This window comes from Poromitra crassiceps (genome assembly GCF_964638095.1).
Source record: "Poromitra crassiceps genome assembly, chromosome: 1".
Lineage (NCBI taxonomy): Eukaryota > Metazoa > Chordata > Actinopteri > Beryciformes > Melamphaidae > Poromitra > Poromitra crassiceps.
In genome coordinates this window covers 111,071,969-111,216,147 of record NC_139623.1, presented here as the reverse complement: position 1 = coordinate 111,216,147, position 144,179 = coordinate 111,071,969, and the positions used below count along the sequence as shown (strand labels likewise).

Genomic DNA, 144,179 nt, shown 5'->3' with positions numbered 1-144,179 from the left:
ATAAAGACTATACTAAACACTACTACTGTACTAACAACTACAAACTAAATCAACTACGCTAACCAACTCGCTCTAAATCTGACTATAAATTGCTGAAATTCTCTATCTATAAATCGCTATGTAATGCTATGTCTCTGTATCTAACCAACCTACTATCAACCCACGCCGATCAAAGGATCCCGCCTTCCTTATATAGAAATCTTTGTTAGAGTACTTCCGGAGCAGCGGGAGAGGTCGGATCCACATTCACATATTGCCCAAGGGCGCCAGCTAGTGGAAACCACTGAAAAAGCTGTAAGACGAGATATCTCGTCTTTGGCAGTCAACGGTTGGATTCTGTAAGACGAGATATCTCGTCATTGGCAGTCAACGTGTTAAGAATGGCTGAAAGAACGAAGCGATCAGATTCTAAAGTGTGGTTGTACTTCACTCGAGTCGATGGTGACAATTCACGTTGTCACAAGTGCAATAAAACCTTCGCTAGTAAAAGGTGGAAACACGAGCAATTTGTCTAAACACTTAGCCAAAGTGCATCACATTCAAACGGAGAAATGCACAGTTTTTGACAAGCTAGCTCGCCCTCCATCATCTCCTGTCAATGATGCCATGGTTGCGTTACCCAGTCTACCTCATCAGGTAACTATGTGAACATGGTCATGATTAAGACGAGAGTAGTAAACATTTCCCCGCTGTTTGGGTGTGTTCATCATCATAAATACAGTCTGCTATAAATCGTCAGGTGACGGTCATCATCTCAGTTGTCATTCAGAAATTTTACTTTCAAAGCAGGGGGGATTTTTATTTAGTGATTTGGGGGGAAGTAGCCTACAGCAGACAGATACTGTCTTGCTTTATTTTTATTATGCTTTCAGTTTCCCTAGCTGAATGTTGCTATTGGCACAGTGTGGTAGAAGGATATTTTAGGATATTTAAATTAATAATAAAAACGCACCCATTAAGATTTTGCTACTTTTTTTTGTTAAAGCTAGTGCTAGTGGGAGAATGAATGAGGAAAGGATAAATGAGTGCCACCTAACTGTGACCAGGTTAATTTGTCTCTTTTTTCCCCCCTGTCTCCTCTTAAAAATAACAAAAAGAACCGACAACAACGAGTCTCATTTGTTTCGGGATTTTTTTCTCGTAAAAATAACAAAAAGTACAGATAAGAGTACCGTTAAAGTACCGGATCGATAAGCAGTATCGATAAGAGTACTAGTATCGTTAATTCCTTAACGATACCCATCCCTACTTGACATGATGGAATAATACAAGTATAATAGTAATCATAATACATTTGTTTTATGGTAGCCCCAAATATCAGTGCTTCATTTCATTTCATGAACAAAAACAGGAGAACAGACTAGAAAACAAAAAACTGCTCATTTGACCTGGCATATGGACACTTGTTTCACAGCCAAAGTCCAAATATCCAAATATGAAATACAGTATCAGCCCTTTGTTGAACGTATTATGACCCTACCAGATTATTGTGCCAGTGTTTGGGAGTCTGGGGCACATTCACAACCTTATACTCCATGGACTGCAATTGTAAGGCTTGCAAAAGACTGATGCAAACAAACAGGCTGCCTACAGACTGAGCGACTGTCTATCTGGAGACAATCATGTTTAATATATCCTTAGTATCATTGTCCATTTGTCAGATTAAGCTATCACAATGTAAAAAAAATCCTCTTCTGTGTATCATATTGTAACCTTTTTCTGAAGTATTTGGATCTTTCATTGTTGCTGCGCGTACATAAGATGTGTTTCAGTGAGAGGTCAAGTATATAGATACTAGAATGTCAAATGTCAGGTTCCTCAGATGTTTGGGGACACATTTTTACATTCTGCACAGCAGGTGCAGAACTCCGTACAGGGGAGGCCAACAGAGAGGCACTGGCACTTTCCACTCTCTCAACAGTTTGGATCTTTGCAATACAAGTAAGTAATGTCTCTCACTTCTGTAGGTGCTGGGGGTTTCCTAAATAGGACTGATTTAATGGCTCCATCTCTGACAATCCATCCCTTGCCGATAGGACTCCATAACATTGGTTTGGGCATGTGACTGTGACACCATATCGCTGTCTGATACATTGCTCTTTGCACATGCTGTGCAAATGCATCCTCTGTTGTTGGCAGATTTGCAGAGGCATATGTTGTTGATGCAATTATAAACCTCAGTTCATACAAGTTTGTGCACATCAGTCCATTTTCCTTTTTCTTTTTTCCGTAAAGCAGAAGCAGAATTCTCTTGCGACTGGCAAAAACTCTTCCAAGCTGGAAGAGTCCAAAATGGGCCAGATCTTTGAGCTCACTGAGATGGGTCTTGAGTTTGGTGAATGCTGTTGTCTTTCCTATTCTGTACAAACTACTTGTTGTGTCACAGCCAGTGAGTGCATGACATGCTGGTAGACAGCAAGAGCAATGTATCAGACACTGATATGGTTTCACAGTCACATGCCCAAACCCCTGTTATGGAGTCCTATCGTCAAGGGATGGATTGCCAGAGATGGAGTCATTTGACCAGTCCTATTTAGGAAACCCCCAGCACCTACAGAAGTGAGAGACATTACTCACTTGTATTGCAAAGATCCAAACTGTGGAGAGAGTGGAAAGTGCCAGTGCTTCTCTGTTGGCCTTCCAACATCTTATATACGCGCAGCAACAATGAAAGATCCAAATACTTCGGAAAAAGCTTACAATATGATACACAGAAGAGGGAAGAATGTCACATTGTGATAGCTTAATCTGACAAATGGACAATGCTACCAAGGATACAGTATATTAAACATGATAGTCTCCAGATACACAGGCTGCCTCCAGACTGAACAATATTTAGACAGTTTTGTTTGCATCAGTCTTTTGCAAGCCTTACAATTGCAGTCCATGGAGTATAAGGTTGTGAATGTGCCCCAGACTCCCAAACACTGGCACAATAATCTGGTAGGGTCATAATACGTTCAACAAAGGCCTGATACTGTATTTCATATTTGGATATTTGGACTTTGGCTGTGAAAAAAGTGTCCATATACCTTGACAAATAAGCAGCCACTTTTTATTTCTCTGTTCTGTTTTATTTTTGCCTTGGTTATTTTGTTTTCTAGTCCGTTTTTCTAGTCTGTTTTTGTGATTGTGTATTATGTATTATGATTACTATTATACTTGGATTAATGTTCCAGTTTCAATAAAACTTCCAATATTTACACCTTGTTATTTCTATGTTTTATGGTAAATGGCAAATGGCCTGCATTTATATAGCGCTTTTATTTAAAGCGCTTTACAATCAGTAGGTACATTCACCTATTCATGCACCGATGGCGGCAGGTTACCACGCAGAGTGCTGGCACACCATCAGGAGCAATTTGGGGTTCAGTATCTTGACCAAGGACACTTTGACATGCAGACTGGAGGAGGTGGGAATCGAACCACCGACCTCTTTTATACAAACCGATTAGTGGATGACCCGCTCTACCTCCTGAGCTACAGCCGCTCCAGACGGTTTGTAATTTAGATAAACTTTATTTTATTGGGTTACTCACATTCTGACTATTTGGTGATGTAGTTCAGCCACCTGGTATTTCCCTCTCCAAATATGATGACCATCAGAGTGAGCATTCTTATTAACTTATAGGCTATTATGCCTGTTATCCCCCATTGGAATGACCTAATTTGACTGTTTCAGAGAAGAGGTAGTAGGCCTATGTCTAAAGAAATCTCATTTGCTATACAACTGCACCAGATATCTCCATACAACTACTGGCCAGTGTTCAATAGCACCCTAGACAATTCAGTAATGGTATATTTTTCAGGGATTTCAGCTTTTCTGATAAATGAGAGAAAAGTGATGGAGTCCTATGTTTCTATCACCACAAAGTACAATTTCCGCCTAAACTAAAGCTATATTTACAGGACTATAATTCATTATCTTTTTAGGTAAATCATTTTCTGACTATTTGGTGATGTAGGGCAGCCACCTGGTTCATACCTCAGCAAATCTGATGAGGAAAAGAGTGAGCATTCTCAAGTTATTGGCTTTTTTGTCAACTTTCCCCTATTCGGACTGGCCTATTTTGGCTCTTTTTCAGGGATTGGGGTAGTTCTAAAGAACAGCCAAAAAAACATTTTTTCCCCCAATTTTCTTTTTGACAACAATCAATTTCATTAATGGGAGACCCTAAAGATAAGAAAAATCATTGTTGTCATTTGTTCTACCTTGGGTAGGGATATCTCAAAAACTAAAGCCTTTTTTGAGGACTTGCTGCTAGACTATGAATTTATATACTTTGCGACGTTCATCATCGTTCAAATTTGGCTGGTGGCTTATTAACATAGGGTCCTGTGATGTGATGAACTCAAAATGCTAAATAATAAAGAAATATTTCTGGTTTCCAGGGACTTTAAGTAATTTTGGGAGTATCTGGACTGTACTTGAGTGTTAATATCAGAATTCCCACGGTCATGGAGAACCTGGAAAAGTCACAGAATTTCAAAATATTTTTTTCCAGCCTGGAAAAGTTAATTAAATTTGTAAAAATCTACGAAAGCTTTGGAAAAGTTATGGAATTTAATTGTGTTGTCTGTAATGAAATTAATTTGGCTATGTTATAGTAACATATCTTCCATGGAGGATGTTCCGCCTAACTTTTTGGTGTTGGCACAGGAACATGCGTCGATGCTTGACTGTGTCTTCCTGCCCTGCACCTGCAGTAGTAGCTTTACACATAGGTCTATGTATTGTTTGCTTAAAACGATTTAAACGATTTTTCAGACGGCAGCCCGTCTTTATTGTCACACAACACACTACAACACATGCACGGAGGGCCACAACACACACATGCTGACGGTGGCCGGTGAAATTTGTCCTCTGCATTTAACCCATCCTGGCTTTGTCCTTTCCTCCTGGGGCAGGCCAGGAGCAGTGGGCGCTTTCTCGTACAGCGCCCGGGGACCGACTTCGGATGTTGTCGTCACTGGTCGGATGACGATGACGATCTGATCTTCTGCATGTTTTTAGTGGGGGGGGTTATATATGGAGGAACCCCCCTGGGGGAGCACGGGGAGAACATGCAAACTCCACACAGACAGAAAGGCCCTTACGACGAGATACCCCACCTGGGCAGTAGGCACTGAAGATATGGGGGGGAACACAACCACAGTGCCCACAGTGTCCCAGGCGAGAATCGAACTCAGGACCTTCTGACTGCGAGGCGACAGCTCTACCACTGAGCCACCGTGCCCCAAGTTTAACCAGGTGAGTTGCTGCTTTTGAGTTTTGAAAGTAAATTTTTGTGTGTGTCTTTGCAGATAAGATGGCTCCATCTCCACATGAGGCTCTTCCACCTGAAACACAGGCCTGCAGCTCTCTGATGACAAATGGACTGAAAAAGGCAGTGGTAGTCTTGGGCAGACTATCTGAGCAGACCATACGTAGTGCTCTTCGTCCACATGCCACAGTGCAAAAGCCAAACAAAGGTAACCCTCCTGCTCTTTCAGTTTTTTGAGTGATCCATTCCACTACTGTTTGTATGAAATGTACCGAGCACTTTTTCCACATGGCGGAGCCAATGCTCAAAATTGTAAACTGCACTACACCCTCCCAACCACTGAGCATCGAACCGATACATCTGGCGCTGTGGAGCACCTAAAAACTTCGGCACTGGCATGTGAAAAAGGGCTCGGTATTGGAAAGTACGTACTATTTGGGAGTACCAGGGCACCCACATCAGGGATAACAACATTGTCTCGGAGGTGGGTACAGTTTTATTGTGATTGATAGCGTGTATATTGCATGCAGCCACGGTGTTTGTCGGCAAGTCAGCGTTGCAGTGGCTGTAGGGACCGCGCATCCGAGACTCTGAAGGAAGAATGACTGATGAGTCTCGCGTTGAGGCTAGTTTGCTGGGTGAGACAGGTCCCTTACATTTTTCAGGGCCTTCTTTTTAAGCCTAGCCTTATATAGTATAGTTCTGCTAGGGGTGGGAGATTGCCTCCGATGATTTTGGATGCACTGTGCAGTGCACCACTCTATCTAACTGTCTCCTGTCCTCAGCGGACACGTTTCCAAACCAAGCCGTTATAGCATACGTGAGGATGCTCTCCACTGCTGCTCTATTCACCTTATTCACCATGCCCACTTTTTCTCTCTTCTGCGTTACACGCAATTGTATTTGTTCTTCTGGTTCAGCGCTAGTTGGCGGCCAATTTCAAAACAAAACATCACTATAATAATGAATGAAGTTTGGCAACATTCAGAATTAAGCTACACTGCGGCCAACTTAAAAAAAATGACTTCATTAAAGGAGAATTTCGTTTTTTTTTAACCTGGAGCCATTTCCTGGCATTAATTATGATTTGGCCACTCACCTAGCGATGTCTGCAGCGTTTCTGGGCGTCCTAGCGTTGTTTTGAGATCAATATCGTCCAAGTCAGTCGTAAAGTGGAGTTGATTTGGGGCCAAGTGTGAGCCTGTATTTCCTGCATCTAAATAGCTATTTTTCTTCCCTTTTTCGCCAAATATCGCCGTAATCTGATCCGTCAACATCCAGCCGAGTGTTATTTCACCCCAGGCTGTTTCCTGGAGTGCACAGGGATCAAATTACCTCAAACGTGATCTAGGTCACCAAGTCTCGTGAAGTCCCGCGATACTTTCCTGTCGACTGGCCAAATACAGGCAGGACGCTTTGCGGTCGTGGTTTTAGCGTAACCTATGTGGGGTTTGGCGTAACCTATGTGGGGTTTGGCATAACCTTGTTATCAAACCATACATTTATGACCACAGAGAAGCCAGATTTATTCCATGGAAATTTCAAAATGGCTGCAATTTTAAAGATGGCTGCCATTTCTGCTATTTTTACCATAGGATTTCACTGTCCAGGGCGATTTTGATGATTCTGGTGTCAAATGACAGGTTTTTAACTATGGAAATTTCAAAATTATACATCAGAAATCATTTGTATATCTCCTTTTACCATTTACTCTAAAATACTAAATCTCTAAAATACTGTTGTTTATGCATATTTTCACATTACTTTGAAAATACATGCAGAGTAAATGGCAAAAGGAGATATACAAATGATTTCTGATGTATAATTTTGAAATTTCCATAGTTAAAAACCTGTCATTTGACACCAGAATCATCAAAATCGCCCTGGACAGTGAAATCCTATGGTAAAAATGGCAGCCATTTTGAAATTTTCATGGAATAAATCTGGTTTCTCTGTGGTCATAAATGTATGGTTTGATAACAAGATCATTCATATCAGAAAATTCTACCCAAAGTTGCCCCCAAAATAGTGTTTTCAGGCTGGAAATGGCGGCCATCTTGGAAAAAAATAAAATTTCTGCGTGGCCAATTACTTTTATCAAAATAACAGTCCACAAGGAGTATTTGTGCCAATTTTGGCGCTTCTTTCCGGAAGCGACCTAAAGGTGCTGTTTTGAGCCCCACTACTACCTTTCCAAAAACACAAAATCATACTACCCGGGTAGATGGACACTGACTAAAAAAAAGCTGAACACTGACTGAAAACAAAGACAGACAAACTTTATATTTTCTTATTGGTCAAAGTTTATTTTTGTTATTTACATGTTACAAGTGCACTTTACTTTATTCTAAGGAAAAATATACTTACCTGAATACTTACCTGTTGGGAAAAAATAATAATCCTATGCACTGAAAATAATTCAATACCTTGAATCAAGAGTATTATGTAATAAACCTGTGTTTACATTTTTTCTTAAACCTTTGTCCTTGTTCATTCAATTTATCCTCCCTGAGCGTACCTAACGTTACCATTGCCAATAGATACAGCCTAATCAAAATTTGCATTTCTTGATATTATATTGTAGTTATTGTGCTATCCTAAGCTACAGTATAACGGCCCATAAGTGTTACATAGCCAATGACTGTTGTTGGCTGTTTGAAGTGATCGAATAGTAATTCTCATTTAAGGGGCTAAAGCTAATGATGCCAGTTTGCTATGCTGATTTTTATGAGGAGCTAGTGAGAGAAGCACAATCGTTGACAATGCACAATCTTTGACATATGTCAAAGATGCCTTGAAGTCAGTGTAATTAATCCAAAATTCTAAATGTTATCCTTTTCCTTTGTTATTGTCGTCTATAGTGGTTATTGCATAAAAACACAGTTTGATTAGGAAATGATTGTATATGTGCTTTGATAAAAATAAAATTACTAGTTTAATTCAAAGTGGGGGGGGGCAGGGGGCACATTACTAGTTTAATTCAAAGTGGGGGGAGGGGGCACATTAATAGTTTAATTCAAAGTGTGGGGGGGAGGGGCACATTAATAGTTTAATTCAAAGTGTGGGGGGGAGGGGCACATTAATAGTTTAATTCGACGTGGGGGGGGCACATTACTAGTTTAATTCAAAGTGTGGGGGGAGGGGGCACATTAATAGTTAAATTCAAAGTGGGGGGGGGCACAATAGTAGTTTAATTCAAAGTGGGGGGGGGGGCACATTAATAGTTTAATTCAAAGTGGGGGGGGGGGACATTAATAGTTTAATTCAACATGGGGGGGGAGGGCACATTACTAGTTTAATTCAAAGTGTGGGGGGGGGCACATTAATAGTTTAATTCGACGTGGGGGGGCACATTACTAGTTTAATTCAAAGTGTGGGGGGAGAGGGCACATTAATAGTTAAATTCAAAGTGGGGGGGGGGCACAATAGTAGTTTAATTCAAAGTGGGGGGGGGCACATTAATAGTTCAATTCAAAGTGTGGGGGGGACATTGCTTCCACCTACAACCGCCTGCAAAGTGTTGCAAAGTTGTCAGTAGAAACTACATAAGATTGGACCAACCAGAGGTGTACTTGCATAGCCTTTATCAGGCTATTCTGTATTTGAGTTCAAAGCTGTGTGCTTTTCTATCGTCGGTTTTGCTTTTAAGAGCCCATTGGCTTAATTTCAAGAGGAATACCTTTTCTTGTGTTTAATCTGAATTAAAAAAAAATAGTTTCAAATTCACCAGTGATAGAGTTAATCATAATGGGTAGCTTATATCACTACACACAACACAACACCAGCTTAGCTTTAACAAATTGTATTGATAAATGTCTTTGGCGGAGGGCCGCTTGACCCCAGGGGGATCAGCCACATGACGGCGGGCCTGCCGTGAGTTTGGCAGGGACGTTGGAACCCTCTGCAGTCAGGGGCTTCTCCGTGCATCTGGTGCATCTCCAAAGCCTATACAACTAGGCAAGATGGAAAAACCTCACTTAGTATATCAGGCTCCAGAGGGCTCTAACTGAAGTAAAAAAAAATCTGTTTGCTCTTAAAATACTGAACCAAACGTCGTCAAAGTTGGCACATGTCTTAATTATAGTTAGTTTATCGCTGAATGTGTCATTACATTATTAATATCTTACCTGGATAAGCTCTAATTATGTTGTTTATATTATCAGTCCGACTTGGAAGCACTTTCTGCCGGCCAGTCAAACGGGAGAGTCTGCTCTCATGCACCCGCGGGGGCGCGCGGGCGCGCAGCAGTAGACTGAATGGGGGACGAGGAGGAGAGATCTGCAGCTGTGCACTCACCTTGCTCCGACAGGCTACTCAGCTACTGTGAAAAGCGTCCTGTCCAGTCGCACATTCGCAAACAGATGCGGGATTCCCTCAATCCTGTACCCAATCTCACAGACTGTATTGAGCAGAAAAATCGCACACCAGTTATTTCTCTGTGTTTGTTTGTTGCTCCGTGAGGTTACAGAGCGCCCCATGCATGCAGCAGGCTGTTTCGCCAGCCGGGGTCTGGCAGGAGGGAGGAGGCGCAGCCTGCACTGCGCTGACGGTGCAGCCACATCTACGCGACGTTTGACGCGGGCTGACGCTTGGCTGTATGGACGCTCGTCGCTTGGTGGGCATGGAAATCCGGAAGCAGCAGCTACAGTGGTAGACGGATCAATAAGCGTGCCTTACCGCAAGCTGTGTATTGACGCGCGGCGGCATTAAAACTAATTGAGGTGTAGTTGCACCGTTGACCACCAGGTGTCATCTGTGAGCATCCTTGAGATCAAGTGTTGAATGTGACACAATAGGGCGCGCCTGGAAGAAAACAAAAGGTAATTACGGCAGCTAAATAGGCCCCAATATAGCGTTAAAATAAAATAAAAATGTAGGCTATCATGCAAAAAGTAGCCTGTAATGTTAATTTAATTTCGGACCGTCTGAATATGTTTTATTTATAGAGAGCGAGGCGAACCAACAGCAAGCAGAGAAAGAGAAATGGAGATCTGAGAGTTTCTTCATTGCCCAACCGTGACAGCAGCGAGAAAAAGGGAGCTGGATATATCATTTTTCAAAATGATTTACATGGACTGCGGGCGCTATTAGAAAAGGGTGATGGATTTGTCTTGTCAGCTGACATTTGGACAAATAGGAGAGGGCACAGCTTCCTGGGCATCGTGGCCAGTTTCATTGACGGGACGTTCAAGGGGCACACCGTTCTGTTAGGCTGTGATCACATACAGGGTCCCCATACCGCTGATCGCATTTACCAAAAGTATGAAAGAATTGGAACGTGCAACGACGTGTTTATTCGTGTCATATGCGGGGCAGGTGTTGAAACTGAAAGTAAGACTAGCGCCATCCGAGAGGGAAGGAGGGGATGGTGTATGTCTGGACATGTCTGGATGCATGCAGGGGCAGGTGTTGAAGCGAGTCATCCTGGAGCAGATGCAGCAGAAATATGACAATGATTCAACCCAGAGGATTATGCGGAAAGCAACTCTTCTGGACCCAAGATACCGGGCGGAAAACATGGATCCCACCGAAGTGATACCCAAGCTGAGCTGGTAGCAGAGATTGTGGCAGCAGTCGGCCCCGCTGCACGCGTGAGAGTGGAGGGTGAAGAAGACGAGTCAGGTGCTGGTGGAAAGATAACCAGGCACGGCTTCCACTCATGGCCGGCTTGGCAGGGAAATATTTGTGTATTTGTGCCACCAGTGTACCATCCGAGCGTGTGTTCAGCACAGCAGGGATTGTTGCAATGCCACTCCGAAGCAAATTATTGCCCGAAAAGGTAAAGCTGTTGGTATTCTTGGCCAGAAACCTGTAATGGTAAAACGAAGCAAAAAGGCTAATGGCTAAAGGCCTATAGCCTTTAACCAAGCCCAAAATGTTTAATTTCGAATTCCTTTAAGTTTATAAGATCGTGTGGTGGGCTTGTGTTGTTTAAATCCCTGAAGTTCGTTAATACAAGCTTAATTCATTTAAGATAATTGCATAATTCGTTTTGTATTTATTTTACACAGCAATATCTACTGGTTAATTTTACCAGGCTAATTTATTTTAATTTTTGTGTGTGAAATGATGAAGGTTTTCCCAATGTCCCACTGGGTTGTGTTTTTGCAAATAAAGTGTTGTACGGAAACAAGCTTGTTTCTTTTATTTCTGTTTATTATAGTAACATTTTTATTTGTCTTATATGGCTATTATTAGGAGGGGGGGGTTGATTAAATTTTATGAAGTCGTTGCGGTGCTGTTTGGCTGCCCGGCCTGGCACTGCTGCGAATGCGCATTCACAAACATGTCATGTCGGAGTCAGGCGCGACATAAACTGCAGGCTAGTAGGCTGCTCAGTTAAAAACAACAATAAATATGCTGGTCGGTTACTTATTTTATTTAGCCTTCTATATTTTAGAAGCATATTTTTATGTTTACATTTTCTCAGTTTCTGGGATAGTCGGACAAGTGAACATGAAGGAAGAGTAGAGACTTATGGAACCCTGACTGAAGACGTTTGTTTATTCATGTAGCCTAATTAAAAACATTTTCAATGATAGCCTGAGGTGTCTGACTGCTGAATGTAGCCTATTAAAGGCCTTTGGCCTAACTGCAAAGTGCAAACTCAGCAAGCAACAATAAATTAAACAAATAGCCTATAGCAGCATTATTGGGCACCTAAGTAAATACATGCACTGTCTGGCATGCCTAGAATGTCTAGAACGTGAAATTAAATAACTTGAAAACTAATAAATGAAGAATCACTTGTAAAAAAAAATTTTAATAAAGTGGCTGGCTGCTTGGTTCTGCCCGTTTTCGTTTAGCATTTATTTGCGTCGGGACTTCACTGCATTGAACTGCTCCGCTGCATGTGCAAAGTTGAAGGCCTCCAAACCCTTTCCACAACTTGCGATCTGCATCAGCCTTGTGACTTCTGCAGGGACACTGGAGACTGGAATTGGGGGAGGGGGATGGAGGGTGGAATGTTTCACCCCTATTAGACCCTACCTGTCTATTGTCTCATGTGGCCAACCTATTGAAATGTAAATAAAGGAACGGGGGCAGTCCCGATGAGAATAGGCCTACAGTAGCCTATATTACAATAGGCTATATATAAAATCTGTGGCTTTCAAGGCTGGTGTGAAAGAGCCTACATAACCAGAGTAGGCCTATATTGTTTGATAAAAATATGTTTTCAGACAATGGGCACGGCGCGCGCGCGCGCACACACACACACACACACACACACACACACACACACACACACACACACACACACACACACACACACACACACACACACACACACACACACACACACACACACACACACACACACACACACACTGCTCCCCTACGAGAACCGCAGGCTCTGCGCACGCTGTGCCTGCTGAGCGACATGACGGGCGGCCAGCGTGGCCGAGAACCAGATGACAAATAAATAAAGTAGCTACTCTCACCTCTTGATTAAGGTGTAGGCTATGGGAGTTATTTATTTTATTTATAATAATACAGATATTTATAATAAAACATAGGTATATTATAGTTTTTATGGTAGCCTATATTATTATTATTATTATTATGGATGGCCCTCTGCAGCTGTACTAAATACGAATAAAGCAAGGCCATAAAAATTAGTTCGTATAGTCTAGAGGGAACAAATAAAAGGAGCTGAATTGCCGTGGAGTGCGCAGTAGTTTTAATGCGGCGCCGGTCAAGCCACTGCTGTTATTTCCAAATACACACACAAAGGATACTGTTGGCAGAGTACATGAAACATTCCACCCCCCATCGCAAGTGATTTTATTCTGCATGTAGAATATTCAGCAGGAATGCACAAATGTCACACAAAGGAATAATAATAATAATAATTATGACGTGATAAGATCATTCATTTTAGCACCGCGCGCTCCGCTCTCTTCAATGAGGAAATGGAAATCCAGACCTTGTAGAAAAGTGTAGATTTTCGGGGTTAGGGCTGAAAGTAATTCTCTCTCTTTTCAGAGGCACACAATTACTCACATAAGACCCTACATTTAATAGTTAATTTAATAGTTAGTTTGTGGATTTGGTTTCCAGGGACTTTAATCATCAAGGGGAGACAAAACACGATTGATTTCGTAGGCTGAGAGCGAGAGCCTCCCTGCTTGCTGCATATACTGTACTGTAGGTAGTTGTGCACTGCCGCCCCCTAGTGTCCCACTTTGATACCACATACTAACGGCAAACAGAATTAACGCCTCGTTGCGGTAAAAGACGCTTATTGATCCGTCTACCACTGTAGCTCCCATGTGCTGCTGCTAGATTTACTTTGCTTCTTTGAAAATTGGTGTTAGAGAGGAAGTGGAAGAGGACAGGAAGGGTAGGATAGGTCCTAGGACGAGCTCAATTGGCTAGCTTTGTACTTTGTCAAACTCTACCCCGCCCCCTCTGTTGCCCACTGTCGCTTCACAAGCCTGCTACGCGTCGTCTGGTCTCCCAGCATGCTTCGCGAGGCGTCGAGCAGCATGTTCCAATACAAAGTGGATGGGCAGCAGCGTCAGCCTGCGTCAAACGACGCGTAGATGTGGCTGCACCGTGAGAGGAAAACTTTTGCAAAGAATCATGGAAAAGGGAGAAACGAAAATTAAAAACGGATTTGATGGCGCGATTTATGGCAAATGGGACGAGGGAATGGAGAAATGGAGAAATCTCGCTTTGTGATTACATAAGCTGAGAGCGGGGCGTTTGTCCTCCTCACTGTGCTGTGTGCTGCGAGCAGCGAGGCTCTTTTAACGTAAGTTTAGACAAGCCACGCACACACACATGGGACAAAATGGGACAAAAATAATTAAATTTCTAGTTCGCCACTGAATGGCCAAATTGATATCACTTTCAACCATTTTGAGCAACACTCTTTACATACAGACTACCAACGTTGGCTAGTTGTTGATATTTATAAAGATATTGCCCCTCTCAAATAAATTATTTTTGAGGCAGTAGGCAAACTGTAATGGCGTCGATTTCCGAAAAAAAATCTTGACTTGAACACAGCCAAAGAGTTTAGTATAGACAAGAGCATATGTCATTTCTTGGTTTTTTCCATAGGTATTTTCAAATCACTGTTCTGATACATATCTAGGGGGTAAGTCCTCCTTTAACATGGTTTTCAATTGTTTTAAGAGAGGAAAAGTCCGCTGCTCGGGAACCCCTTGTAGTTGTGTGTTATGTCGGCTCCGCTAGGCTGGAGGCGGGGGTTTAGCGGAGCTGCGGCTTTTCCTGGTGAGTGGCCGCCGGGCTGGTGGCTTCCCCCATCCCCGTGCAGCGCATGCATGTAAATAACAACAAATTGATATCCATTCTCCTGGCCGATGGTCTCATTTGCCCATGTAGGTCATATAGAGGCACCAGTATTTCATAACCCGTTTAAAAGTTCCGTGTATGGATTTAATTTTAACGTTATACATTATAACCTAATAAATTCAATTTATATAGCACACTTTAAAATCCAAGGACTTCACAAGGTGCTTTACAGATGCACGATAAAAACAATCAAGCAATCAAACAGGGAAAAATAAAAAAATAAAAATAAAGAAACGGCTACTAAAATAATAAAAAGATAAAAGGATAAAAACATAACACGTGTAAAGAGAGAGGGAGGACCCTAGGGGAAAGCTAAAATAAATAAGTGGGTTTTGAGTTTTGATTTAAAAACGACAAAGGAGTCTGTAGCCCTACTTCCTGGTATGGTCGCATACGGTATGGTGGTATGGTCGCATACGGTATGGTGGTATGGTCGCATACCACCATAGTGGCCCAGTGCAACACGTTCTCACTCCGAGCACGTAGCATATTGACGCTTTGTCCCGTCCCTTATGCGCCACTTGTTACTAACATGGTACCCTTGAGCGACCCATGAAACGACTTGGGCTTTCCGACTAAACTCAATGCAAACCCATAGAAGTCATCTTTGACGCTTATGGCAACTGCTCCCCCATTAGTCAACTGCTCCCCCATTAGCGTCTGGGGGGAGGTTAGGTTTAGGCGTGGGGGGTGGGAGAGGTTAGGTTTAGGGTCTGGGGGAGGTTAGGTTTAGGCATGGTGGTGGGAGAGGTTAGGGTTAGGGTCTGGGGGAGGTTAGGTTTAGGCATGGGGGGTGGGAGAGGTTAGGTTTAGGGTTAGGGTCTGGGAGAGGTTAGCTCCTCCAGACCCTAATGGGGGAGCAGTTGACTAATGGGGGAGCAGTTAGGCTAATGGGGGAGCAGTTAGGCTAATGGGGGAGCAGTTGCCATAAGCGTCAAAGATTACTTCCATGGGTTTGCATTGAGTTTAGGCGGAAAGCCCAAGTCGTTTCATGTGTCGCTCAAGGGTACCATGTTAGTAACAAGCGACGCACAAGGGACGGGACAAAGCGTCAATATGCTATGCGCTCGGAGTGAGAACGGGTTGCCCAGTCAGTGGCGCAAGCTTTGTTTAGCCTGCTGGCTAAACCTGCTGGAGCTGATTGCCAAGGGTGCCAACCTAAAGAGCATTCCTCTCCCTCTGCCATGTCCAGTGAGGAAGCGGAGCATGTTGGTTGGGGATGTCTACACCGGCAAAGCGCCCAGGCGTGTCATTCTACTCTGGCCCAGCCTCACCGCCCTGAAGGAGCTCAAAGGAACAGCTCACCCTAAAATCCAAAATACATATATTCCCTCTCACCTGTAGTGCTATTTATCTATCTATATAGTTTTGTGTTAGTTGCCTGAGTTTCTGCCTTCTCTCAAATACAACTGGATGGCACTCGGCTTGTGTTGCTCAAAGTGCCAAAGAAATACATTTGATAAACTCAACAGCATTGTCTCTTTCCAGAAATCATGACCCAGTTACTCAAGATAATCCACAGACCTTGTTATGAGCAGTTTCATGGATTAACTATTTTCTTTTGACCAAACTACACCCGCTAGCTGCTAGCTAGTTCCTACATGAGACTGAAAAAGAAAAAAGTTCCTGCATGAAACTGCTCACAACAAAGTCTGTGCATTATCTTGAGTAACCGGGTCATGATTTCTGGAAAGAGACAATGCTGTTGAGCTTTTCAAATGTATTTTCTTGGTGCTTCGTGCACTACAAGTGCACTACAAGTTTCCCCCCTGGGGGATTAATAAAGTATTTCGTATCGTACAAGCCGAGTGCCATCCAGTTTCATTGTATTGAAGAGAAGGCAGAGATCTCCAAAACTCAGGCAACTATCCCAAAACGATATAGATGGATAAATAGCACTACAGGTGAGAGGAAAAATATGTACATTGGATTTTAGGGTGAGCTGTCCCTTTAAGAACAGTGCCTTTGCGGAGCCCGGCGCTCTGAAAGCTCCAGTATCCAGATGCTCAGACATCACGAGGGTGGCCGGGGAGACCGAAGACGGGTTTCCGGCTGTCCCCCCACTGGAGCATAGTCTGGTGGCTTTCTTCCTTCCCAAATCCAACTTCTTTGGGAAATGCAAGACGGCCCCAGGGAATGTGAAAGAGACAAGTCGCACCGCCCAGTCCTTCGCCGTGCATAACAATGTGGTTTTGCTGGCTTCCACGGCCTCCGCCTTGGTCCTCAACCCCACCAGTGAGTGGTGTTCCCCCGGAGGTGGCCTACGACGTGGGAAGGTACATGACGGGCATCCTCCAGCTCGCTCAGGTTTCAATGGTGGCTGCTTCCCGCATCATGGCCTGGCAGACCCAGGTCCAGAGGAACGTGTGGCTCAGCCAGGCTCCCATCTCCCCTGCGGTTCGACTGATGCTACTGGACGGCCCGATATCCTTGACAGGGCTTTTTGGGTCCAAGCTTCAGCATGTGGTGACTTCACTCCAAGAAGCTTCAGAGGAGGTGGAGAAGATTCCTCCTATTTATCCATCTAGATCGCTTTGTGAATAGCTTATGTAAAACATGCCATATTTCTTTTATTTATTAGTTAACATTTTCTTGTTTGGGAAGGAGCGCTTTGGACTGTTGTTTGTTTGAGGTGCTCTTTGGATAGAGGGATTCACCTATGGGCGTGCTCTGTACTGGCCCTGGCAGCTCGGCCTTGCCTGCTCTATTGGCATGCGCAGCGCACATTTGCTCACTCAACCTCGCATCACTGATGACATCGCTCACTGATGACATCGCAATTGCTCGAGTGACCATCACTGATCACATCATGGAGTGCCCGAGTAACATGGGTGTTTGGTCCCAATATAAGATGATTCACTCGAGCACTCGATAAGGTCTACCGCCTACTTCTGGATTCATCCATCTACTGTTTCCCTACATCTCTGCTCTATGCTGAAAAACTCAACCTCCCTCCCACACAGGCGCGGGAAGTCTGGACTCCACTGTTTCCCTACATTCTGTCCTTCCCTTTGTCTTGGTCCCAAATTGGCCCAGTCTCTTTTATATAAGATGATTTTGGTCAATAATGATGTCACGACACCGGAGAAGGAGTTAAGGGAACCAGACGATGGCTTCCGCCCCTGGGCTGAAATCTCTATTAACAGAGGAGCTCTTCATGAAGGCGAAGGCGTGTTGTGTTGCTCAGGAGGGATGAGGAGCGGAGGAACATGAGACGAAGCACAACAGCCAAGATTGAGGTCTGTGAGAAACACTGGAAACTTGAAAGAAGAAGCAGAAGAACCAGATCTAGCGTGAGACCATCCAACTGTGAGAGGCAGCAATGTTGCCGCAAGGCATGCAGTCATTAGAAGAAGAATGATATCACTGATGTCACAATGCCTATGACATCATCAGTGATCTCACTCGCTTAGATTTTGGTCAACAATGCCTATGACATCATCAGTGATGTCACTTGCTGATGACATCGGTCAATAATGATGTCACTGATGATGTTACAATGCCTATGACATCATCCAATGTGGGACAAAAACAACAGACAGAGGCCACTTACTCCCATGATACACGTGCAGCAGGATACTACAGTACAGGTGAGATGCCCTCTTGACAAAGTGTTGACTGACTGCCGCCCTGTCTGACCTAAATGAGCCATGGGAAAAAGTGTCAACACAGCAGAAATGCTCAAAGCACAAAAATAACCTTCAGTAGGCCTATATGTATTTAAAGTTAATATCTAATGCTGATTAAAAAGGTTCCATTTCATACTATTATTTTTAAGTTTTAATGACAGCATTTAAGAATTGAACATAACGGGTGTGACGGCCGCAAATAAGGTAGCAAACATTTTCTGGATAAATAAGCTAAGACAAATCACTCCCATTTCCAAACATAAATTCAAGACAAAATATGCTACACTGCTGATAAGAAACTTTTATTTTATTCTTTAAAATACAGACAAAATAGACACGTATTAGAAAAGACATGTGAAACAAAGCTAAGTCTGCCACAGGAATAAACTATTGACGTCAAAATGTATCAGGAAGTGTGGCTACAGCCCCACTCCTTCAAAACGGGCACTTGACTTTCAAGAACACTTTGACACCACGGCTCCCCCAGTAATCATACCAGTGGTACATAACAAAATCAGCTCAGAAATCACACAAAATATGCTGCATACATGAACACAAACTGTAGGATTTGTTCAACCGCTCACTCTGGCACATTTGATATTCTCTCAGGTTACTAACACGTCGTCCATGCTAATATAGAATGAGTAAAAACCTGAAAGGACAGTAATCATCTCATTCTACACCGCTTCAATGAGATCAACACTAAAAGCTGTGCTCTATCTGTCAGTTACAACCTGTCAGAAGTTCACATACAACAAAAGGAAATAAACCTCAAGGGTAAACTTGCAGCATTTATAGAATCAAAGCTCATGGATCAGTGGTCAGCGATGATCAAGAGGCGGAGTAAGCATGCAAGAGAAGATATGTTAACACCTCGTTGACAAATGTGTCGTGGTGTTGAGTTCACACACAGTGTGATGGGAGGGAAAGGGATCAGTGATAAGGTGGTGATACTGTCCTGTTGGTGTCACTCCAGCAACATGGTGGCATCTCTCTCTTAGTCAGGTAACTACCGCTATTCAAAACAATCTGACAAACTTCTATTGGCTCATTCTGGTCATTGCAGAACCCTGGTGTGAACCATACAAAAAACATCCTGTGTGTCATAATGCCCACAGCCTGGCTGACCACTGCTGTACTGCCCACAGCCTGACTGACCGCTGCTGTACTGCCCTCAGCCTGACTGACCTCTGCTGTACTGCCCACAGCCTGACTGACCACTGCTGTACTGCCCTCAGCCTGACTGACCACTGCTGTACTGCCCACAGCCTGACTGACCACTGCTGTACTGCCCTCAGCCTGACTGACCACTGCTGTACTGCCCACAGCCTGACTGACCACTGCTGTACTGCCCACAGCCTGACTGACCACTGCTGTACTGCCCTCAGCCTGACTGACCACTGCTGTACTGCCCACAGCCTGACTGACCACTGCTGTACTGCCCTCAGCCTGACTGACCGCTGCTGTACTGCCCACAGCCTGACTGACCGCTGCTGTACTGCCCTCAGCCTGACTGACCACTGCTGTACTGCCCACAGCCTGACTGACCACTGCTGTACTGCCCTCAGCCTGACTGACCGCTGCTGTACTGCCCTCAGCCTGACTGACCACTGCTGTACTGCCCTCAGCCTGACTGACCACTGCTGTACTGCCCTCAGCCTGACTGACCACTGCTGTACTGCCCACAGCCTGACTGACCGCTGCTGTACTGCCCTCAGCCTGACTGACCACTGCTGTACTGCCCTCAGCCTGACTGACCACTGCTGTACTGCCCTCAGCCTGACTGACCACTGCTGTACTGCCCTCAGCCTGACTGACCACTGCTGTACTGCCCACAGCCTGACTGACCGCTGCTGTACTGCCCTCAGCCTGACTGACCGCTGCTGTACTGCCCTCAGCCTGACTGACCACTGCTGTACTGCCCTCAGCCTGACTGACCACTGCTGTACTGCCCTCAGCCTGACTGACCGCTGCTGTACTGCCCTCAGCCTGACTGACCGCTGCTGTACTGCCCTCAGCCTGACTGACCACTGCTGTACTGCCCTCAGCCTGACTGACCGCTGCTGTACTGCCCTCAGCCTGACTGACCACTGCCGTACTGCCCTCAGCCTGACTGACCGCTGCTGTACTGCCCTCAGCCTGACTGACCGCTGCTGTACTGCCCTCAGCCTGACTGACCGCTGCTGTACTGCCCACAGCCTGACTGACCGCTGCTGTACTGCCCTCAGCCTGACTGACCACTGCTGTACTGCCCACAGCCTGACTGAACGCTGCTGTACTGCCCACAGCCTGACTGACCACTGCTGTACTGCCCTCAGCCTGACTGACCGCTGCTGTACTGCCCACAGCCTGACTGACCACTGCTGTACTGCCCACAGCCTGACTGACCGCTGCCCTTGTTCTGCAGAGTGGCTCGGGGCTTTTGGAGCAGCATGACTGAAGCAAAGAAATGGGTTTGAAGTGAGGAGAGCACTGTGTATTCTGAGCCAGATAGTTCACATTTATAAAAACCCCACATACGAATAAAGCAGGAAGGGAACTAGTCTCTCCCCAGATCCAAATATTACGTTGAATCGCTGCGCTCCATATGCTACATTACATAAATGAGAGAGATGTGCAGCATGCAGTAACGTAGTGCATCAGCGTAAGAACTCTCATGGGTCTGCCATTGAGACTAGAAGGGAACCGACTATAAGATCACTGCAATTAAAACAGCCCTGTGGGTTGGATTATTTTAGCTCTAACTGTGACTACAGCATGCAGCTATGGTGCCAACATCCATTGCTAATTTTACCTAGGTGTAAAGGCCACTTTTGGACAGTACAAGCTACAAAATTAAGCAAAATGGTTCCTCCTTTTGGAAAGTATTGTAACTCTCAAAGTTTATTTAAATTCCAGGTCTACCAAAAGATGCCTCCAAACTTTATTTAGTAATTGACGTGGTTGAAAGGAGGAAAATAAGATTGCTACCAAGGAAATTCACTGCTACTAACAGTTTGGATTGACTGTAACTCTGGTCACAAATCTACCAGTTTCTCTGACGGTTCTCACTCACTACAGTACCCTGAAATGCGTCGCTTAATGACAGACTTACTTTGGCAATAAATAATAATTTAAAGAACAAAAGCAAACCTTTAAAAGGTTGGTGTATTAGTAAGTGTTTGGGTTAGCCCTAAACCTAACCCACAAAACTGCTGATAATAGGAAATGTAACAGGGCAGATTTGGGGGCAATCCACTTTCAGTAAGAAGTTGGATTTATTTGAAACTTAAAGGATGGCTTTACCGGAAATCAACCCACTTTGTATCATTAATAATCTCTGTAATATAAGCACATGGGCAGTGATGACCTAACCTGACGCTGCCAGATGGACAGTTAGCTTCACATTACGTTTCATTAAACCAGTCGATCTGGGAATGCAGTAACCCGACCCGCTGACGGAGGCGGGCACTTTTTCCAAGCTACTTGGCAGGTGATTGGATGACCCATCTGTCTATCACCGCTGGTGCGTGTTAACTTCAACCAATCAGATCGCCATGCCTCTGACGTCACGTTTGCGACCGGAGGAAGGTGCCTGTGCCTGATCTCCGTGGTAGTCTATCATTGATTGAGTCCTCACCGTCCTCACCGTCGTAAAGTCGCCTTCGAAGCATGGCGTTCGATTAGAACGAACTAGTTGTGTGGCTTAGCCTTCCCAAATGTTGAGGGTCGTTTTTTAGAATTTACAAGTTACATTCAATTTAATTCAGACTGCCTGTCACTTCCGCGGCGGCAGCCATGTTGACGAGTGAAAAGAACTACAAAGACCATGTACCCACTACTTGCCCAGACGAGCCTAAGCCCGCCTAAGGCTGCCGCTGATTCGTCGAGCCGGCATGGTTTAGCCAATCATCCTAACTGCCTGTGCATGACAAGATGGATTACGTCGAGAGAATTCTCTGTTGATCTCGCGAGGTTATCCATCTTGCAAGCAAGGTTAGTGATGACATTCTCTCTCTGTTTTCCTCAGAGATCTCCCATTTCCTCATCTGGTAAAGCGCTGCGTTGTGACACGTTTTACTCCACAACGCATCACAACGGGGCTGCGGAAGTTCTGCTGGAGAGGCAGAATCTGCTCGGGGGGGGGGGGGGGGGGGGGCTGTTATTGTTTATTTTTTAAGTAGCACATCCATGGAAAATTGCATGGAGAGCCTTAACAAGCCTTAATGACTTGCAGCTGGTGGGGGCGGAGTTTCGGCAGGCAGCAGCAGGAGCATTTTTCTCTGTGAGGTAAACAGAGCGGGTAAAACAATGCCCATGCCCATGTGCTTAGATTACCGAGATTATATATGATACAAAGTGGGTTGATTACTGGTAAAGCCATCCTTTAAAAACTGTACATTCTGCCATACAAACTCTTATATCCAGTTTATAGCGCATAGTTTATCGAGAACAGAGGCTCTGCCATTATGTGAATTGCCATTCAAATTAATATTCTGAATTGAGTGAATTCCCTCTTGACCCCAACATACAATGATATGTATTGGAATTAGGGGTGTCACAATATATCGTCCCACGAAATTTCGCGATAGTAAAACGTCACGATATGTATCGTTGAGATGAAATCTCATATCGCGATTTTTTTTTTTTTTTCCAAAAAATATTCTAAGAAACGTCTTTGTTTGTTGAAGTTCAATGTGTGGAAAGTAGTTCAGTTGAACAAGTCTCTGAAGAGACACATGAGAAGTTATACAGGAGAGAAACCATTCAATTGAGTTTCTGGCAAAACTGTTTACTTGACAGGAAAAACTGAAGATGCATAAAAAATAGATTAAGAAAAGTCTTGTTGTTTGAGTTTGAAGAAAAACTGAAGATGCATAATGAGAATTTATACTGCTGAGAAACCTTTTAGTTCAAAGTAAATCTAAGTGACGGTGTAACTCATTCTATTTCAAGATAAGCCTTATCTCCAATCTCATGTTTTTTCTAGTTGTTATTCTAATAACAATTTCCCACAACAGCATGTTTTGTATTTGTGCATTTCAAATAAAATACTACTTTTCCAGTCATATATTGTCATTATTCAAGTTTAAAAAAATATTGTTAAAATCGTATCGTATCGTATCGTTATCGTGAACCCAGTATCGTGATACGTATCGTATCGTGAACTGAGTGTATCGTGACACCCCTAATTGGAATATTATAAAAAGCTTCAAAACACAACAACATAATTTGCCAGTGAGATTCCCAAGACTCTGAAACACTGTTTTCTGCAAATCAGTTGAAATACCCTTCAGTACAAGTTTGCATAAAAATGCTAACACAAATAAATTATAAAAAATATATTGTACTACTGAAAATCTTTTCAAAGATCAACACTGTGCACAAGAATAGAATGAATACAGTTGTTGTCAAGTTTGCAAAAGGTATTGCTTCACAGTATGTGGACATCTTCGATTGGTCCTGGCAGACAAAACTGACTTCGACAGCAAAAGCCAAAGACAATTCGTTATATATAGTAAAAAAAAAAAAAAATACTGAAATCTGAATTGAGCATCTCGTACAACTGTATCTCAAACCAAACAAACATCGTCTCAAAATAAAAATTCCATGTAACAGAACCAAGGCAACGGACTAAACGCAGAACTGAGACGCCTCAATGCTTCTGACATCGCTTAGGAATCAGTGGGAACGTGGAGCGGGAACGTGGCTGGGCGACAGGTTGCAGCAACAGGGACGATTAGCATTAACCCTAACCCTAACCCTAACCTACCTAAAGTTTCCTGAAGTCACACACACAACCGAGAACCTTGAGGTCGTCACGATTCCTATATTACAAACTCATGGGAAATGATCTTTGCTCATTAGTCCACTGCTCAATGAATCAGAGCACCGCAAGGGCAGCTGTGAGGGTTTGGGCTTTGGGGAGTAAAAAGCAGCAATGGCAGTGGCTTCTCCAACAGAGAGACTGACCAAAAAAAGGTAATCCTTTAAAACAAAACAAAAACACAAAGATAGAAATAGCTAGAGGGTTCTGCTAAACCAGTCCGACCCCAGCTGTTATCTGAGATCTTTGGCAACTTTGGCTTTGGGGACTTTGAGAACTTTGTAAATGTTATTGGAGAACACTGTGGTGAAGTGAGGTCCCGGGTTCCTGGATATGTGGGAGCACAGAGGGATTTTGCCGGAGTTTTGCGGATCCTCCACATCCCAGATCTCTGGCATACTGCATCCTGGCCTGGAAGAGAGAGAGGAGGAAAAACATGTGTGAGTGAGCAAGAGGGGGGGCGTATATTCATTCAGAATAACAAACTACCGTAATTTCCGCACTATAAGCCGCACCGGAGTATAAGCCGCAGCAGCAAAATTGCCTGTTTGTTACATATATAAGCCGCACCGGACTATAAGCCGCAGGTGTTTTAATGTTTTTTATTTTTTATTTTTATTGTGTTTTAATGTTTAATTACCATATGTAAGGGTTCATGCACAGAGGGGATTGTCGGGAAAGAGATGGCTGTTTGAGGAAGCTCCCATTTATTAACATTTCAACAAAACAACATAACACAACACCACCTGTGTTTTTTTTTTTACAGTGCACACAGTGTCCGCGGTGTGGTGAAAAGAGGGCAAGAGAGGAAATTAAAACAGAAGTGGATTTATAGTTAGAAAGAGTGCTAAAGAAGAGAGAATTCCGTTTTTTTTCCCCCCGAAAAAATCCATAGATAAGCCGCACCGTTATATAAGCCGCAGGGCCAAAAAACGGGGAAAAAGCCGCGGCTTATAGTCCGAAATTTACGGTACTAGTTCATACTCGGGGATTCAAGATTCAAGATTTTTATTGTCACTCCGTGGTACAAGTATCACGTGTGAAATTCTTGTGCTGTGGACTCCGTTTACAACATAGTACAAATATAACAGGGCATATGAGTGCAAAAACAACAAGAGACACAACAAGCAATAAGGCAGTATAGTGATAAGACAAGTCAGAGACAGTGGCATATTCACTGCACATAGGTGCACATGTCATGTGCATACTTTAGACGTGCTTAAACATTTTAAATTCGACGTATTTGACATACAGGTGCAAATAGCATATACCTAATTAAACATACAATTAAACATTAGACATACATAATGGTAGCAGCTACAGTGCGGTACAGTACAGCTACTACACTATTTGTGTATGTTAAGGAGTCTCGTGGCCTGCGGGAAGAAACTGTCCCTCAAGCGATTTGTGCGTGCTTTTGGGACCCTGTATCTCCTCCCTGAGGGTAACAGGGAGAACAGGCTGTTGTGGGGATGGTTTGGGGGGTGTGCCCCCCCCCCCCCCTCCTGTAGTCAACAATGATCTCCTTGGTCTTGGAGATGTTCAGAGAGAGGTGGTTGTCCTGGCACCATTGTTCCAGGGCCCCCACCTCCTCTCTGTAGGCCGTCTCGTCGCTCCTGGAGATCAGCCCCACGACTGCTGTGTCGTCTGCAAACTTCACGATGGTGTTCGAAGATTGAGTCGCCACGCAGTCGTGGGTGTAGAGGTCGTACCAGAAGGGGCTGGAGACGCACCCCTGGGGCGCTCCTATGCTGATGGTCAGTGGGGAGGAGGTGAGGTTGCCCACTCTCACCACCTGGTGGCGATCTGTCAGGAAATCCAGGATCCAGTCACACATTGCTGTGTTTAGTCCCAGATCCTTGAGCTTGCGTACCAGCCTGGAGGGTACTATGGTGTTGAATGCTGAGCTGTAGTCCACGAACAGCATTCTCACATAGGTGTCCTTCCCCTCCAGGTGGGAGAGGGCGGTGTGGAGCACGTGTGCTACTGCATCCGCTGTGCTCCTGTTGGGGCGGTATGCAAATTGTAGCGGGTCGTGGTCCAGGGGGAGTGTGGGGCGGATCTGTGATATAACCAGCTTTTCAAAGCACTTGCTGGCTATGGGCGTGAGGCCTATTGGGTGCCAGTCGTTGAGGCTGGTCACTTTCTGATGGAGGGGAGGAGAGGAGGAGGGGTGATGGGGGGGAGAGGTGGCTGAGGGGGGGAGGAGAGGAGGTGGGGAGGAGAGGTGGTGGGGTGGAGAGGGGTAGGAGAGGAGGGGGGGCGCTCTGGCAGCGGGGTCAAACCTAGCGTAGAACGCGTTGAGTTCGTCCGTGCTCTTTTTATAGTGGTTCGGAGGGCATATCTTGTCTGCTTGTATTCCTCTGGTGTTCCAGAGTTGAAGGCGGTGGTCCTGGCGTGGAGGGCAGCCCGGACATCACTGTTGATCCAGGGTTTCTGGTTTGGCATTAGTTTGATTATTTTTTGGGGGATTATATCCTCTGTGCATTTTTTTATGAAGCCTGTTACCGTCTCTGCATATTCGTCCAGGTCCCCTGCAGCCCTGAACTCTTCCCATGCTGTTTGGTCGAAGCAGTCCCTGGATGGACGCACCACAACTCCATGCAGACTTACCAAAAATGGCAAAAATGCTAATAAATAGGGATGGTCCGATCCGAAACTCAGTATCGGTATCGGAGCCGATCCGGCCCAAATCACTGGATCAGATATTTGGTGGGAAAAAGAAGTAGAATCCGATCCGATCCATAGCCTAAACTAAATCACTAAATGCTTCACTAAACTTTGAGCAATGCGCCGTCACGGACGCAGATGAACAACCGCAGCATCTTGCATGTGAACAGAGTGAGATTGCACGTCGTGTTGTCACGACAGCTGTATTGATCAAGGAAGAAAAAAGCCACATGTAATTTAATACGATGCAAGTGTTTTTTAAGCGTTGGAAACTTCAACACCGCACTGCAGACTGGCTGCCTGACACAATGGTCACTGTATCACACACAACGTGACAGCAACGTTACAGAGAGAGGGAGAGAGGAGATCAGATGCAGATTCACTCCAACTAGAAATCGGTGAGCCTCAAAACACACCGCCAGCCGCGTCAATTCTGCAGCCCAGCATGCCACAATATCACAATCAATAATAGGCTACGTAACGTTACCATTCCCAGAAGTGAACCAACTCACCCAACTCAGCAACGATAAACTTAGTTGTTCTCTCCTCTTGTTAGTCCTTATTATAATTAATCCCAAAAATCCAAATCTTCCTTGAAAACGCCAAATAAAACTAGATTAGGCCATGTGCCCGTGTTTACAAACACCATGATCCGTGAACTGCGCTCCACCCCTTGTTTATAACAAGGACGTGTGTGTGTGTGTGTGTGTGTGTGTGTGTGTGTGTGTGTGTGTGTGTGTGTGAAGGCTTAAAAAGAAGCAGCATTAGTGCATTACTGAGTCTATGGGCTTTTTCACACATATTTGGGTCGAGCCAGGCACTGTCGCAGCAGTGAAAAGTATACAATGTTTCAATTTTCAACTAGAGCGGCTCCGTTTCACATATGCTTTTTATCACCGCGCCCAGGCCGGAGTGGAGCGTCATGTATCCATGCCAACCAGACGGAAGTAGACGCGTATAGCGTAATTTCACCCGGAAAGGAAGCCCGGGATGTTTACATCGTTTGTCTCTTTCAATATCGGGAAAGTGTTGAATTTGAAAACGAAGCACGGCTGCGTCTGGAAAACAATGTTTTCATGTACTGGAGGCGGCGGATGCGAATCTCCAGACAAAGCAGGACAAGGCGCAGATTGATTCTGTTGAACCGTGAAGCCCTCACCATACAGCCAGGTAAGTTGTAAACATTAACGTTTGTAACGCTAGGCTTGCTATGCCCTTGGTGGTAATTTGTCCAATAACTGTTTATTCAATGTTTGTGAACGCCGAATTGATGTTAACATTAGAAATACAGCATTAGGACGAGCTGAAGTCGGCGCGCATTCACACATCACTCGCGTCACATTTAGGGTTGGGTTAGGGCGACGCAAGCCGCTCCGAAACCACCCTCTCCAGCTGGACCGAGAGCGAGTGAGTTACGTCGACTACGAGTTCGAGTGGCATGTTCACACTGACCCAGTCGCGCCGTGTTCGGCCCCAAAACTCAGTTAAGTCGACCTAAAACGTTCCAGTGTGAGTTCTGGGCTATAGCCTTTCATTTAAGGAATAAATATTGTTCCACAGATTGAACATGCTGTTTAGATGGCTGGGTTAAGCAAAGTGCATTGGTAAATGTATTATTAACAGCTTAGTTGTATAAGCGAGGGAAAAAGATTGGATCGGATTGATATCGGTATCGGCAGATACTCAAGATTGTGGTATCGGATATCGGATCGGATATGGAAAAAGTGGTATCGTGCCATCCCTACTAATAAACAGCTTAAATTGAGGAAAATGGAAAAATCAGCTTTGTCAGTCTCTGCTTGTGCCAATGCTCAATGCCCATATGCAATTTCAGATTGATTGGCCAACCCGTTTGGGCTGTGTGAAGTGTCTGTTGGACTTTCATTGTGTGTGTTAGACTTTTATTGTGAAGGGCTGTGTGAAGTGTGTGTTAGACTTTTATTGTGAAGGGCTGTGTGAAGTGTGTGTTGGACTTTTATTGTGATGGGCTGGACTTTTATTCTGAAGTGTTTGTTGGACTTTTCCCCCCCTGAATAATGATGAGTGATGTCATAAGTGATGATGTCATCAGTGAGTTATATCATCAGTAATGATGTCATCAGAAATGCAGGAAAAATGCTCATAAACAGTTTAAATTGGAGTGAGGGTGGGCAGCTTCCTGCCTATTCCAATGCTCAATGCCCATGTGCCGCTTTAGATCGATCGGCCAACCCGTTACGGAGATAAATGGATTCAGACAAGACGGATAGAGTTTCCTTCATTCTATAAGTAAGATAAGTGTACCTCAACAGCTAGCACTTTTTGGATAAGAGCGTTGATCAGCTACAAGTTGTAAAAGCTAGCAGAGTGCGGTGCTGAGTTACCTGGTTCGCCTGGTGCACCATGAGTCCTCCAGGACAAAGTAGTCCACCCCCAACTTCATCAGGTTCCTCTTCACCATCTCTCCAGACATGCGACTGTACATGGAGTACACCAGCTTGGTCCTCTCCCTGCCACGAAACAACACATTTTTCACAACACTGTCAGAATGCACAAGGTGGATAAAATAAAAATTTAAAATAGAGTGAAATATGAAAAAAGAAAATATGAAAATATACAATGCATGCAAATTGCTATTTTGTGCAGATGAGAAAGAAACGCCAAGGCTTTAAAGCCACACCCCAAAAAACAACATAACAAGATTACAAGCAAAGAGACAACTGGATTGGATTCACAAAAACAAAAAAATAACACAGAAAGTACTTGAATACTCTGTTCTCTATGTGGAATGGAACTGTAAATATTTGGATAGTATCAATGGGTCCAGAACATGAGTTACCAGAGATATCTTTGAGTGTTTATTTTAAAGGCTCCCTGCATATTTCCCCAATTCAAAATTCCACACGTTTTCCAACCTTAATTTAATTATCTGAAAATGTAGTCAGTATTTTGAATTTGAATTTTGAAAGCCTTATCAGATATGGTATGGCTGCTTGGTACGGCACGCTACTGTTCAGCTAAAATCAAAAATAGAAAGATTAGTCAAATCTGCTTGGAAAGTGATGGGAAACAGAGACTACCCATCCCTCCAGACCATTTACGAGCAAAAAACTATTAGTTTGGCTCAAAAAATTCTTAGGGACCCTTCCCATGTTCTGTATGCCGATTATGAACTGCTACCCTCTGGTAGGCATTACAGAACTAGCAGATGTAAAAGCAACCGCTTTAAGCTCTCCACTCTCTCCCAACTTCAGTGAAATTGCTGAACAAAGCCACAAATCTTGCCCTGTCCAGTAGGTGGTAGCACTGCACCAGAGTTGAGGGAATCCACACTTCGGTGGGGTGAGGTCCCACTTCTGTCGTCACGTTACGAAATGAGTACCGGTAGTCACACTTTGCCCTGTTCTTATTATTGTCAAGTCAAGTCAAGTTTATTTGTATAGCACATTTCATACACAGAGGCAATTCAAAGTGCTTCACATAAAATGGTTGACAGGAAAAGAAAAGAAAAGAAGAGAGTAAAATGGACATTTAAAAGCATCACAACAAAAAAAAAAAAAAAAAAAAGAGTATAAAAAGTGCATTAACTCATTCTCTGCCAGGGTCATTTCGGTCTGTGTGCTCCCAGTGCCAGGATTTTGAGCATATTTCCTGATCTTCCAGGACCCACAGAATATTCTGTGCTAGGAATAAAATTACACAACATATCTCACAATAAAGCAGAGACTCTCTTCTTACCCCTTGTAAAAAACTGAAACTCAACCATGTTTCCTTGTTTAGTTACAAGCAGTGGAAGTTAGCTTGTTTTCACTAAAAATGCCCTCCTTCGGAAGGAAAATATGAGAAAAATAGGTTTTTAGTGAATGACACCGTTTCAAGCAGAACTCTCTTTTGAGCCTTTTATTTTTTGCCTCAGTGACACATCAGACATATACAGTATTTGTTTTCCCAAAAAAAAAAAAAAAAAAAAAGTTTTTACTGACTTTTACTTCCTGGAACTTATTTACCAGATAGTCCAAGACTGGACGGACCAAATTAACCCTTGCTCGCTCTCTCTCTCTCTCTCTCTCTCTCTCTCTCTCTCTCTCTCTCTCTCTCTCTCTCTCTCTCTCTCTCTCTCTCTCTCTCAGGAATCACAGGCAGCTGCTCAATGGCCGCAAATGCTGCTCAATGCACAAATGGCCGCTCATGATCGTCACTCACTAACGGACTCTGTTTACTGCTAAATGGGTGACTATACTATAAATACTAAACGTGATTTAGCGGGTTCTTTTCATCAGTTTGACTTGAAACAATGTCACAGGCTGGGAAAGGGTCTGATCTAATGTAAACAAGCAAAACATGAAAGTACGTCCGAGTACGTCCTTGGCACAGAACGCCATTGTTAAAAGTACGTCCGAGTACGTCTTTGGCAGAGAATAAGTTAAGCAACTTCATTAAGCACATAAAATGGTTGACAGGAAAATAAACGAAAAGAAGAAATAAAATGGACATTTAAAAGCATCACAACAAAACTAAAAAAAAAGAGTATAAAAAGTGCAATAAGCAACAGGCGCAGCAGTTGCAGAAAGAGCTAAAACTTATAGAGGACTCGTTGGGTTTGCATAGTAGCTGTCAGCAGTTAAAAGCGACGGTAAACATAAAAGTCTTTAGTCTATTTTTAAAAGTAAGTAAGGTTGGGGCAGATCTGAGGTCTTCAGGCAATTTGTTCCAGCTAGCAGAAGCATAGTGGGTAAATGCAGCCTTCCCGTGATTTGATTTGATCCTAGGGACAGTTAATAAGCTGGACCCTGTTGACCTAAGAGTTCTAGATGGTTCGTAGCGTGGGAGCAATTCAGCTATGTATTTTGGGCCTAGGCCAGTAAGTGATTTATAGACTAATAACAGTATTTTAAAATCTATTCTCTGACACACTGGCAACCAGTGTAAGGACTTAAGAACTGGAGTGATATGATCAGCTTTCTTAGTCTTCGTTAGAACTCTAGCAGCAGCATTCTGAATGAGATTGTGCTTGCTGATAGGCAAGCACAATCTTAGAATCTCTCATACTTTATCTTTATTCTGTTTTCTTCTGGTCAAAAGTTGTGTTCGCCATTTATCCTACAGTTGTCACACTACATAGACATGGGAGACATCAAAACGTGCGGCTCATTGAGGAATCGTGCGCATTTGGATTGCTAAGGGTTTCGTTGGACGGTTTTCGCGATATTCGCGTTAACGTACGATTTTTTTTCCCATTCACTTGAATGGGGTTTCGAAATCATTGGCATTAAATTAGCTCTAGCTCAGAAACCGTATGACCTGCCACTACCAAACTTCGTAGGTATGTTTACAGAGTCACCTTTTACTATGTGCGGGAAAATTACACTAGTTGACCAGATGGTGGCGCTATAACAGCCGTCCTTACGTTTTGGTCCATAACTTTTGAACCGTAAGGGCTACATTCAAAATAATTTTTTCCCTGGATTCCTTGGGTCATTCCGCATCTGCTGATATAGACCCGCCCATTTCCGTCTAAGTAGATTTTCTGCCATTTTGAATTTTGTCGAAAAGCGTTTTTTCGCTATTTCTCCTTCAAATTTTGCCCGATCTTCACCAAACCACATCACACAGCGTGTCTGGACTGTCCCGCACAAAACTTATTTCACGTTTTTTTAAATTCCACACCGTTGCGATATAAATCGACTTCCGAAATGTTGTGGGCGGGGTCTATTTCACAAAAATTGCCATAACTCCGGACCACATTGTCCGATCCGAACCAAACTTGGTCCAGGTATGCACATATGTACTCTGAGCTGATAAAAATAAAATTGTGTCATTTCGCCTATAGGGGGCGCTATAGCAGCATTCAGTAGCTGTATCTCACAAACCGTAAGAGCGACTGTTCCCAAATTGGGTACATAGAGTACTCTTCTAATCTGGCCTAAAAAATTATACCAATTGACCTCACGGTGGCGCTATAGCTGCCCTCTTTACGTTTTGGTTTGTAAGTTTGGAACCGTAGCTTCTACGATAAAAATTCTTTCTGCCCTGGTTTCATTGGCTCCTCCCACTTATACTCACAAAGGCCCGCCCATTTCCCACCCACAACTATTTAGTACACCCTAGCAACGATCTACAAACGCCCTATACCGATGAGCCGAAAACATCGTAGCATCCAGTTAATCCACCCTTGCAACGGCCTAAACACATCCTAGCTACACATTGCCGATTGAGGCTGTATTGATACTGGATGGGAGGGCGGGGTCTAAGGCAGGGGCGTTGCAGGGAGGCGGAGCGTCGCGGCACAGCAAGCACAATTAAATTTGCTCTAGCAAATTTAGCCCGTTCTAGTTGAGTTTTACTATTTTACTTATCTTATTTTTATGACCTATTACTTGTTGTGCATTTTTCCTGTAAATGTACTGTACTGTGCAATATCTTGGGTGAGCGCAGCCCGATCAACACTTGGTGCACTTTATGTTGAGGATGGCGATAAGCCATCTTTCTTGTCTTATCTTATCTATTCCTATCTATCTTGTCTTATACTTGCTCTGTAGAGTGATGCCCAAACCGTTTCTCCTGGTAATCATGTAGGGGACCCATATTATTTTTTATTGTCACTGTTGTCATTTGTGTTTCCTTCCCTGTTTTGTACTGGAACTGTATTGTGATTGTGGCTGTGTGCAGCCTATTGGCCTATGACAAATTTCCCCCGGGGACAATAAAGTTTATCTTATCTTATCTTATCTGATTTAATATAACATATACGGATGTATATGTATTATTTTCTGTCCACTAGGCTACAAATTGCCACCAGCCAAATACTGTTACGTTCTTGATCAAATTCCTTCTCCAGACTTTTCCCACACCTGCATGGGACATCTGATGTTAGTGTAGTAGCAGTTGTGCTGCAGTGTGCTGGGAGCTGTACTGACCTCAGACCTGCGTCTTCGTAGTGGGGGTGGTTGACAATGGGCCGACCAGTGGACAGCTTCACACTAGCCATGGTGGGCATGGCTCCGGCAAACACAGAATCTGCATCACACATGCGCATGCACACGCACACACACACGCACACACACACACACGCACACGCACACGCACACACACACACACACACACACACACACACAACAGTAATATATGAGGCAAATGGAGAAAAGAAAAAATGGCGCTGTTAAAAGAAGGGTTTGCTCTACTGTCAATCTAAGCCTAAGAATGCATTAGGTATGGATCAGCAACTATATCATGGGGGGAGCGGGGGAGTTGAATTACTTATTGCTTATAATTATTCAGTCAATTGCTTAACCAACTATCGAACTGAAACAAGACAACAATCATTTTTGGCTTACTGTTGCATATTTATAGACAGTGCATTGTCCTTGTCAAAGAAATAAAAAAATAATAGTAAAATAAACTAAGAAACCGGGCTAGGGGTCAACAATGGTGCTTCGAGAACAAGTGTACAATCAAGTACACTTGATTGAGCTGCACAATCGTATGGATTTGTGCTTATAGTTTCCACTTTTCACAATTCATAATTATAATGTGGTATTCTGGCAATACTGCATTGTGACATTTCATTTTGAACGTCTGTCGTGTGTCAGTCGCAGGTTGATGACGTCACCGTCACTCACTGGGACTGGTGTTCTCGTGGATCCAGTCCAGTAGCTCCTCCTGGGGCAGGTTGCTGAACTCCCCCATGATGCCCCACTGGGCCTGCAGGTTGGCCAGGCCCTGTACGGCCATGACGGCCATGAGCACAAACACCGCCGTCTGCAGCTTAAACTTTTCCCCTATCCAGCCAAACAACTGACGTGCCAACGAGGGTGAGAGAGCCAGAGAATGAGAGAGAGAGAGAGAGAGAGAGAGAGAGTGTGAATGACTGTGAGAGGTAAGAGAAACAATAAAACATGACGGAGATATCAGCTTACTGTGTGAGTAGTACTACCAAAAATTTGAGAACCTAAAATATTGATTGTGTGTAATGCACGGTGATGCAGTGTATCTAGTTATACTTCCTATTTATATTGTATGTATCAGTATTTGATTTGATTTGATTTATTAGGATCCCCATTAGCTTATGCAAAGCACAAGCTACTCTTACTGGAGTCCACATAGAACATTAAACATCATACATTTACAAACAAGACAATCAGATAAGCAAAAATAATACAACACAAACAAATAAAATAGAGAGTTCCGCTCGATATCCGAGGGTGTATTCACACCTATCTTGTTTGGAGCAGTTGTTCCGAAAACAGAGAGCATTTTCCCCCTCGGTGCGGTTCGTTTGGGGGAGTGTGAACACAGCAATCGCACTCGGATGCGGGACAAAACAAGCGGACGGAGATCGCCAAGAAAGGGTGCTCTCGGTCCGCTTTAAACGAACTCTGGTGCGGTTAGTTTGTGGTGAGAACGTGATCCGACCTCGATCCGCCACAACTGCAGGAAACAGTGCGCATTTTTGGATAAACCAGCTGCCGTAGTCAGCTGCGCTGTGCGTAATGGCCTGAAGAACGGGCATTTTTATCGTTTAAAAACAAAAAAATTTCATTCAGATCCTGTTTTGGCGACTTATGACTTGCATGGATAAACTTTGCGGGATTTTTGGATCATCACATCAGCAGTTTGAACTAGGGATGTTCATTTTGAAAATTTTCCAAAATCGATAATCGGTGAATATTAACGATCAATTATCGATCATCGATTTTATTAATACTTAGAAAATTTTCAATATTTTCAATTTTTTTTTTTTTTACAAAATGAATGCCTATGGCAGAAAATACGAAAGACAACGTGTTCTCCTCAATGAACTCTTTATTTCAATGTGTCTCCTCTCCAACACTGCTGCCCCCGGCGCATGCCGGTGTGAATTTCCCATGTTTAAAACAGTTTTGTTGGCACAAAGGCCTGTGCCCAGCCAGAAAACTAGAGACTATATGAAGCTCCACCTCACGTTAGTCGGCTGTGCAATGGAGTGGGGCGAGGAGGAACGAATTCCACCCAAACCTAGTCCAAAAAAAAAAAAAAAAAAAAAAAAAAAAAAAAAAATTAATAATTAAAAAATCGATCCAAATGCCACAGGATCGATTCCAATCCTTAACGATCGATTATCGATTTTCGATAATTGATGAACATCCCTAGTTTGAACTCAATCAACTTTCCTCTGGTCTCCATTCAATAAATGAAAACAAATCGTGGTAATCAGAGCCAGCCTTCTTTGTGGCCAAAGCTCAGTGGCCTTGTGGTCTGAGTGTCCGCCCTGAGACTGGGAGGTTGTGAGTTCGATCCCCGGCCGAGTCATACCAAAGACTATAAAAATGGGACCCATTGCCTCCCTGCTTGGCACTCAGCATCAAAGGGTTGGAATTGGGGGGTTAAATCACCATGTGATTCCCGAGCGCGGCGCACGCTGCTGCTCACCGCTCCCCCAGGGGATGGGTCAAATGCGGAGAACAAATTTCACACATTGTGTGACAATCATTGGGACTTTACCTTTACCTTTGTGATAAGATTGTCTGATACAATCAGACAATCAGACTGATTGCATGTCTTCCTCGAAATGTCCGTAGACTATTATTAAATTATTTATTAATATTTTATTCCTGACAGGACAGGTGTTCATATAGCCTATGTGTAGACTAATCATCTGAAGTCTCCGTGATAGTAATAGCAGATCGAAGTTGCGAGGGTCTTTGATCTTATATCTCCAAATTCCCGATAGCCTAAATAGGCTAAATAAATACATAGGCTTAGGCTACATAGCCTACATAAATAAATAACTTTCTCCCTCTCTCTCTCTCTCTCTCTCCCATCCCTCCCTCTTTCTCTCTCTCTCTCTCTCTCTCTGTCTCTCTCTCTCCTCGCACGGCGCACGCCCCGACATAGCCTACAATGTAGGTCTAACAAAACGCATTCTTATAATCATATAAGAAAATCTCTGGGAATTATTTTTTCCATCCCGAGAGGCTATTAGCCTATCAGAGTGTCTGCTGGCCAATCCAGGAGGCTTGACAATACTATTTGGACCGTTTGATTTGTGGCTGTGTGAACACAAACGAACCAAGGCACAAATGCAACAATTGTATCAATGAAGTACCTGAATCGGAACAAACCAAACGACCTACAGGTGTGAATACACCCCAAGAGAGTTGGGCTCTATACATGCAACACTGGTACGTTTTCACTTTACAAACAAAAGAACGACAGATCTCACAGGACAGACAAACGAGGCGATGCGCGTGCAGCCATCTTGGATTGTACACAGACAGAAGTAACTTCTCAGTCTGATTTACATAAATGACCAACCAAAAAGAAGCTATTGTCTGTATGACTGTGAAGCAGGGCATTGCTGAAGAACAGCATGCAGGCTCAGCAAACCTTCCCATAGCAAAAAAAAATAAATCAAATAAAAACAAATGAACAGGATAAATCAATAGAGAAAATGTTCTTTCCAAGAGTAGATGCTCACTGTTCAAGAAGAAAATGCTGACACCTTCTCTTAGAAAATGATTGGTGGCACAAAGTGCAACAATTATGGACTACTGTCAAAGGAGCTAAACTTTGCTTACTAAAACACAAAATGACACAATATTTCCTTGTGAAACACTAACTAATGAGATTCAGTACATACAGTATATAATGTTGTGGAATTACATCCTTCACTTGTGCAATAAGACAGACTGCCGCACCTGTTTGGAGCAGATGAGGGAGGCCATGATGCACATGTGGGGTGTGAGGAAGAGCTTCAGACGCATGATGAGGACGGCCAGGATGGCAAACGCCACCAGCTGGAGACTGTGGTACACCAGCTAAAAGAGAGGGACAGTTCACACAGAGAGAGAGTCACAACAGAAGACTGTGGTACACCAGCTAAAAGAGAGGGACAGTTCACACAGAGAGAGAGTCACAACAGAAGACTTTGGTACACCAGCTACAGGGAGGGAGTCACAACAGAAGACTGTGGTACACCAGCTACAGAGAGGAAGTCACAACAGAAGACTGTGATGCACCAGCTACAGAGAGGGAGACACAACAGAAGACTGTGATGCACCAGCTACAGAGAGGGAGTCACAACAGAAGACTGTGATGCACCAGCTACAGAGAGAGACACACAACAGAAGACTGTGGTACACCAGCTACAGAGAGGGAGACACAACAGAAGACTGTGGTACACCAGCTACAGAGAGGAAGTCACAACAGAAGACTGTGATGCACCAGCTACAGAGAGGGAGACACAACAGAAGACTGTGGTACACCAGCTACAGAGAGGGAGTCACAACAGAAGACTGTGATGCACCAGCTACAGAGAGAGAGACACAACAGAAGACTGTGGTACACCAGCTACAGAGAGGGAGTCACAACAGAAGACTGTGATGCACCAGCTACAGAGAGGGAGACACAACAGAAGACTGTGATGCACCAGCTACAGAGAGGGAGACACAACAGAAGACTGTGATGCACCAGCTACAGAGAGGGAGACACAACAGAAGACTGTGATGCACCAGCTACAGAGAGGAAGTCACAACAGAAGACTGTGATGCACCAGCTACAGAGAGGGAGACACAACAGAAGACTGTGATGCACCAGCTACAGAGAGGGAGACACAACAGAAGACTGTGATGCACCAGCTACAGAGATGGAGACACAACAGAAGAGTGTGGTACACCAGCTACACAGAGGGAGTCACAACAGAAGACTGTGGTACACCAGCTACAGAGAGGGGCAGTTCACAGAGAGGGAGTCACAACAGAAGACTGTGGTACACCAGCTACAGCAGGTTACGTTTTTCTGTCATGGCCCACTTTGGAGGAAGAAAAATGTTTAAAGAAAATTAGCAAGTCCATTTGTGAGAGAATTAAGTCTTATTCTCACTGTATTAGTGGCTGCAATGAAGCGGTTTTGCACTGCACATCTTTTCAAAACAATAACAATAAAGTGCAACCTGTGCAAAACAGAAACAAGTAGGCTACAAATATTTGGCAATTAATATGAAGCCTCTTTTTTACAGCCCGACCGATACTGGATTTTTGAGGCCGATGCCGATATTAGGGAGTAAAAAAGTCCGATATGGATATATCTGTCGATATTCTTATATTAAATATACACCATTATATTACACAATGTTTTTACAATGATCCCTCAAATATCAAACACTTGACAAAGATATGACTTGACATGACTTGAGATATGTAATGTAGGCAGGATATTTTACAGCTTATCAATAAACTTTATTGTCCAAATTGACATCAATGCAATGAAACAGTAAACTTAACTGGGGATTTAATAATTATAAATAACTAGAAATACAAAAACACAAATATAACAAATATAAAATATAACTTGAATTAAGAAAAAAGATCAAATATACACAACATGTTGTCTATGACTTAAAGAATACAAAATAAAAAAATATCGGCATATCGGCCAACATATCGGCCGATACCGATATATCGGTTATCGGCCAATATCGGCCGATAATATCGGTCGGGCTCTACTCTTTATTGTGAGTTCGTTTCAGTATACATGCTTCAGCATGCGCTGGGACGCGTCATCAGTGATGTTGACTGGGGTCGTGGGGTGTTTCGGGTCTGACAACATCATACACCCTCGCCCAGTAGACACAGCCGAGGCCGATTAGACCCCGACCCGCGTCCCAGAAGCAGCCGCTCACGGATCAGCCTTCCTACTCTGTCTGCAACGTTGCCCACGGAAGGGTTGATCATGCCCAATCCGCTGCAATAGAGTTTAGTGCTACACCGCAGTATTGCAAGACCTTCGGTGCATGGAGGTCTAAGGCCCTGTGGGGTGATTCCAGGCCGGGCACCTCCTTCGTCTCACCAGAACCTCCTGCGGAAAAAGGCAATCCTACCATGCCGTACCATGGGCAGGGAGGATGCCTCAAGGAGGCCTGTGCGCTGCACGTCATTCACCTACGCCGAGCACGTCGCTCTAGCCTGAAGGACCCCAGGCCGCGCCGATGTTTACGCAGATTTTCAGGAGGCTGATCCGTAGCGTTTGTGGATTTCTCCCTCACGAGAGAGCCAGGCTGGGGTGCTAAAACCCATCCCGTACCGGATGCCGTCTCTCCGACCATCAACTGTCTCTCCAGCTTGTCACCAAACTATACTTGGTTGTCACCTAGTCTATTCCTAAGTGTCACTGGCCAGGGGGAGCCAGGATTGTAGGCTTCAGTATACATGCTACAGCATGCGCTGGGACGTGTCATCAGTGATGTTGATGTTCAAGTCACTATCACTGTATTAGTGGCTGCAATGAGCCTGTTTTGTACTGCACATATTTTCAAAACTAACAAATGAAAGTTCAAACTGTGCAAAAAAAAGTGCAGATATTTCTCAAGAAAGATGAAGTCCATTTATGGGAGCATTAAGTCTTATCATTATATTAGTGGCTGCAATGAGCCTGTTTTACACTGCACTTCATACTGTCAATCATTTTGCTCTCACAGTCTCCCCTCATCTCCTACCACATTCACTGTGAATCCCAGGGCAAGATAGGCGCCATATTTTCTTCTTGCCTGAGGGGTCAGTTCACAGAGAGGGAGTCACAACAGAAGACTGTGGTACACCAGCTACAGAGAGGGGCAGTTCACAGAGGAGTCATAGCAGAAGACCTACAGAGGTACACCAGCCACAGAGACTCCAGAGAATGTCCATCTCAGCATATTCAAATGTGTATTGGAAAGAAAAAAGTACCAGTGGAAAAGGGGTATTAGTGCCATGTAGGGCTGTCAAAGAATATTCTATATTCGAATACATATTCAAATATAAAAATATAAAGAATATTTTAATATGAAAATTAATATTAGATTTTTTTTCATGATTATGATTTTTTTTTTTTTTTTTTTTTACATTTAACCAGGTAAAAAAAAAACTGGCCAAGAGGGCAACATAAAAACATACATCGTTTGCCTGGTTATTTAAAAACATTACAAAAGTGTAGTCTCTCCCCAGACTCAAATATCACATTGAATCGCTGCGCTCCGCATACTACATAAATTAGTCTGTGCCACTTCACAGCCACTGCTGGTTTTTGAAGGCGGGTTGAAATTGAATGAGTGACAGGTCGTAGCACCGATGAGAGAGCGGTTAGAAAAATGGGCTGCGCCTCCCGTGTCGTCTGATCGCAAAGTCGTTACTGATTAGGGAGGACTGAATCCATCACTGGCCAAGTGAACGGTTCCCTCCCATAAACCAGCCGGCTGAGAGAAAGTATCCCAGACCCAGAGAGAGCTCTGCAGCATGCAGTAACGTAGTGTATCAGCGTAAGAACTCTCATGGGTCTGGCGTTGAGACTAGCTACTACTGTACTAGTGCTGTAAGTTCAAATAAATATACCAAGTAGTTATATAAGCTTAGAACACGGCTCTCTTGAATACTCGATTCTGATTGGTCAATCAACAAGATTCACTGGTCATTATTTCTCGACAACCGACCGCTGCTCTGCCACACCTGGATTAATCAGTTGGTAAGAGCATTTTGTCTGCAGACACTACTAATTAGGCCAACCAGTTGCAGCTGTGGTGTCTTGTGTGCCAATTACGAATGAAACCGCTTTGTCGTTGAAAACGCTATTAAAAAATCTATTTGAATAATTATTTTTGTCAGATTACTGAAATAATTTAGTTGTAGTCCGTGTTCTAAGCGGGATAATGTATAGTGAGCCGGTGATTACTGGAAATAATGACCTTTAGGTGAATGATTAAGCCCTCCGCTGCGCGTCGGGCTCAATCATTCACCTGTCGGTCATTATTTCGCCAGTAATCACCGGCTCACAATACATTATCCCTTACTTATAGAATATATTCGAACGAATATGTTTTGTTTAGAGGAAATATTAGAATATGATTTTGGGCCAATTTTGACAGCCCTAGTGCCATGCTCTACCCATTGAGCCACACAGATACACGAAAGCAATTAAGTGTAAATTTGGTAAGCTCCCAGCCACTGCAGCCGGTGGATTGAAACTCTCAAAACGTTCCTGCCGTGGGAGAGACAGCGGAGAGAATAAATAAGATGAGACGCTAGGAGGAAGCCGAGAGTGGGCCACAGACAGAGAGATTTCATAGCAGAAAGGAAATTGCCTTCCATTTGCCAGTAATGAGGCAGGGGATGAAAATCACTTAGGGACACAGTGTAATTACTGAGCTTGCTGCAGCAGGGGTGTACATTACTGCACTGGAGGAGGAAAGTGAACACTCCAATCAAATCAAATGGCTTTAGAAAAATGGAATGACGATGTAAAAATGCCCAAGAGTGCACACAGAGGTGCTACTGCGATAATGTGTGTATATATACAGTATACACACGCAGTAACAGTAGGGATGTGAAAATGAATGTTTTCTCACCTCTCCTTTAGCTACCATTTCAGGCCTGCAAAATAAAATGGAAATGGCAGAGTTACAGCAGTGTCAAGCTCAATTTGAGAAAAATATTGAAGATGATGAATAAATTAGTATTGATCATTGACATGTATTAACATATTGCACATTTGAGTTCTGAAAACCTATGATTAGAAAAGTTGTCTCATTTGCATGTTAACACTTGATAAAGTTTGTATTGTAAAGGGTTAATCTCAAAGCAGGTGGAATTCTGACCTATTTATTTAACCAGGCCAGTGACAAAGTACACACTGCTTACAGCCACAAACTGAGGACAAAATACAGAGGACTGAATTCAGCCTCTCAATCACTCATTTTTCTTTCCGTTCATATTCCCTTGTCCATCACAGCAGCAGTTACAAATCCGCTTATTTAATCCATAATTTCATTGTCACTATGACTACTTGGTGGTATCCAGCGCCAGTGCACTCACTTGCATCCTCTAGTCTAGTGAGTCCCAAACTTGTTTGGCTTCAGTCCCCCTTTCCCTGAGTTTACCCAACTACAACATTTTTGCTTAGAAAACTGCAAGGGAAACTATGGCATAGGATGCAATGAATGAATGGTAACCCACCTTTTGAACAATATAACATAAAAAAATAAGAAATGGAGTGAAAGAGTTGCAATTAGTGACTCCTCCTCAGCAGATTTATTTTAACATTTCATTTATTTTCATTATTTATTCTGGCATTCTGCTTGTACCCAAGTTTGGGAACTCCTGCGCTAGTCTACATCTATCAAAAGAAAAGAAAGCTCGCACACTGCAAGGCTCCAAGTTGAGTGTATTTATTTTACACCGGTGGTGGTAGAAAGACGCCAACTTAAGTAGTCACATGACGCAGTCAAGTGGGTCAACTCGGTCATGTGACAGGAAAAGCTTAGAATTAAACAAGGCCAGGTCGAAACCTAGCATAGGGCCGGTGCATGGTATCGTCACCCATGTATACCCATGAGGTCCTTGCCAATCCCCAGCTTTAGCTGTGGTGGGGCATTCCTGTCCGTGTTGGAAATTAACTTTTGCATAGAGGCAACAGGATTTCCTAACCAGTTTAAAAGCTCCGTGTATGGATTTAAAGTGGAGATGAAGCATTGAACAATACAAGTGTGGTTTGTTTGCTTTGTACCTTGGGTAAGACAGAACCCTACAATCAAATGTGAATTACACCTACATTGGCTGCAAAACTAAAATGTATTTGCCTGTTTTTGCCCTGTTTCGAAACTGAGCGCCACCATGTTGTTGAAAGCTAGATTGTGACGTCACACGTCACAAAGCTCTTCTGTGTTTTTAACAAAGCTTAAATTTGTTAGAGCCCCGGGCCATTGTGCTACTAATTTAAGTGAGTTCCAAAGTGGTAGAAGTTCCTGAGGAAGAAATCTGCATATGTGAAAGGAAACGTTACCACTACCGGTGTAAAATAAATACACCCAACTTGGAGCCTTGCAGTGTGCGAGCTTTCTTTTGTCAGTTTCTGCCTCAAGCTCTGCACCTGCCCTATTCAGGTTTGGATGTGCGTCCCTCTACTTTTTCTCTAGTCTACATCTATACCCATACTGTATGCCATGCTCAATGTACATTTCCATTGTGATATGATCCAGTGCAGGGGTGCCCAAATACGTCAATCACAGTCGATTGCAAAGACCGTGCTGGTCGATCGCGGTCTGCTGCTCTTGAGAGCTAGGTTACCATGACAACTAACGCCGCTTTGCATCCTGGGGCCGTAAACCGTGCACGTTTACACTCCTGTTGTGTCACTATGCTTGCAACAGGATTAAAAGATTTTAAATATCAGTAGTACTGTATATTTGGAAGAAACCTAGTTTCATGATAGGAGGCCGAATACTGCACTGTTGAATCACACAACAGAGTCTGGAAGAGGAGCTGCGAGCAGCGGGAATGGACCAGTGTTTAGCCCAGACAGACATGTCTGCAGCTTGGAGCTTGTGATGATCAGGGAGACAGACAGAAATCTCCGCCTCGCGTTGCAACAATAAACTTTACGGTGCTTTGCTGAAGCTCACTGTTTTCTAACAGAATATTATGCTGACTTTGTCAACTCTGAATACAGAACAACAACGGACAGTGACAGACGGTGTTAACTAGCCCCATAATGTTCTCCGTATACACTCTCGAACGAGCGTCACACCGACTTCCATAAGTCAATTGTGGGACTCGGCCGTTCAAAATGCTCTCCTACCCGTCTCCGACGTCCAATTGCACATCCGAAGACATATTAATCCTCCTATGGAAGGCAATAGCTTAGGCGGAGTTGTTAAAAGTGATACTGCTGCGTGAAACAACCGTTTAAAAGCAGTCTTTCCACAGCCTGTGCCTGTGTAGGAGAGGAGAAGCTTCCTAGTGCCGAAAGGGACCTTGGGAGTTTGAGTATTTCATGACATGTTCTGCTTTCCAGGTGCGCTGGATTTGATGCTTTGATCACTGTATCTGTGTGACTGCAATGTTGTTTGCTCGCCGCGTGCAAGCGGTGCACCATGATAGTGAGATCAAACACACCCTGCTGTAAATTCAGCACAGGCTGGGGAAAGACTGCTTTTAAACGGTTGTTTCACACAGCAGTATCATTTTAAGAACTCCGCCTAAACTACTGCCTTCCGTAGGAGGATTCGGATCTGCAATCGGACGTCGGAGACGGGTAGGAGAGCGTTTTGAACGGCCGAGTCCCCCAATTGACTTATGGAAGTCGGTTCTGACGCTCGTTCGAAAGTGTATATGGAAAACAGAGCAGAACATATGGGGCTAGGTGTTAACTTGCAACTACCTGTAGCGTTAGTAGCCTATCCAACAGCACTGTTCAACACAGCGTGAGTCCACATAAAGTAACACTTGTTTCGTAATTCTTGAAACGGTTGCGATTTATCCAGACTTGACGAGGAAGACGTTTTGTAAATGAAAATAAGCCTCAGCTTGCTCTATCCCTACAGCATAACTTTTTGGTTTGTTTTTTGTAAGTCGAGCCAGCGTAATGCATTGTGGGTGTTGTAGTAGGATCCCCCTTAGAGTGATATGTGGAAAACTACAGTCGTTTTCTCTGTTCATAGGGATTCAATAAAGAAAATCACATTTCTACTACATAGGTAGCCTGGGTAAACCTTGCCTCCATGTGACCTCTATGTACTATCAGTCACGAAACTTACATTACAGGCATAGTCTGTGACATCACGTTGAAGGCTGGGTTCACCCAGGCTACTACAAAGGTGACCTAAATGTAATAAATCATCATATTCACAATGATGAAACTCAGGAATTTATTTCTGCAAAAAAAGTAACAACAAAATAACTTTTCACATCTTTTCATGTCATGTCTTTATTTTTGCACCAAATTATGGAGAGTTGTATCGATAAGTATCGGTATCGATAAGCAGTTCCGGTATCGGTTGGGTTGATCAATCATGTTGAGATGGGGATTTTAGAAGTAGCTTGCAACCAGTGCCCATTTCAGCCTGCCTATTTTTGACGCCTATGCGGAAATTGCATTCTTTCAAATGGCCAGTGGGGGTCGCAGCTTGTGTAGCACTCCCAGGAACATCCATTCAACTATATGGGAAACGAGCCAACTTCTCTCTCGGTCTATGTCTTAAATAAACACTTTCCAAATTAGTGTATGGTCTGAAAAAACAATTTCAAGTCTTTTTCATGCTCTAACGCGCTCCGTTTTCCAAATGATAGCCCCATTTCAAGGAAAATTGACGACAAACATCGGATAATAAGAACAGTAATACTTCCGACCGGTAGAGGCAGCAATGTGCCGCAAGGCATCAGGTAGCAAGTAATAGTTGAGCAAATTATCAGAAAATAGCGTTACTTTATGATATTTTAATAATGTTAGTAGACACACGTAACTATATAGATACCATACATCGAACGTCCATAACATGGCGGACCATTTAACGTTATTCATACCGTTAGATAAAGCCTTAAGCCTTCTCTGTATTCAGACCATTCAGACCATTGGATTCAGCACAGAAACCGGAGTATGTTATAACGTTTTAAATAGAGTCACGTTATAAACAACTAACGAAAGCTGGGGGTCCGTATGGAAACAGTGTTACTCGAAATGGTTAAAAGTTAAATCAATTTGGTCATTCAGTGCCGTTTTACTGCAATGTAAAGTAAGTAGCGTTCGCCGCTACATTAGCCAAAGTAGCTGACTATCCATAATGCATTACGGCGATAAGGTAGACAGGGCAAATTCGGAAACTCCCCCGGCAGCCGCTAGGGGCAGCCGCCCCCCTCTCCTCGTACTTCTGTGTAGCATAATTCATTCAACCAATTAAACGAAATCAAACAATATCCGGAAGTGAGCTTCATTTTGCTGTGTCAAAGTCAATGAGCTATGTTGGTCCATTATATATAGGTCAATGCTTGCAACGCAAAAAGTGCGGGCACCCCTGATCTAGTGTCTGTTGTACACCTTGCAGTGTTAGATTGCATTATATGCTCTGTAGGTTAAGTCATGTCTCCATTTCGTTGCTGGTGTGTATTGTGCTCTATGTAGCCAAGCTATTGTAGTTTGACTGTACTTTGTGAATCACGTGTTTCCTCTGAGGAAAGGGGTACTGTCTTGGATTCACAGCTTGTGGCATGGTTCCTGAACATTTTCAATTTCTAAAATTCCAGATGTTTTCAGGCAAACTTCTTGACTGCATTTGAAGATTTTCAAAATAATGTACATTACAGGGCTGTAGTGCTATTGTTTTGCTAGCATATGTATTAAAATGTATTGTGCTAAGAGAAATGTCTCCAGTTGCACGGGTGCTACTAATAGATTTCCTATTTATTATTGCTACATAAAGATTAATGCTGGATAGTTTAATGAATAATAATGGACCATATTTTATTTGTTATATTTTGTGAGTAAAATCTGTTGACTGTACTGATCTGTACTCTGATCTGAGATCAAATGGTCAGATTGAATTTATGAACACACCCATTTAAAGATTTTGCAACGGTTTCTATTCTTAATTTAACAAAAAGAACTGATAAGAATACCCTTAAAGTACCAGATCCATCAGCAGTATCAGTAACTAACTAGTAGTAGGCTACTGTTGAAATCTTAGCAATACCCATCCCTATTATATGACCAAATGAATTTGGACCAATAAAGCATGTTTAACTGCCCATAAAGTACGTGTAGGGTGACAGGGACACAGTCTCGAATGTACTCTAATCAGAATACGGTAATCAAATTCAAAACCGCAGGTGAGGAAATATGAATAAAACAAATGAATGAAACCAAAATGAGTGATGAGATAAGCGAGGCCCGGCAGCCAGAAGGCCCTGGGTCACTCACCCTTCATCCTCGGTCTTCTCTCCTCCCCTCAGGAAGTGGACTATATCCTGGACAGTCTGGACAAGAACAAACAGATAACGATGAAATGCAAATGAATATTCCTTTGGGTATGCATATTGTGTTTCCAACAGATGGCACACAGTGTACAACGACTTTTTGAATGTGATTATTTTACACCGTCCCACACATAGAGCAAGCCATGCTTTTTCAAGATGACTCGTGTCTTCTTAGCTCAGCATGGGGCTGAGCATAATGAGAATGTTTTCACATTAAATCTTTGGAACATTTCTCTCCAGTCACTTGTGAACAATCTGAACCTGAAGTGTGTGCCTCATGCTGAGCGACAGACTCTTCCCACACTTACAAAAGCCTCTTTATACATATATAACGTACCATATGTGCGGGGGGGTGTGTGAGACTGAGTGTGGAAATGTGTGTGTCCATAGCCACTTCTAAACATGAAGTCTGGACCATGTCCGGCTAGCCAGAGCAGGATATTTCCCGGTTTTACCTTTCTAGACACGAGGAGTATTTGTTTAGAAACAGCTGGAAATGGTCCGTAGTAGGCTATCATCTCCTTGTTGCATTTTTAAACTGGCAGATGGGGGAGAAAGAAACAATTCGCACTTTTACTTGTTTACTCACCTAATTTGGCTCTCTTCCAAATAATCCAGCCACGTAACTAACGCTACGTCCATTCATGAAATGATTAAATAGCACAGGGACATTAATGGTTTGTAAAGTGCCATTTAAACCACCCGCCCACTCAGACATACATGGTCCAGAACATGAGCTGCCAGTGTTAAACAACAGCCGTTTTGCCAACAATGCGGATCCTGTACTAGGGGCTCAGATGGTCATGATCCGCACTCGCGGGAGTGGGCATAAACCGGATAATTGTTTCTAAACATGCAGGCCGACCGGCTAGCAGCTGGTCATAATCTGGATCTCACTGCATGTTTAGAAGGGGCTCATGTTAGTATGTGTTCAAAAATGAACATTTGGTGCTTCCTCATTGTAGTTAAAACTGTCAGTTAGTAGGGCTGTCCTCGAATATTCGGATATAATATTCGTTCATAATGCTGACATTCATTCAAGTTAAAAATTAATATTTGATTATTAATGTTAATAAAAAAAAAAAAAATTGTTGGTAGAATTAACCTATCGCCAACTAATCATCACTCTGATATAAGGAATTAATCAATTGACTATAACCTAGTTCCTCGTTGCGCGGCTCACAAGAATTTTGCGGCTTTAGAAGCTTTAGTTGGCGGCTCGCAGCCGATATACATAATTCACTGTCAAAACCTGCTCAGACCGTCCCTCACTGCTGTGTAAAACTAGAACGACCGCAACGCAGACTTATGCCTCCGCCATTAGTTAATTCTTGAGTCCAAATCGCCATTTGAGGCAAATTGGAAGAAATTCCGTCAAGGCGCTCCTGAGATGTTGCGTTACAGAGCTTGGAAATTGGGTGTGTGTGAACTTTGACCACCAAAATGTAATCAGTTCATCCTTGAGTCAAAGTGGACGTTTGAGGCAAATTCGAAGAAATTCCATCAAGACATTCCTGAGATATCACGTTAACAAGCTTGAAAATGGCATTCGAGAGGTCACAGTGACCTTGACCTTTGATAACCAAAATGGAATCAGTTCATCTTTGCGTCCAAGTCGATGTTTGAGCCAAATCAGAAGAAATTCTATCAAGCCGTTCTTGAGATATCGCTTTAACGAACTTGGGAATGGCATTCGTGAGGTCACAGTGACCTTGACCTTTGACCACGAAAATCTAATCAGTTCATCCTTGAGTCCAAGTGATGTTTGAGGCAAATTTGATGAAACTCCGTCAAGGCATTCCTGAGATATCGCGTTAACAAGCTTGAAAATGGCGTTCCGAGTGGTCACAGTGACCTTGACCTTTGACCACCAAAATCGAATCAGTTCATCCTTGAGTCCAAGTCGATGTTTGAGGCAAGTTTGATGAAATTCCGTCAAGGCATTCCTGAGATATCGCGTTAACAAGCTTGAAAATGGCGTTCGAGAGGTCACAGTGACCTTAGCCTTTGACCTTTGACCACCAAAATCGAATCAGTTCATCCTTGAGTCCAAGTTGATGTTTGAGGCAAATTTTATGAAATTCCATCAAGGCATTCGTGAGATATCGCGTTAACAAGCTGGAAAATGGCGTTTGAGAGGTCACTGTGACCTTGACCTTTGACCACCAAAATCTAATCAGTTCATCCTTGAGTCCAAGTCGATGTTTGAGACAAATTTGATTAAATTCCGTCAAGGCATTCATGAGATATCGCGTTAAAAAGCTTGAAAATGGCGTTCAAGAGGTCACAGTGACCTTGACCTTTGACCACCAAAATCTAATCAGATCATCCTTGAGTCTAAGTCGATGTCTGAGGCAAATTTGATGAAATTCCGTCAAGGCGCCTGGCTATCGCCGGCGGAGGCATAAAAATTGTGGGGTTGCCAGGTTGCTGGCCCTCTGGAGCACCAAATGGGGGTGGAAACTCACCATATATCTGGCAACACTGCATCAACAAAGTGACTCATTTGAGCGTCCTTGTAAACAGGGAACACACCGGCCGCTCCACGCTTCCGTGAAGCGCTGCTTCTTAGATGCTTTTGGTGTGAACCAAGATCTAACACTTTTTAATCAGAAAACCAGACAAAACGCTATGGCTAATGTTTTCTCTCCTTAGCCTACTTTTCTAATCCAGAGAGGTCTGCTTCACACAGCGCAGCCTATACGAGCAGGGACTGACTGACTGTAGTGTTGTCTTTGCTAGCGCGTCCGCTAGCAGACTGACAGACCAGCTGCTGCTATGATCCGCCAGAGTGGGGGGTGACGTAGAACCCTTGCTATATATACTAGGGAGGACTGACGTCATGCCTGATGTCATGAACTGAGGACAACTGATGTCATGCCTGACGTCACGCTAGGGCTTGACTGACGTCACGGACTGATCAGGTAATACAGATATGACGACCTCTCTCTCAGCTTGAAATTTGGTATGGAAACCTCAATTCAATCATGAGAGACCGGTCAGTAAGGGTTTAACAAGGGACTTTATTTAGCAAGTGGCGTGCATGGCAAGTACTTTGGCGTATGACTCCATTGTAAGATGGCGCTCCTCTTTAGGCGAGAGGGCGGCATCTATTTGGGCTAGAGAGAATCCCCCAAAAGGAAGATCTAATTTCCAGAAGTTAATTGGCCCTTAACTTGGCGTCTTACAGTGACTCCGACAGCTTCCCAACTTGGCCTGGCCTTCAGCCTTGGTGACTAAAGGGCTCATTATACTCTAGCAAGCTCCGTGGGGTGGAGCTCCACGAGTCTCCGCGAGTCACCGTGCGGACCTCGCGCTGGGGCAGATGCTTTTATACTCAGAAGTGATCAGCCAAGTGATCAGCATGTATTGTACAATGGTAATAGTGAAAACAGACCGTGAAAAAGTCGCAATTAAACGCTATTATGTGCAGTACTGAGTGCGCTTTAACTCTCAAACGACCGCACATCAGCACATGAATTAATCATCAAACTTGTTTTTACTGAATAGCCGTTTCAGTTCTCAGCCCTGATAGCCTACTCTGTGCTGCTTTTAATCTCTCTCAATCATGCTCTCAACACAACACATTTACTTGGTGAAATGACTAAAAACGAACAGTTGCAAATCAAAGTTTAGCCTACCACATGGGTCAAGAAATGTGGTGAAAACACAGCCCAGTGTTCAGGGCTCAGTGGCTTGAAAGCGGCCATGTTTGGAGAGAAGCCGTGCGGAGGTCGCGCTGTGAGAAAAATCTTCAGGTACACGGTGGGCGCCCTACGGAGGTAGCGCCCAACCACGCCCAACAAATTTACGTCATTTGACGCGCCCGGCCCTCGCTCCACCCCCGCGCCCTTCACGGCATGGTGAGCATAAAGCAGCCTTAAGTGACTTATGGCGTCTTGCGGCGACTCACGCTTCCGGACTTGGGTGACTTAGGGGTTTATATGGTGACTTACGGCTAGCGCTTCCTGACTTGGCCTGGGTGACTTAGTGACTTAACTTGGCGCTGGACTTGGATGACTTAGGGGTTGGTGACTTAGTAGTCTCGGCTCCCAGACGTTTGGTGAGCTGCGCCACCAAACGTCTGGGAATTTCACTGTCAGAAACTGTGTCTCCGAGCCCGGCGAGAATCGCCGGCAGCAGACACGCCTACATATATTATTAGAATTTTATTTGGTAGCGGCAATGCCATTTATCATAGTCCTAACACAGAGCATGAAGCTGATATGCTCCAAACAAAATTTATAGCTGTGGTTTATTTTACAATAATTTTTCCTACCCGGAAGTGGTCCGCTTGCTACTGTGAAGTCATCAGCAGGCTCTGTAGCCTGGATTATGCTTGACGCTTTGGCCGGCCGCACGGAAATGAGAGACACGGAATCCGACGAGGAAACGTGTGGAGCTTGTATACTCTGTGTGGGTTTCTGCAGGCGGAATTGAGCGCGAGTCTTGAAAACTCCACTTTGTCCGCCCGTCCGCGTCCGCGTAGTTACAAAATTCGCCGTGCGCACGGCCGGTCGAAAACCGTCCGCACGGAGCCTTGCGGAGGGGCGTGTCTGCTGATTTGACGTCACTTTTCCGCGCGGACACTCGCGTTCCTCGCTGATGCGGAAAGCATAATGAGACCTTAACGTTAGCCTGGGAAGTCGGGCTTATCGCTGGGGAAAAGACCTCTAGCCGCCGTGGCCGGATGAAACACGTCCTATTAACAGGTTATGTTTGTTTCTAAGTGATTCATATGTTTCTCCGCAAATGCGACATGTTTTGCGAGACACCGGTTCTGCATGAGAACTGCCCCCAGAAAGCAGGCCCACAACACTCATGATTGGTTCTCCGATGCAAGGCTTCCAACAGCGCCACCTAACGTTATGCAAAGATTTAAATAGTAATATTCTCAGTCTTACAGGAGTGAAACGGATTAAGACTGAGGGCTGAGTCTAGTGACTTAGTGACTTAGGGGTTGGTGACTTAGTGACTTACGGCTGGCGCTTCCCAACTTGGCGCTGGACTTGGATGACTTAGGGGTTGGTGACTTAGTGACTTAGGGGTTGGTGACTTAGTGACTTAGGGGTTGGTGACTTAGTGACTTACGGCTGGCGCTTCCCAACTTGGCGCTGGACTTGGATGACTTAGGGGTTGGTGACTTAGTGACTTAGGGGTTGGTGACTTAGTGACTTACGGCTGGCGCTTCCCAACTTGGCCTGGGTGACTTAACTTGGATGGGTGACTTGGATGACTTAGGGGTTTGTACGGTGAACCGAATTGTACGATGAGGAGTCCGGGTTTATACAGTGGAGATGACTTAGAGGCTTATACGATGGAGATGACTTAGGGTTTACACAGTGGAGATGACTTAAGGGTTTTAGATGGCGCCTTACCGGGCGCTATACTTTACTATGACATTGAGGTATCGGGACACTACCTGTTGCCATGCTCGCCAATTGTGTAGGTGTCGGCTTTTTTTTTTTTTTATTATCATCAATTTACTTTTTTTTTTTTTACTTTTTTTACTTCTTCTTATTCTTCCTCTTCGTCTTCTTTTTTTTTTTACTTTTTTTACTTCTTCTTATTCTTCCTCTTCGTCTTCTTAATTATATTATTACTATTGTTATTAGTGGGCGTTTAATGATAGGATGATCAGATCACACGACCAAATAAATTGTCAATCAGCTTAGTTTTATTTAATCAAAACACGAGGGACACCTACAGTACATGTGGTGTTTTCAAAGCAATGTAAAATCAATATTTCTTGTTTGGAGGGGGGCGGGTCCTTTGCGGGCAGACGGAGCGGGGGTGGGCATCCCCGCAGGTGCTACATGCGTGCAGGAAAATACATTTGGGATATGTGCACACGTTTTCATTGAAATATCTGCAAAGCGAGTTGGGGTTATGGGTAGATAGATAGATAAATACTTTATTAATCCCGAGGGAAATTCTGTTGTACAGCAGCTTCCAGTTGCACATACAAATAACAAAGTACAGATGAAGGATAAAAAGCATGTTAAAATACTAAAAAAGAAGAGGCAATAAAAAGATAAACAAAATAAAAAAGATAGGAGAGCCAGTCCTGGCAGGGACATGGAAATAAGAGAGGTAAACAAGTGCCTGTGCCTGTGCAGTGTGCAAACATATGCATAGAGAAAGTGCCTGCAGTACATACACAAACAAATACTAAAGTCTCAAGTCTAAAGTCTCAAGTCTCAGTGGCGGCCCAGGTTGCTGGGGCCACGCCCCCTGCAGGTTGCTGGGGCCACGCCTCCACGCCCCCTGCACAATGGGGAGGCACTGTACAGCCTGATGGCCCGTGGAACAAAAGTGTTCTTGGTGCGATCTTTCTTGCAGCCAAGAGAGATCAGCCTGCGACTAAAGGTACTTCTCTGGCTGACCAGAGTGCTGTAGAGAGGGTGAGAAGGGTTGTCCATAATGGCGAGCAGCTTGGCCAAAGACCTTCTCTCCACTAGAGCTGTGAGGGAGTCCAGCTCCATACCGACCACGGAGCCAGCCTTCTTAACCAGCTTGTCCAGCCGCCTTGCATCCCTCTGTTTAATGCTGCCTCCCCAGCACACCACAGCATAGAAGAAGACGCTGGCCACCACGGACTGGTAGAACATCTGCAGCATTTTACTGCAGACATTGAAGGACCTCAGCCTCCGTAAGAAGTAGAGCCGGCTCTGGCCATCTTATAGAGTGCGTCAGTGTTCAGTGACCAGTCCAGTTTGTCATCCAGGTGTACTCCGAGGTACTTGTAAGAGTGAACCACCTCCACATCCACCCCCTCAATGGAGACCGGCCACACCGGAGTCCCGTGCTTCCCAAAATCCACCACCATCTCCTTGGTCTTGGAGGTGTTCAGTTGGAGGTGGTTCCTCTTACACCAACCGACAAAGTCCTCGACCAGGCCCCTGTACTCCTCCTCCTGCCCCCCCCCCCCCCCCCCCCCCCCCCCCGATACACCCCACAACGGCGGTGTCATCCGAGTATTTCTGTATGTGGCATGACTCGGAGTTGTGCTGAAAGTCTGCAGTGTAAATTGGGAACAGGACAGGAGCAAGAACGGTCCCCTGTGGGGCCCCCGTACTACTCACCACCGTCTCGGAGACACAGTCCCGCAGTCTTACGTACTGTGGTCTTCCGGTTAGGTAGTCAGTAATCCAGGTTACCAGGGGGGCGTCGACCTGCAGCTCTTCCAGCTTGTCTCTCAGCAGGCGGGGCTGGATGGTGTTAATCCTCACAGCATTGCCCGTGGTGTCAAGGTGGGTGGCCACCCGGTGCAGCAAGTAGGTGACAGCGTCATCCACTCCTAGCTGCTCCTGGTAGCCAAACTGAAGAGGGTCCTGAGCGTGACTGACCTGTGGTTTGAGAAGACGAATGACTAGCCGCTCCATGGTCTTCATCACATGTGATGTTAGGGCCACAGGTCTGAAGTCATTCAGCTCACTGGGGAACCTCTTCTTGGGCACCGGGACGATGCATGATGTCTTCCAGAGATCTGGGACCCTCCCTAGACTCAGGCTCAGGTTAAAGATGTGCTGGAGGGGTTCACCCAATTGGGCAGCACAGGCTTTGAGCAGTCTCGGACACACCCTGTCCGGGCCTGCTGCCTTACCTGGATGGAGCCTCCCAAGCTCCCTCCTAACCTGGTCTGTAGTGATGGTGGGGGGAGGGGAAGGGGTTGCTATTGCTGTGGGAGTGGGGGCAGTACAGTATGAGGGGTGCAATGGCAGCCATGAACTGTGGTGCAGAGTTGGGGGCGGGGGGCAATGGGAGATGCCCGCATCTCCCATTGCACTGCTGTTCTTCTGCCCACAGCCTGTGATAGTCCTCATTCCACTCCAGACCTCCTTTGCATTGTTCTGCTTCAGCTTCAGCTCAACCTTCCTCCTGTAGCCCTCATTTGCCTCTCTCAGCTGATGCTTGAGCTGACCTTGGATACGCCTCTGCTCCTCCCTGTCTCCGTCTCTGAAGGCTCTTTTCTTCTGGTTGAGAAGGGCCTTGACGTCACTGGTAATCCAGGGTTTATTATTAGGGTAACAGCGTACAGTGGTAATGGGAATGACATTATCCATACAAAAGTGAATATAGTCAGTGATGCAGTGTGTCATGCCATTGATGTCATCTCCATATGGCTCCTGCAGCACGCTCCAGTCTGTACACTCCTAACAGTCCCTGAGAGCATCAACAGCATCAGGTGTCCATTTCCTGAATGAGTGGGTGGTAGTGGGCTGTCAGCACCCAGGGTGTGTACTGAGGGACCAGGCAGACCAGATTATGATCAGATCTGCCCAGTGGTGGGAGGGCTGCAGCACTGTAGGCATTCTTCACATGAACATATAGGAGGTCAATTGTCCTGTTTTTCCTAGTGCAGCAGTCCACATGCTGAAAACCAGTGAGTGTAGAGGCAAGGGTGACGTGGTTGAAATCTCCAGATATCGCGATAAATGCATCTGGATGTTGAGTCTGGAGCCTCACGATAGTTGTGTATATGACGTCACATGCCGACGTAGCATCTCCCCGTGGTGGGATGTAAACAACAACAGCGATGGCATGAGAGAATTCTCTCGGTAGATAGTAAGGTCTGAGACTTACTGCCAGCAGATCTTCTCTTTAACAGTCACATGACCCGGATTACACCATCTACTGTTAACGAACAGAGCGAGCCCTCCGCCTTTGCTCTTCCCACTCGTATGTTTGTCTCTGTCCGCGTTTTGTTGACAAAGGCTTGAAGCCGAAACGTCCAATTTTTTCACTGCCCAATAAAAGGCTGTTTTTCAATTAGCCTACCGTGAGTGCCGGCTCTCCTTTTTCATTGTCTCTGTCCGCTCTCACGCTTGTGAAGCCAGCTACATCCACACATGACAAATTGTCGTTAAACGAAGGTAAAGGTAAATTGTCGTTCAACCAGGTCTCCGTAAAACACATTCAACTGCACTCACGGTAAGCCTTCTGACTCCTCACAAGTGCCGCCAGCTCATCCGCCTTGTTAACCAGGGAATTCACGTTCCCCATCACGATCGACGGGAGGAAAGGCTTGAACCTCCACTTTTTAGCCTTTAGCTTAGCTTTTAGCTTCATGCCGGCCCTGCACCCCCGGTACGGTCGTTTCAGTTCATCCGGGATTAGGTGTTTAACCGCGGTCTGTCTTGTGCGTCGTAGGGACAGCATCTCCTCCCTCGTATAAACAAAGGATCCAGCTCTATTAAGCTTCTTAACAATCATAGCCACAATGTATGTGAAAAGGTAGGCAGATCAGAGGAAAGTAGAAGGGAAAAACCTTACAAAGGTAACTTAACAAGACAAAAAAGAGACAAAGTACAGAAGCTACTGACGTGATGCCACTCGTGCGGCGCACACACACCATTGTGCCCATATATGCGCTAGGTCCTCCAGTACGCACCTCGTGACCCTGGTTGCCCGCCTGGGGGAACTCACTGGGGTTAGGCGCCTGGTGGGAGGCCTGGGGAGGAGTGGGGGCGGCGCTGGGCGGCTGGAAGGCCTCCTTTGGGCAGAAAGGTGCCGAGTGCCCCGGTTCGCCGCACGAGTCGCAGGCGTTCGCCGGCTGCCCGCTTACTAGCGACGTGTAAATTTGGATGCCCAGGATGGACCAGTCTAGCCGCGAATTAGCCTGGGTGATCATTAGGGCAGCTTTGGCGGAGAATGCTTTATGGTACAGATAAAACATTTTGCCATGTCTGGTGTGGAGGTCCCCTATTAGCGCCAGGTACTTGTCTAGCTCGGCGTAGCGCTCTGGATACACGGAGCATATCACGGCGCGATAAACGCTGAACGTGTTCAGGAAGTTGCCTATAGAAAGGTCTTTGGGCAGGCGGGGGTCGGATGATTTTAAGTAGATGGGGGCGTCTGGGTCACCCGTAACTTTTCTTTTGCACGCAGGGGATGGCAGGAGGATGCTAACAAAATGAATGTCTTTCCCCTGCAAAATTTGGGACCTCAGCCTTGGGGACACGTTGGCACATGGGGAAACGAACGGCATACCGAATGGGACTGCGGGCGTGGCAGACGCCAGGGAATTCATCTGGGGGGGTTGGGTGGTTTGGAACACGTCCGCCTGTTGCATAGGGGGGACCGGGTGGGGGTCTGCTGAGCCGGCCGGGCTGAGGCGAAGGCGGGGGGATGGGGAGGGGGGGTTTCCAGAGCTCTCAGACGGACCTCCACGGATCTGCTAGCATCTAGCAGGGACAGCAGAATAGCTCTTGACGACCCCTGTCGGCTCGGCGGTGCAGTGCCCGCGGCGAAGGGGGCCGTTTCCGCTTCCGGGGCGGTGGCCTGGAGGTCACCAGGGAGATCGTGGCGTCTCGCAGCGCCCGCCGTACTTCCTCGTCGCCTGCCGATTCTGGGGGGGGGGGCTTCCTCTTCAGGTCTCCGTCCACTGCCTCTCGCGCCGAGCAGCCTCTCGCGCCGAGCAGCCTCTCCCTCCGGCTCGCTCGCACGCGTCCTTGGGCGTCCACGAGTGCGCGGCCCCTCCTCTTCTGTTCAGAACAGCCGCGATCCCGGCTGCTGCTATGATCCGCCAGAGTGGGGGGTGATGTAGAACCCTTGCTATATATACTAGGGAGGACTGACGTCATGAACTGAGGACAACTGATGTCATGCCTGACGTCACGCTAGGGCTTGACTGACGTCACGGGCTGATCAGGTAATACAGATATGACGACCTCTCTCTCAGCTTGAAATTTGGTATGGAAACCTCACATATACTGTATATATATATATATATATATATATATATATATATATATATATATATATATTCTGACAACTTTTTACTTTTACTCTGTATCTGTACTTTCTAATCCTTACATTTTCAAAACAGGCTAGTTACTTTAGTAACACGACAAACAAAAACGATGTAACGTTGTTTGTCTCGCTCCCCTCACCCTCTCCTAGCTTTCACCCATCATGTTTAGTTTAATAGTCTTCGAATTATATTAATATGGCATGAGTTTCAGTTAGCTTTGCACAGAAACAGCCAGTAAAAATACTTTTATACATTACATTTCAGAGCCTGTACTCTTTTTTACTTTTACTTTTAGCATTCTTTTTCTTTTTACCAAAGTAAAGGTCCTTACACATCAAGAGCGATGCGAATATACGGGACGAAATTGCGATGCGAGTTTTGACCCACCTGTCAATCACAGCCACACAGATGTGTAACACGTTGGAAGCGAATTTCTGAAAAATCGGCCGCGGTTCGAAAAAATAAACACCACAATAACGCTCAGTGAAACTTCGCCGTTGGTATGCACGGTTGCATTGACTGATATAGGTTCGGAAAATATTATTGACGTGCGAATTAGTCGCACGGTAAAAACGCTCCCGATGTGTAAGGACTAGTGATGCGCGGGCCGCAGTTATAACCGCGCTGACCGCGGATATCCCGCCCCGCGGGCGGGCCAGATCATAAAAATAAACATTCTGATTAATAGCGGATGGGTTACGGGCGGTTGAAACGATGTATCATTAATGAGGAAAAATAATATTAATTACGTTCTCTAGTCTATGAACGTATTTTAAGCTACATTTTTCGTCAGGCACATTCTTAGTCGCCTATTGTAGATCCCCCAAAGGACCCACGGCCGTAAACACAACAACAGCCATGTGCTAGGTCGCAAGGCTACACTTTTCGTCCATATATGGTCAATGATGTCAGCCACAAAAAGGAATCTCCGCTGAAGACGTGTTTGAAGAGAAGACGCGTTCGTATTTTCCCATACAATGAGGCAATCAAGTAAACTAAACTTAAAGCTATAGCATTAGCCGAGTAAGCTACATGAGGGCAAGTGGTGGACTGGATATAATACAGCATGGAAGTTTATTTGGAGTCTTGGACTGCAGCGATCGCACCAACGGCAGCAGAAACCGTAAGTTTGCTCCATTTCTACCGTTTTATAGCGTTTATAGTGTCGGGTGGATGGCGGGCGCGGATCTATAAATAGTATGAAATAATTTGCGCAGATTTATGGCAGGCGGACGGTTCATGCATACACGCGGATTAGGATGACATAAAAGCTCATCCGCGCATCTCTAGTAAGGACCTTAACTGTACTTCTACTTTTGTAAAGAATGTGTGAACTTTTCCTATCTCTGGTAGCCATCCATCTCATGTTTGTGCCAGCAATCAGAGCAGACAGCCTGCCCGCTCTGTCCAGTCTTCCTGCTGCACTGAAGCAGCCTGCCACAAGACTACCAAGTGATTTGGACCTCATGTTTGACTGGCCGCTACATTATTCTGAAGGCTGAAGGCTGAGAAGAAAAGCTTCGTGCTGCAGGACAACAACAACCAACCACTCAATCACACATACGGCCAACTGGTGAGGTCCAAAACCACAACTACAGACTGGGCCAAAACTTTTGAGTTTCCTATTCAAGTAAAGCATGCAGATTTTGAGTAAACCAATACCAATGTTGTACTGATGGAGATTTAAGCAGACAGGTTGACTCCTTTTATTGCCCTCCGCAGGCTTCACAGCCAGGACATTTTGTGCATTCGTGTGCTATACGATATATTGGTCAAATACATTTTCGACAAGTTTCAAAATGAGTTGTGTTAAAAGTTACAAGTACAGATCATGTACAGGATCACGGCGCTTACAAAGCGATATCTCACTTTCCTTTCATTTCCTGACTGACACGAAAATGCCTCCTTATGACCATTAGCGGGCACTGTGCTAATAATTAAGTTCTGTGTGAGTCAACAGTAAGAAAACATACACATGCACCTTCTTGTCAGTCAGCCTAAGCTAACATTTGTTTGAATTAATTTCAACAAATTAGCTTCTTAACACGTTCACTGCCAATGACGAGTTGACTCGTCAAAAAAAATCCAACGGTTGACTGCCAATGACGAGTCAACTCGTCAAAAAAAAAAAAAAAAAAAATTTGACGGTGGGACGTTGATCTAACCCTTTTACATCTCCTATGAAAATATTGGAGCCACCAAACGTGTACAACCCATTCCACCGACCCACTAAGTGGCGACAGTGCTCTCCAGACTAGAAAAAGCCGAGCCAAAACTGCAGGGGAACGCGCGATGAAACCATTCTCATACTGTAAAATGGATTGGCGAAAATGCTTTCGTTTTCGCGCTGGTTGCTGGCGGTGGGGGATTGCAAATTTGCATAATAGATTATGGGTGCAACACACTTTGAAACACGCAGCATAAATAAGACCAGAATCGCAAAAGCTTCATCAAAGCTCTCAACCGAAACCCCAAGAAACGAGCGAGCCCATCCAGACTTGCCCAGCGGCCGCCAGCAGACAGGAGCAGCAGCAGCAGCAGCAGAAACTCGCTTGTGACAGCCAAGAAGAACACACACGGAGGAGTTTGAAGGAGAGGGGGGTTTCCTGCTGTTATGGAGGAAATTACTGTTCAAAACTATTGTTTAGATGTCTGACGTCTTACTGATGCCAAAAATGAATGGTTAAAGTGACTGTTCTATCGAATTTCACAAAAAGCTATTTATCTCAGCTTAAATTTTCAGACGCTGAAACCATGCTGTATTCAAGTGCTAATGCCTACATAACTACTAACTCTACAAACTAACTCTTTTAGACAGAGAAAGCACACATTCTATTAGTTCTTTTGAGATATTTTGTGTTCACAAAATCTTAGCAGAAAAGAATCCTCGGGTCTTGAAAGATGAGCCAGAATCCTCAAAAAAACCCTTTGGCAGAAGCTACCTACAGTAAAAAAAAAATGGCTGGCAGTGAATGTGTTAAGCTGCAGGGGCCGGTTGCACCAACTGGTCTTAACTATGCCTGGTCGTAACTCCTACGTCGGCCTTAGTTAAGACCAGTCTTTAGAGTGGATTTACGCCTGTTGCACCAACACGGCTTACGTCTGGTCTTAACTACGCGGGTCGTAGCAATGCGCGTCCATGTGAATTGCCAGGGAATGCACCCTGATTGGATGATGTTGCAAAAATGTGCCTCGCGACCTGCTTGGAGCGTCACTGTGCCACTACGCTCTATCAGCCACTACTGTATGTGCATCACTACACCCTCCCTCATCCCACCCTCCCTCGCTCCGGGGGAAAAATGGCGGTGATTGAGCCAGACAGACAGTCTGAATGAAATTTAATGTAACGTTCCCAATTCTATGTATTAAATTCTAAAAAATGAACGGCAACATTTGGGAAGGCTAAGCCACACAACTAGTTCGTTATAATCTAACATCATGCTTCGATGGCTGTGTTACGACTGTGACGGTGACGATGACGGTAAGGACTCAAAAAGGTCTCCGCTGATAAGACACGGAGATCTCTGTTACAGGCAGGCTCTACGCCTCCTCCTGACCAGGCGTAAGAGTTACGCCTGGTCGTAGTGAAAAGAAGGCTTAAGCCGTCTTGGTGCAACTGGCGTAGCTGTTAGGTCATAAAGTTACGACCAACTTAGCTTAAGACCAGTGTAAGACCAGTTGGTGCAACTAGCCCCAGGAGTCCATTTTTATTTATCATTTGTCTTTGATTTGATAGAAAAGCATATTAATTAGGGGTGTCAAAATTAATCGTATAATCGATACATCGCAATGCGGACGTGTGAATCGAATTTAATCGAATCGTTGACAGATGAATCGTTGAATCGTTTATGTTTACATTTCTGTTGACATTCAGATTTTAAAGCACTTTCTAAGTAAAACTAGAACGACCGCAACGCGGACTTATGCCTCCGCCATTAGTTCATTCTGGAGTCCAAATCGCCATTTGAGGCAAATTGGAAGAGATTCCGTCAAGGCGCTCCTGTGATGTTGCGTTACAGAGCTTGGAAATTGGGTGTGTGAGAGGTCACAGTGACCTTGAACTTTGACCACCAAAATGTAATCAGTTCATCCTTGAGTCCAAGTCGATGTTTGAGACAAGTTTGATTAAATTCTGTCAAGGCATTCCTGAGATATCGTGTTAACAAGCTTGAAAATGGCGTTCGAGAGGTCACAGTGACCTTGACCTTTGACCACCAAAATCTAATCAGATCATCCTTGAGTCTAAGGCGATGTTTGAGGCAAATTTGTTGAAATTCCGTCAAGGCATTCGTGAGATATCGCGTTAACAAGCTGGAAAATGGCATTTGAGAGGTCACAGTGACCTTGACCTTTGACCACCAAAATCTAATCAGTTCATCCTTGAGTCCAAGTCGATGTTTGAGACAAGTTTGATTAGATTCCGTCAAGGCATTCCTGAGATATCGCGTTAACAAGCTTGAAAATGGCGTTTGAGAGGTCACAGTGACCTTGACCTTTGACCACCAAAATCTAATCAGATCATCCTTGAGTCTAAGTCTATGTTTGAGGCAAATTTGATGAAATTCCGTCCAGGCGTTCCTCAGATATCGCGTTAACAAGCTTGAAAATGGCGTTCGAGAGGTCACAGTGACCTTGACCTTTGACCTTTGACCACCAAAATCTAATCAGATCATCCTTGAGTCTAAGCGATGTTTGAGGCAAATTTGATGAAATTCCGTCCAGGCGTTCCTCAGATATCGCGTTAACAAACATCGTACGGATGGACGGACGGACGGACGTCCTGGCTATCGCCGGCGGAGGCATAAAAAGGGCCTTGATATTTATCTGACTGCTTGTGTTAATTGATGAAAAAGTAGCCATGTGCAGTAATAATACAGAAAATGGAGGATTTGACACTTGGAGCTGCAATACTTTGAGCTGTATCGAGATGCATCGTGATGCATCGTGGAATCGAATCGAATCGTTGACAGATGAATCGTAATCGAATCGAATCGTGAGGCCAGTGAAGATTCACAGCCCTAATATTAATGCATGCTGTTTTAGCAGCCGACTTGAAACCCTGGCTATCAGACTGATGTACCATCAGTACATGAATGCACAAATACACCTTGGTTAGCTGACATGCTTCTTTTGTTGAATAAATTAAAGAGCGTTTTCCCTCTCACAGTTGTTCTCTGTGTGTGTGTGTGTGTGTGTGTGTGTGTGTGTGTGTGTGTGTGTGTGTGTGTGTGTGTGTGTGTGTGTGTGTGTGTGTGTGATTGTGTGCAAGAGTTACCCGTCCAGCGATCAGAGCAACCAGCAGCACGTTAATGGGGAGCAGCAACGTTTTGAGGTAACGTACTGGGGTCTGAGAGAGAGACAGAGCAGTCAGCTAATGCTGTGTAATACACGCGCGCACGCACACACACACACACACACACACACACACAGCTGTCTGCACCATAACCTGTCCAAAATGACCTGCCTATGTGCTCATGAGGCCTCTGACCATTTCCCCTCAAACACAGAGCTCTGTCCTGCTGTGCGCTGATAATAACCACTTTGATACAAAACAGCAGCCATTTTGTTTGGAAATTCCTGACATCTTCACAGGAACCGGGTGACATTTTGAAAACGAAGGTTTGGTGAGATTTTCGCACCATTCCTCACCACCTTTTATTAGCCTGGGTAAACCCAGCCCCCAGTGACCTGCTCTCAGGCTTACCCTGCTTACGGTGACTGAGAGCAGGTCTGAGAGCAGGTCACGTGGCGGCTGGGTTTACCCAGGCTAACCTTTTATCACTAAACGAGCTTGCAGCACACAGGTTCACACTCTTCAATAATAATCAATCAATAATAATAACTCTTCAATGAATTTGTTAAAATGGAAGCCAAAGCGTTCGACTGAGCCATACCTCGATCTCCATGAAGTCGAATTCAGCAGCACATGTGTACATCAGGGTGTGGAAGTCCTTGTAGTTGGTGAACTTCGACTTGATCAGACCACTGATGTGAGCCTGGAAAAGAAAAAAATGCAGAGTAGACAATTCTGTATTTCAATATTCCATCCTTATTCTTCATTCTGGGGACTGAACAACAATATTTTTACAGACTTTTCAAGACTGTAGATCACACATGGGCAAAATACGGCCCGCGGGCCACACAGGCGCCTGTTTGATTTTTTTTTTTTTTTTTTTTTTTTTACAATGCATCTGAAGGCAACATGCAAGATACCCGCTGAATAAGTTTCCAAATGTTCATGTCATTCTGGCCAATACTCCACTTCTGTTATAGCATTTCAATCTGGAATATGGACTATCTTTCAATAATCTGTATGACTAAAAGGCTAAGAGTAATCTCATGTGTAAGAAATGACTGTTCTACATTGAAGTAAACATTTAAATAATTAACTCGTTGGTTTTGGATTTATTTAGCTTCAAGAGTGCATTTTTGTTCTTGTGTGACCCTCAACACAGGCTTTGAGAATCCCGGGCCACTTACTGATACTTATGCTTAAATTAACCCACTCATATTCTGGTTTATTTCAAGAAAAACATTTCGGCTAGTGGAAATTCTAATTGGCTGGTAACTTTAAAATCTAGCAGCCATATTGGCAGGTGGTCAAAAAAGTTAATTTCAAGCCCTGCAGAGAGAGCAGGTGGTGACATAGGAGTGAGTGAGAAAATGATCAATATTGGTGGTTGAAGGTCCTTACACATCAAGAGCGATGCGAATATACGGCACGAAATTGCGATGCGAGTTTTGACCCACCTGTCAATCACAGCCACAGATGTGTACACGTCGGAAGCGAATTTCTGAAAAATCGACCGTGGTTCGAAAAAATAAACGCCGCAAAAACGCTCAGCGAAACTTTGCCGTTGTTATGCACGGTTGCATTGACTGATATAGGTTCGGAAAATATTATTGACTTGCGAATTAATCGCACGAAAAAAACGCTCCCGATGTGTAAGGACCTTAAGACTGAATAATGACATCACAACTGTTAATTTAAAATGAGTTATTCCTCTAAACCTGGCTTCAAATGCCCCAAATCTTTCGCGCTGGCGCCGTTCGGCCCTCAGCAAAATCTGGTAACGAGGATTTTTTTTTGTGGCCCTCGCTATCATCAAAGTTGCCCATCCATGGGTTACGGCATGACAATATTTGTTCGGCCCCCGGCAACAATCTGGGTTTCTCATGTGGCCCCCCATGAAAAATAGTTGCCCACCCCTGCTGTAGATGATCAAATCCCTTTTCTATTTGCGTATAGACTTTTCAGAATGGAGCCCTGTGTAGTCATGTACTTTGATTGATGCCTTGGGCTATTTTACATTCATATAATGTAAACAGATTTCAAACAGAATATTTCCAGTTTTCCCAGATATGAAATTCTCAGAAAGGTGACTTAAAGTAGCTTACGTCATCAGAGGCACCGAGGATGGTGGACAACATGAATTTGAGGAGAATTGTGGAGGCGACCCAAGCCAGAGCCTGCATGGCCTGAGAGGGGAGAGGGAGGTCAGATCAACAGGAAGCCGCAGTCAAAGCCCTCAGGTGCTGTGGGGCTGGGGGCAAGGCAGATAACTATTCTGTTGACTGGCACAATCGTTGATTAATCCCAAAATTCATTAGCCACTTTCACTATTTTATCTCTTTTAGCTCACTAGATTTTTAAATATAATAGTACATCTAAATAATGGTTATTTGTTTATTTAAAAGGATCCCCATTAGCTGATGCCAAGGTGACCGCTAGTCTTCCTGGGGTCCAAGACAACAATACACATTACATAACAGACAATTAATAAAACAAAATAAAAAAAACAGAACACACACAAAATAAAACATCAAATAAAAAGCAAATAAGAATAAGACTAAAAGAAAAAGAAAGAAAAGAAAAGAAAAGAAAGAAAAAGAAACACGTATAAAAAGCAAAATCTAAAAACTAAGACAAAACAATATTGTAATCATAATAAACTGACTAAAAGAGATATGATAAGTATCAGAATAGTATATCTGCATGTAGGTAGAATCTGAGTTTCCTTTTAAAGCAAGCCTTTCCATTGATAGAACGAATAACACCTGGAAGACAGTTCCATGATGCGATTGCCCTGTATATGACAGCTTTTTTCATATAGTTGGTTCTAGGTCGGGGTAAATTCATCTGACCGTGTGTATGAATATTTGAACTGTAAATTATTTAATTGAAAAGAAACTTAGGAGTCTGCGTTTGAATCACACTGTGAAAATATATAAGTAAGTTAGCCGATAGTCTATCCTCAACACTAAGCCATGTGAGACGTGCATGCATGTCAGCTACGCTAGACCTAGGTGAGCATCCCAGGACCAGCCTAGCTGCCTTGTTTTGTGCTACTTGTAACTTTCTGAGTAGACATTTAGGCCCCGTTCAGACTGGCAAGCCAAATCTGATTTGTGAACTTTAAATGACCTATAACGATTCTATCCAGATTGGTTTTATGAGTCTGAACAGCACCAAATCTGATTTGTGTCACTTGTCCCAAACCACATATGGAGGTAGTTTCCAATCTGCTTTCGACTGATGTGTCTTCAGTGTGGACGCGCTGATCACCAAAATCAGATTTGAGTGTCTTTTGCAGGGGGCGGGGAATTGAAGAGCAGAGAGCAGACACTCAGCAGTACTTTCTTTTTTACTGACATTTATTTTTCACAACTACCTCTCAGCGGCAGCGCAGCTCCTCGAGTGAGCGGACAGGCAGCAGTGTCAAGCCAGCCGGAGTTAAATACACCACTTCTGGTCATAACTTTCACAATAAAATCCCTGTCTCTCGCAGGCTGCAGCCGCTGCACTGCCAGAGGTTGAGGAGTTCAGTACTGTGATTTTTTTTACATTCATGTACCGGTAAGCATTTTATGGAATTTATTTAGTTGCCTCGTGTCTGGAGGCTCTGCACGTTCAGTGTTACACAGTACAAGACAGGGTATTCTTTTATTTTGAAGACTATAAACAGAAGTAGTTGTGTTCAGTGCGTATACATGACGCTATGTGTCCCTCGGAGCGGAAAACAAACCTGGCGCCTGCCTCGCTCGGTTACATTATACAGGGGAAGTCTCGCTGAGAGCAATTCTGTCTTTTTCAGGAGTGCGAGTGTTTGGATGGCGAGAGTTGATGGTCATTTCTCATGCTTCTGCGTTGGAAAGCACCTTCAGAGCTAGTTGTTTACTGACGCCTATGTCGTTACCAGAGCAACCCATGCAGGTAGGCTCGTTGTGCCTGGACACACAGATCCGACCTGAACACTTGCCCAAATCAGATTTGTGGCAGTGCGGACACTCTCCCAAATCAGATTTGGGAAACCAATCAAGATAATGACCTGCAGTCTGAACATGGCCTTAGAAGCAGATGACCACACAACTGAGCAATAATAGTTGTTGGGTTACCTGCAAAAGTAGCTGAAGCCAAACTTACAACCTGATGCATAATCAAGCCTGCATAATTAATCATGTATGATCATATTTATCATTTTTTGATTTACGTTTCCACAAATAATTGGATACTATTGACATACAGACAATATAACATTGGATTTAACATAGAATGGCTGCATTTTAGCCATAATCACAAAGTCTTACACAAAAGCAATTTCGTCATACCCATGTTACGATGCCAGGCTTGAAAGCTTCAGTAAATCGATCCCTCAGCGCGATGATTGCCTGAGAAATGACCAAGCCAGAATTTACAAGCCCAAAAAGACAAGATAATCCATAGCTACCGTACAGTAAACAGCCCTCAGCTTTTCTGGACTGGCAGTCACATTGATTGATTACATTGAGCAATTTCTATTGTTCAACCCCAGAACATTCAATGAATTCATATCAGATGCTAAGTCATCTAAGCCTCAGGGACAACTCACCCAGATGGAGACGAGGGAGGAGGCGTAGAAGGAAGTGAGCAGCATGGAGTTGCCGAACATCAGGATGAAGCAGACGCAGAGTGTGATCTGCAGGAGGTGGACAGCAAGAGAGAAGGCATCATTCATCACAATCCCATTCTCACATACCAGACAATTGGAGATATCCCCGCCTACCAATCGTCGGGATTTCTAATGTAAGATAGTTGCTTGAATGGCGGCCGGCGAGTACAGCGGCTAACAAACTAGACTCAGTTCTCAGTCTCTATCCGTATCGCTCAAGCATAAATTTTTTTTTACAGAAAAACAACAAAAACAAACTGCATCGCAGAACCAATCCAGCAACTTTAGGGTGGCATCGAGAGCATCATTTCCGGTAAGGAAATTACTAGTGACAAGAGCTTAAAATGAGCAATAGCTATAAACTCTCTTTTTGAGCACATCAGTTTCATGCTCTTAAATTGCATTGTTGCTTCACACAAAAAAACAAAGAGTGTCCTTGACAAAGCGGCGTAGGTTTGCTAGCCGCCGCACTGAAGAAACTCATTTTGAGATTATTGGTGGGCGGAGCTATCCAATTGATTGTGGGCCGAGGCTACTAACAAACCTAGCCCCTTACATTTAGTCAAGGGCACGTCTTGCTCGCAGCCCCACTTCTTGCCGCACCTGGTTACAGTAGGAGTGGGACAAAATATCGATACTCACGGTATCGCGATATTTCCACTTGCGATACGTTATCGATACACTGGCACCAAGTATCGATATGTTTATTTAAAAAAAAAATATATATATATATATATATATATATTTTTTTAATAAACAGGCTAAAATATTATGCTGTGTGTGGTAGTTGAAACATAGTTTCAAGTTGACGTTTATTTATGTTTGTAGTTGAAACAAAACCATAAATACTGTAGGCTACATGAATGGAAATGTTTGATCATTATTAATATCTACTTTTAGAAATTATATAGGTAGGTAGGTTATATAGGTTTTCTTGTTTTAATAATAATAATAAAAAGACTTAATGAGTAACTTTTCCTCCGTGGTATCGAAAATGGTATGAGTGAGTGAGTGAACTCTGAGAGAGTTCATGTCAATTCTGCTAATAAATACATAATACCTGCTTCTTGCCTTTTAGGGGTATTTTTTTCTCTTCAGTTACACAGATATCGTGATGTATCGTAGGTTAAATTTCTTCCAATATATCGATTATCGCAGAATCGCTGTATCGTGATAATATCGTTATCGAGGGCCAAGTATCGTGACCATATCGTATCGTGAGTTACTCCACGATTCCCACCCCTAGGTTACAGTGAAGATTTCAGCTAAAAAACAGGGTGTAAATGACATCTTTTCAAGTCAACTTGGCATCTCAGGGCTTGTGGAGACTTGGATTACGCCAGGTGAGCAGTATGGAAGCATTTTATGTATTCTTTCTGTGTTTTTTTTTTTTACATTTTTGCTCATGGGCCCCTTCACACTCAGCAGACAGCTCTACTTGCCTGATGCGGCCGGTCTCCATTCCTCCAAAATGGGACCGCGCCGGCTGCATTTTACTGCATGTAGTACACTGTTGTACTAGTATACTACACTGACTATGTTTACATGCACACAATATTCCGCTTTTTGCCAATATTCGGAAAATGACAATATTCCGACTAAATGAATAATCCACTAATATTCCCGTTTACATGCAGCCATAGCTCGCCCTCCCCGACACGTGAGGGAGGGGGGGAGAGAGAGAGATGCAGGTAGGCGGAGCCACAGAGTTTTTCTGTTGAGAATAAACAGAGCAGCACTATTCTCTTACGAGCATCACTTGGTCCATTTCAGGAGCTTGCTGCTGAAAAGTTTGGTGTTGCGCATCCAAGTCTTTCATAAAAAGTAGGATAGTAGCCTATGTTATTACCTCGCAGGCTCGCAAGTATTGTGGACTTCCGTGGGCACTGGGCACTATAGGCTACTCTCTCTCTCTCTTTATATCGATGTTTCTCATCTCCTCCCGATCAGAAATGTCGGCTTTTCTTTTTGCATGCCAGAGATGATGGATTATAAAATGATATCGCCTGTTCTAGAGCTTTCTAGCACACATCAGTTGACCACAAACAGGCAACATGCGTCGCAAACTGCGGTAAAAACCCTGATTGAGACCCATATTCCGAACACGCTACATGATCAAAGAATCCTCCAAAAACCCGAATAATACTGGAATAACCCAGATGTCTTAATCGGAAAATGCTAAATTCGGAAAAAGGGCAAATTCGGAAAATGTAACTGGAATATGCCGTTTAATTCAGAATATTGTAATTTTCCGAATAATAGTGTAATATTCTGTGCATGTAAACGTAGTCACTGTAGCATGTAGTATATATGTATATGTATGTATACATGTAGTGTATATATGTATTGGTATGTATACATGTAGTGTATATATATATATATATATATATATATATATATTAGAGATGCGCGGATGAGCTTTTATGCCATCCTAATCCACGTGTATGCATGAACCGTCCGCCCGCCATAAATCCACGCAAATTATTTCATACTATTTATAGATCCGCGCCCGCCATGCACCCGATGCTATAAAACGAGCGAACTTACGGTTTCTGCTGCCGTTGGTGCGATCGCTGCAGTCCAAGACTCCAAATAAACTTCCAGGCTTATTATGTCCAGTCCACCACTTGCCCTCATGTAGTTTACTCGGCTAACGCTATAGCTTTAAGTTTAGTTTACTTGATTGCCTCATTGTATGGGAAAATACGAACGCGTCTTCTCTTCAAACACGTCTTCAGCGGAGACTCCTTTTTGAGGGTGACATCATTGACCATATATGGACGAAAAGTGGACCCTAGCGACCTAGCACATGGCTATTGTTTGGTTTACGGCCGTGGGTCCTTTGGGGGATCTACAATAGGCGACTAAGAATGTGCCTGACGAAAAATGTAGCTTAAAATACGTTCATAGACTAGAGAACGTAATTAATATTATTTTTCCTCATTAATGATACATCGTTTCAACCGCCCGCAACCTATCCGCTATTAATCAGAATGTTTATTTTTATGATCCAGCCCGCCCGCGGGGCGGGATATCCGCGGTCAGTGCGGTTATAACTGCGACCCGCGCATCATTATATATACACTACATGTATCAGAATCAGAATCAGAAAGACTTTAATATACATACATACATACGGTACATATCTATATATATCTATATATATATCAGTGGAGGTTTTTCCAGTGAGGCATAGGAGGATGGTCCTCCTCTATTTCCTAGAAGAGATTGGGGATTTTATATATTTTTTTATAATTTTTTATACATTTTTTTTATATTTTTCATTTTCCATATTTTTTATAATAAAATATCAATCAAATTGTTTTTTCTGATGTGCAGACGCTCATTTTTTCATTCATTATATTCTTAAAATGCTTCAACAACAGTGACCTGTAGGGCACTGATGGAAAGGAGAGCTCCATGCAGACAGGAGTCTGGCCCGGCCTGCAGGGGGTAGGTACAAAAACCTTACCCCTGTGGGCATTAATTTATTTGGTAATTTATCTAATGCAAAAATAAGATTGGTTGAAAAACACTTGCAATTCACAGAGAACAGTGAAATTATGTGTTTTTCAACCAATCAGATTGAGCTGGAGCATAACCCGCCCTTACCAATCAATACCAATCAATTAATTTATTCAACCAAATTGGTTGTTGATTGGATAGATTGCTAAGATTGACATTGTATTGTCCAATGCTGAATACGTCTGAAAATCTTGTGGAATCCAGCTCCATTGTCAGTAGGAAATGATGACCTCCACTTTGCTGTGACCACCTGACAGGCTAATAGATAGATTTACAGACAGTAGCACCTATACTTTCCCCTTTCTCTTTTCCTATGTTTTTTTATTATCAAGCAGTAAGTTAGCTCACAAGCCAGACAGTCGTTGCATCGTATTGCGCGAGCGCCCCAACACGACTTTCTGCAACGAGTTTAGAGAGGGCAGTGTGGTACACGGAGGCTCACGGAGGTTCAGAAGCAAACACTGGGATACTGCAACCTCATCGGCTGCACGCGCACCGGCTACAGACAGCATGGATATGCAAGTAAGTCAATTAATTTCAAGTTATCTGGGCCTTCTATTAAATTCGGCGTGGAAATGGTTCACCGAGCAGCGCTATTTTTTTCGTATTTATGTTTCATGCTTTCATTTTTCCTAATACAAACCGCAACCTTAAATTCCCACATTTTTAAACTGAATTTGGCTCGTAAATCCATCGCTGACTGCGAGCCCGTTTTTAAAGCGTGAGTGGTAATCTTGATACCATATGAAAGTAGAAGAAATAAGGAATCGATTGGGACGAAGCATGTCAACCTAGCATGTCGGGAAGGGGGGGTAAATAACGCTCCATAGTTGATGAATTGGAATGTAACTAAATGAGTATGTTGATAGTGCAGGCAGGGGAAGGCACACTCTGGTTCCAGATGCAATAAAGTGTAATTTAACGCTATTTGACAACAGTTTCGGCCATAGACTTTGTCAAGTCTCATACAAACACAGTGCAAGACAGCCATTATAAAGACAGGTGGGCTGATTGAATGGACAACACCTGTCTTGTGAAAGCACGCCTGAGTGTGATTACAATGACATCATAGGATCAGTCATGCAGTAATAGGCTACATTTTCAGTACTGGCGCAGATTAATCAAAACATTGATGTCACAGGTAGGCTGTATACCATAATATATCATGAATCTATGTGAATAAATAGATTTATATAAATAGTAATCACAGCCTAATGCATAGAGATGAATCCTGAAACCTTCTCGCAACAGTTGTAGCCTAAAGCCAGTGGTTTTCAAAGTGGGGTCGCCAGCAAAAAGGGGGGATAATCTATTTTCACTATAATTCCATGCCATCCATAAGTAACACAATCTAAGCTAGTGTAGAAGTGAGTAACTAGGCCAATAATAACCATAACAGCACAAATAATTGACGAAAATCTCGAAATAAATATACAGTATTTACTCTGAGAAATGATGGTCTCGACCTAGTTTCAAGATGAAGACCAGACACGCTGCCTCACGCCACATGTAATCTAGAAACATAGCGACCTCAGCATCACATGTAATGCTAGCGTGACAACAAGTACAGTAATACCAGAGTGACGCGCTAATGCCGTCAGTGCAGTAGTGACGCACTTGCCTAGGTGACGGCGTTAATGTCGTCAGTACCGAAGCTATGACGTGACAGTATTTATAGCCACGCCGAGCGCACCACAGCCCTTGTTCCCTGCCCTCTAGCCGCTGCACTAAGCTGATCCAATTCCTTCTCTGGAAGCCGCGTTTCACTTCTCAAGCTGCCCATTCCTCCAGATTCTGCTACCAAGCCATCTGCTTCACGAGACCTCCCTCCAGACTCCGCTATCAAGCCACCTGCATTCACGAGACCACTCACCGTTCACTCCTGCAACATGTCGAGCTCCGAAGACGAAAAATACGAGGCGCAGTACCAATTCGAGCTGGAGGCATCCAGCTCCGACGAGGACTCGCCCGTCGATTTATCCATGCCCGGGTACGGGCCGCAACAGGCAAGCGGACGGCAGCAGGCATCTCAGACGGGGAACCTCATCGTCAAGAGCAAGCAAGCGGGGCCGGCGCGCGGCCGAGGAAAGAAAGCAAACGGGGCCAAGTCACGAGGACAAACAACTCGCAGTCGCGCAAGGGCCGAAGCAGAGAGCGCTCCGGGCCCGGGCACGAGCACTCGGGGGCGCGGAAGGAAGCAAACGCGCGCCCCCGCGAGGAGCGCCGCGGCCCTGGCCAAGGCATATGGCAGGCCATTAGGGTCGAAAATCCCCGTGAGGAGCGTAGCAGCTCCAGCCGGGGCATACGGCAGGCCATTAGGGCCGAAAATGAAGGCGGAGCTCCAGGCCCCGAACCACACCAAGCCCTCCCGGCTGGACCTGCTGCTGGACATGCCGCCCGCCGGCCCGGACGTCCAGGCGCAGCACTCCTGGAACAACGACGACTGCTCGCCCAACATCTTTGTTAAGGAAGACAACAAGCTGGTGTTCCACCGGCACCCCGTGGCGCAGAGCACGGACGCCATCCGCGGCCGGGCGGGCTACACGCGAGGACTGCACGCGTGGGAGGTCAGCTGGGCCAAGCACCAGAGGGGGTCCCACGCCGTGGTCGGAGTGGCCACGGGCGACGCGCCGCTGCATTCGGTGGGCTACACGGCCCTAGTGGGAAACAACACCGAATCCTGGGGCTGGGACCTGGGCCGGTGTAAACTCTACCACGACGGCAAGAACCACGCGGGCAGAACCTACCCCGCCTTCCTGGAACCCGACGACACCTTCATAATACCAGACTCGCTCTTAGTCGTCTTGGACATGGATGAGGGAACGTTGCGTTTCATAGTAAATGGCCATGATCTAGGGGTGGCGTTCAGAGAACTTAGGGGCAGGAAAGTGTACCCAGTAGTGAGCGCCGTGTGGGGACACTGCGAAATACGAATTCGGTACATAAACGGACTCGATGCGGAGCCCCTCCCTCTGAGGGACCTGTGCAAGCGTTCAGTGCGAGCGGCTCTAGGAAGGGAGCGCCTGAGCGAAATCCACGGACTGCCCCTGCCCCCCTCTCTCAAGAACTACCTGCTCTACCAATGACGGGGTCGATGACCACAGCTCAGTCGGGGGGAGAGCGCGCTCCGGGCCCGGAGCGGCCGCAGCCATGCAATTCTCATGTCCAAGTCTCATCCATCCGCGGCCCCGTTCTGTTCGGGCCACCAAGCCATCCAGTCTCCAAGCGTCCGCTGTTCCGACCCTGCTAATCAAGCCATTAGGGCTGGGACGGATCACGGATAATCCGTGACCCGTACGGATCAGCCCCCACGGTTCGGCACACGGTTCGGAACGTCGTGGTCCGCGGACCCCCCCCCCCCCCCCCCTTTCGTTTCATTTAACGTTTAACGTTAGTGTATGAGAACGCCTGCAGCGCAGCCAGACACAGACAGGCACCATCATGGCAAGCACAAGTGAGCTTCCTCATCCCTTCGCTGTAAAGTCTCTCTGAAGGCTGTGGCTAGTGGCTACTAAAGACAGCAAACTTATTTCAACACCTCTGAAAAAGCACAGGAATGCGAGCAGCATGTTGCGCGCTGCACAAGATAGGAGAGCCACAACATGCACACACACACACGCGCACACGTTTCACGAACACATTATCACCGGACGGTGAAATGTTGCCTTGGACACATAACAACAAAACAACACGTGGGGCCACCGAGTAGCATAACGTAGCATCAACGTTATGTTTCCAGACTCACCCGGTCTGGTCTGTACCCGTGTCATGTGACTACGTTAGCAAGCAACAGGCAGGAAGTTAGGCGCAGTGCCACCTAAAACAAGTTGGAAGGAAGTTGGGTTGTTTTGCCTTCAGAGTAAAAGCATAAATTGTGTCATGAGAAAAAAATATTTTTTGAGGTGTGCAGGGCAACAAATGGTTAGAGAAGTATAATAGTATTAAAAATTCAAATCGAAAATCTAATTTTGAGAGAAAAAATCTGATATAGCCTATTTTTATTTTTTTTGCTGATCCGAAAAATCCGTGATCCGTGGCTCAAAATCCGTCACGCGATCCGATCCGTGGGTTTTCTGATCCGTCCCAGCCCTACAAGCCATCATAAGCGCAGGTCCTGCTCCATCATCGTTCTCAGCACGACGCAGTTCCACGACGTGGCCGGGGAACTCGGCCCCACGATTAAATGCTATCCAGCCGGGACGGCTCGCAGCATCGCCAGCCCCGAGCGCAGGGAACGCCCGCGGAGCGCGTCCCGGACAGCAGTCGAGCGCAACGGTAACGTAATCACCTCTTTAATACATAACAGTGCCATATAATTTTAGCAACCAAATCTTAATTTCAAATCACTTCGGCGTGCTTCAAAACAATCATCTAACCATTCCCTGCGGTCTGCACGTCGGGCGCGAAGGAAACGAGCTGGGCACAAGTAGCAATGCATTCATCATAGTGAATGAACGATCTCTTGACAATCTCCGTGAACTGGTCGTTATATCCTCGCCTACAGCTAAAGAAAGACGGCGGAGCTACACTAAATGTCTCTTCATCCAATAACGTGAAATTAAATAACCTGGTGCATTCGAGAGCAAAATGAAGAGGCTAAATCCATGGAGAAGTACACACATCTCTAACGTGTTAAATAATTAGGCCCAAACAATTAACATCAAATGTATTCACACATCGTGCTCAAATTGCATTCATTGCATTTATTGCACAATTTACAATAGTCAACAGCCAGCCAGAATCATTGCAAACGGACGTTCAAAGCATCAGTTAGCAATAGCGTTCAGTTAATCAATGTCTAATGACAGTCAGATTCCGTTTTAACCAAAAAAAAAAAAAAAAAAAAAAAAAAAAAAAATCCCTTCTCCGAGTCGATGCTCCAGCCACCCAGTCAAATTAACAGAAGCCGTGCTGCTCACTGAATATACATACAGTATATATACATATAACATACATATATATATGATTCGGACATTTAACCGTGCGGCGGGCGATGCCCATCATCGGTATACGGCTCCACATATAGGCCTACTCTCATTCCACGGTAACAATGCTGCAAGTTAAAAATACCCATTCAGCGACTATTGGTGTCCAGGCCTCTCCAGGCATTGCCGGGCCGTCATCACCGTGCGTCACCGCATCCTTGCATCACTCACAATAATAATGCTTCCTGGTATCATGCCGCTTGCGGAGGGGGCGTTAGTTCATGCATGCCTATAATTGCTGATATTTGAACGTGCTATCCTGCTGGCCAAGATTTCCAGAGTTCAAGCAGTAGCAATGCCCCGGAGTAAGTCGGCGGAGCGCGGAACAAGTGTTCCCTTCCAGCGCCTCCCCGAAGTTATAGCGCAAGGGGGGCGCTAAAGTCATATACATAAACTTCATTCCAGACTCGGGTCCATATAAAATACGTACACAAACACAGACAGCACAATAAGAAATAATTAAAATAAAATAAAACCACACAACTAATAGATCTAAAACACATACAAGCAGCTATTGCAGTGCTTCCAGAAGTGCATCATAAATTTTGCTCACTTCGTGCAGGCACCCGCTAGTGCCATAATAACTCCATTCTCCGACTGGCTAGTCGACGCATAAAACTGTAAACAAACCGTCCCAGAACAGCACGGAAAGCGAGCACATTACCGCTCACAAACACATGGCTAGCACCTGTCCATCTCGGGGGGTTTTGCTAAGTCACCGCGCCGAAGCGCGCCGGATTGGTCGATCACCCAGCGCCTGCTGTAGGCGGCGCCGCTGGTCCTCGTCAGCCCACGCGGCCTACGTCCGACCAGAGCAGGCCGCCATATCGTCTGCCCAAAGATCTCTCCTCCCCCAGGCGTCACACGGTAAGCACATGGCATCCATTCCCGCATTCCTCGCAATAGCCGTTACTTCGCATTTCATTGGTGGTGGACTCCCCGAATCGGGTCGATCGAATTGATTAAGCGTTCTGGGTGCCGAGCAGCCCGCAAGTGTTCCGGGTGTCGAGCAGCCCGTAGTCTCCCCACTAATTCAGACCCCAGTGGACTACTCGAAGTGTTCTAGGTGCTGAGCAGCCTGCAAGTGTTCCAGGTGCCGAGCAGCCTGTAGTCAATGTCGAGCAGCCCGTAGTCTCCCCACTAATTCAGACCCCAGTGGACTACTCGAAGTGTTCTAGGTGCTGAGCAGCCTGCAAGTGTTCCAGGTGCCGAGCAGCCTGTAGTCAGGGGGGGGGGGGCTCAATCCAAATATCAAAACCGAGGGGGCTCAATCCAAATCTCAACACTGAGGCAGCGTCACTAATTCGTCGATCTAATTGATTAAGCGTTCCAGGTGTCGAGCAGCCTGCAAGTGCTCGGCGTTGAACAGCCCGCAACAAATCACTAATTCCGACCACGGTAGACTACTCGAAGTGTTCTAGGTGCCGAGCAGCCTGCAAGTGTTCTAGGTGCCGAGCAGCCTGTAGTCACACCACTAATTCAGACCCCAGCAGACTACTCTATTGGCTCATTTCCACCACATTTTACTGCCCTGTACAGCTCGTCACCACTCGGCTCTAATCGTATCAGCCCTATGGACGTTTTGCTTCCACCGCGGATCATCTGCCCCCCCCCCCCCCCCCGCAGCTGGTCGTCTAAAAATAGCGACCGCATATCTGTCCTTCGGCTATAACATAACGTTACAATTAAATCCATCCACAGAACTTTTAAACTGTTTATGAAATACTGGTGCCTCTAAATGACCTACAGTGTACATGGGCAAATGTGACAATCGGCCAAGAGAATGATATCACAGGCATGCGCTGCGCTGTGTGGGGACGGGAGAGGCGCAACAGAGTGAAGCCTCTACCCCGCAGCCTCTCACCAGGCAAGACCGGGGCTTCCAAACACCCGCTGCGGCCTAGCGGAGCGCTGCAGCCTGCACTCAACTACAGAGCTCCCTGAGCGAGCAGCGGACTTTTTTCTCAGACAATTGAACACCCGCCACGATTTTATTTCACCGGAGGTGAAGGCAGCGACACAAAATACTGATGGAAATATACATAACAGAAGATAAGGTAAGACCACTAAACTGGTATGCAGCCGCCAGCATTGCATTGACAGTCAGTAGACAGAGTAAACACGATTCTCTCTGACCAATCAGTAGCCATCAGAGTTTTACGTCACCATTTGGGACCTACTCGCCAGCCCGAAGTACCCCGACGAGGCAGGGACCAAAAGTAGCACGACTCGGCCTTAAATCAAACCGAGCTGGGCCGGTTTTTGACGGTGGGATGAGACCAAAAGTCGAGTCGAGCGGAGCGGGACCGCGCTACTAGCTGCTGTGGAATTGGGCCAAAAGTGTTCTAGGTGCCGAGCAGCCTGCAAGTGTTCCGGGTGCCGAGCAGCCCGTAGTCTCCCCACTAATCCAGACCCCTGGACTACTCAAAGTGTTCTAGGGTGCCGAGCAGCCTGCAAGTGTTCCAGGTGCCGAGCAGCCTGTAGTCAGGGGGGGGGCTCAGTCCAAATCTCAAAACCGAGGGGGCTCAACCCAAATCTCAACACCGAGGCAGCTTCACTAATTCAGACCTCAATAGACGACTCGAAGTGTTCTAGGTGCCGAGCAGCCTGCAAGTGTTCCAGGTGCCGAGCAGCCTGCAGTCACATAACTAATCCGGCAAGACCTCAGCAGACGACTCGAAGTGTTCTGGGTGCCGAGCAGCCCGCAAGTGTTCCAGGTGCCGAGCAGCCTGTAGTCAGTCAGTTTGGGGGGGAGTTCAACGCCGAACTATGCCAACGCCGAATTATGCCAAACTATGCCAACGCCGAATTATGCCGTAAGTCGCCGTGCTGCCGAGCCAACCGGCCGGCGACGTTTCTCTCTTTTGGGGGGTTCTCCGAGCAGATGCCCTCCCGCCTCAAGAAGAGAGGCATCCTGCCACGGAGTCACTACGCCAAAGAATCAGTTGCCATGCTGCCACGCCATCAGAATTAATGCCATACCGCTTCAGGCCATGAATCCTATCGCCATGCCATACTTTAATAAAGCTTGCTGATTAACCTTACCCTCTGGTCTCTCATGATTGAAATGATGGTCTCGACCTAGTTTCAAGATGAAGACCAGACACGCTGCCTCACGCCACATGTAATCTAGAAACATAGCGACCTCAGCATCACATGTAATGCTAGCGTGACAACAAGTGCAGTAATACCAGAGTGACGCGCTAATGCCGTCAGTGCAGTAGTGACGCACTTGCCTAGGTGACGGCGTTAATGTCGTCAGTACCGAAGCTATGACGTGACAGTATTTATAGCCACGCCGAGCGCACCACAGCCCTTGTTCCCTGCCCTCTAGCCGCTGCACTAAGCTGATCCAATTCCTTCTCTGGAAGCCGCGTTTCACCCCACCCACCTCCCCAGTCCACCACCAATGTATTGACTCCCGAAGAATCCCCTACGGGGGGGGGTTCTCCGAGCAGATGCCCTCCCGCCTCAAGAAGAGAGGCATCCTGCCACGGAGTCACTACGCCAAAGAATCAGTTGCCATGCTGCCACGCCATCAGAATTAATGCCATACCGCTTCAGGCCATGAATCCTATCGCCATGCCATACTTTAATAAAGCTTGCTGATTAACCTTACCCTCTGGTCTCTCATGATTGAAATGAAATAATGAGAAAAGGAACAATTATTGATGGTTAAAACTGAATAATGACATCACAACAGTCTAATCCTAATACTAATTTAAAATGAGATATTCCTCTAAATCTGTCTTCAAACTGCAAAAGAGAAAAAGAAAACCTCCTGTTTCCAAGCTCACCAGCCGCCACTGATATATATATATATATATATATATATATATATATACACACTGTATATATATATATATATATATATATATATATACACTGTATATATATATATATATATATTAGGGATGCACATTTTCCGCAAATTCCAAAATTGATCATTGCTAACGTTATTGATTAATTGTAATTAAAAATACAAAATATTCCAAACCATACCAAATGCGTTTTTTCCTCAATAAAACGTTTATTTATGCAGCAGCAACGTATTGTATATTTCTCACAGCATTGCATAGCATAGCCTACGCTATGAAACACATAAAAACGTGGAGGCATAACTTTTTAAACATGTCAACATTTGCCCAGAATCCCCGTCACGCCCGCAGGGGCTCACTTACCCACGCAGATTGTGACACGAGGTTACTCCAGGCGAGCCAATTTATCCAAATTAACACTGTTCTACTTTAACAGCATCTTATGACTTGTCTGAAAAGGGCTATAGTGATGTAGCCGAGTGTCCGGGTCCGCCTATTACTTACACTTTGTTAAAACAATAAACGAGAGTCAGGCTGTAACGTTATAACACGTTTCCACATTCATTCTCAGTTAGCTCCTAGCGTTAGCACACACCAGCTCTGGTCAACAACAAAGTCCCTCACTTACTCACTATGGCAACTCTCGAGGGGACAAACACAGAGCCTCGCATACACGCTGAACACAGTCTGTTACAGTGATATCATTGAGCCCTCTGGAGGATCATTGAAAAATGATTTGAATTAATTGTGTGCATCCCTAATATATATATATACATATATATATTGTATTTGATTTGGGTGGTCTAACCTAACAAAAAATGTCTGCCTTGTAAAAAAAAATAAAGAAAAGAAAAGAGAAGACAAATTTACCCAGGGGCCACACTGAGTGAGGTCAGGGGATCCCAGTTGCCCACCCCTGCTATAGACCAGAGCATGTGAGCGGAGCGTGGGGCGAGCGGGGTGATTTTGGCTTGAGCGGTGAGCGGGGACCAGAGCGGTACCGGAGAAAAAGTTGGAGCACCCGAACGCATCGGTGCGTGGCCATGTGCACGCCCACTATTTTCTTGCCAGCTGCTGCGAGACGAGAAGGAAGAGACTCATGGACCCTGACTGAAGACAGAGAGAACGTTTGTTTATTCATGTAATAAAAACATGTTCAATATTAGCCTGAGGAGTCTTATTCCTTTTCTGCCTCGCCCTCCTGCATCTCTGCAGCGGGGCTGCTGCGTGCGTAATTACGCAGCATACTGAGATCCGCGCTGAGTGATGCCGCTCTGTTTGAAGTTGAATTTCGTTGCACCAGCATACATTTTCTTTATCAGCTTTTTTCCATTCGTTTCTATTCATCTACAGTACCGTAAATTCCGGACTATAAGGCGCACCGGTCTATAAGCCGCACCTTCAAAGGTGACTATTTTTTTCTTATATAAGCCGCACCGGACTATAAGCCGCGGGTGTTTTAATGGTATTTTTTGTTTTTTTTACAGTGCACACAGTGTCCGCGGTGTGGTGAAAAGAGGGCAAGAGAGGAAATTAAAACAGAAGTGGATTTATAGTTAGAAAAAGTGCTAAAGAAGAGAGAATTCCGTTTTTTATTTTTTTATTTTAGTTACTCACAGTACTATTGACCAGTCCAACTCAAAAGATATTCGGCAGTTTCACTTTGAGCTCTTGTTCCGCCGCTGTCCATCAATGGTTATGACGAGTCTCGCTGGGTACAGTACGCCAAAGCGATATCCATTGACTTTAACCTTTTCGATGATGCTGTTGTATGTTGCGCGTTTCTGTTGCACCAACGCGGAGAGGTCCTGCCGGACGAAAAAGCGCGTACCCTCCCAGGTGAGGGGCTTCTTCCCCGCAGCCTGGAGGATGAGTTGACGGTCGGGCCAGCGGAGTAGGCAGATGAAGATGGCCCTCGGTGGCAGGCCGGGGTCTGGACGTGGCCGAGGCGCCCGGTGTGCCCTGTCCACCTCTGGTGGTTTCTCGCCTTCCTTCAGGTCCAGGATGTAACACAGGATTTTGCCACGAAAGCGTCCATGTCACCAATCTCAGCTCCCTCTTTTACATTGATCAGGCGAATGTTATTTCTTTTACTCCTGCTGATTAAGTCATCAACCTGCGTGTGCAGCGTTTCGATGTTTTTGCATTTTATCCACTTTCGGACTCACTGTGTTGTTTTTGTCCTCCAGTGCGCTGATGCGCTTTTCCGCATTAGAAACTCTTCACGGTTGCATTATTTTCTTTAGTGAGTGAGTGGATGGACTTCTGCACGTTTTCAAACTTGTTTTCAAGCTGCTCAAACCTCTGAGCGATGTCGGACTTAATCGATAGTGTTTCACAGAGTAAAAGTTTAGCCCAAGCCGTGTATCTCCAGCCTCCAGCAGGTGAGTCATTTCCTCATTCATGGCGATGATTGCTTCGTCTTTTTCTTTCTGCTTACCTGTGTTGTGTTATGTTATGTTATGTTGTTAAAAGAGGGCAAGAGAGGAAATTAAAACAGAAGTGGATTTATAGTTAGAAAGAGTGCTAAAAAAGAGAGATGTTTTTTTTTTTTTTGGAAAAAATCCATAGATAAGCCGCACCGTTATATAAGCCGCAGGGGCCAAAAAAGGCCAAAAAACGGGAAAAAAGCCGCGGCTTATAGTCCGGAATTTACGGTATATACATTGAATCCAACCAATTTAGTCTGATACTTCATGAGAGAATTGTGAGTATATATATTTTTCTGCCAGCATTCGTCATTCTCCCCTTGGCGCACAAGCCACACACAAACACACATAATACGCTATTAGGATATTGCTTTAAGGGCTGCGGCCGGGAGCGACGACGAACATGCAGCCGACTCTGCTGAGCTCATGTTATTTGTAGTGAGCAATGCCCATTGCCCAGGCGTTTTATCTTTTTTATTCTTTTGAGCGGAGCGGTGAGTCGGAGCGGGTGAAATCTGTATGGAGCGGCGCGGTCTGGAGCAATGGAGTGGGTGGAAAGGGCCGCTCTGCGCTCCATGAGCGAGGAGCGGTAATTATCACCGCTCCACTCCGCTCACATGCTCTGCTATAGACCAATCATGTTCAGTGGTTTCCTCCTCTTCCCTCTGTGAAGATTGATGGAAAAACCTGCAATATATCTAAACGGGCTTTGATTTCATGGATATAACACTGACACTGTTGTCATCTAAAACTGTGAAATAAAACATTTCTCTCATGAAATCTGGCATACTTTCAATGGAATTCATGTGGAGTGGAGCACATACAAATCAAGGAACACTCAAACAATCCAAGTCCAGATGCAGAATTTATCATTAGTGGGTGTATATATTCTTACATTTTCAAAGGGGTTTGAAAAGGTTTCAATTGTGTTCACTTTGGGTGTGAGATTTGTATGAAAATCTTATTATGCCTCCGCCGGCGATAGCCAGGCCGGAGGCATTATGGATCAGGGTTGTCCGTCCGTCCATACGTATGTCCGTCTGATGTCCGTTAACGTGATATCTGAGGAACGCCTTGACGGAATTTCATCAAATTTGCCTCAAACATCGACTTAGACTCAAGGATGATATGATTAGATTTTGGTGGTCAAAGGTCAAGGTCACTGTGACCTCTTGAACGCCATTTTCAAGCTTGTTAACGCAATATCTCAGGAATGCTTGACGGAATTTCATCAAATTTGCCTCAAACATCGACTTAGACTCAAGGATGATATGATTAGATTTTGGTGGTCAAAGGTCAAGGTCACTGTGACCTCTTGAACGCCATTTTCAAGCTTGTTAACGCAATATCTCAGGAATGCCTTGACGGAATTTCATCAAATTTGCCTCAAACATCGACTTGGACTCAAGCATAAACTGATTCGATTTTGGTAGTCAAAGGTCAAGGCCACTGTGACCTCTCGACTGCCATTTTCAAGCTTGTTAACGCGATATCTCAGGAATGCCTTGACGGAGTTTCATAAAATTTGCCTCAAACATCGACTTGGACTCAAGGATGAACTGATTAGATTTTGATGGTTAAAGGTCAAAGTTCAAGGTCACTGTGACCTCACACACCCAATTTCCAAGCTCTGTAACACAACATCTCAGGAGCGCCTTGACGGAACTTCTTCAAATTTGCCTCAAATGGCGATTTGGACTCAAGAATGAACTAATGGCGGAGGCATAAATCCACAGTGCGGTCGCTCTAGTTTTCTAAATGTGTGTCTTAACTAGGGCTGGGTATCGTTCAAAAATCTTCGATATCGATACCGGTACCTTGACTTCGATAACGGTTCCTGATTTGAACAATACTTTTTTTGATACTTCACTCTCTGTAATTTTTTATTTATTTCCGTTGTAAAAAAATACGTCCAAACTAGGGATGTTAACAGTTAACCGAAAGTCGGTTAAGTGCCATTAAGAACGTAACCGGTTAAAATTAATTAACTGCAATTAACGGTTTTGCCGACTTCAATCTCTCCAGAGCTTTCACTGCATTATACCTCCAGTCCATCCAGTCAATCCCATCCCCTCCCGTTTCAGAAAACTCCAGACAGCATGACCCGCCCTATTCTGCCTTTGATTGGCTTACTAACCTAAACTAACCAATCGTCACTCCTCATGCCTAAACCTAACCCAATCAAAGGAAGAGTTGGGCGGTTCTAGCAGTGCAAGAAACCAACAAAGAAGGATAAGACGTGTCTGTCATATGGAAGTGCTTGCTTACAGTATATCGCTATCGCACTTGACAACTGTCTCCTCCTGTTTTATTCCAGAATCTCCGTGCTGCTTTTTCCTCTGAAAAGCTTAGCCTCGCTACTCGTGTGTGTGGAGCGAGCATGTCGATGGTGTGGAGCCTATTTTTTATTCGAGAGTAAACGACAGCATCTGTCCTTATGTAATCGTAAATCCATCGTAAATCCAAGCCAGTACCAACACCCCCCCCCCCCCTCCGAGATGGCGTTTGGAACGCCATTTCCTCAGCACCCACCAATTAAAAGTACTTGCCACGGCTATGGTCGCACATCGATCTTATTACAAATGCGGACATGCAACGTTAGTTTGTGGAATGCAGGGAGGCTCATACTTGCGCTTTGTTTAAAAGAAGAGTTTGCCTGCTACCTGCAAATGTCAATAAGTGCACAATTTTACATGTTTCCCTGTTACCTGCTGCTGCTGCTGTGACGTTAAAATGAAAGTTGAATTGAGGAAAAAAACATCCCTAGTCCAAACTAGTTATTTAGAACATTATTTCGTAATCTCTCGCTCGTATGCTGCATTCAAGGACAACTCGGAAAAAAACAAGATGCGCTCGTAGGTATTGAAATTTAGCACGTGAGTCGATACTCGGTATTGATGTAATTCGGTCAATACCATAAACGTATTGAAGTTCGATACCCAGCCCTAGTCTTGCCTGTCTGTCCGCATATAGCCTGCATAAAGTATTTTGAATGAAGGTATAAGCAAAGGAACTGACCCAACATCAAATAAGTACTTGATGATGAGATCCCCCCACCATTCCTACTGTGGCTGTGGACTGTTACCCTTTTAGAGGCACTGAATCCAGGCACTTGATGTGCATGACCTCTTTGTGTAATTACAGTTATGTTTAGCATGCAGGCTCAGCACTGGGGCTCAGAAAGCCAGTTGACACAAGTTTCCAGTGGTCACATAAAAACACTGTTGCATGGGGAAGAAATACAAAATCTCCCTGGTGAGTCAGTCAGTAGTACAAATTGTATTAAGCGTCAATAATACGTCTTCTGAGTGGCAGTATTGTCGAGTACACGCAAGAGATTAAAATGGGGGTGTGATAATCTCTGAATACACTGCCGCTATCCAACATAATCCTCATTCAGTGGAACTCTTGATGCTAAATCCCATCCAGAAAATGTGTGTATAAAATGCTTCACACTGCGTATGGAGAAAGCGCAGTGAGCCGAAAAACACACATTACTCAGCTCAGAAGCAATGGACCTCACTGAGTGAAGCCAATTAACCATGCTGTAGGTCATGGACGATGTGTGTGTGTGTGTGTGTGTGTGTGTATTCTCTTCACACACACACACACACACACACACACACACACACACACACACACACACACACACACACATAAAACCATCTCTGCCAAGTGGTTTGAATTATACAGAGGCATATGCCCTCCTCTGACAGAAATCTCCAGCATCTCACCACAAAGGGCCTTCTCCTTATCTGTGGAGCACACAGGCCTTGGCTAACAGCCTGGCATGCTGAGGGGATTAGGGCGAAAGAATGTGGAGTTAGAGAGATGGAACGGCCAGAATAACACACGTACGTGCGCGCACACACACACACACACACACACACACACACACACATTTTGTCCTTGGCAGAATAAACCAGTGCCTACACATGCCCACATCTCCTTCTCCTCTTTCATGCTAAAACCAGGCGGCAAGCACAAGCACGGGCAGAGGAAGCCGCAGAAGTGATACTGAAAGCTGTAGTTCCTCGAATGTCCACTTGAGGGTGGCTCCAAAAGGGAGTCATTGCCCATGTTCACCCCCCATGTTAACACGTTCACTGCCGTGGACGAGATATCTCGTCAAGCAGAAACCAACGGTTGACTGCCGTGGACGAGATATCTCGTCCAAAAATATATATATTTTTTTTTGACGGTGGGACGTGGATCTAACCCTTTTACATCTCCTATAAAAATATGGGAGGTATTGAATGGTTATAATCTATTTTACCGACCCACTAAGTGGCGACAGTGCTCTCCAGACTAGACGAAGCCAAGCAAAAACAGCAGCGTGAGGAAGCCATTCTCATGAAAATGGATTGGCGAAAACGCTTTCGCTTTCGCGCAGGGAGCTGGCGGTGGGGGATTGCAAATTTGCATAATAGATTATGGGTGAAACACACTTTGAAACACCGGCAGAAAGCCCAGAATCGCACGCAGCTTCATTCCAGCTGAGCTCACAACCGAAAAACGAGCCCCATCCACACTCGCCCAAAGAGCAGCCGCCAGCAGCCAGGCAGCACAGACAGGCAGGAGAGACTCGCTTGTGACAAACGCTGCAAAGCCACCAGAGACACACCCACGGAGGGAGGAGTTTGGAGGAGAGGGGGGTGAGGGTGCTGTTATGGAGGAAATTACTGTTCAAAGAACTATTGTTTAGATGTCTGATGTCTCACTGATGCCAAAAATAAATAGTTAAAGTGACTGTTCTATCGAATTTCACAAAAATGCATTTTTCTCAGCTTTTCTTCTCAGATGCTGAAACCATGCTGTATTCAACTGCTAATGCCTACATAACTACTAACTCTACAAACTAACTATTTTAGACAGAGAAAGCACACATTCTATTAGTTCTTTTGAGATATTTTGTGTTCACAAATTCCTAGCAGAAAATAATCCTCGGCTCTTGAAAGATGAGCCAGAATCCTAAAAAAAAAACCTTGGCAGAAGCTACCTACAGTAAAAAAAAACTGTTGGCAGTGAATGTGTTAAAATGCCCATCTTTGCAACAGGATTAAGCATATTAACAGCCTGGTTCAAAACACAGTTTTGATCTATATAGCTACTTTCACCTTTCATAACAACTCGTTAAGAGTAACATAGACTATAGAAAAGACTATGGGCCATATCTTACACCCAAGTCTTAGTGCAAGGGCAAATCTTTGCTTGTTTCTAGCACTCAAAATCTCCCTTTTTTCTTGTAATTACCACTGGGACAGTACATCAAAGGACGCGTTTCAGTGACCCAGTGGTCATTAAAAAACAAGGCTAGGTCGAAACCTAGCTATGGCCAGCGGGGAAGCAACCACCCCGGCTTGCGCTGCGGGGGGCGGGAGTTACGCTACGGGCCGGGGAGAACTGTCATTTATTTTATCATTGCATGTCTACCATTTAATAAGACTACTATAAAAAAAAAATGGAAGAAAAAATGATAGATTTTTTTCGCTTTTTTGCTGAAGGCGAAATGTTTTATGGTCAGTCACGATTCTCTGGAAGACTGGTTGGCTTGGTTCAAGCCTTAAAACTCGTTATATAAGGATTTTTCTAAATGTCTATGGAGAAAATGAAAGAGGAATTCACTTCTTGGGCAATGTCACACAGCCACCAGCACTTAGCATTAGCGTTAGCTGCTAGCTGTGACTTCATCTGTTACTGCAGTCAAACAATGTTAGCTACATAAGTGTAACCGTTCAAGTGAATTTATGTCATATTCATGGTAAACACGAGCCCTCTTGCATGCAGCAACACACACCGTTTTAATGTTACTTTTAGTAGCGTAGAGTGAGCATTGATAAGAAGAGACAACTAGTCCATTGTTCCATTGCAACAGCGCACAAGAGACCGGCCATTTTGGGGCACAACAAGCCTCTATTGTCCCGTAACCGTTGTTTTCCGCACCACAATGGCCGCGCTGCTGTTGTAAATGGTCACTTCTTTCCTTCAATACTCTTTGTTACTGTTCGATGGTACACACATCAGAACGCGATACTAAAACTTAAACACACGTCCAACCATAACTACCGTAAATTCCGGACTATAAGACGCACCGGTCTATAAGCCGCGGGACCAAAATTGACTATTTTTTTCTTCTATAAGCCGCACCGGTCTATAAGCCGCGGGTGTTTTGATGTTTAATTACCATATGAAAGGGTTCGTGCACAGAGAGGAATGTCGGGAAAGCGATGGCTGTTTGGGGAAGCTCCCATTTATTAACATTTCAACAAAACAAAACAAAAGTCAGGTCACTAATCCCCAGACAAAATCACACAACAATAGGCTATATGTGCAGCAAACCTGTAACCAGAGAAGTCAAGTCACTAATCCTCGTCTTCCTCTTCTTCCTGCGTACTGAAACCACCAAAGTCCTCATCTTCAGTGTCGGAAACGAACAGGTTCAGGGTGGCTTCGTCAACCACTCTCCTCTCTCCTTCATTGTCACTCAAAACCAACGAACTCCTCTTCATCACTGTCGGCATCGAACAGCCTCTGAAGCCTCTGACGGCCCTCAGCGCCAGCTGTGGCGGCGTCATCCTCTTCATCCCGCAGCAGTCCAGCGTTTTGGAACCCGTTGGTGATTGTGGATGTTTTCACACTCCTATAATATTCCGTGCTGAGACAGTTCCTCCTGCTGCACCGTCCAACGCCTCACCATTGACTCATCGATGCCCAGGTTACGCGCGGCTGCTCTGTTTCCCTCTTTTAATGCGAGATTGACTGCTTTCAACTTGAAAGCTGCGTCGTGTGAATTTCTGCGTACCTTCCCCATGGTAAGTGAGAGTGTTGCTTCTACTGCTCGTTCTCATGCTGTCGAGAACGAGCAAAGCTTTTTTTTGGTGAAAGAATCCTCCAGGGCGCTTCTTGTTAACAGTCCGAGTGAGTGGCAGGTCGAACGTCAAAGGCACTTCATCCATATTTATGATCTGCTCCGGTTCGATGGAATATTCCTTGATCTTCCTTTGTGTGAATTCGCCGAAGTTTGTGATTTTCTCCTGGTAGTCGGGGGAGGGAGTTGATGGCCGAGTGGCCGTTTGCTTACCGTAATTACCATATGTAAGTGGTCACGCACAGAGGGGATTGTCGGGAAAGAGATGGCTGTTTGAGGAAGCTCCCATTTACCGTATTACCGTAACATTTCAACAAAACAACATAACACAACACCACCGTTGTTTATTTTTACAGTGCACACAGTGTCCGCGGTGTGGTGAAAAGAGGGCAAGAGAGGAAATTAAAACAGAAGTGGATTTATAGTTAGAAAGAGTGCTAAAAAAGAGAGATTTTATTTGTATTTTTTTTTTTTTCTGAAAAAATCCATAGATAAGACGCACCGTTATATAAGCCGCAGGGGCCAAAAAACGGGAAAAAAGCCGCGGCTTATAGTCCGGAATTTACGGTAGATGGTCGCACAGTCCCTAAAACAGAAACAAGACGGTGCTTTGCACCCCGCCCCCATGTAACACGCTGGATTCTATTGATGTGGCTCATTGGCCGAAACTCGAAACAATAGCAGACATTAGCCAGTGAAACGCCGCATGCAAATGAATACCAGCCGTGTCCAGCGAGAAGTAATTTCTCTCTCAGAGTCAGTTTTTATCTTACAAAATTTACCTATTTACTGATTCTAAAACGACTCCATTTTATGTGGAATGGATAGTCCATCCTCTTCTTTGAACTAATCGAAAAAACGAAAAAAACCAGCCCGTGTCACAGTGTTACAATTAAATTAAATTAAAACTGAATTAAAGTTCAATGTAATGCATTGACCCTGTTTTTCTAGCACCCTTGATCCTTCTCATGAGTCTTTTATGTCTTTTTTTTAGATTTCCCTATAGGCTACATACGTGCACTGCCACGAGTAGCAGCAGCGTTATAAACCACAGGGCCAGACTATATTAAAAACATAAACACACATGGCGTCTTTCATTCAGGCTAGCAAGCAAAACTGCTGTCTGTCTGATCCACTGAGTCTCACCACAGACCGTAGAAAGAGATGCAGGATAGCTAAGCGAATGTGATTGGATGAACATTTGACGCTAGGCCAATCAGAGGCAGAGAGGGGCGGGTCATGCCTTCGTCTAGCCTTCGCCATCATGGGAAAAAAAATATCGCCAACAGGAGTGGACCTGATTAACTGAGTACCGCGGCTCCCACCCAAAGGCTTCATCTGATTGGCGTGCAACAGACATCACTCAACAGGAGTAGTCTGGGCACCTTCCACCCCGCTTTTTGTCATGGGGCGTAAACCACGGAACCAGAATGAACACCGGAAGGCAGTGCGCCAAAAAACATCTGTGTTGCTGTTAGCTTGATGTCTCTTCCCTCGATTAATTGTCTGATGCAAAGCTTCTGTATTGGCTTAAAAGATGTGAGATTGTGAATCCGCAATGTTTCTAAAATAACTTCGGTACGTCCATCTTTTGTTTTGTTGTTTGCCGTTCTGATACTGGGGTCAAATTGTCAAGTTAACGTGAAAGTTGACGAGCTAGAAACGCTGCCATCCGGTCTAGGGCGGGCTCTAGGCCGGAACCAGTAGGGTGACAAAATCAATTGTGGGCGGGAGCCAGGCTCTTTCTCGCCGAGAAGAGCCTGGTGACGCGAGGTTACAACAGGAGTGGACTGGCTGAGTCCCGCAGCTCCCACCCAAAGGCTTCCTCTGATTGGTGTGGACAGAAGAACTCTCTTCAACAGTCTCGTCAACAGTGCTGGCGGACACGGCCGTTTGTAGTGGCCCGCTACTCGCGTCGCTAGCTGGCCAAACAAGGCTAGGTCGAAACCTAGCATATTGTCAGCGCAGAAAAGTGTTGAGGAGCCTGTTGGTTGTAGCAGGCAGCAACATTGTTAAAGCGGAGGGCTGTCGCTGGCAAAAGTGGGAAGCAGGGATGCAAACTCATGCAGCGTGAAAAAGGTGACAGATACACAAAACCACTCAGAAATCATTAACTATTTTTCTATCAAAAAGGTGACTGTCACCTAAAAGTGACTAGTTTGCATCCCTGATGAAGGATATAATGGGAAATCATATAAATCATATAAAAACATATAATTTGATCCAGAGGAGAGAATTGTAGTTTATTCTTTCCTCTGCAGTAGGCAGCAGCACTGTGCTCCAAACCGCGCCGGAGCTTCTCCCCATGTTTAGAAAGTGATTAAGCGCTTTATTGAGTCATGTCTAGCAGGGTAACTGCGGCGGATAGTCGGACCTGATTCTACGGTTATAATCCGCAGTTCATGTTTAGAAGAGGCTTATGACAGGGGCTCAAAACTACGGTATAACAACTTTTTTTTTAAATCTGTCAATTGTGCCTGATTACATATAAATTAGTGGCCTTTTCCCCAAAATAGTGATGGTTCTGTCATTCTGTGGTGTATACATTTCACAACTGATGCTTGCAGTACACTATAGGGGCAGAAATTGAGGCGCATCAAATGACGCGTGTCAAGTTTCACTCCCTGTGCGTTTTGGGCTTAAGACTTGTGTTAATGTTTTGGGCATGAGGGACAGTCCAGTTGCCTGTCCAGTGACCGCGGAGCTTGCCGACCACGGACCAAGATGGTGACAGACAGCCACACAAGGCTTCAAAACGGCAGTCTAAAAACAAACGGGTGACATCACGGTGACTCTGTCCATGTTTTTTAGATGGTCTATCACAGGCGAACTGTCCATCACGTCTGTCAAAGGCAAAGGCCAAGCTTGCGACACACACACACACACACACACACACACACACACACACACACACACACACACACACACACACACACACACACACAAAGCTCCACCATCTGTTCATCCTATTTGTAAGCGGTGCAGCCGCTTCTATACATGTGCCTTTGTAGCATGATGTCTGTTTGTAGCATGAGATGATAGACCAATCAGGAGCAGCCTATGCATATGCAGAGGGGGCTGATAGACCAATCAGGAGTAGCCTATGCATATGCAGAGGGGGCTGATAGACCAATCAGGAGCAGCCTATGCATATGCAGAGGGGGCTGAGCAGAAGGGGCCGACCTGCGCCACATAGGGGCTCTAGGTCTATGTTATTACCAAAGTGAGGTCACATTAGCTGTAAAGGACTTTTTTGTTTTTGTATAGGTTAACATAACATCAGGTTAGAAATAATGTGATTTTCACAAAGCTTCTATTATATTTTCTCAAATGACTGATCCTAAACCTGCACCGCTTTCTTCAACACCTGGGTGTGATTATTATTATTATTATTATTATTATTATTATTATTATTATTATTATTATTAGGTGAGGTGTTTTTATAAGCCGGTCGACTTTTTTTCTTAACTCACCTGCACAACTTTCAAATTTGCGTTTCCACTTTCTGTGTTTTTAATCACTTTATCACAGTTTCATTTAATCTCTTTTATTTCTGTTTTGGCCGCAGTTATAACCGCGCTGACCGCGGATATCCCACCCCGCGGGCAGGCCGGATCATAAAAATAAACATTCTGATTAATAGCGGATGGGTTGCGGGCGGTTGAAACGATGTATCATTAATGAGGAAAAATAATATTAATTACGTTCTCTAGTCTATGAACGTATTTTAAGCTACATTTTTCGTCAGGCACATTCTTAGTCGCCTATTAATTGTAGGATCCTGCAAAGGACCCACGGCAGTGCTAAACAAAACGATAGCCATGTGCTAGGTCGCTAGGCTCCACTTTTGGTCCATATGGTCAATGATGTCACCATCAAAGAGGAGTCTCCGCTGAAGACGTGTTTGAAGAGAAGACGCGTTCGTATTTTCCCATACAATGAGGCAATCAAGTCAACTAAACTTAAAGCTATAGCGTTAGCCGAGTAAACTACATGAGGGCAAGTGGTGGACCGGACATAATACAGCATGGAAGTTTATTTGGAGTCTTGGACTGCAGCGATCGCACCAACGGCAGCAGAAACCGTAAGTTCGCTCCTTTTATAGCGCTGTGAAATGTCCGGTGCATGGCAGGCGTGGATCTATAAATAGTCTGAAATAATTTGCGCGGATTTATAGCAGGCGGTTGGTTCATGCATACACGCGGATTAGGATGGCATAAAAGCTCATCCGCGCATCTCTAGTCACCGTGCAACCAAAGCAGCTGCATGACGCACTGCTGACAAGCAAATCAATAGACCGAGTTGGGAAAAAGAGGGTTTAGGGAAGGAAGGTTGTCTACCATGTGAGTGACCAGGATGGACTGCATCTTGGTGCCGCCGAGGTAGCCCAGGATGTACGAGGCAAACAGAGAGGCCACCTGGAAAGAAAAATAAATAATTCAAACTAAGCTATACACTCCAGACAAATATTGACTGAAAATAATATGCTAAGATGACTGTCCCCATCCTCTGTTGTAGACTGAAAACTACAACAGGCACCTCTCCCCTCGGATCCCTCTCTCTCTCTATAGATGCAGGTCTATACTGCCATTACAACTGTGGGCCAGTTTCTCACACACAATGCCTACATCCACAGGTCGTGAGGGGCTTCCTGCATATTTACCATTTCAAAATTCCATATATTTTTTTATAATTTCTTTGTGGGATTTTAAACGTATGGTTGTGTTTCTATATATGGGACGATATATATTGTTATAGAATGGAATTTCACCATTCCTCATCCGCATTATAATGATTCAAACAGCTTATATAAACCAAATGAATGAAACCAAGAGCCAGAAAGATGTCTTATGAAAGTATATTTAAAGCCATAACATTCTCCATTAAACTGCATTATAGGAGTGACTGGCGTTGTATATCGTCCATCTATATAATATAATAATCGAATATATCACAATACAAAAATGTAATACGGTACATATCGTGAGGCAGAAAAATGAACAGTTATTTGCCATGTTTTCTGCTGTCCAGTAGTAATCACAAATGAGACAACTTAACCATGACAATGTATGAGTGATTGAGAGTTGACTTAAAGGGAGGATTTACCGATTTTCAACCCGCTTTGTAACATTACAATGTCAGTAATGATGCAGATGGGCAGCCTTTACCTTGTCTTCATGTTTTTCTGCCACTAGAGCTCCGCAGAAGTATTCCAGCACTTCCGTGTCCAGAATGACTCGTTACGTGTTATTCTGGACACGGGAGTGAACAGATGTTGCTGCAGGGTGGCTGTTATTATTTATTTTTATTTTTTCTGTTAGTGGACATCCATGGAGAATCACATCCAGAGCCTTAGGCGGCATTCACACCCAACGCGCTTTTTCCAGTAAGAACGCAATGGAAATCATGTTGAGAGCGCTTCCATTGCGCACAAAACACAGAGCACCGAGCAGTTTTTTGTGTGCTTTGTTTTGTTTCCCCCTGCAGTCGTGTGCAGTACAGTTTAGGACACAACGATCACACGGACGGGAGCCAGCTGGTTTCATCTGTTTGATGTTGTTCACTGTGAACATGAAAGCCAGATTATTGCCAATTCTAGGAGCAGCGGAGGTTGAAGATCCCTCTGGGAGGAGAAGAGGTAGGGTGAGTAAAAAGGCGAGCAGCGCGATTTTCCTCCAAATGTTCAACTTTTTTCAGCTTAAAACGCCCAGAGCGTTCTGCCAAAAAAACTAGACGCCACCAGCGTTTAAACGCCAGGTGCGTCCTTGAAAGATTATATACATTTAGTATAAGTAGATGGATAGTTAAGAGTAATATCAGGGTAAGCCAACCACATGCAGAGTAGCCCGTGGTCATTCCGTCCTAACACAAGGTCACAACGTCACACAACGTCTCATGTAAAGAACAAATAAATAACAGCTTTTCGTCAGGGCGGGCACAGCTGATTCAGTAGGCGGGCTCGGCCTATCAAAGACCGCCCTTGGTTACGGGTCTGCATCCACCCCACACTCGCCCACTCACTCTTTCCCTGCCTCCTTCTTCATGATACTAACCAACTTCTGTACTCTCTGCTTCCTCATCACAGTCCACTTCAAGTCTCTATTTTCTCCATAGTCTCTCCGCCCCCTCTCCTTCCTTCCCATCTTCCCTCTCTATTTAATCTGGCTTTCTCTTGCTCTCGGTGTACCTGGGTGAGCAGCACAAACTGGGCGAACTGCCATGGCAGCATAAAGCACAAATTGGAGACGCCGAAGGCGAGCATGGCCTTCCTGGTTGGGTTCCGCGTCCTAGGGAGAAAAGAGAGGCAGATGAGGGGGAGTAAGAGGGCGGTGAGAGCGTGGGTGTAGGGGAGATAAGGGAAGATGCATTAACACTGCAGACACACACACACACACACACACACACACACACACACACACACTCAATTTCAGTGCGACTATCCTGGTGCACAAAGACCCAGTCATGTACCAAGGAAGGCAGCCTCAGAAATAAGCCATGGAGTGAGTTCATTCAGAGCAATTTAAAGCTACTGGTGAAGGAAATAGCAGTTTATTGACTGCAGCCGTACGACACAAGGTGGTGTCATGCTCAATTAAAGGAGTACATCTGTCTTTGCCCAAGAAGCTCTCAACTTACAACTTCTCATCGAGCCGCTGTGAAATGAGATTAGTGGCAGTTCTGCCCTTGTGTGCCAACTGTCAAGTGATTATTTAGTTTCCAACCTGCTTCAGCACTATACATTTTTAGTGGACCAATGCACAAGCTAGCTTTGCATCACATCAAAAAGCAGCACAGCAAACTAAGCATGACTTGATCAAAGAGAGCTTATTTATTGCAAGAATTCTGAACTGCTCTTCGGTAACAGAAGCAGCCTCTTGGTGGTGTCTTGCTTTCATAATCCAAATGTATTTCCAGTTAAAGCAGGATGTACAGGACATAACACAGGGAGAGACTGTTCCAAAGTGGGCGGGTGGGTTGGATCATTCTGTTTGAAATGATACAAAAAATAAAAAAAATAAAAAAAAGGAAAGAAAGAATACATTCGCGCCAACCATGGGAAATAGGGGAAAGCAACCCAAAAGAAAGTTGCAGATTTGTGTAATGGGTGGGAGACTGCTCCAAAGATCTGTGATATTATTTTGGTTGGAATTTTTATGTACAACCACTACAAATATGGCATTTTCTAGGACATACTGGGATTCATACTAGGACTCTGATTCTGAAATACAAGAAAATAAAGCATTCCAAAAATGTTTAGCATGTATTCACCTTATGTAGCCACGCCCATTTGACCCGGTTGTGTGGTCGTGTGACGACTTCCGGGGAAACCCCCCCCCCCCCAAAAAAAATGGCTGGCTGCACCAATATCATCTAACTCTGAATTAACTAATAATTTAGCAAATTGTATGTAACATACCAAATAAAAGCAAACGGCAATGTCTAAGAATGCAACGCCATGTAACTGGCTCGTTAATTCTTGCATAACAGAGAATTACGTTAACGTCTGCGGGTCTTATAGACGTAAGTGGCTCGAGCTGCGCTCGGAGGAGAGAAAACAATCTGAAGCTTTCTTTGTTGGAGTCCAGGTATGTTTTACAAGAAAGTGTTCGTCATTGTCGATGATAACATTATCTGACCTGGCTAACAGTGGATACTCTGCTTACTTGCTGTGTACCGAGCTCAAAGTAGTAGGCTACGTACTTTGTTTTACCCCCTGCACTGTCCGCTACAAAAACAACTCTCTTCTTCTGACATTCTTTCGTATTTGGCGCCGTGACCGCCGGAAGTGTTAACACGACCCGGAAGAATTTGGCCCACCCCCGCGTCTGAACATAAGGTGAATTGAATAGGTGTTAAATAACTATATAACACAGAGCTAGCTAACAAGGTGTAAAAGTCTGTTTTCATGTGTTACGGCCCGCTACCCTCTCTCTCATAGATGGTGGTATTAGTTATTATACATCGTAGATATTCTTTGCTATGTTTGGCTGTCATTGATGAGGAGGGGGGTTGGCTCAGGAAGCGAGGTTACAGGAAGGGATATAACGTGCCCGGAAGCCGCGACCGGGAGCTTTTTGACGTGTCCAGACTGAAGAAGAGAGACGGTGTCCCCTGCGGGCGGCTCCCCATTTCGTTTCCTTTGTATAATGTTATGTGGTCAGTAATGTCGTGTACATGAATAGGATGGTGTCTCGGTTCTGAACACCATCCACACCTCATCGGCTGAGCTGTCCAGAGAAGGCTGACGCCACACCTGGGTCCTGGGTACAAGCTTGCCAGTTACTCCAGGTGAGCTATACTCCCAGCCTCTTAATGACAGCCATGTCTTTTCATGTTGCGGGATTCGGTGATGTTTGTTGCCCCTAGACCCAACTTGTTAGAATTGTGTTGCTGAACCTGCCACACAGCAGTGGAGAGATGGCGGTTTTACCGTAAGATGTAGGTGAGCAGCAGCATCTGCAGGACTAGGAAGGGGTAGGCAAAGCTCTCCCTCAGGGGTGGGGTCCACATCACACGAGTGCTCTGGGGGAGAACACACACACACACACACACACACACACACACACACACACACACACACACACACACACACACACACACACACACACACACACACACGCACACGCACACGCGCGGCCGCAATCAATATTTTTCTTTTGTTGATGACTTGGCTCTCCGAGGTGAAAACAAAGTTGTGAGGTTACGTAAGGGGCCCACGCAAGACCGACCCGCCTCTCAAAACACCCCAATCTTAAACGGAATTACCGGCATTTCTCTATTTTACAATTATGAAATCATTTAGGTTACTACAATAATTTGGTCTACTTTTGCTTTTGATAATTACCGTAAATTCCGGACTATAAGCCGCGGCTTTTTTCCCGTTTTTTGCCCCCTGCGGCTTATATAACGGTGCGTCTTATCTATGGATTTTTTCAGAAAAAAAAAAAAAAAAAAAAAAAATCTCTCTTTTTTAGCACTCTTTCTAACTATAAATCCACTTCTGTTTTAATTTCCTCTCTTGCCCTCTTTTCACCACACCGCGGACACTGTGTGCACTGTAAAAATAAACAACGGTGGTGTTGTGTTATGTTGTTTTGTTGAAATGTTATGGTAATACGGTAAATGGGAGCTTCCTCAAACAGCCATCTCTTTCCCGACAATCCCCTCTGTGCGTGACCACTTACATATGGTAATTACGGTAAGCAAACGGCCACAAGCCCATCAACTCCCTCCCCCGACTACCAGGAGAAAATCACAAACTTCGGCGAATTCACACAAAGGAAGATCAAGGAATATTCCATCGAACCGGAGCAGATCATAAATATGGATGAAGTGCCTTTGACGTTCGACCTGCCACTCACTCGGACTGTTAACAAGAAGCGCCCTGGAGGATTCTTTTACCAAAAAAAAGCTTTGCTCGTTCTCGACAGCATGAGAACGAGCAGTAGATGATCATGAGGTGGTTTTTCAGACGTGTCGATATAGCAGTTTATCGCAAAAGTGTAATGGAAACACATTTTTCGCATTTGCACGTCATGTGACCCATATTATCCCTTGGAAAAGGAGCGGAAAATAAGTTTGGTAAGTAAGGTTCGATAGCCGTGTCAAAACCTCCGCAGCAAGTGGAAAACTTTGAAGCAACGCTACCTAGCAGAAAGACGAGTGTTGTGCAAAAGCGTAGCCGGGCAAATTAGATAATGTTTAATGGCAGAAATCGGTCCATGGTGACAGCAGGCTGCCTGTGTGCGCGCATTTGGCACAGCGGCGAGATGAGAGGATGAAAAGCACACACTGGTGCGGTGGTGCTGTCTGAAGTGAATACAGTGACTGTGAGTAGGCTAATACATTGCACACGTTTCAGGTGCAATTATAGAACCAAATCAGCCTTTTCCCCCCTCCATCTCAAAATCGGACCAGTTGTAGGCTATTAGGCTACCTTTTTTCCTCTGCCTGTCGCGCTGACTGCATTCACGCAGCCAGCAACATTTTGCGACTCATTTTCTTTTGAATTGATAATCAGGCTCGTTTATATGCATTGTAACTTCATGTTGGGATTTCCATTGACCATTGGTTGGATTTGAGCATGCAGGGGACGGGATATGGGGCAGATCCCCGTGCGTAATCACTGTGGCAGCTGCTGCAACGGGGAATCACTCAAACGCAACTTCAATGGAAACGCCTACAAGTCGCAATTGTACATTGTCGAAGTTGTAGAAATATCGCAATTCTTTTGCGAAAAACTGTAATGGAAACACAGCTATAGATGAAGAGGAGTTCGTTGGTTTTGAGTGACAAAGGAGAGAGGAGAGTGGTTGACGAAGCCACCCTGAACCTGTTCGTTTCCGACACTGAAGATGAGGACTTTGGTGGTTTCAGTACGCAGGAAGAAGAGGAAGACGAGCATTAGTGACTTGACTTCTCTGGTTACAGGTTTGCTGCACATATAGCCTATTGTTGTGTGATTTTGTCTGGGGATTAGTGACCTGACTTTTGTTTTGTTTTGTTGAAATGTTAATAAATGGGAGCTTCCCCAAACAGCCATCGCTTTCCCGACATTCCTCTCTGTGCACGAACCCTTTCATATGGTAATTAAACATCAAAACACCCGCGGCTTATAGACCGGTGCGGCTTATAGAAGAAAAAAATAGTCAATTTTGGTCCCGCGGCTTATACACCGGTGCGTCTTATAGTCCGGAATTTACGGTAGTCATACTTTTATCAATTTCAGCCACATTGTTTTACATTTTCATTTTTATTACCGAATTCCATTATTCCGTCCGTTTTTTCTGCATTGCGGAAATCACATGGCCCCTATGTCACCTAAACTAGAGCCCGACCGATATTATCGGCCCGCCGATATTATCGGCCGATATTGGCGATTACGGATATATCGGTATCGGTAATATTTGCCGCAGATTCTTTTTATATATATATATATATATATATATATATATATATATATATATATATATATATATATATATATATATATATATATATATAAGTTATAGACAGCATGGACAGCATGTTGTGTATATTTGATATTTTTTCTTAACTATTTGTTCTATTGTGTTTTTGTATTTCTAGTTATTTATAATTATTAAATTCCCAGTTAAGTTTACTGTTTCATTGCATTGAGTTTATTAATAAGCTGTAAAATATCCTGCCTACATCACATATTTCAATTCATGTCAACTCAATCATATCTTTGTCAAGTGTTTGATATTTGAGGGTTGCTGATGTGGTGCCTCCTCTGGTCGTTAGGGGGCGCCTGTTCGGAGGGAGGGGAACTCGTTGGAATAGCGTGATCCTTCCACGTGCTATGTCCTACCGGTGAAGCTTCCCCTGTCAGGTGAAAAGAAGCGGCTGGCTAACTGCCCATGTGGAAGCATGGAGCCAGTTTTCGGCTCTCCCCAGATCGGCAGAGGGTGGAGCAGCAACCAGGATAAATAAATAAAAAAATAGCACTAATGGGGGATTAGCACTAAATGGGGATAAACATTTGATAAAAAATATATATATATATCGGCCGATATTATCGGTATCGGTAATTTTTTATTCCCTAAAATCGGTATCGGTTTCAAAAATCCCATATCGGTCGGGCTCTAACCTAAACGGCAAAAAATTTAAATGCAAAAATGTCAAATCCATCAAAAACACACCATGCTGAGTCACTGCAGCACTGACAGGAACAAACAAGGACAGGGAAAGAGATGAGAAACAACACGGAGTGCATGGCAGGAGAGAGCAGCCTGCGTGAGAGTGTGTGATTGCACTGCCAGCGTATATCGATCTGGACGAGGAATAGAGACTTGCAGTTTGTTTTGAAGGCAACTGGGGAGGAGGAGGTTGTGGGCGTTTAGCCTCGACTGCCAGCAGCCAGCTCAAAAGCATCTCTGAGCTGCTTTGAGGGCTGCAGTGAGTCCTTATATCAACCAACCTCCGCTTCTTCAATACATTTGCATGTGACATTTCAGAAGCCCCATCATACCCAGAGTGACCTGCTATATGTGCAGCAGTACCAAAAGCCTACATCTCCTGGCTCACTGTCAGTAAAATAAACTGATACTGTAGTAAGGAGTTTAAGAGCAAAAACAACTGTATTTGGGAGGACCATATTTCCAGAGGAGGATCTTGTGGGACTGTACGGCACTCACCTCGCCGTGATTGAAGAAAAAACACAGGGTGGTGACCAGGCCGCCCAGCCGACTGCCGCTAGAAAACACAAGATGGAAAGAGATGAGGGGACGCAGACAGAGAGCGAGAGAGAAAGATTCAGAGAGAGGCTGAGAGAAAACAGAGGGAAATACAGAGAGAGAGAGAGAGAACAGAGGGAGATACAGAGAAACATTTCAAGCTCCAGCTCCTCTTTTAAATGCCTACTTCTGAGCAGAGATGGGAAATCACACAGACCAACCACAAAACATCTTCACCCTCTGCTGAATCTCACATTACTTTCTCTCTCCATTTCGTCGAGCTTCAACTGCTGACTGACAGATGAGTTGCCCTTTGCAAACTTCCTCTCCTCTCCTCTAGACTCTCCTCTAGCATCCGTGTGAGCATTACAGAGCAGTTACCTGAGGTAGGCTAGTCTGAGCGTGACAGATCAGTTACCTGAGGTAGGCTAGTCTGAGCGTGACAGAGCAGTTACCTGAGGTAGGCTAGTCTGAACGTGACAGAGCAGTTACCTGAGGTAGGCTGGTCTGAGCGTGACAGAGCAGGGTTACCTAAGGTAGGCTAGTCTGAGCATGACGGAGCAGAGTTACCTGAGGTAGGCTAGTCTGAACGTGACAGAGCAGAGTTACCTGAGGTAGGCTAGTCTGAGCATGACGGAGCAGAGTTACCTGAGGTAGGCTAGTCTGAGCGTGACAGAGCAGAGTTACCTAAGGTAGGCTAGTCTGAACGTGACAGAGCAGAGTTACCTAAGGTAGGCTAGTCTGAACGTGACAGAGCAGAGTTACCTGTGGTAGGCTAGTCTGAGCGTGACAGAGCAGAGTTACCTGAGGTAGGCTAGTCTGAGCGTGACAGAGCAGAGTTACCTAAGGTAGGCTAGTCTGAACGTGACAGAGCAGAGTTACCTAAGGTAGGCTAGTCTGAACGTGACAGAGCAGAGTTACCTGAGGTAGGCTAGTCTGAACGTGACAGAGCAGAGTTACCTAAGGTAGGCTAGTCTGAACGTGACAGAGCAGTTACCTAAGGTAGGCTAGTCTGAACGTGACAGAGCAGAGTTACCTAAAGTAGGCTAGTCTGAACGTGACAGAGCAGAGTTACCTAAGGTAGGCTAGTCTGAACGTGACAGAGCAGAGTTACCTAAGGTAGGCTAGTCTGAACGTGACAGAGCAGAGTTACCTAAGGTAGGCTAGTCTGAACGTGACAGAGCAGTTACCTAAGGTAGGCTAGTCTGAACGTGACAGAGCAGAGTTACCTAAGGTAGGCTAGTCTGAACGTGACAGAGCAGAGTTACCTAAGGTAGGCTAGTCTGAATGTGAGAGAGCAGAGTTACCTGAGGTAGGCTAGTCTGAGCGTGACAGAGCAGAGTTACCTGAGGTAGGCTAGTCTGAGCGTGACAGAGCAGAGAGTTATCTGAGTTAGGCTAGTCTGAGCGTGACAGAGCAGAGTAACCTGAGGTAGGCTAGTCTGAACTTGACAGAGCAGAGTTACCTGAGGTAGGCTAGTCTGAGCGTGACAGAGCAGAGTAACCTGAGGTAGGCTAGTCTGAACTTGACAGAGCAGAGTTACCTGAGGTAGGCTAGTCTGACTGTGACAGAGAAGAGTTACCTAAGGTAGGCTAGTCTGAACGTGACAGAGCAGAGTTACCTAAGGTAGGCTAGTCTGAACGTGACAGATCAGAGTTACCTGAGGTAGGCTAGTCCGAATGTGAGAGAGCAGAGTTACCTGAGGTAGGCTAGTCTGAGCGTGACAGAGCAGAGAGTTATCTGAGTTAGGCTAGTCTGAGCGTGACAGAGCAGAGTTACCTGAGGTAGGCTAGTCTGAGCGTGACAGAGCAGAGAGTTATCTGAGTTAGGCTAGTCTGAGCGTGACAGAGCAGAGTAACCTGAGGTAGGCTAGTCTGAACTTGACAGAGCAGAGTTACCTGAGGTAGGCTAGTCTGAACGTGACAGAGAAGAGTTACCTAAGGTAGGCTAGTCTGAACGTGACAGAGCAGAGTTACCTAAGGTAGGCTAGTCTGAACGTGACAGATCAGAGTTACCTGAGGTAGGCTAGTCCGAATGTGAGAGAGCAGAGTTACCTGAGGTAGGCTAGTCTGAGCGTGACAGAGCAGAGAGTTATCTGAGTTAGGCTAGTCTGAGCGTGACAGAGCAGAGTTACCTGAGGTAGGCTAGTCTGAACTTGACAGAGCAGAGTTACCTGAGGTAGGCTAGTCTGAGCGTGACAGATCAGTTACCTGAGGTAGGCTAGTCTGAGCGTGACAGATCAGTTACCTGAGGTAGGCTAGTCTGAGCGTGACAGAGCAGAGTTACCTGAGGTAGGCTAGTCTGAGCGTGACAGAGCAGAGAGTTATCTGAGTTAGGCTAGTCTGAGTGTGAGAGAGCAGAGTTACCTGAGGTAGGCTAGTCTGAGCATGACAGAGCAGTTACCTGAGGTAAGCTAGTCTGAGTGTGACAGAGCAGAGAGTTACCTGCGGTAGACTAGTCTGTGCGTGACAGAGCAGAGTTACCTGAGGTAGGCTAGTCTGTGCGTGACAGAGCAGAGTTACCTGAGGTAGACTAGTCTGTGCGTGACAGAGCAGAGTTACCTGAGGTAGGCTAATCTGAGCGTGACAGAGCAGAGAGTTCCCTGAGGTAGGCTAGTCCGAGTGTGACAGATCAGTTACCTGAGGTAGGCTAGTCTGAGTGTGAGAGAGCAGAGTTACCTGAGGTAGGCTAGTCCGAGTGTGACAGATCAGAGTTACCTGAGGTAGGCTAGTCTGAGTGTGACAGAGCAGAGTTCCCTGAGGTAGGCTAGTGAGCATGACAGAGTAGAGTTACCTGAGGTAGGCTAGTCTGAGCGTGACAGAGCAGAGTTACCTGAGGTAGGCTAGTCTGAGCATGACAGAGCAAAGTTACCTGGGGTAGGCTAGTCTGAGTGTGACAGAGCAGAGTTACCTGAGGTAGGCTAATCTGAACGTGACAAAGCAGTTACCTGAGGTAAGCTAGTCTCAGCGTGACAGAACAGTTACGCGAGGTAGGCTAGTCTGAGCGTGACAGAGCAGAAAGTTTCCTGAGGTAGGCTAGTCTGAGCGTGACAGAGCAGTTACCTGAGGTAGGCTAGTCTGAGCATGACAGAGCAGAGTTACTTGAGGTAGGCTAGTCTGAGTGTGACAGATCAGAGTTACCTGAGGTAGGCTAGTCTGAGTGTGACAGAGCAGAGAGTTCCCTGAGGTAGGCTAGTCTGAGTGTGACAGATCAGTTACCTGAGGTAGGCTAGTCTGAGTGTGACAGATCAGAGTTACCTGAGGTAGGCTAGTCTGAGTGTGACAGATCAGAGTTACCTGAGGTAGGCTAGTCTGAGCGTGACAGATCAGAGTTACCTGAGGTAGGATAGTCTAAGTGTGACAGATCAGAGTTACCTGAGGTAGGCTAGTCTGAGTGTGACAGATCAGAGTTACCTGAGGTAGGCTAGTCTAAGTGTGACAGATCAGAGTTACCTGAGGTAGGCTAGTCTGAGTGTGACAGATCAGAGTTACCTGAGGTAGGCTAGTCTGAGTGTGACAGATCAGAGTTACCTGAGGTAGGCTAGTCTAAGTGTGACAGATCAGAGTTACCTGAGGTAGGCTAGTCTGAGTGTGACAGATCAGAGTTACCTGAGGTAGGCTAGTCTGAGTGTGACAGATCAGAGTTACCTGAGGTAGGCTAGTCTGAGTGTGACAGATCAGTTACCTGAGGTCGGCTAGTCTGAGTGTGACAGATCAGAGTTGAGGTAGGCTAGTCTGAGTGTGACAGATCAGAGTTGAGGTAGGCTAGTCTGAGTGTGACAGATCAGTTACCTGAGGTAGGCTAGTCTAAGTGTGACAGATCAGAGTTACCCGAGGTAGGCTAGTCTAAGTGTGACAGATCAGAGTTACCTGAGGTAGGCTAGTCTGAGTGTGACAGATCAGAGTTACCTGAGGTAGGCTAGTCTGAGTGTGACAGAGCAGAGTTCCCTGAGGTAGGCTAGTGAGCATGACAGAGTAGAGTTACCTGAGGTAGGCTAGTCTGAGCGTGACAGAGCAGAGTTACCTGAGGTAGGCTAGTCTGAGCATGACAGAGCAAAGTTACCTGGGGTAGGCTAGTCTGAGTGTGACAGAGCAGTTACCTGAGGTAGGCTAATCTGAACGTGACAAAGCAGTTACCTGAGGTAAGCTAGTCTCAGCGTGACAGAACAGTTACCTGAGGTAGGCTAGTCTGAGCGTGACAGAGCAGAAAGTTTCCTGAGGTAGGCTAGTCTGAGCGTGACAGAGCAGTTACCTGAGGTAGGCTAGTCTGAGCATGACAGAGCAGAGTTACTTGAGGTAGGCTAGTCTGAGTGTGACAGATCAGAGTTACCTGAGGTAGGCTAGTCTGAGTGTGACAGATCAGAGTTACCTGAGGTAGGCTAGTCTGAGTGTGACAGATCAGAGTTACCTGAGGTAGGCTAGTCTGAGTGTGACAGATCAGAGTTACCTGAGGTAGGCTAGTCTGAGCGTGACAGATCAGAGTTACCTGAGGTAGGCTAGTCTAAGTGTGACAGATCAGAGTTACCTGAGGTAGGCTAGTCTGAGTGTGACAGATCAGAGTTACCTGAGGTAGGCTAGTCTAAGTGTGACAGATCAGAGTTACCTGAGGTAGGCTAGTCTGAGTGTGACAGATCAGAGTTACCTGAGGTAGGCTAGTCTGAGTGTGACAGAGCAGAGTTACCTGAGGTAGGCTAGTCTGAGTGTGACAGATCAGAGTTACCTGAGGTAGGCTAGTCTGAGTGTGACAGATCAGAGTTACCTGAGGTAGGCTAGTCTGAGTGTGACAGATCAGAGTTACCTGAGGTAGGCTAGTCTGAGTGTGACAGATCAGAGTTACCTGAGGTAGGCTAGTCTGAGTGTGACAGAGCAGTTACCTGAGGTAGGCTAGTCTGAGTGTGACAGATCAGAGTTACCTGAGGTAGGCTAGTCTGAGTGTGACAGAGCAGAGTTACCTGAGGTAGGCTAGTCTGAGTGTGACAGATCAGAGTTACCTGAGGTAGGCTAGTCTAAGTGTGACAGATCAGAGTTACCTGAGGTAGGCTAGTCTGAGTGTGACAGATCAGTTACCTGAGGTAGGCTAGTCTGAGTGTGACAGATCAGAGTTACCTGAGGTAGGCTAGTGAGCATGACAGAGTAGAGTTACCTGAGGTAGGCTAGTCTGAGCGTGACAGAGTAGAGTTACCTGAGGTAGGCTAGTCTGAGTGTGACAGATCAGTTACCTGAGGTAGGCTAGTCTGAGTGTGACAGATCAGAGTTACCTGAGGTAGGCTAGTCTGAGCGTGACAGAGTAGAGTTACCTGAGGTAGGCTAGTCTGAGTGTGACAGAGTAGAGTTACCTGAGGTAGGCTAGTCTGAGTGTGACAGAGTAGAGTTACCTGAGGTAGGCTAGTCTGAGCGTGACAGAGTAGAGTTACCTGAGGTAGGCTAGTCTGAGTGTGACAGAGTAGAGTTACCTGAGGTAGGCTAGTCTGAGTGTGACAGATCAGAGTTACCTGAGGTAGGCTAGTCTGAGCGTGACAGAGTAGAGTTACCTGAGGTAGGCTAGTCTGAGTGTGACAGAGTAGAGTTACCTGAGGTAGGCTAGTCTGAGTGTGACAGATCAGAGTTACCTGAGGTAGGCTAGTCTGAGTGTGACAGATCAGAGTTACCTGAGGTAGGCTAGTCTGAGTGTGACAGATCAGAGTTACCTGAGGTAGGCTAGTCTGAGTGTGACAGAGCAGAGTTACCTGAGGTAGGCTAGTCTGAGTGTGACAGAGCAGAGTTACCTGAGGTAGGCTAGTCTGAGTGTGACAGATCAGAGTTACCTGAGGTAGGCTAGTCTGAGTGTGACAGAGCAGAGTTACCTGAGGTAGGCTAGTCTGAGTGTGACAGAGCAGAGTTACCTGAGGTAGGCTAGTCTGAGTGTGAGAGATCAGAGTTACCTGAGGTAGGCTAGTCTGAGTGTGACAGAGCAGAGTTACCTGAGGTAGGCTAGTCTGAGTGTGACAGAGCAGTTACCTGAGGTAGGCTAGTCTGAGTGTGACAGAGCAGAGTTACCTGAGGTAGGCTAGTCTGAGTGTGACAGATCAGAGTTACCTGAGGTAGGCTAGTCTGAGTGTGACAGAGCAGAGTTACCTGAGGTAGGCTAGTCTGAGTGTGACAGAGCAGAGTTACCTGAGGTAGGCTAGTCTGAGTGTGACAGAGCAGAGTTACCTGAGGTAGGCTAGTCTGAGTGTGACAGAGCAGAGTTACCTGAGGTAGGCTAGTCTGAGTGTGACAGAGCAGAGTTACCTGAGGTAGGCTAGTCTGAGTGTGACAGATCAGAGTTACCTGAGGTAGGCTAGTCTGAGTGTGACAGATCAGAGTTACCTGAGGTAGGCTAGTCTGAGTGTGACAGAGTAGAGTTACCTGAGGTAGGCTAGTCTGAGTGTGACAGAGCAGAGTTACCTGAGGTAGGCTAGTCTGAGTGTGACAGAGCAGAGTTACCTGAGGTAGGTGCCGTAAATGAAGAACAGGCACATCATCAGGCCATTCAACAGGAACACAAAGGTGACGTAGAAGTATGCCGGGTCTCCCAGGCCTGTCCCACACACACACACACAGTTCTTGAGTTATTGGATTCACAATGATTTGTTACAGTTACACACAGACGCCACTATGAACATAAACTCTACAGTATAGGGCTGACAACAGTCTCAGTGAAGCCGGTTTGGATGAGACTAGTTTTAAGCTGAGGTTATTTTCATTGGGGGTGGTAAAAGGGGCAACAACTTTTACTGGTGTGCGCGCAGCCATGCAGTCTGTAAACGTTACTGACATGGCAGATTCTGCTGGAACTAAAATGACAGACATGCTCACTCAGGTAATGATGATCAGGTTACCCCACCTCCTCCTGTAAACTAGTCCCATCCAAACAGAGCATAAGACTGTCACTGAAAAGTGGTTCTGAGAAGGTCTGAGAAGGTGGGGCACATTTCACATTTGGGGAGCATTCAGGACCAAAGTTCCCTTCCCTCTGAGCAAAGTGTTTGGTGACTTGAGACTAATAATATCAAACAAATCCTACGTGCAATAATCCACACAGACCAACAGTAATATGTGCCTATTTATTATACACAAACATTCACTCCTTTCCTCCACTTGTTCCCAAAGATGCACATGATAAGCAGGTTTGGTTTTGCTGGTAAATGACATAAGCTGCAGGGACAGGGCATACCTGATTTAGTTAATTGACACTCCTGATTGAAACTCTATTTCTAACACCATAAAGTAATTTCCTATCAGCAAGGCTGACAGGAAAATTTGCCAGTATGAAGAACAGATTGACTGGAACGTGACGAATAACAAGTGAGTTGTAAATGTATGCATGTTACTAAGAGCCACTACATCACCATAACATGATGGTACATCATGTTACTAAGAGCCACTACATCACCATAACGTGATGGTACATCATGTTACTAAGAGCCACTACATCATAGGGATGGGCATTTCTAGCAAAAACACTATTCGAAATTCGCTGGCCAAATTCGAATTTAATTCGAAATTCGAAAAAAAAAAAAAAAAATTAAATTTTTTTTTTTGTGTGAGTGAAATGTTGCATTGTCTCCCCTGATTCTAAAGGTCCTTACACACCGAGCACGTTTTTTTCGTGCGATTAATTCGCACGTCAATAATATTTTCCGAACCTATATCAGTCAATGCAACCGTGCATACCGACGGCGAAGTTTCGCTGAGCGTTATTGCGGTGTTTATTTTTTCGAACCACGTTCGATTTTTCAGAGATTCGCTTCCGACGTGTACACATCTGTGGCTGTGATTGACAGGTGAGTCAAAACTCGCATCGCAATTTCGTGCCGTATATTCGCATCGCTCTTGATGTGTAAGGACCTTAAGTCTACGGCTTTATTAATTAATATAAAAAGCTTCTGCTGTGGATTTTTAGCTCAAACAAGCATTGCACCACTGAAGTAAAGAACATGTTACATGACATTGACATTTTCGAAAATAAAAAACAGTTTTGACAATCATGAGTGGTTCATTAAATATTTAGTAGGCTCAGGTCTGAGTGCCAAAGGGGTGCCAAAGTCACCCCCTCTCCCTCTTCATGGGATTTCATCCGCCATTCATTTTTCCATAAACCTTGCTTAAAATGCTTATAAAAATTGTTTTACTTGCTCAAACCAAGCGATTTGACTATACTTAGAATCAGGGGAGACAATGCAACATTTCACTCAAAAAAAAAAAAAAAAAAAAAATTTGAATTTCGAATTTCAATAATAAAAGTCGACCTTGATAATAACAACGATTATTCGAAAATTCGAAATTCGATGCCCATCCCTACTACATCACCATAACGTGACGGTATATCATGGGCCAAACAGAAACGGGAGATGGTTCCAACAGCAGGCTCAATTTGAAAAGGTGTTGCAGCGGAAACAGCTCCCTGGTCCCTACTGTGTCATCCTGCATCTCGCTTACATTGTGTATGGAGTGACAGCTACAGGAGGCGTTCCCACTTCCTCATTGTTAGCTCAATATGCAATGTGACTTGCTCAAGTTGATGTCAACACCGTGAAAACAGCCTGTGTGTACATCAACGTCAGGCTGCCAGGCTTTGCTAATGAGACCGATAGAGAGGGCGAGAATACACGGCGCAACAAATTAAAGCTGACAATTTCTTCCCCTCTAGTGTCGGGGCCTTTCTGAGAGATGTATGAATGTACAAAGATCTTTGTATGTAATAGATTAAAAGCTTCATTTTCTCCATTAGGGTTATTTAAATTTATTTTATTTTCCTTGCCATTTTATACCACTTGTTCTAGTATTGTGCCCAAGAAAATTGTTACCATGTCTTTGCTTGAGATGCCTGAGATGAAATTCTATTCAATTACCTCTACAATATCTTTTGATGAAAAATAAGTACCGTAAATTCCGGACTATAAGCCGCGGCTTTTTTCCCGTTTTTTGGGCTTTTTTGGCCCCTGCGGCTTATATAACGGTGCGGCTTATCTATGGATTTTTTCAAAAAAAAAAAAAAAAAAAAAAAAAAAAAACTCTCTTTTTTAGCACTCTTTCTAACTATAAATCCACTTCTGTTTTAATTTCCTCTCTTGCCCTCTTTTAACAACATAACATAACATAACATAACACAACACAGGTGGTGTTGTGTTATGTTGTTTTGTTGAAATGTTAATAAATGGGAGCTTCCTCAAACAGCCATCTCTTTCCCGACAATCCCCTCTGTGCATGAACCCTTACATATGGTAATTAAACATTAAAACACAATAAAAAAAATAAAAAAAATAAAAAAAAAATACCATTAAAACACCCGCGGCTTATAGTCCGGTGCGGCTTATATATGTAAAAAACAGTCAACTTTGCAGGTGCGGCTTATACTCCGGTGCGGCTTATAGTGCGGAATTTACGGTAGTTGAACTACTGTAGTTCTTATCTGTATAGACCGAATCACCTAGCCTGGTAAACCAGCCGGCCACGTCGTGAACTCACATTTCATTTAGTTCACGTGACCGGCTGGTTTAATCACCCAAATGTTTACAATAAACGTCCGGGTGGACAACGCAGGCCTCACATCCATACAGCTTAATGGAGCAGAGCAAACTGGGCGGGGAACAACTGAGATAAAGAGGAAATGGTTACGTGTAAAACGCATGTTTGATGCCTTCATATCTCATTCATGAACAACACTTTCACTAATGTTAGTTTAGAGACCTAATTTACCTGTTGGGGCACAGAATAAAAACAATGACAGCTTGAGTTTCCACAAAAGTAGCAGTCACATTGGGTAGATTTGGTTTATCAACACAGTGCATAAAATAAGCACACTGCACAGCCAAACATCAGATAGGTGGGGCCACCGTGTTTAGTAAGGGTATCTTTAACGTTACAATACGGCTGAAATGACAAGAGGAATAAACAATACACAAGTTTGTGATATATCCACAATTTAAATAAAACTGCAGGTGTCTACCCGGAAGGCACCTTTGTTGTTAACGCGACGTCACAGTATGGGTGTCACCGTACACAAAAGTCACGGTTCGGTACGTACCTCGGTTTCAGGGTCACGGTTCGGTACGAATACGGTACAACGGAGAAAAAAAGCAACAAATCCCAAATTCAGTTTTTTTCCCTTTGAATTTTTCTGAATTCTGTGTTTTGCTTTTTATGCTCATTTTACCATCAGAAAAAGGTTTTACTCTAGAGCAGCGATTTTCAAAGTGTGGGGTGCGCCTCTCTCTCAGATGTCTGTATTCCAGCTGTTTGACAGGGCAAAGGCATTTCCCCCCACTTTAAATCTTTATTGTACACAAGTTTGTAAACAGAGTGCATGTGTGGAGTAGCCTAATACTCCCACCCACCCCTCCCCCCACTGTCAGACAGCGGGGTGGGTTTCACTTTCACAAGTAAGTACGCTAATGTTATTGGAAGCGAGTTTTGTTGACCATAATGATTACGTTCGGTCATCATAATGGATTATTGGAACATGACAAGGAGTCATCCCCTCTTCCTCACCGCATCTTGCTTGTCATCCCACGTGATGTAAGTTGCTTGTTTACAAGTTAACAGCTTTGTCAGTGTTATGTAACGTTTAGCCGCAACGCGCAACTATAAAGGACTTTGTCGCGGCTACGTAACGTTACATTAGCAAGCTTACCTCGTTGGCTTGATGTTGACAGAATTTGCAAAACAGCTTATCGCCTGAGTCATAAAAGTCATTAGTATACTGCTCTGCACTTTTTTGACGACGGTAAAGGGGGGGCAGCTGGACGCTTCGATATTGTTGTGGTTTTGTGAAGCAGCATGGAAGCTACGGCTTGTAAACATGCTGGAGCAACCCCCGGTAATGTTTCCTCTGCACAAAACGTTCCATTCAGTGAACGCCGATTTCTATGGTCCTTGTGTTGTTTTGGTGTGTCTTCTTCTGTGGCGTTTAATTCAATTCAATTTAATTGCGTTCAAACAGCGTTTAGGTGCTTTATCACCACCTTCTGAATTTGACGTCTTCATCGTGTCGCTTCACGCACCGAACCGTGACGCCCACACCGTGACTTCACGGGACGAATACACGTACCACGACACCCCTACGTCACAGTGATTCGGTCTATAGTGTTGAAATGAAAAAATAAGAAGCAAGAGAACTTTGTAATGGGCCAGCAGTGTGCAGAGTCTTGTCTTCCTGTGGACTTCTGCCTCCCTGGAGGGCAGCTTTGACTGCGTTCAGCCAGGAGTGAGGAAAACCTTTAAAGGCCGGCTTTACCGTGGGGAATATGAATATATATTAATTCTTAAAAAATCTTAAATTTCGAATCCGTTGAAATTTTTGAAATTGCTTGTTCACAGCCAGAGAAAAAAAAAAAAAAAAAAAAAAAAGGGCCAGGTGACGCGTTTCGACGCGAAACGCGTCACCTGGCCCAATTTTTTTTTTTTTTTTTTTCTCTGGCTGTGAACAAGCAATTTCAAAAATTTCAACGGATTCGAAATTTAAGATTTTTTAAGAATTAATATATATTCATATTCCCCACGGTAAAGCCGGCCTTTAAGCATGCCCTCATTCAGTGTGAGACTGCCTGAGTATATATTAACTGTCTGCATAGCTCTAGGACATTGCTGTGAGACTATCTGTCTGACTGTGTTGCCATCATTCCACCTATTGTCCGTGTGTGTACACATGAACATGCACACAAACAAGTGTATTTACAGCACCAGCACCATGGCGACCGCCTGTACCTTCACAGCTATCCACAGGGGCGAGCCCCTCTCCTCTGTTGATGGTCCAGCACATCTTAGTGGGGATCCCAAAGTAGTCCATTGTACCGGTGTACATCCGGTACCAGCTGGCCAGGACCACCTAGGGAGGGGGAGGGTTAGCCTGTTTGAACATGCCTACATTGGCCTCTCTGTACTGCTGTCTCTGTGGAGCAGATACACCCTGATGTAAAATTCCATTACTTTTCCACGTCATTCCAAAAGTAAGTCGGAGTGCTTCTAACATGTAAACAGTCTGGTTTCTACTACAGTACTACAGTTGGGCTTGCTGTGAAGAAGTAAGCACAAAATATATCAGAACAGCTGAAAACTACGAGCTAATACAGTACACTGTGTGAGCTAATACAGTACACTGTGTGAGTGAAACAAGTTGTACAACTGGTATACTCCTGTAAAGTCACCCCTTGGTTTAATTCCCTGACACACATCTTTCCCAGATGCTTGCACTGCCCCTGATGTCACTTCATGCCTTGCCAGTGTTTCCCCCGCCAGGCCAGAAAAAGAATTGCAAAAAATATATATACTGTATATATATATATATATATATATATATATATATATATATATATATATATATATATATATATATATATATTTTTTTTTGTGCTCTCCCCAAAATTTCAATAAACCTTTATGGCATATTATTACAATACAGCAATACTGGTGTTGACAGTAATAGAACATGCCAAAACATTCAAAACAGTAAGCATTTTGCTTTTAGGAGCATTGTGCCAGCATGCGCCGCTGTTCCAAAACATGTCAACGTGTGTCGTTGCCTGGGAAACGCACATCCCATAATACAACTGTTCGCATCGCATCCCATAATAGTATGATGATACTTGGGATGCCATTGCGAACATAGATGCGAACAGGTTAGCTAAAAGTTTAGCATCGCCAGCGAGGGCCCCGCCATTGCGGTCGAGGTATGTTTCGAAATCCCTCCAGGCCTGAAAATCTTTCTAGGGGAAACACTGCTTACATTAGTATTATGATGTTATTAATATACTTTTCATGCATTTTGGGCACAAAGAGTCAAATGTAAACGTTTCGATACTGAACACCTCCATACTACAAGCACGGCTGTCAACATTACGATAGCATATGAACATTACCTCTGGATAGAGATTGAATCTCTTCAGCGTGTTAATAACCAGGGGGTACTCTGTCAGCCGATCATTCATGACCATGTAGAGGCCGTTCAGGAAGGAGGGAGCCTCGATGATGGTCTTGTAGTACGAGTAGTACAGGCCCTGGAACCCAAGAGAGATGCATCATGGTTATAACTCACACAGGAAACGAATAAGAAAAACAAATTGAAACAAAAGTTGGAAAGGGACATGAATGATACTGTAGAATGTAGAGAGAGACAGAGAGAGAAATTGGGAAAAACCTCAAATATATAGAAAAAGTTCAACTTGGAGAGAGAGACAGGGCAGAGTGGCACAGGTAAAAAAGGGGACAGAAGGTGAGAAACAGAACCAGACAGAGACACTAAATATAACTCCACAACATACAACTCAGACAGGGGGATGGATGAGTTCCACAGGCTGAGCAGATGGTAATGGCTCACAGGCCATTTGGTACCCGACAGCACGGCGATGCAAGAAAAATATCTGGTTAGCATACGATTATTCGTCACCCCCAATGTCATCCTTCAAAATGGCACAAAGCTCGTTCTGCATCTCAATCCTGACCAGCTCTTTACACAGCATCAGAGACGACCAGATAAATAGTAGAGGTGAGAATCACCAGATGCCCCACAATACGATATCATCACGATACAATATGATAGTATTGTAATATGCTGGAAATTGCGATATATTGAGTATTGTGATATTGCAATATATTGTGATTTATTACCTTTTTTCAACTGCAAATTATGTCCCCAAACAGGAAAGAAACTTTGTCAACATCTGTTTTATCTAATGAAATAAAGTTTCCAGTCTGTTCGTCTCATTCAATCATTTTTATTGCACTAAAATGGGATTGTCAAGCAGACAGAGTGACCAACGCTGTCCTAAAAACCTGTCATAAATGTTGCATGATGCACTTGACATTTTGTAAAATAAAATGTCACGATACTTGACATTCGATACGATATATTGCCCACAAAATATTGCGATACTATGCTCTATCGATTCTCCCCCCCACCCCTAATAGTGTATAGACATAACTTAAGCTATGTTGCATGACACACAATAATCCAAAAAGGTTCATAGTGTCTATAATTTACTTAGATCGTTAGGTTTTCTTCTATATCAGACACAGGTTTTTGTTCCTACCTGACATGTTTCGACGGCAAAACTTTAAGACACGTCACACAGCATCTAGTGACACCTCTGATGAAGACACGTCACACAGCATCTAGTGACACCTCTGATGAAGACACGTCACACAGCATCTAGTGACACCTCTGATGAAGACACGTCACACAGCATCTAGTGACACCTCTGATGAAGACACGTCACACACCATCTAGTGACACCTCTGATGAAGACACGTCACACAGCATCTAGTGACACCTCTGATGAAGACACGTCACACAGCATCTAGTGACACCTCTGATGAAGACACGTCACACAGCATCTAGTGACACCTCTGATGAAGACGGAAGTTTTGCCGTCGAAACATGTCAGGTAGGAACAAAAACCTGTGTCTGATATAGAAGAAAACCTAACGATCTTGCATGACACACATTTGGCTGATTTTGCCATTGCAAGATTGCCTGACAGCAGTGCCCAGGCCCCAAAGGCCAAGCAAGACAAGCAGACAGCAAGAGGCCATTTACACCTGGCACTAACATGCGTTTTCTGTGATCAGATTGCAATCGGATAGTGCTTGACCACATTAACCTGAGTTCATTTACACCTGGCGTTAACATGTGTTTTGGGTGATCAGATTGCAATCTGATTAGCCAAAACAGGTGTCCTCTCAATCCGCATACAGCAGAGGAGGTGGTTTGGCTGATCAGATCGCAATCCGTCTTCAATGTGTCTTGGGGGCGTTTACACCTGTACTTTCAAGTGGTCAAGCACTATCCTATTGCATCTGATCACAGAAAACACGTGTTAGTGCCAGGTGTAAATGGCCTCCAAGACAAGCAGACAGACACAATAGAAATGATCTTCCATTTACCATTTCGGTCCGAAAAGCCATTTCCTTCTCCAGGTTAGACAAGTGTGAGAAGTGTCTGTCATTCTCAAAGATGTGTGTGAGATGATACCTAAACACAGGAGACGAAATATGTAAGCCACGACTAAATTGATTAATCCCCAATGTTGATATTGCTAGATCACTACAATAATGCACGTGTAATCACAGCATAATGCTAGTAGAGCAACTTACCAGTGGAGATACCCAGCCAGAGCAGCTGTGGATAGAGAATTAACTTTTAGTCCAGATTAAAAATACGTAAAACTGTCAGACTCCGAGTCTGACAAACTGCAGCGACCTCCAAAGAGAAGGTTAGCAATGACAGTGCCACGAACAATTAACGATAGGGTTAACGTTAAAGATTTGGACTGTGATATTGTGGTACCTGTGTTGCAATTTGAGGAGATAACCTAAGAACGTTAGTTTGAACTTTGCCAGAGAACCTGTTATAACAAGCTTGGAGCTGACGTGTAACAAAAGCAGAGCAGCACAGGTTTGGCTGATAACTGATAGCGACAATAGATAGCTAACGCTAGTGCGCTAACATTGGGTAGCTAACATAGCCAACCATGGTAGCCAACTCGTGAGCGAGGAAAATACCCTAACTTAATTTAGCGGGTCAGCTAACGCTAAGGTTAGCAGTCGTTAGCTAGTATTCAGGAAGCTAACTGGCTAACGTTTCTAACTTACCGAGCAGAAGAGTCATTCCCAGCTTTAGAAACGCAGAGGGAGTGAGCCCAAGCTTGTTCCTGACGCCTGGAAGCCCAGCATGGGGGAGAAAGCTGTTGAAACCTTTTCCATCCCTGCCTGTCCGCCTGGCGTTACTTTTAGCAGAAATAAGCGGGCTCCTGTCTCTGTCAGCCTGGCTGCTTGCTTGAGACTTCCCGGTCTGTTTTCTGCTTTTAGCCACCATGTTTCCCAGGCAGTCCAGTCCGACGTCAGGCAGTGCGGAGCCGCTGGAAAGCAGAACAGGCAGGGTGAGCTAACCAGCCCCTCCGCTCCTCGTATCAAGTGCTCAGATCTGCCTCTGTAACGTTACCTGGGTGATGCTTTCACTGGTCCCTCGTTGATCCAATCGTACAAATCTTATAAAACTACGCCCCCAAGTGGAAGTTGGGCGCTACTACAAACAGCTTCTGTCAGTAACCATGGCGACGTGGCGTAGTAGGCAGTGTTGGGAAAGTTACTGAAAATTGGTAATTAGTTGTTACAGTTACTAGTTACTTCTCTCAAAAAGTAATTTAATTACTTTAAAGTTACCAGTTACTTCAAAGTAATTAGTTACTAGGGAAAGTAACTTTTGCGTTACTTTTAAAAGTCTGCTTCGATTGTTATTAATGCACACATTATGTTAGTGTTGCTGTGCCACAGTGTGGCATTGAACCTTCGCTTATTGGGGAGGCTTATAGCCTATCAAGGTCATTAGCCTCTGGGGCTCTGGCTGCAGCTCTTTCCCCGGACTAGGTCTGAGGATCAAAAACTGGGTAATCCTCTGAAGTTGTCCGTTATTTTCATGTCCTAAAGTAACTAGTAACTAGCCCAGTTACTATTTTAGTAACTGTAACTGAGTTACTGAATTTGAAAAAGTAATTGGTTAGATTACTAGTTACTGAAAAAAGTAGTTAAGTTACAGTAACTAGTTACTTAGTAACTAGTTACTCCCAACACTGGTAGTAGGTACCGTGCTTTTAATACATCCATGGTAGGTACCACGGCGATAAAGGTATCATGGCTTTGACGGCCAAAAAAACACACAGAACGAGTATGTCCCGCCCATAGCGCCGTGGTGCGCAGCCAGTTTTCATTCGGCGCCCATGTGACTGTCCACACTGCCCGCTCTGCTGCGCTTTTAGTTTGGTGTGGTGTCAGTTGTATTTTTTACGCGAGCCGCAAAGCGAGAGACAGCAGGAGCAGGGGGAAAGAGAGAGGTCACCGTGGGAGTGACGTTGCTGTGTGAAGTGGGGTTTCAGATGGTCATCTGGCACAAGCTAGAGGGACAGAGAGAGACTATATAGACCTAACTGAGAGATGTAATTAGAACAATAGAAGTTGAAAAGGCACCATGAGGCTAGAGTGGTGGGGTCCTTTTAATGCCTCAAATACACATCTTTTAGAATTTCACAATACACGCGTGTGTACACACACAAATGTATTTCAATCATGAGACCAGTGGGTAGAATTTAACAAGCGAGCTTTATTCACAAATGGCATGGCAGCTAATTCTATGACTCCGTGGTAAGATCTCTCTTGTGGTGAGAGAGGAGGGCATCTGCTCAGACTACGATAGAGAATCCCCCCCCTAGGGAATTCTTCAGAAGTCAAGATGTTGGTGGTGGACTGGGGAGGTGGGTGGGGTGAAACACAGCTTCAGAGGATGGGATACGATCAGCCCAGGTACAGCGACCATGAGGTGAAGGATCAGGGAAAGAGGATGATGACACACTGACCATGGCTATATGTACTGCCACGTCATAGCCTCGGCAGTGACATCATTACAAACATCATATTGACAGGGCCTGATTGGCTATTGAGGATGGGGTGATGAGTCAGGAGAGACGCATCATAACGGACGTCACACTTGGATTACACTTGACTTATGCTGGGCGCTCATGCTTATTGTGATATGAGGTAACATTACTGGTTCTCATCTTGAAACTAGTTTGAGGCCAACATTATAATAAAATTTTATTAAATGCAAGTAGCCTACATAATTAAATATTTATTTTTTAGGGCTTTCTTACCATACTGATTTTCCATTCTATTCTTCATACTTTTGCCACCCACAGCCCTCCAAATGAACAATACCGTTGCCTGCTACAACCAACAGGCTCGTCAACGCTTTTCTGCTATGTATGCTAGGTTTCGACCTAGTCTTGTTTTTTTTTTCAAATTCCCAAAGTATTCTAGCCTGAAACTATTCAAGGACCTCAAATTGAAATTCATTTTTAATCCTTTCCATATCTGTGCAGGAGGAGCCCTGTCAAACCTGAAAAAAGCACAGAGAGACCTTTCCGTTTCCATTCTGAAGTGCTTTTTATTTATCGTCCGTGTAGCTCAGATCTTGTTGAAAGCAGCTACATCCATCGACTGAACAAAATCCTCGAAGGCAGTGATCTGCTCCTCCAGCATGTCTGTTCCCACCTGAAGAGCACAAATCAACATCAAGTGATTAGAGATCATGTGATTAGAGATCATGTGATTAGAGATCATGTGATCGATCAGGAACATTAGTGAGGCAGCGAGCAACATGGATAGAGTGAATCACCTTGTCGTCTTCCACCACACAGCCGATCTGCAGTTTCTTAATGCCGTAGCCGACTGGGACGAGTTTGGCTACGGGAACACAGGAGGGACAAATGGTCAGGGGAGATTCAGAGTTCAAACTGTTATCAGCCGATTGATCCTGAGACCCTACAGGCCCAGATGAATCGGCTGACAGAGTATTGATTATCATCACATTATCAGATTGTCTCCAGGAGCATCAGATCAGAAGGTGTCCATCAGACTTCAGCCGAAAGATGGTGAGAGAATCATCACAACTCCAGAGTGTGTGGAATATTCATACTAAGCCGTTTACATGGGTAATGAAAATGAATATTCCACTAATACTCCACAGTTTCATGCAGTCAACCACCTTCTTGAAAAGGTTGGCGTTACAATATTCCAAAAGCCTGTTGATATCAAAGTCTTTCATATTTAGTTCAAGTAGAACTTTGATCTGTATGCGTCAACTGAATGCACTAGAGACGGTACATGTCCAAAGAATCCTCTCTCGAAAAACTTGATCGGCATTAGGGGTGGGACAATAATAAGATATTGTCTATCGCGATAATTAACACTCAAGATAATGGTATTGTGGTGAATTCCCATTCATCGTATAATCGTGTCGATCATCAAATGAGAATGAATATCGTCCCGGGTCACTTGAAAAAGGTCTAAACTTCGCTCACCAACAAGTCAGTCCTATTGATTTCCCGTTTTATTTTGAATTGCCATTTGTCACAAGGGAAATCATCGTCAACATGGCTGAAGCCAGCTCGGCTTGCCCGCTGTGTCCTCCAGCTAAAAAAGTTAAATCAGATGTGTGGAAATATTATGGGTTCAAAAATGAGGAACGACAGAAAGATGAGGTTTCCACCTGCAGAACCTCCCGGAGGACGGTGTCTGCCCTGGGGGCCAACACCTCCAATATTTGTTTAACAAAATGTAAGGTAGTGATTCCAGTATGTTTTAGTGCCATAGAATTAAGAGTTTTAAACATTGATGATTATCACGATAATATTGTTAATCATGATTATTTTGGACAGGAAAATCGTGACATGAAATTTTCATATCATCCCACCCCTAATGGGCATATCCCATGTCTTAATAAGAAAATGCTACATTCGGAATAAGGCCTAATTAAACCATAATTTACCATTTTGTAAAGTCTCGGTGTATTCACCTTATTCACCACGCCCACTTTTTCTCTCTTCCGCGTTACACGCAATTGTATTTGTTCTTCCGGTTCAGCGCTAGTTGACGGCCAATTTCAAAACAAAACGTCACTATAATAATGAAGTTTGGCAACATTCAGAATTAAGCTACACTGCGGCCAACTTCAGTTACATGTTCATAGCATTACTGCTGCGAGGAGCCAATGGCTGTACCCGGTCGGCATTTAACGTTAGTTACAAAAGCACGTTGAGTGTTTTCTCACTGCCAGTAGCCAGTCCTCGCTGCTCATTAAATATTTCCAAATGGGCGTTATTCTGATAAACTGGTCACATGTTATGTTCTCACCCGAAAAATATTAAAACTTAAAAAAAAAAAAATTGTTGCTTGAAAACAGCTTTTTGGCAAGTCTAAAAATGACTACGGTAGACTAGGCGTAATCTACTTCCGTGTCTAAAACCGGAAAGCAGATTACAAAATGACATCATGCAGAAGCGTCCTTGTATGGGCAAAGAATAAAAGGTGAATACATGAAAAAGTCAGTGAGTAAAGAATATTCTCTATGTAATGCAACTACTAACAGATGACAATAATTGAAAAACTAACATAGTCACAGCAGCATTTTACAGCACAGATTGCATTTAGCGCGTCGTCCGTCTTTCGCGAGCCATAATTGGTACTTATCTTTGAAATGCCACATATTGTTGAAGCGGCACTTCCCTGGCATGTGTCTGGCGGCATAGTACAACTTTTCTAACTGCTAAGTGCCAACGTTACCTCAGCTGCAGCCACAGGCAGATGTAGGCTAGTGTGGGCGTGCCTATAACTCACTGAATTCAGTTCTCACACACGCACAACAGAAACACAGCGACGGTTATGCTCTGATGAACATCATGAAAATATTTATTAAACAAATTTCCATGACTTTTCCAAAACCTTGTCAGATTTTATTTTTTTCCAAAACTTTTCCATGACCTGGAAATTGAATTTAAATTTCCATGATTTTCCAGGCTTTTCCATGACCGTACAAACCCTGATGTACACATATTCACTGTCCCTGCAGCATGTAACCAAGGTACAGATGTAGTTTGTACTAGTACAGAGTGTAATGCTCTACCGTCAGTAGTAGGGATGCACAATATACTGTATATTTGCCCAATAAATTATTGTTCGATAATGGGACATTTATCAATTATGTATTATTCCGATAATGAAATTGCAATAATCTCTTTATTCTCTAATATCTATGCGAGTTTACAAAGAAAACTCGTTGATACATTAAAAATAAAATGACAGGGGGGTCAGTCTATTACCGGTATATGCCTTTTGTCATTGTGTTTCGTCTGCAGAACAAGTAACCATAGGCTTTTGGTTCTATAAAAGCCTTATTTTTCTATCGAGTATTGCACTTTACTATAACCTGCATTTAATACGTTTGACACATCTGATTTGACAGATGTCAAAACATTTATGGAGTTCTAGACAAAATTATGTTTGTGAAGTTTTGTATGTACTTTTACTAGAAAATATGAATGAACATTTGTAGAGTCAGAACCGTTTTGTTTTTGTTGTGTTCACAATAGTCAGATTTGGTTAGGTCAGAGCTATGGAATATTAAAGTCCCTGGAAACCAGAAATATTTCTTTATTATTTAGCATTTTGAGTTCATCACATCACAGGACCCTATGTTAATAAGCCACCAGCCAAATTTGAACGATGATGAACGTCGCAAAGTATATAAATTTAGGTTTGACAGTCTGGCAAAACTCATGAGAAAATCATTATTTTTTAGAGTGTATTTCTCCCGCGGACTGTGTGGGCGTGTCCCATCTGCAGCAGGTTTTCTGAGAGAGCGCGAGACAGAGGGGGGAGGGAAACGGAGAAAGAGATCAAGTTACACAGCACTCGCGAGTGTGTGTGTGAGAGCCACCAGCCTGTGTGTCTCTCGCTAGTCCAGAGAGAGAGAGAGAGAGAGAGAGAGAGAGAGAGAGAGAGAGAGAGAGAGAGAGAGAGAGAGAGAGAGAGAGAGAGAGAGAGAGAGAGAGAGAGAGAGAGAGAGAGAGAGAGAGAGAGAGAGAGAGAGAGAGAGAGAGAGAGAGAGAGAGAGAGAGAGAGAGAGAGAGAGAAGCGCATGGCCTGAAACCCGACACCTTGCTAATCTCACAAGCATAGCGCTTGGCAGACGGCACACAGAGTGGGAGGGAGACGGACAGCGAGGGAGCGCTGTCACTGGGGGCAAAGAACGGACTTGCCATAGGTGGGTGCGGATTGCGCGCGTGTACAAAGGTTATATAGAGCTTATGACGTCATAAGCTCCTGCGTTTTAGCACCTCGCGCACTGCTGTCTTCAATGAGGAAGTACTTTGTAGAATCTTGTAGAAAAGTGGCGATTTTAAGGCTTTGGGTTGGAAGTAATGTATAATAATTTCGGAGGCACAAAATTACTAACATAAGACCCTAAATAACATAGTTAGAACGTTTTTGTGGATTTTGGTTTCCAGGGACTTTAAATCATCCATCTTTGCTCACGACATCTTAGCCTTTCGTACCCTCGGGTGTGCATAAACTACAGGTTATGAACGTCTTCTTTTTAAAATAAAAGAATGTGGAGTTAAGTTATCTTTATCGACCCTGAGAAGCAGGTGTTATCGGCTATTGGCTGATAAAAATCCATAGTCATTCCATAATGGTGCATTCCTAGTTATTCCAGTAGTGCTGCAGTAGTACTCACACTGTCCCCACAGCAGCCCGTCCATCTGGATGCTGCGGACGCACTTCTCCAGCTCCACCATGTCCGTCTCGTCGTCCCATGGCTTTACGTCCAGCAAGATTGACGACTTGGCAATGAGGGCCGGTTCTGAGGGTACAGAGGTGGTGGGGGTCAGTTACCATGAAAACCACTGATCAATCGCAGTCCTTACTGCAGGCCAGCCAGTGACCCTCAGGTTAAAAAAAGGGTGCATCACATGATCAGACGAAAGATGGTGATTGGATCATCATCGGTCCCGGCTAACTACACGAGAGTATGTTGATGCGTCTGATGTTGAGATGTGTGTTCGTACTCTTGGCCTTTTTGGCGTTGTATTCTGCCAGACGCTCCTCCTTGATCCTCGCCGTCTCTGCACTTTCCTACAGAGAGAAAGAGCAACAGAGACAGACAGAGACGTTAGCTCATTAGCTATGACGTTATGCGATGCATCATCCAGTGTTGCCGTAAGAAACGAGGGATGACCGTCACCTCCTCGTCGGAGCCGAACAGGTCGATGTCATCATCTTCGTCGTCGTCGTCCTTGGAGACGGCGGCGGGGGCGGAGACAGGGGTGCTGTCGGCCACGCCCACTGGACCGTACTGACCCAGAGGCTTCTTCACTCCTGGAAGACTGAGAGAACAAACACTTAGAGGATTAGACTCCACCCCCTGCCCTGGCCCCGCCCCTCTACTCTGGCCCCACCCCTCTACTCTGCCCTGGCCCCGCCCCTCTACTCTGGCCCCACCCCTCTACTCTGCCCTGGCCCCACCCCTCTACTCTGCCCTGGCCCCACCCCTCTACTCTGGCCCCACCCCTCTACTCTGCCCTGGCCCCACCCCTCTACTCTGCCCTGGCCCCACCCCTCTACTCTGCCCTGGCCCCACCCCTCTACTCTGCCCTGGCCCCACCCCTCTACTCTGCCCTGGCCCCACCCCTCTACTCTGCCCTGGCCCCACCCCTCTACTCTGCCCTGGCCCCACCCCTCTACTCTGCCCTGGCCCCACCCCTCTACTCTGCCCTGGCCCCGCCCCTCTACTCTGGCCCCACCCCTCTACTCTGCCCTGGCCCCGCCCCTCTACTCTGCGCACCGTCCAGATGATCAGATCAAAAAGTGACATCATAAAGTCAGCCGAAAGATGGTGATGAGATCATCATGTCACCTGGACCAGACACAGACAATAGAGATGTAACAGTATTGGGGACACGAGCCCTGTTCGGAATGACAGAAATAGTGGACTATTTAGTGTGTTCGCCATTTTGTACTAGTATCCGAATTCTCAACTGTTAAATTTGATTCACTATATAGTCCACTATAGAATACCCACAATGCACAGCGATTTCTAGTGAACAGCGAATGTACCCTACATTTTTGCCGGTATACCACAATGCAATGCGGTTGCCTTTACCGAAGGAGAAGAAAGTTTGCTAGCTCGCGAGCTAACAAGCTTGTGAGCTACTTGACCTGCACAGCTTGCCATTAGGAGACAGCACCATAGTTGACGAAACCACACATTCACATAATTGGAATTTAAACAATTTATTTTGGATTTAGCAGTCAAAACATGCATCATCAATACTACCTGAGGACATTTCAATCTGCTGGAGAGCTTGGTTTGTTTATGTGATACTGGGCACGGATAGCTTGCGTCACATGAATACCCGATGCATCTTGTGATGCAATGGTCTTCAGAAAATAAATTGTGTCGTGTCCGAAACTCATTTGATCGTTCCCCATATTGTTCACTATATGATAAACACCACATGGGGAATAGTGAATGAGTGAAACATTCCAAACATGGCTATTATGTCATTAAGCGTGGGATAATCGTCCGTCATCATACCTGGGTTCAGTTTACATCTAAGGACAACAGCTGTCTTGGCAGGGGTTTTCAAAGTCTGAGACTGTGGGCCTCCCCCCAGACAACACTTGGAATAAGGAGCCCTCCCTCGCTCAATTCCTGGATGCCTATGAGATCATGATTACAGTATGTTATTTGATCCACATCATGATGAGCCAAGATAGCCCCATATTTCTGTTTGACATACTTCAAACTACACCAAATACACCAAAAGTTCTGCCTGGAGGCATTTATTTGTTTGACTCTGGGAAAGTGGGAAAAAATGTCAAATTCCCCCCCCCAAACTACTGTATCTCTGAACCATCTTTATAACCAAATCACACATTTATGCTATTCTATGAGATCTCCTTTTAATAAATAAAATTAATATTTGTTCACTACCAGTCATTGAGCCTCCCCTGAAACTGCTTGGAGGCCCCCTGGGTAGGCCCGCCTCCCACTTTGAAAACCTCTGGTCTATTGGGAAGCAACAACTGTTGTCCTGATCTGGACCTATCTGCTGCACTAAAAGGACCAGAGAGCCCAGGGAGACTGCAGTACCTTCCACACGTCAGAGTAGAAGATTGAGGCTGTTTTAGATGCTAAATTTTACCGACAGACTGGAGTTTATTTGAAACGGTGCACGTTGGCTTCCTGTGGTCCGAAAGTACCTGTGACACCACTGACCCCAGCCCCCGGTAGTTGTTTGATGTGGTTGAACCCTCCGTCCCCCCCTCACCTGCCCCTCTGGTACGTCTTGATGTGGTTGTACCAGCGCAGAGCGTGGCACAGTTCAGCTGGGGGAGGAGAGGAGATGGCCTCAAACACAGCGGCGTCCGCCTGGGACGGCACAAACCTGCAACACACAAAATGCATGTCAGGGATTTTCCTGCATAGAAAAAATTCAGAAGTGGCCACCCCGGTCAAATGTTGTGCCACCTCCAGCTCTTGACAAGACGGGAGGAAACAACATTTTCCAACAAGCATTGCAGTCGGTGGATTTCTGTCATTTGTAATTGCGGCATTAGGGCGATGTGTAGCCCCAAAGTGACCCTAACTAGTGTACTTTGTGTAATCAGGGCTTAAAATTTGGCGCAGGATTGCGAGAATTGCGCATATTTTAGTCAACTCCCGCAGATTTGTAATTTATAAATGCAGGAGAAGTCGTGCAGTTGTTTGCGCGCCGATGTTATGTTAAGCCGACGGTGCGGCACCAACGTTACGGAGAACTGGTCGGGACACATTTGACGACAGACTGTTTTGCTGAACGTTGCTTCAGGCGTAGCCTCCCCCCTCAGCAAGCAGCAAACGGCTTCTTGTGACCAAATATCCCCGCATTCAAAGAACTTCATACTCCCAGAGCTGGCGTAATCCATATAAAAAAAAAAAACTCATGTTTTACCCGAAATGAAACGTCCAGGTTTTGTGTCGGTCGGTGGCTCCATAAACAGCCGCTAACGTTACAGTGGCTAACGGGAGCCAATGTTAAATTGCAGGGTAAGTCAGTCCCTCTATAAACCATAATGTGTCCTTTCACCTTGATTGATAAATGCTTCCGCATGATTAAAGAAAATAGAGTTGTTCGGAGCCGATACTGGCCTATTTTGCTGTACCCGTTCTAGCAGACAACACAGTGCTGTGGAACAAGCAAAGGCTTACCAGATCGTTGTAATACGTGCCACGTGTCCCGTAATCCATACTGCCTTAAAGTTTAACGTTTTAAAAGTGGAACTCGCGTTAATTTCCGTGAATTTAGCAACAATTGTCACAATTTCACCTCCAGTTTATTGGTTTTGCCTTCAAAATAAGAGCATGATAAAGTTTGTTTTTTACAATAAACATTAAAGTAGTAATCGAACTACGAGACCCAACATAATGAACATAAAAACACGAGGAACCTCTATTTTAATGAAATAGACCAGCAGAACAAATACAAAGGAGATGCACAGCTATGTGGTTTAAATGGTTGATTCATAGCATACTTCTTTATTTAATGGGAAACCTTATTTAATGGGAAACTTTTGTTTCATAAGGCATCAAGAGAAGAGACTATCAAGTATAGGTGATACCCATTATGCAAAATTTGTGTGGTCATAAGCCTATGACTGCTTAGTCTGCAGATAAAACACAATGACAAAAGCCATAGTAATTTAGACTCAGGTGTGCATAAACTACAGGTGAACTTCCTTTTTTAAATACAAAAATGTGAAATTATCGCTCATCAGACAGGAGAAGCAGATATTTGTCGGTTATAGTATCAGCTGAACCCCCCCCCCCCAAAGTCTATAGATCCCCCCCAAAATCTATCTGAAGAACATAAGGGGGGAATTCCCCCACAGTTTGCAAAGTGAATTTTAAGCCCTGCTGTGTATGTATATTAGGGGTGGGAGAAAAAATCGATTCACCTAAGTATCGCGATTTTTAATGTCACGATTTTTTGGATCGATCTTTTATTCCAGAATCGATAATCGCAAATTTAAAAAAAAAAAAAAAAAAAAAAAAAATTTTTTTTTTGGGTGCTTGCAGTCAGGCCACTCACTGAACAGCAGGCCAGGCGCCGCCTACTGGTTTACTAGTGGTTTTATTACTTTATTAGTTAGTCTGAAGTAATAATTACACTTCAGGGTTAAAGTGGGTGCATCTCATTGTAAAATTGGACCCAAATCTGGCTTCAAACGGCCCAAATTTCACGCGCGTTGGCCCATATCGGCCTGGCCTGCTTGGTATCTAATGCCCGGCCTGAATTATGATCCCAGTCCGCCCCTGTTTTTAACTATATCGCCCAGCCCTACTCATGATATATAATATACAGTCTCTAGTGTATGATTCAACTTTTCCCATGTTCTAATCTAGTGTAAAAAAGCAAACAAACTGAAAAAAGAAAAGAAAAAAATAAACAAAAATCGCAATAAATCGTAATATCGAATCGCAATAATCGTAGAATCGCAATAATCGTGAATCGCAATATATATCGAATCGGCACCAAAGTATCGTGATAGTATCGAATCGGGAGATAAGTGAATCGGCACAGCCCTAATGTATATATATATATATATATATATATATATACACATATATATATATATACATATATATATATACACACACACTCGTGCAGTATTTAGGGTCACATAGCGTTTTAATAGGCAATATGGGGGGGGAACGGCTGTTCAAGACACTCTCCTACCCGTTTCCGACGTCCGATTGCAGATACGAAGATATGGTAGTCCTCCTAGGGAAGCCAGTAATTTAGCAGGGCGGTTAAAATGATACTGCTGCGTGAACCAACCGTTTAAAAGCAGTCTTTCCACAGCCTGTGTCGTATATAGGAGAGGAGAAGCTTCCTAGTGCCGACAGGAACCTTGGGAGTTTGAGTATTTCATGACATGTTTTGCTTCCCAGGTGCACTGGATTTGATGATTTGATCACTGTGCCGCCGTCTCCGTGTGACTGCAATGTTGTTTGCTTGCAAGAGGTGCACCATGATAGTGAGATCAAACACACTGCTGTAAATTCAGCACAGGCTGTGGAAAGACTGCTTTTAAAACGGTTGTTTCACGCAGCAGTATCATTTTAACCGCCCCGGCTAAATGACTGGCTGTAATGGGTGCAGTGGGATGTTTCCTCTTCACTTGATGCTGAACTGTAACACTAGCGTTAGGTGGTTAGCCTAGGCAGGCTAGGTGTTTTCATAACAGTAGGCTATCAGACCATCAGCTCAGTGGGACAGGAAGGGTGAGAGTTTGGGTTGGGTGGAGCTGGGCTCGTGGGCTGTGTGACTGGTGGAAGAGAACCTCCTTTAGTTGGGACATATGTTTGACAATGTTGTTGTTCGGACACTCTAAAAAGCCCGAAATAGCTAAAATAGGCCTGGAAAAATTTACAGTCAATTTTTTTTTTTTTTTTTTTGCTTTAACCACTGTAGTCAAATCGGTACACAATCGACATAGAAAACGTCTACTTTCATGCAAACTCAGGAAAATCATTATATTGGCCACCTATCAGTAAGGAGTATGCATTCTGCATCACAAATCCCTTGAGCTTCACTTTTTGTCCCCACAGCCCGCCCCAGAGGCATGTGGATTAATAATCATTTTAGCTAGCTTCTTGAAGTAACAGCAGTAACTAACGTGATCTGCTAGCTTCTTGAAGTAACAGCAGTAACTAACGTGATCTGCTAGCTTCTTGGAAGTTCAACCCATTTTCACACCAAGGAGGACCCCATGAGTTTCTCAATCTCTCAAAACCCAAATCTGGGAATATTTATTTGTTAGGTAAGTAACGTTGTGATTTTGTCCAGAACTCCATGACCATCTGTATTGTGAAACTGAATGAGTGAAAAAGATAAGTGAAACTATGCCCAAAATAGTATTTCTTCCAAATTCTCTAATCGCACTAGCAAATAATTGTGAAGTTTAAATATTCATCAAGTTGCTGGGGACCCCCTGGAAACCACTTAAGGACCCCGGACTCCACGTTGAGAACCACTGAATGTCTTTAAAGTAGTAGTAGCAGCAGTAGCTACCGTTATGCTAGCTAGCGTTATGCTAACAATGCTAGCGTTGCTTCTTGAAGTAGCCGTAGCACGCTAGAACAGTAGGTAAAGGCTGCAAGCCGTTAGCATAGCATGGAGCCAAGATGGCGCCGCCGTGCTGTTCCCCTGCAGAAGGCAGGCCATGTGAAGCCATGTGTAACCAGCAGCATAATCATAACGCCTATAGATACTGACGGTGATCATCGGCCTGTCTGTCTCACCCCTCTATGTAGCTTCTGTCAGCCAGAAAGGCATCCAGCAGCTTCAGGCCGGACGGAGTCTTCAGGTCACCGAAACCCATGGTGTGCGTCTGCAGGAGGAGAGGAGCGAAGGAGCGAGGGAAGGAGACAGGAGGCTTTTATATGAGTGATAGACTCCTCCTTTACTCCTCACGAGTAGGTCAGTCACGACCGTACCATTAACCCTTTCATTCATGAATTATTACATCATAAAGTAATAACTTTTTTGAAGGACTTACACATCTTTCCAAAGCTTTTTTTTTTTTTTTTTACCAAAAGCAAATGGTAGGAAATTTATAATAACATTAAATAACATCAACAATAGAAATACATATTCTGTCTTGAAACTCATTTCATAGCCTAATTCGTTACCCTTTGGCGCATAACGTCTGGACAGTAGATGTCAGTCACAGAAATACTTTTTTTAGATTTTAATAATATTTGTTCTTGTAGCCTACGTGTTTTCTAACATCTTATTTATTTGGGGGAGGGCCGGCATTCTTTACATCTACGTGTCTGGTTTTCTCAGAATAAAATGAATAAAAGGTTATTCCTGAGGTATTGGTGCTACTCTGGGGCCAAATGCATAGATATATAATCTAGTTTTATGGTATCCAAACCTTTTTGGGGCCCAGATTAGATCATGTCAAAATACCTGGGGGCGAGCTGCTTCTCGCATCATATGGGTTATAAAAAAAAACATAAAATCACAAACAATAGGCTACAAGTACTCCAAGGATTTTGTTTACCATCTGAATACATTAGTTCTGCCTGTGTTGTTCCTACTTGGTGCTTGTCTACAAACTGTATGATAGTGCTCTCATCATTAGGTCAGTGGTTCTCAAACGTTTTGAGCCGTAACCCCCAAAAAACCTAAGGCTGGGGGTCGCGACCTCCCCTCCTGCCACTACTCAACCCAATGACAGTGCACACGCATTCACACACTAGATTTCACTCACTCACTGAAGTCGTTTTTATAGCCTAGCTATAGCCTATACATTAAATCATTGGTATGGGAGATTTAATAATCAATGGAGCAAAAATATATATTTTTTTCTTTCTTTTTTGACAATCATCCCGTGACCCTCAAAATAATCTCGCGACCCCCTGGGTCCGACCCCCAGGTTGAGAACCACTGCATTAGGTGAACAAAAAAGATGCGAATTGAACTTGCTTGATTAACCAATACTGTGTGGAGGGCCACATATATTATATTTTGAGAGACAAGCCGAGGGCGCTTAAAATCGGTCCGCAGGCCGCAATAGGCTACATGCACAACTTCTTCACTTCCTGAAATTAGTACAGCTTCTTTATTTCCTGTTCTACACTATTGGATGAACTGCTTAATCAGGTGTGCCTGATCATTGTTGTGACTGCAGCACACCTGACATTAATCAGTTCATCCAATAGTGATGACAGGAAATAAAGAAGCTGTACTAATTTCAGGAAGTAGTGGAGTTGTGCATGTAGCCCATAGACCCTTCTCACGGGGGCCATTTTGTGTCGAGAAGCCAGGGTAAACACAGGTGCAAGCAAAACACTAATGAGGATTTCCAACTTCCATGATTGGAATTTGGAAACCCTCATTAGTGTTTTGCTTGCACCTGTGTTTACCCTGGCTTCTAGCAGATCCGGCGAATACAGCTTTGCAGATCTGGCGGATGCAGAACTTTTCTGTGCTCCAAAAAACTATTCTAATAAAGCTGATGCGAGTTATCTAGCTATGTAGCTACAAACATAAAATAAACTAACACCATATAAAACCACCTTTCTATGGGGGAACGAAAATACCGCAGCACACAAAGCAGAAACACCGCCGGATCTGGGGCGGGAGAGGAAGACCAAGGCAGCCACTAATGGAAACCAGGCTTGTCTCCTTTGAGAGAGAGCCTGGTGACGTGAAGTTACTTGGTGCATCTTTTCTTGCCATTTTGAATTTATGATGCAATATCTCAAAATGACAACGATAATGAAATTCTCAGGGTCAACTTCCAGCTTGTTGCTTATAGTCAACGAGCCCCACGCTAGTGTCGCTCTCAGGCCCGCCGCACCCCATTACGCAGAGTACGCAGACTGCGTAGGGCATCATGTGACTGAGGGCACCAAAAAAAAAAAAAAAAAATTTTTTTTTTTTTTTTTTTTTGGTGCCCTCAGTCAGGCCACTCACTGAACAGCAGGCCAGGCGCTGCCTACTGGTTTACTAGTGGTTTTATTACTTTATTCAGGGTTAAAGTGGGTGCATCTCATTGTAAAATTGGAGTCGGCCCAAATCTGGCTTCAACCGGCCCAAATCTGGCTTCAACTGGCCCAAATCTGGCTTCAAACGGCCCAAATCGGGCTTCAAACGGCCCAAATCTGGCTTCAAACAGCCCAAATCTGGCTTCAAATGGCCCAAATTGGGCTTCAAACAGCCCAAAAAATTTGCCGCCGCCCTTCGGACGCCGGCACACACGTCAGCCCGTATTGGCCTGGCCTGCTTGGTATCTAATGCCTGGCCTGAATTATGATCCCAGTCCGCCCCTGCTTGCATGTACAGTTTAACAATCGCTTGTTGCTGACATGTACAGTAAATCTAACAATTGTTTGTTTGCCACATGTAATGTAATGTGAGATACACTAGTATCGTTCATAATTAATGATTTTGCAGTCTTTCGTTTGACAGTTATTGAAAGTTTTGCGGGGGGGGGGGGGGGGGCACCACAAAACAATTACGCTTAGGGCACCCAAATGGCCAGCAGCGGCCCTGGTCGCTCTCCTATGTGTCACGCCAAACTCAATACAAAAAAACTCAGTCAGTTTACTGTTGCCTTGCATGCTTGTCACTAAGTGCGCCCCGACTGCTATAACATGATTTTAGACCTGTTATGAATCAGTGGGGTCTCTTCTAATATTTGGATTAAAAAGCGAAGCTCAGACCACGTCAGTGTCATTGATACTTGTTTGTTCACAGATTTCCCGTCCGGGTGCATTGTTATGACTTGCTGTCTGCCTCCAGTTCCGGTTGTGTGACGTCAGGGTGTTAAGAGAATACAAAGATGATAATCAAATGTACAACGCTTTGGGGGTCCACCACGTGGTGGTTGGGACATGGATACAACTTAAATGGTTCAAATTGGCTTCCAAATATCCACTATAGTGGACAGTGGACACCATAGACTGTATAATAAATATGGGCGCAGCTACTGTGACGTCACTCACCCATTGGTTTGTGGACTCCCATTTTGAAGCCTCGAGTTTGGCATTTTCACCGTCGCCAGTGACCATATTTGGACGAGAATGGCCCAGCCGCACCGCCTACTGGTCCACCATCGGCGAGCTGCATGATCACTGGACAGGCAACCAATCATGCCCCAAAACATAGTATAGGCCTAATTTTTCATATATTTTACTCTGAGTGGGACCATCATTTACACGACGAAACATCAGGCTGTGGAGAAGACATTTAAATCACATTTTAAATCAGGAGACTACTATTTAGTTAACAATGATTTATTAACATGAGCAATGGTTTATTTACATGTGAACAATGATTATGAATAAACAATGATTCTGAGTTGTTCAATAATTATGAAATGTTCAAAGTCTTTGGCGATTAGACTGAGACCAGCTCAGTGGCCTTGTGGTCTGAGTGTCCGCCCTGAGACTGGGAGGTCGTGAGTTGGATCCCCGGCCGAGTCATACCAAAGACTATAAAAATGGGACCCATTTGCCTCCCTGCTTGGCACTCAGCATCAAAGGGTTGGAATTGGGGGGTTAGATCACCATGTGATTCCCGAGCGCGGCGCACGCTGCCGCTCACCACCGCTCCCCCAGGGGATGGGTCAAATGCGGAGAACAAATTTCACACATTGTGTGACAATCAGTGGGACTTTCCCTTTCCTTCACGACATTGAGACGTCACATCATGGTGATTATGAAGGGGATAGTGAAGCCATGAGTACAATAGGATATCCCCCTGTGATTATGAAGGGGATAGTGAAGCCATGAGTACAATAGGATATCCGCCTGTGATTATGAAGGGGATAGTGAAGCCATGAGTACAATAGGATATCCGCCTGTGATTATGAAGGGGATAGTGAAGCCATGAGTACAATAGGATATCCCCCTGTGATTATGAAGGGGGTAGTGAAGCCATGAGTACAATAGGATATCCCCCTGTGATTATGAAGGGGATAGTGAAGCCATGAGTACAATAGGATATCCCCCTGTGATTATGAAGGGGATAGTGAAGCCATGAGTACAATAGGATATCCCCCTGTGATTATGAAGGGGATAGTGAAGCCATGAGTACAATAGGATATCCCCCTGTGATTATGAAGGGGATAGTGAAGCCATGAGTACAATAGGATATCCCCCTGTGATTATGAAGGGGATAGTGAAGCCATGAGTACAATAGGATATCCCCCTGTGATTATGAAGGGGATAGTGAAGCCATGAGTACAATAGGATATCCCCCTGTGATTATGAAGGGGATAGTGAAGCCATGAGTACAATAGGATATCCCCCTGTGATTATGAAGGGGATAGTGAAGCCATGAGTACAATAGGATATCCCCCTGTGATTATGAAGGGGATAGTGAAGCCATGAGTACAATAGGATATCCCCCTGTGATTATGAAGGGGATAGTGAAGCCATGAGTACAATAGGATATCCCCCTGTGATTATGAAGGGGATAGTGAAGCCATGAGTACAATAGGATATCCCCCTGTGATTATGAAGGGGATAGTGAAGCCATGAGTACAATAGGATATCCCCCTGTGATTATGAAGGGGATAGTGAAGCCATGAGTACAATAGGATATCCCCCTGTGATTATGAAGGGGATAGTGAAGCCATGAGTACAATAGGATATCCCCCTGTGATTATGAAGGGGGTAGTGAAGCCATGAGTACAATAGGATATCCCCCTGTGATTATGAAGGGGGTAGTGAAGCCATGAGTACAATAGGATATCCCCATTCATGCCCATTGAATCTGAGGGGGGATGTAACTTCAAACAGCCTCTAAATATGGCAAAAATACGTCCAAAAAAGGTCAAAATTTTTTCGGGACCCCGCCGGCGGCGCCCCGAGGCGCCGCCGGTAGGGGCCTCCTTCGTGGCTTGGCCTGGAGCCTCCAGATGCCTAGGACCCCCTCTGTGTAGGCCAGCGATCCTGAATGGTGTAGGCCAGCGATCCTCAAAGTCCGGACTCCGGTCCAGCATCCGGACCCAGACGCCGTCCTGTCCGGACCGAGCGCTATAACCTACAAATTGTTGTGACTGTCTGTCTACTGTACTAATAAGTTAGGCACACGCAAGTTCAGGAGCTTCATATGTCTGGCTTTATTGTCATCACCGCCATCTTGTATATTGTCAGGTTAGCACAAGTATATCGTGCCATATCCGGTTCCGGTTTTCAACATAAAGGTTTGTGACCGTGACATCAAACATTACATCCCCCTTCACATAAAAGTGACTCTGCAGGGCAATGGCAACAATTATACAAAGGCACATAGGTGATTTAGCTTAGGTCATATAGAAATAGAACAGTAGTCCCTTTTTTTTTTCAGTGCAAACTTTCCTTAGTGCAAATAAACCTTTTCTTTCAGAACTTCTTACTTCAAGACAACTGTATCAAGTGCATAGAATCCTATCAAAAGGTTGACTTTTCTTTCCCCCCTTTTTTTCTTTCCAGTACTAACAGTAGCAAACTAGTGACCATGACCATGCAGGTAAGTACATAAATCACTCAGTAACCATTAACCATTATAGGTTGTAAACAGGTAGGTGAACAGGTAAGTGTTGTATTTCCATTTTTTTTCTTTACATATTTCTCTTTTTTTTTTTTTTTTTCTTTTTTTTTTTTTTTCTTTGTTGCAGTCTCTTTTTTTTTTTTTTTTTTTTTCGTCGGGCAGCGTTCGGCGTACACCCTTACAAGTCAAGGACTTGCCTTGGCTTAATAGCACGACCATATCTTGTGCGGGGACAAGGCTCAGTGTGCTCTGGCTCGTACACTGGATCAGGGTGGGTTTGCTGTTCCCCTGGTTCTCTCTGTCCGGTGGTCAGATTGTCCTCGCTGATCTCAGGTTGCGGTGTTTTTGGTACGTGTGTGTCGTCTCGGGTGTTGAGAAGGTGTCGTCGGTTGCGCCTGAAGGTCCGTCCATCGCTGGTTTCGATGTGGTAGCTGCGCGGAGTCTCTGCAGGTTGGATGACTGTCGCTGGTTTCCACCTGCCATCTTCCTGCTGGAAGCGGATGGGTGCTCCGGCGTGCAGTGTTGACAGAGGTCTAGCAGCCTTGTTGTAGTGCTGCTTCTGGCGCCGCTGGCACGTCTCTCTCCTTGCTCGCACTGTATGTTGAGGGGTTATCTGAGGTCGCAGCTGCAGTGTTGTTGTTGGTAGTATAGAGCGCAATCTGCGGCTCATCAGGATCTGTGCTGGCGATTTGAGACCATCGACCGGCGTGTTCCTGTACTCCAGCAGGCTGAGGTATGGGTCTTTCTTGTCCTCTTTGGCCTTTGTGAGGATTCGCTTCGCGGTCTGTACGGTCTTCTCGGCCAGACCGTTGCTCTGTGGATAATGCGGGCTTGAGGTAACATGCTGGAAACCCCATGACTCTGCAAACTGTTCAAATTCACGAGAGTTGTAGCATGGCCCGTTATCGCTGACTACTTTTCTTGGTATGCCGTGTCTTGCAAACACTGCTTTCATTTTGTGGATGACAGCAGCTGTGGTGATGTTGCGCAGGTGCTCGATTTCAAAGTACCTGCTGAGGTAGTCACATATGACGATATAGTTCTCAGAGTTCCAAGAGAACAGATCTGTTGCTACAGACTGCCATGGGTTTTCGGGAATCGCCTGTGAGAGCATGGGCTCCTTTGTGTTGGCATGACGATGTGTTTGGCATATGTCACAGTTCATCACTATCTCCTCGATCTGCTGACACATGCCTGGCCAAAACATTATGTCCCTGGCCCTATGTTTGCTCTTCTCCACACCGAAATGACCCGTGTGTATGCACTGTAGCATGTGCGGTCTGAGCTTGTGTGGAATGATTATCTTCTCACCTTTTAGAAGGATTCCGTCAGCCTCTGTGATTTCATCACGGTGGTTCCAGTATTCACTGATGAGTGGGTGACATTGCTTTCTCATCTCCGGCCAGCCTGACCGTATGACCTGCTTGAGTTTGGACAGCTGCTCGTCCTGTGCTGTAGCAGCCTTGATGTCATCCAGCCTGTCTGCACTCACTGGAGCTGTACTGATGACAGTGTGTACCTGCGTCTCCATAGCCTCAGCCAGTGAGTTGTCCTCATCACTCATTGATTTTCTTGACAGCGTATCGGCCACCGGGATCTCTTTTCCCGGTTTGTGGATGAGCGTGATGCTGTATCTCTGTAGCGCGAGCAGCATGCGCTGTAGACGTGGTGGTGCGACGGCTAGTGGCTTGCGGAGTATTGACTCTAGTGGCTTGTGGTCTGATTCCACAGTTACGCGTCGCCCATACAGGTATTCATGGAATCTCTTACATCCGTATAGGACTGCGTAAAGCTCCTTCTCGATTTGGGCATAATTCTGCTCTGTGCTGTTGAGCAGTTTTGACGCGTATGCAACTGGTCTGCCTTCCTGCATGATCGTTGCGCCCAAGCCATTCTTTGAAGCATCCACCTGTAGTGTCACCTCTTTTTTTGGATCAAAATAGGCCAACACTGGACCTGGTTCGGCTGTGATAGTCTCTTTCATCTGCTGAAATGCCATGTCGTGTGTGGCATCCCAGTTGAACTCTGTGTCTTGTCTTAGTAGATGTCTGAGTGGTGCGCTCACCTCAGCCAGGTTGGGTGCAAATCTGGCGAGGTAGTTCACCATACCAAGGATTGTCTCTAGCTCTGCCTCGTTTTCTGGCGGCTGCATGTCGTTGATGGCTTTCACCTTGAGGGGATCTGGTTTCAGGCCATTGGCTGTGAGCCTGTGTCCAAAGTAGCTCACCTCAGAGAGACCGATGCGGCATTTCTCTGGGTTTAGTCTCACCCCTCTCTCTCTGGTTCGGCTGAGCATGGCTCTGAGGTTGCGGTCATGCTCCTCCTTTGTCTTGCCGAACACGACAATATCATCGACTATGCCAGTTACGCCCCTGAGGCCCTCGTATGTCTCGTCTACCCTCCTTTGGAATTCATCCTGGGCGGACACGATGCCGAAAGGGAGCCGGAGAAAACGGTATCTGCCAAATGTGGTGTTGAATGTAGTGAGTAGCGATGACTCCTCACTCAGCTTGATGGCCCAGTAGCCCGATCTTGCATCTAGGATGCTGAAGTATTTTGCCCCTGCTAATTTGGATGTCACATCCTCTAGTGTAGGTAGGGGGTAGTAGGGCCTGAGTATCGCCTTGTTTAAGGGCCGTGGGTCCAGGCATACCCTGAGCTTGCCTGTCTTTGGTTTCTCACACACTACTAGGGCGTTTACCCACTGGGTAGGCTCAGTCACCTTAACTATTATGTTATCTCTTTCCATGTTGTCTAACTCTATCTTTAAACGGTCTCTCAGGGCAAATGGTACCCTGCGTGGTGGGCAAACCGCTGGTGGTATTTCAGGATCTATCCTGAAACTGCACTCGCCCTGGAATTCACCAATTCCTTTGAAAACATCTGAGTACTCACTCAGTATGTCAGCTGACTGGGTGCCACACTCTTCCTCGCTGACTGCGTATATCACTTTAATTAGCCCTAGGTTCTTACACCCTCTGTACCCTATGATGGGTGGGCCGTTGCAGTCTACAATATAGAACTTCTGGGTGGTTGACCTGTCTTTGTATCTGGCTACCAGGTTGCAGTAACCGATCACTTTCAATTGGTGCCCCCCATAGCCAAATAGCTTTCTCTTATCAGTCGTTAATGGTATACTGGGCACGAGCTCAGCAAAGTCTCTTGCCGGTATCACGCTTGTTTGTGCTCCAGTATCCAATTTAAATGTCAACTTTGTGTTTTGTGACCCCAGTACTATATCTGCATAAGCACTGTCTTCATCATCTTTCTCTGTTGTGACAATGTCCACAAACAGCTGTGAGCTTAAATCTCCCTCCTCTTCCTCAACAGTGTGTACCTCTCTGTACCCTGTTCTGTTTGGAGTATGGGATTTTGATTTACATGCTCTTGCAAAGTGATTGAATTTTCTGCATTTTAAGCACTGTTTCCCCTTTGCTGGGCATTCTGTTTGTCTGTTATGGTGTCCCCCACACGCACTGCAAACTTTGTTGTCATATGTCTTCTGGCTGTCATTTGGCCTGCTGCTAGCCTTCCTAGCCATGCTTGGTTTTCCGGACGTGCGATGTACAGCGTGCACTTCATGGCTGTCACTAGCCATAGCTTTTAGCTGCACTTGTGATAGCTCGTAGGAGCGGGCTATATCAATTGCATTGTCTAGCGTTAGCCCCGGTCCCTGACTTAGCAACTTTTCCCGTACTCTAGGTGAGTTGGTTGCAAATACGATACGGTCTCTGACCATTTCCTCGCTATTTGCATAGTCACAGTCTTTAACGAGCAGTTTGAGCTCCGTCACGAAATGCTCAAATGACTCACCGCTCCCCTGCGTCTTCTCATGGAACTTGTACCTAGCGAATATAGGATTGGCTTTTGGCGTGAGGTATGCTGAAAATCCGTCATAGTACGTTTTTAACAGCTTTGCATTGTCCGCAGTTATTGTCCACGTGTTGCGTATATCTCTTCCTTTGTCCCCGATCCATAGCAGGAGAAAACTGCATTTTTCTTCTTCGGACTTTGCCTTGAGCGGGCCGGTAAACATGAGTCCGACATGTTGTTGGAACCGCCGCCACGCATCAGGTAGGTTGGACGACTCCCAGTCCATCCGCGGGGTAGGAACACCAAAAGCTTCCATTTTCCTCTTCTTCTCTTTTTCTTCAATGTGACGTGAGTTCGTAGTCTAACTACTGGTCACTCTGACACCATGTTGTGACTGTCTGTCTACTGTACTAATAAGTTAGGCACACGCAAGTTCAGGAGCTTCATATGTCTGGCTTTATTGTCATCACCGCCATCTTGTATATTGTCAGGTTAGCACAAGTATATCGTGCCATATCCGGTTCCGGTTTTCAACATAAAGGTTTGTGACCGTGACATCAAACATTACACAAATCATTGAGAATTGTTACATTTTCACGGAGCGTTTCTATTTTAACCGGCACATGCTTTTCTAGCCTTTACGGTACTGGTTTATCTGCCAGGAAGCTCACAGACCAATGCATGCGCTGTAAATCATCACACGTGATGCTACTCGGCCAATCAAATAAGCGAATCGTTTCTCTCTGTTGCTTCGTTCTCAGTGGTGCTGCGAGACACACGGACGGAGGGGAGGCGAGGCGAGAGATAGTAATTTCACATGGTGTGCTCAAAAGAAACCACTCTTACATGTCCATTCATTGTTCTTACGGGCAGATCAAACCCCGTATGTCTCGTGTGAAGTGCGGTGCGATCCTGACCTGTCTATGGAAGCGCCACACATGAGCAAACACATACACACACCAGGGCACATTCATTGCCCAACGCAACAGCATGCGAGGTTTGCATTGCAATTGCATTGATCGACAGACAGACAGACAGACAGACAGCTCACTTCTCTCAAGAGAAAAGGTTGTTTGTCGGCTGAGAGTGTAAATGTGAAATGGAGTGAAGAAAAGGGGAAACTTATTTCTCTTAAATTAAAGCACTTCATTTTAACTGCGGTCACGCCATCCGCACTTTGGGGAAGCGTAGTCACGCTATCTGCACGTAAAATTAATTGAGCGTCTACTTGGTGGAAGGGTGAAGCATGGACAAAGGAAGAAGGCATTCAATTTAGGTACGGATCTATGTCAGACTGACCTCATGGTGGCGCTATAATAGCCCTCTTTACATAGGCTGATATTAAAATGTCCATGAAAACATAAAATCAATTTATTTTCTGCAAACTCCACCAGATTCTTGCTCAGTACTCCCCAGTCTACCTACCTGTTGATTTTCAAGTGGTTTTACTGCAGCATTTTGGAATAATCCAATGTCAAAGTCATATACATTACGCATAATCTCACACACTAGCAAATCCTCTCCCTCTTCCCACTCAAATTAGCAGCACACGGGCCTATGCCAGGTTTCGACCTGGCCTTGTTTGCCTACGTCCCGGAGGCAGCATGTGTGCATGTGCTGTACAGAGGAAGCGTTGTGTTCGGGAAAACAAGGAAGTAACTCCGTGCGGATTTGCTAAACGGGGCTTTAAAGGTTGCCGCTAAAGCTGAGATTGGCTGAATGGGAAGATGTGGCCAACTGTGATTGGTTTATCAAAAGTGTTGCCCCTTTCGGAACTGCTAACATAGCTTACGCTAGTAGCGTAAGCTATGTTAGCAGTTCCGAAAGGGGCAATCAAAAGTGCTAACGCCCCCCTAATCAGCTAAAATTGAATGCAGGGCAGCTGGAAGAGTCAAGTCAAGTCAACTTTATTTATTGAGCACATTTCTAATGACAAAAGCCGACCAAAGTGCTTCATAGATAAAACACTAGAATATAAAAGAAAACGACAAGTACAGAATACACTGCTACAGAGCGAGGTGCAGTACAATGCAGCAAATACAAGTCATAAATAAAACAAAGTGACAAAGTAGGTTGCCAGGAGGCAGGCTCAACACAGGTCAAAGGAAGAGAGGCGAATGAGTGAGTGAGAAACAAAGATGTTCTTTCCTGAACTTACGCTAATTAAGCTCCATTAGGAAGCTGTTTACTGCGGTCATGTCAAGTTAGAAGTAGGCTCATCATTTTCCCATTGACTTCCAAAGAATCAGACTACTTTTTGCAGCCAGTGAGTGGAGTCACCTCCTACTGGCCATTAGGACGAATGCAGATTTAAGTTACTTCTTTTTTCAGAACCGGAGGTTGCTCCTTGGACACCATGCATGGGTTAATACTGCTGTACCCACCAGGTTAGGTTAGCAAATAGCAAGCTAGTGCAGATCCCAAGTCTCACCCACTACATTAGCAAACCTGGCTTGCTATCTTTTCATACACATCCCCAACATACTGAAATCACGTTGGATCCAGTAAAAGGCTGTTGGAAACCCCAAAAATCTAAACAAACCAATTTAAACCCTTGGGCTAACCTACACCATTGTGATTTTGATACATACAGTATGCAAAATATGTATATAATAATATAAAGTATGGAATAGACCTATGAAAAATACATCAGGCAGATAAATCACAAATCTTCCATATTGAACATTCTCTCTCTCTCACTGAGATCCAAATTGCTTTATTGCGTTTCTTACATTGCTAAAAACCAGAGACAATTTAGCTGCATATCAATTCACAGAATTAAAATATAAGTCAACATTACTGAATTATGGTTTGATGAGTGGGCTATTCTGGGTTTAATGGTATTGTTTATTATGTTTTCATAATTCAAGTAATTTAGTGATCAGAGTAGATTGTCTATATGATGCCAAATTCATACACAGTATTGTATGGGTATAGTTATGAGTGTATTATTAATAAGTATTATTTATAGATATATAGTAGATAGGTAGATAGATAGAAAATATATTTATATTTTATGGATTATATAATGTTATATACAGATAGTGATATATTTAAGAAATCATAGAAATTATGATATACATTTATACTTGTAATTATCAATATGGATATTGATGTTATAAGAAGGGGGTAGGAGTATATAAGTCTTTACTTCTTCCTACTCCTTTTTGAACATGTTGAGGTTGATCAATGATTGCATTTTCTTTTTAATTGTTATTTTTATTTTATTTTTGTTGCTTAATTTTTATATCATGGCTTTCATTGATATGGTTTTATTTTTTTGTTTTATCTGCAAGTTCAAAATAAAGATTATCAAATCAAATCAAATATCAGCCTGCATTTGGTTGTTCTACAATAAGTCTGTGTGGAGAGAGTGAAACCTAAGAGCAGAACCGACATGATTAGGCTATACACATTCTGTCATTGTGCTTTTTAGGGTTAGGGTCTGAAGTACCCCTGGGGGTCTGCGGACCTCCCTTTGGGAACTGATGCCCACTGAGGGTCTGTGGCCTCCCTTTGTACCCCTGGGGATCTGTGGACCCCCCTTTGGGAACTGATGCTGCCTCCTGCTCAGGCACATGCACATTGTTCCACAGGCTGGTATGAGAACACAAAGCGGGCATCATAAGCCTGTAAGAAAACATGGGGACCAGCCATTTTAAACCAGTAGATGTCACTAAAGAGCCATGTATGAGCTTTAAGATAACTGTAACATTGCATATTCCCATATAGCTATTGTAATGATTTGTTTATAGCTCCAATTTACAAAACAAAGACAGTGAAAAAAATCATTCTGTGCTTCATAATCCCAAATAATATTTTCATAATTTGCCAATTACTCTTTAGTAGAAATTGAGATGCTGCATTGTGTATTTACTTGCAAATGGTAAGACGTGATGCTGAGCTATTTCTTCAGCCTAGTGAGTGGTTCTCAAACTGCTCACCAGGGATTCCCATGGGTCCTTGAAGTGGTTTCAGGGGGTCCCCAACAAA

The 144,179-nt window shown here is 44.7% G+C and overlaps 2 protein-coding genes and 1 pseudogene across 3 annotated transcripts; 1 reads left to right on the top strand and 2 right to left on the bottom strand.

Annotated features, from left to right (window-relative positions):
* Nucleotides 1-24,256: 24,256 nt before the first annotated feature.
* dpy19l1l (dpy-19-like 1, like (H. sapiens)) lies at nt 24,257-117,760 on the bottom strand (the record flags this gene model as incomplete). The annotated part of the gene is made up of 22 exons (XM_083649427.1): nt 24,257-24,434; nt 29,057-29,182; nt 33,590-33,689; nt 34,292-34,466; nt 37,349-37,468; nt 42,025-42,049; nt 47,367-47,422; nt 63,454-63,525; nt 64,073-64,174; nt 65,577-65,657; nt 67,788-67,847; nt 68,048-68,134; nt 94,073-94,150; nt 95,920-96,019; nt 98,164-98,255; nt 101,891-101,948; nt 108,394-108,487; nt 113,656-113,776; nt 114,807-114,944; nt 116,830-116,917; nt 117,040-117,064; nt 117,538-117,760. The coding sequence occupies 22 exons, from the start codon at nt 117,758-117,760 to the stop codon at nt 24,257-24,259; spliced, it is 2,199 nt and encodes a 732-aa protein (XP_083505553.1).
* LOC310785116 (SPRY domain-containing SOCS box protein 1 pseudogene) lies at nt 73,522-74,718 on the top strand (annotated as a pseudogene). The gene has a single exon. The product of its transcript is annotated as an SPRY domain-containing SOCS box protein 1 pseudogene (transcript).
* A 2,077-nt stretch (nt 117,761-119,837) lies between the features above and the next one.
* Nucleotides 119,838-130,736, bottom strand: eef1b2 (eukaryotic translation elongation factor 1 beta 2). The gene is made up of 7 exons (XM_083637915.1): nt 130,625-130,736; nt 126,609-126,725; nt 124,520-124,661; nt 124,344-124,410; nt 124,013-124,138; nt 120,113-120,180; nt 119,838-119,988 (listed from the first exon to the last, which is right to left on the bottom strand). Exons 1-7 carry the CDS (start codon nt 130,702-130,704, stop codon nt 119,902-119,904), a joined length of 687 nt encoding a protein of 228 aa, XP_083494041.1. The 5' UTR covers nt 130,705-130,736; the 3' UTR covers nt 119,838-119,901.
* Between the last annotated feature and the right edge of the window lie 13,443 nt (nt 130,737-144,179).

Coding starts and splice junctions, on each gene's coding strand:
- eef1b2 (XM_083637915.1), bottom strand. CDS start 130,704: ATGGGTTTCGGTGACCTGAAGACTCCGTCCGGCCTGAAGCTGCTGGAT. Junction 126,726..130,624: donor GACAGAAGCTACATAGAGGG/GTGAGACAGACA, acceptor TGTGTGTTGCAG/GTTTGTGCCGTCCCAGGCGG. Junction 119,989..120,112: donor GTGTGGTGGAAGACGACAAG/GTGATTCACTCT, acceptor TGTGCTCTTCAG/GTGGGAACAGACATGCTGGA.